Below are 144,179 nucleotides of genomic sequence, written 5' to 3' on the forward strand. Positions count from 1 at the left end.
AGTGTTGAGATCTTTGTGTGTGATACCTTGGATCTTTCTGGAGCATCTGTTATCTGGGTTTCTGGCTGAATTTTACCGTAATCGGTTTTTAAAAGGGGGGGGGGACGACCAGAATTCGAATTCATAGCTCGAGCCGACATACTAACCACTCTGATAATGAGGTACTTATGATTAAGGAAGATTGTATAGTAATGTATTGTCTGTTTCAAACTTTCTTTAAAGTGGCGACCTGCAAAGGGGACTAATTCAGCTTCAGTCAAGTACAATTTCTTTCCCTTGTTTTAGATTCCAGACAAAATGAGTAATTGCAAAGATAAATCATTTAGCTTCAAGATGTCGCTCTAAATATTTCAAGGCTGTAGTGCATTCAAGGGCCGGATTTAAGTACGTGGAGGCTCCGCCTGTCCTTCCCTTAAATTCAACCCCGAGTTCATTTACTAAAAGATGAAAGTAAAGAAGTTTAAATTAAAAAGTTTTGTCTTAAAGCGAGTTTGAACTTACAATAATGTCAAAGTTTGGGTGGCCGAAGTCAATATTTCCTCAAAAAGAGACGTAAAATCTGATTGGTGGTTGTTAGGCGCTAGCGCGCTGTGTCTTGCACAGATAAGTCATATAAACGAAGGTTACTCTCAAATGGCTAAATCAAATAACACAGGCAAAAGGCCAACATTACAGAAAATGCTCGACGCTGATAAACGAATTCGAATATGGCGTTTGACATGTAATGAGGGGAACTGATGAATGTCGCTAAAACATTTACTCCAGAAACTAAAGCCGACCTCTCTCTCTAAAGCTGCCAAGAGTATCCTGTGTTTACTTGAATGTAATTAAAGAATAGACAGGACTGTAAGTAGGCCTAAATGAAATTCTATCAAAGGCAAAAATCATAGAGGAATGGAGAAAGAAGGTCAACAGATCTTGTGTGGTGCCCCAACAGTACAGAAGGCTAAGTGAGAGATAGGCGAGGTGAGGTGGTTAATCGACATCAACACATTGCCACAGAGATTTTGTTGGTTATGAATGAGTTCTAGTCGTACAAGTTCAATCATTTATCTCGACAACTTTTCTAAAGACTCTTAATGCCAGCCCTCCGTGTCATCCAAACATACTTCCAGCGCCATCAGTAGTCACTAATTGTTCAGAAAATATAGAAAGAGGCCGGATGTCTGAGCGGTAAAGCGCTTGGCCTCCGAACCGGGGGGTCCCGGGTTCGAATCCTGGTGAAAACTGGGATTTTTAATTTTGGGATATATTGGTGCCTCTGAGTCCAACCAGTTTTTATGGTTACGTGACACTAGTTGGGGGAAAATAAAGGCGGTTGGTCGTTGTGCTGTCCACATGACGGCACATGATACCCTCGTTAACCGTGGGCCACAAAAAACATTACCATCCTCTGTCCTATAGATCGCAAGGTCTGAAAGGGAAACTAGTAATAAACTTAAACCCAATGTCACTCGACAGAAAATTCACAAAGTTACAGCTTTATTTGTTGGCTTAAAATGTGACCAACTTTTTAGCTTGCCTTTTATCAACTCATTTCATTAAATCGTGTGAAATGGTTTCGTTAATCTTCCAATCACTCCAACTTCATTGAATTCAACTGACTGTCCTCAACTGACTGACTTTCAGTAATCCTCTTTAACTCTCTCTCTCTCTCTCTCTCTCTCTCTCTCTCTCTGTATCTATCTATCTTACCAACTCTCTGATCTTGAACTATCGAACTGTTCACTTTGCAAAATAGAATAATAATAAAAAAAAAAAGCTTACCTAGGGCTAAGGGGAAAAAACAGAAAATCACTGCCATACATTTCAATACTGAGGGATAAGCTCCATTTTCTATATGAAACAACATTGTTAATTCGTTAATTTTTTAAAGAAACTTGTTTCGTGATCCCGTAATGGAAAATGGGGGAAAAAACGTTATACAACATGTATTAAAGAAAATAACTCCACATTTACAGCCAAATCAGAACGGCTATGTTGTTTTGATTAAATTTGCATATTTTATTTTAAAAAATCACCATTGTTTATGAAAAAAAAACTTCAACAGCAAACGAAACATTGCAATTAAATCACTTAATTACAATAAGGCTGTTACGCTAAATAAAAGGAAGCATGAACTATAAAATGTGTTTCTTAATTTTAGAATATTTAAAATTTGAAATAATAAAGTCGATTCGTGGCCTCTAGTGTAACAAGGGGAAACTACATTATGTTGTAATTATCGCTTTAGTTTTATATCCTTAGTAGTTCAGAGGTATTATAAATGAACTCTGACACTGTTATAATTTAAATTCATTAAAAGTGAAACTTAAGTCACCGTGGTTCATTTAAAATGTCCATATAGAAATAGTCTAATGATTAGCAAGGTCTGCAACAATACAGCTCTCTGACAGGTAACTAGTATATATAGTCCTAGGTATTTGTAGGTCCTCGAAGAGCAGTGGGGTAGCAAGGGATTTTGGGACCCAGGGGCTTGGCCTCATAAGGGGCCCCTGCATTTTGACATTCGACATCATGACATGAGATAATGTACTTGATAAAAATATAAGTCTAATGTGTGAAATAGGCTACATGCAACATGGTCACTAATTTACATTACATGAATAGCAATATAACATGGCATTGGCTTAATATTTAATGTAGAAAAAATTTTGGACACTCATTAATGCCATTTAAAGCTTGTCTTGTCCTCTTGATTCCCCCCCCCCCTCCCCAGTAGAGACTGAAATTGTAAATGTCCAAGATCTCCTATAGAAAATTAAATTCCAACGGCCAACGGCGACGATCCAGAACTTTAAAAAAGAAAGAGAATGGGTTCTAAAACCATAGGACTAATTAAAGTCACATCACGAACAGCCCTTCTTCCCTAGTGCTATTACAGCATGGAATGGGTTGCCTGAGCTAGCCAGGAAAACCAGTGACTTTGCTAAAATTTAAGTCATTGGTTAATATGCATGACTAAATGCATGACGCGTAGGACGTAATCATCTTCTTTTTTTTTTTTTTTTGAAGTAACGTCTGTATTATATAAGATAAAAAAAAAAGAAGATAAAGCACAATACGAATAATATGAAACATTCACGCGTATGGTGTAGGCCTATGTGTGTGTGTGTGTAAAAAAGAAAAAGAAAGTGTGAGTAGGCCTATGTGTGTGTGTAAAAAAGAAAAAGAAAGTGTGAGTAGGCCTATGTGTGTGTGTGTGTGTAAAAAGAAAGTGTGAGTAGGCCTATATGTGTGTGTGTGTGGAAAAAGAAAGTGTGAGTAGGCCTATATATATGTGTGTGTGGCCTATCTTAGATTGTACAATGTTTCCATCAGCTCGAATCTTAGGCTAAATCTCGTGGATCTGAAGATAATTGAAGATTGTGACATTATTGCAGTAGCCTATTGTGTTGGGCCTGCGGTCGTGTGTGGTTTGATGTGCGCGACAGACTGACAATAGCAAAAGGCGGTTGTTCATTCTTTACTTCATCTTTCAAATTAAGTATTCTTAGCTTTTTTTAAAAAATACGCCAAGGTGTGTAAGTGTGTATGTTGATGTGTACTGATACAACCAAACATCATTTTGTTTATAATGTCAATATAAATAGCCAATATGAGAAGATCTCACACCAGGTCACATGATCTCAAAATTCTAGTGCCGCTCAAAGTCTAGACTATTGGCTAAGCCGCCACCATAGCCTTATTGTATATGATGTAGATCTATATAGTCTAAGTCTATGGCCGCCACTTTCTATGGACCGACATCGGGGCATTTTTTTTTTACAAGAAAATTGTTTTGTGAAACATTAGAAGTCAAGGTGTAGAAAATGCTAACATATGCTTTAAGAAGTAGATATCGTTATCATTGAGGTAGGCCTACTTTACTTAATACTTAACTTAGGGTTAAGACTTAAGGCTAAGGTGATCCATTCATAACTCAATAACTGATTAATTAATTATAATCTCACTTTTAGGCTAGTCGTTTAAATTAGTACTACTACTAGATCTAGTAGACTCTTCTAGATCTAGTAGACATTTTCATCAAAAGGCTTAGAATTTAACTTGACGCATCTCCTGTTAAATTTAGATTCAGCTAATCGACTTTCATTCTTGATCTGTGTCAAGTGTGTCTATGAAATTAAAGTCGCAAAGTAAATTTGAGAAGTGAAAAAATAATTAACGATGTCGATGTAAAGAAATAAAAGTCCCATAACCCTTGCCTAAATTGTTGAAAAGTATGTGCAAAGCGAATTTTGAAAGTAGTCGAGGCGGAGGTCTAGATATCTAGATCTAGATCTTATTTCATTTTAACTTTTGTACACAATTAGAAAATTTAGTTATAAAGACGCAAACAAAAATTTTCTTTACGTTTATCTCAAGGTCCTCTGAGCTCGCAAAGACCTTCTTTCTTGAAAAATTAAATACTGAGAGTGAGACTCAGACTGAGGATTGAACTACACAAGTACAAGCACTGCCAGTGAGTGCCAATCACTTGACTCACTGCCAGTGTCTATGAGTATGAGTTCAAGCTATCTAGTTAATCTATTCTGGAGAACTAGATCTAGAACAGAAACGATCAATGTGTTCAGCAAGCTGAGGAGTATTGTAAGTAATAGTATACAATTGTAAATTAGTCTATAGTCAGACTCAGAGTCAGTATAGTATAGATCTAGACTAGATCTATATTCTATTCTATGTCTAAGTCTATGTAATTTTTTTTTAAACTTGTATCATTTAAATTAGTATGCTATTTCATAGCTTTTGTAACCTTTAGTTTAGATGCACACTTGGGCATTCCCGCTTGTGAATCATTTTATGTGTGTGTTTAACAGCAATGTGTGAAATTCAACATTTCATTTGAAAACAAAACTATGAAATGATGTAGGATAAACAAAAATTTGATCATCATAGGCTGAGGTAAACAATTCTCTATTGCAATGCATTTTTAGTTTACCTTTGTTTTGTCTGTGTTCTCAAAGCACCCTCTTACTAGTCTTGGATTTTCACGTAGCTCCTAGTTATCACATTATATCCTTTGTAATTAAAACATTTATACCAAAGTATTGATAAATATTGATATTAATTAGAAATGTTCTTACAATTAATAGAAATGCCACTAACATCTCTTACTTTGATCTTATCTCCTCTTTGCTGCATTGTTTATTTTTTAATTGAATACGATTTTAGGCCAATATGCATATCAAATATTGATGCTACTTAGAAATGCTCTTACAATTTATAGAAAAGCCACTATCAACTTCTACTTTGACCTTATCTCCTATATATTGCATTGTTTCTTTTGTAATTTATATTTTTATCATATGAAATATTGATAATAATTAGAAATGTTCTTACAATTAGTAGAAATGCCACTAACATCTCCTTTGATCTTATCTCCTATTTGCTGCATTGTTTATTTTTTAATTTAAGGTTATTTTAGACCAATACGCATATTAAATATTGTTGCTAGTTAGAAATGCTCTTACAATTAATAGGAATGCCACTAACAATTCCTTTGCTCTTATCTCCTATATATTGCATTGTTTCTTTTGTAATTTATATTTTTATCATATGAAATATTGATATTAATTAGAAATGTTCTTACAATTAATAGAAATGCCACTAACATCTCCTACTTTGATTTTATCTCCTATTTGCTGCATTGTTTATTTTTTAATTTAAGGCTATTTTAGACCAATACATATATCAAATATTGATGCTAGTTACAAATGCTCTTACAATTAATAGGAATGCCACTAACAACTACTTTGATCTTATCTCCTATATATTGCATTGTTTAATTGATTGCTACTTTTAGGCCATTAGGCATTTCAGATATTGATGCTAATTAGAAATGCTCTTACAATTTATAGAAATGCCACTAACAACTTCTACTTTGATCTTATCTCCTATATATTGTATTGTTTCTTTTGTAATTTATATTTTTATCATATCCAATATTGATATTAATTAGAAATGTTCTTACATTTATAGAAATGCCACTAACAACTTCTACTTCGATCTTATCTCCTATATATTGTATTGTTTCTTTGTAATTTATATTTTTATCATATCCAATATTATAGTTATAATGTTTTTTGTTTGGTGTAATGCACAAATTGTAAGACAAATTTCCTTTCGGAAAATAAAGATTATTATTATTATTATTATTATTATTGTATTAATTAGAAATGTTCTTACAATTAATAGAAATGCCACTAACATCTCCTACTTAGATCATCCTATTCCCTGCATTGTTTATTTTTTATCTCCTATATATTGCATTGTTTCTTTTGTAATTTATATTTTAATCATATGAAATATTGATATTAATTAGAAATGTCCTTACAATTTATAGAAATGCCACTAACAACTTCTACTTTGATCTTATCTCCTATTATTGTATTGTTTCTTTTGTAATTTATATTTTTATCATATCCAATATTGATATTAATTAGAAATGTTCTTACAATTAATAGAAATGCCACTAACATCTCCTTCTTAGATCATCCTATTTGCTGCATTGTTTATTTTTTAATTTAAGGCTATTTTAGACCAATACGCATATCAAATATTGATGCTAGTTAGAAATACTCTTACAATTAATAGGAATGCCACTAACAATTCCTTAGCTCTTATCTCCTATATATTGCATTGTTTCTTTTGTAATTTATATTTTAATCATATGAAATATTGATATTAATTAGAAATGTCCTTACTATTTATAGAAATGCCACTAACAACTTCTACTTTGATCTTATCTCCTATATATTGCATTGTTTCTTTTGTAATTTATAATTTTATCATATCTAATATTGATATTAATTAGAAATGTTCTTACAATTAATAGAAATGCCACTAACATCTCCTACTTAGATCATCCTATTTGCTGCATTGTTTATTTTTTAATTTAAGGCTATTTTAGACCAATACACATATCAAATATTGATGCTAGTTAGAAATGCTCTTACAATTAATAGAAATGCCACAAACAACTACTTTGATCTTATCTGCTATTTATTGCATTGTTTCTTTTGTAATTTATATTTTAATCATATGAAATATTGATATTAATTAGAAATGTCCTTACAATTTATAGAAATGCCACTAACAACTTCTACTTTGATCTCATCTCATTTATATTGCATTGTTTCTTTTGTAATTTATATTTTAATCACATGAAATATTGATATTAATTAGAAATGTCCTTACAATTTATAGAAATGCCACTAACAACTTCTACTTTGATCTTATCTCCTATATATTGTATTGTTTCTTTTGTAATTTATATTTTTATCATATCCAATATTGATATTAATTAGAAATGTTCTTACAATTAATAGAAATGCCACTAACATCTCCTACTTAGATCATCCTATTTGCTGCATTGTTTATTTTTTAATTTAAGGCAATTTTAGACCAATACACATATAAAATATTGATGCTAGTTAGAAATGCTCTTACAATTAATAGAAATGCCACTAACAACTACTTTGATCTTATCTGCTATTTATTGCATTGTTTCTTTTGTAATTTATATTTTAATCATATGAAATATTGATATTAATTAGAAATGTCCTTACAATTTATAGAAATGCCACTAACAACTTCTACTTTGATCTTATCTCCTATATATTGCATTGTTTCTTTTGTAATTTATATTTTTATCATATCCAATATTGATATTAATTAGAAATGTTCTTACAATTAATAGAAATGCCACTATCATCTCCTACTTAAATCATCCTTTTCGCTGCATTGTTTATTTTTTAATTGAATGCTATTTTAGGCCAATACACATTTCAAATATTGATGCTAGTTAGAAGTGCTCTTACAATTAAAAGAATGCCACTAACAACTACTTTGATCTTATCTCCTATTTATTGCATTGTTTAATTGAATGCTACTTTTAGGCTATTAAGCATTTCAAATATTGATGCTAAATGTTTTTACATTTTTTTCAGCTGATGTATACCTTCTGTGGAATGTTAGAAAATGTACACAAAAAGCTTACAAGATTTTGTCTAGTTTTTCAAATCAACTTAGTTATTTTATAACTTGAATAATTTTTAGCTACTGTTGCTTGGCATAGACAAATTGTCTATAGAATAATAGACATTAAATAGACAGACAGAAATCCTTTGCAAGATATTTTGTGAAGTAGTTTTTAAAATTAAATGTATTAGATATTAAAAATTTTGAACAATTTTTTGCTGCTGGTTCTTGGCATAGTATGTCTTTTTTTTTCCAGCTGATGCATTAGTCTGTGGAATAAACCACATTAAAAACTCACAGAAAGCCCTAGCTAGAAATCCAATGATGTTAATCCATTGCAAGATATTTTGGTAAGTAGTTTGCCAGATGCTAGAAATGTGATGATGGAAATCCCTTGCAAGAAATTTTGGCAAGACAAACAGAAACCTCTACCTTGGAAACCATGCCAGAAATCCCTTGCTTTATATTTTGGCAAGTAGTTTTTCAAGTTAAATTAAGATATTAATATTGTAGAACAACTTTTTTGTTTCTGTTAGTCTGCATACTGTCCCTTTTTTATTTTCAGCTGATGTATTTGTGTGAAAGAAACAAAGATTTACAGAAATCCCTTGCCAGATGCTAGAAATGTGATGATGGAAATCCCTTGCAAAAAATTTTGGCAAGACTAACAGAAACCTCTACCTTGGAAACCAATGCCGGAAATCCCTTGCTATATATTTTGGCAAGTAGTTTTTCAAATTGAATTTATAAGATATTAATAATCTAGAACAACTTTTTTGTTTCTGTTAGTCTGCATACTGTCCCTTTTTTATTTTCAGCTGATGTATTTGTGTGGAAAAAACAAAGATTTACAGAAATCCCTTGCCAGGTGCTAGAAATGTAATGATGGAAATCACTTGCAAGAAATTTAGGCAAGACTTACAGAAAGCTCTACCTTGGAAATCAATGCCGGAAATCCCTTGCTATATATTTTGGCAAGTAGTTTTTCAAATTGAATTTATAAGATATTAATAATCTGGAACAACTTTTTTGTTTCTGTTAGTCTGCATACTGTCTCTTTTTTATTTTCAGCTGATGTATTTGTGTGGAAGAAACAAAGATTTACAGAAATCCCTTGCCAGATGCTAGAAATGTGATGATGGAAATCCCTTGCAAGAAATTTTGGCAAGACTAACAGAAACCTCTACCTTGGAAACCAATGCCGGAAATCCCTTGCTATATATTTTGGCAAGTAGTTTTTCAAATTGAATTTATAAGATATTAATAATCTAGAACAACTTTTTTGTTTCTGTTAGTCTGCATACTGTCCCTTTTTTATTTTCAGCTGATGTATTTGTGTGGAAGAAACAAAGATTTACATAAATCCCTTGCCAGATGCTAGAAATGTGATGATGGAAATCCCTTGCAAGAAATTTAGGCAAGACTTACAGAAAGCTCTACCTTGGTAACCAATGCCGGAAATCCCTTGCTATATATGTTGGCAAGTAGTTTTTTCAAATTGAATTTATAAGATATTAATAATCTAGAACTTTTTTTGTTTCTGTTAGTCTGCATACTGTCCCTTTTTTATTTTCAGCTGATGTATTTGTGTGGAGAAAGAACAAAGTTTTACAGAAATCCCTTGCCAGATTCTAGAAATGCGATGATGGAAATTCCTTAAAGAAATTTAGACAAGACTTACAGAAAGCTCTACCTTGGAAACCAATGCCGGAAATCCCTTGCTATATATTTTGGCAAGTAGTTTTTCAAATTGAATTTATAAGATATTAATAATCTAGAACAACTTTTTTGTTTCTGTTAGTCTGCATACTGTCCCTTTTTTATTTTCAGCTGATGTATTTGTGTGGAAGAAACAAAGATTTACATAAATCCCTTGCCAGATGCTAGAAATGTGATGATGGAAATCCCTTGCAAGAAATTTAGACAAGACTTACAGAAAGCTCTACCTTGGAAACCAATGCCAGAAATCCCTTGCTATATATTTTGGCAAGTAGTTTTTCAAGTTAAATTAAGATATTAATATTGTAGAACTTTTTTGTATCTGTTAGTCTGCATACTGTCCCTTTTTTATTTTCAGCTGATGTATTTGTGTGAAAGAAACAAAGATTTACAGAAATCCCTTGCCAGGTTCTAGAAATGTAATGATGGAAATCACTTGCAAAAAATTTAGGCAAGTCTTACAGAAAGCTCTACCTTGGAAACCAATGCCGGAAATCCCTTGCTATATATTTTGGCAAGTAGTTTTTCAAATTGAATTTATAAGATATTAATAATCTAGAACAACTTTTTTGTTTCTGTTAGTCTGCATACTGTCCCTTTTTTATTTTCAGGTGTGAGAAATCCCTTGCCAGATGCTAGAAATGTGATGGTGGAAATCCCTTGCAAGAAATTTAGGCAAGACTTACAGAAAGCTCTACCTTGGAAACCAATGCCAGAAATCCCTTGCTATATATTTTGGCAAGTAGTTTTTGAAAAGAAATTTATAAGATATTAAAAATATAGAATAACTTTTTCTTTCTGTTAGTCTGCATACTGTCCCTTTTTTTTTCAGCTGATGCATTTTTCTTTGGAATAAAGAACATTAAAAAAACTCACAGAAACGCCTAGCTAGAAATCCAATGTTTGAAATCCATTGCAAGATATTTTGGCAAGTAGTTTTCCAAATTAAATGTATTAGATATTAAAAATCTAACAATTTTTTGCTGCTGGTTCTTGGCATAGTATGTCTTGTTTTTTTTTTTTCAGCTGATGCATATATCTGTGGACTAAGGAAAGATGCTGTTGAAATTTTGGTGCTTGATGGAGGAACCAGTACCCGTGCAAACAAAAATTATGGGTAAGCAGGCCTGCTATACATTTGGTAAGTAACTTTTGTTAAGTACAGGAAATTGTATATGGCATGATTCATTCCCATCTTCTAATTATTAGAATTGTAGACCAAATTTGTGTATACTATCTATTCCCATCTTCTAATTATTAGAATTGTAGACCAAATTTGTGTATACTATCTATTCCCATCTTCTAATTATTAGAATTGTAGACCAAATTTGTGTATACTATCTATTCCCATCTTCTAATTATTAGAATTGTAGACCAAATTTGTGTATACTATCTATTCCCATCTTCTAATTATTAGAATTGTAGACCAAATTTGTGTATACTATCTATTCCCATCTTCTAATTATTAGAATTGTAGACCAAATTTGTGTATACTATCTATTCCCATCTTCTAATTATTAGAATTGTAGACCAAATTTGTGTATACTATCTATTCCCATCTTCTAATTATTAGAATTGTAGACCAAATTTGTGTATTCTATCTATTCCCATCTTCTAATTATTAGAATTGTAGACCAAATTTGTGTATACTATCTATTCCCATCTTCTAATTATTAGAATTGTAGACCAAATTTGTGTATACTATCTATTCCCATCTTCTAATTATTAGAATTGTAGACCAAATTTGTGTATACTATCTATTCCCATCTTCTAATTATTAGAATTGTAGACCAAATTTGTGTATACTATCTATTCCCATCTTCTAATTATTAGAATTGTAGACCAAATTTGTGTATACTATCTATTCCCATCTTCTAATTATTAGAATTGTAGACCAAATTTGTGTATACTATCTATTCCCATCTTCTAATTATTAGAATTGTAGACCAAATTTGTGTATACTATCTATTCCCATCTTCTAATTATTAGAATTGTAGACCAAATTTGTGTATTCTATCTATTCCCATCTTCTAATTATTAGAATTGTAGACCAAATTTGTGTATACTATCTATTCCCATCTTCTAATTATTAGAATTGTAGACCAAATTTGTGTATACTATCTATTCCCATCTTCTAATTATTAGAATTGTAGACCAAATTTGTGTATACTATCTATTTCCATCTACTAATTATTAGAATTGTAGACCTAATTTGTGTATACTATCTATTCCCATCTTCTAATTATTAGAATTGTTGACCTAATTTGTGTATAGTGTGTATCTAGGGACTTGCTAATTATACTTTGAGAACTGTTATTACTCTCACAAGCAAAAGTTATACATTCAACACCTTTTTATCACAGAAAAACATTTATTTGTAATAACTAAATTCCCATCTGTGAATAAAATATAGATCTAGAGATTCAATATTGTGTATACTCCAATGTCATGTATACTTCAGTTACATCCAATAGAATCATTATTGAACAATAAAACTACATTTTAAAAAAACACAACCAATTCTACATGACGATCATGTGATATTATAAATTTCCAATCTATTGCACCAGTTAATTGGTTTTGTTTCTAACACTAAAAGATTGGTGATCTTTGACTTACTTTGCCAAAGTTTCATTATGATCTTCCCAGAATAGAACGACTCCTAGATATTCAAGTGGGCATAAATTTTAGATATCAATATACAAGCATAGACGTGAATGTGTTATTTTAATTTGTCCACTAAATTAAACTGCTTGTGTTGTGTGCTCTGGTTAACTTGTGGGTATCTTGTGTCCTGTTAACTATCTGTGCGATAAAAGTATGCCACATATACATTGGCGAACTTGTATTTGTAAATTATTTCTTGTATGCAGAAGAAAATAGATTTCCTCTTGAATACTTTGAATTCATAATCTTCACTTATCTTGTATATTACAGACCTTACTACAAAAAAATAATAGGAAAATCTACTTTTACTTTATTTTTGGATCTCATTGTTTCCGTAATCTTCCTTGACATATTTTTAAAATCATAATGTTGACTACTAGGACATTTGTGCGCATTCTTATAGTTCATATTTTTAGACTTTTTATAGCTTATCTAATTAGCACTTATCAGTACTTATCTCAAAAGGATTAATGATTCTTGTGTTAAAATGGTTTCATAGTGATGCATTTGGGTAAACTTTCTAAAAGACTTTAATTGTACTTACCACATGGCAATAAACAATGCAAAAACATGAAATTTCTGAGTTTTCTCTTGTTTTCTATCCCATTCTGTTTCTCTCATTCCCACACACTTGTACTTGAGCACATACACAGGCACACACCTGAACTTACTTGGGCACATACACATGCACACACCTGAACCTACTTCACCTCTATTTTAACATTAAAACAGAGAGAAAGTTTGTGCTTCCTGTTTCTATCTACTTTGACTATGCTTCCGTATTATGTAGCCGTTGATTTTATTACGCATAAATGTCTTTGATATACAATTTTTTTATTGGAAAGTGGGATCCCATATTTCACCTCCCTTGGAGCTTTGCATCGGAACAGATACTAAATTATTTGTCACTTCCCTTTGCATTTAATTAGTATCGTGTTTTTGTTACCTCATCTTGCATTGAATTGCTTAGTTTTTGTTACCTTCCCATTATGTTGAAACTCGTTTTTTTGTAGCTACCCTTTGCATTGAAAAAGTGTATACCTCCCTTTGCATAAAAAAAATTTGACAGCAGCATTTGTATTGAAACTTGTATCAGTTTTTTTGTATTGGATGCAGTAGTTCTTGTTGCCTCCCTCTACATTGAAACTCGTACAGTAGTTATGTTACCTCCCTTTTGATTAGAAAATTTTTTTTTTTGTTGGTTTTTTATTTTTGCATTGAAATACTTTGTGAGCGCTGAGTAGAATACCATTGTGTTCGTAACTTCTTAACTGGAGTACATGTTGCATCTTTAATGTACCACAATTTCCATACATAAATATAAGTGATATATAGATGACTATTGACTTTGATTTATAATGTACTATGCAATCATGACATATTACATTCAAACTTGTACACCTTCCCTTGTATAATAAAATGAGATTGGGTTCATCAATCTTTTGACCAGTGATTGACTTTCTTGAACTTGTGCATAAATTATGTAGTGAAGATATGAAACTTTTGTATTAATCCTTTGTATTTAAATGTGGCAGCTTAACTTAATGTGGTGAAATAGTTAATATTTGTTTATGTTTGTGTAACGTCGTGAGAATGTGTTCACAACATTGATTTAGTGTGCTAGTGTCCAAGTCTCTTTCGTCAGTTCATGTGTCGTTCTAGTTTAATAAAGCCTTATTTTAGGTTACTCTTCAGTGTTTCTTTATTTATCATTACCTACCTTAAACACAGTCATGACTACTGTTGTTTTTTAATCTGTATATTATATATATATATATATAATTCTCTACATTGCCCAACCATGCAGAACACCACACACTCACGCAGACTCTCTAACCCTACCCTTTCCCCATGTAAACCATCTATGGTTGGACGGGCTACATCAGGCTCTATGTGGGGGATATTAAATAAACAAACATAAAATAATTAAGCTTCTTAAGCCCTTGAATTCATTCTTAGTATCTAGATCTAAACATATGAAGGCCTACAAGCAAATGTTTTATTTTTTAAAAAAATGGATTTAGGTCGATTGGCTATTCTGATAGCTCCATTCATATTATTTTTACATTCATGCATTTGCTTTCTTGTAACATTTTCATGTTTCCAAAGCACTGTGACTATTTGGAAAGTGATATGCAAATTAAGACTCGTGGGTATTATATGGCTAGTTTTTAATATAAACTGTTTGTCAATTTTGTTATATGCTTCTTTTTATCTAGAACTTGTACATACATATAGCTAAAGGCAGTATTTCACTTGTGTACTTATTGACTAGTGTTGATGCATAGTTTGCTATTCTGTAATATTTTAACGTACATAATTGGGTCTTGTAATAATTAGTTTGCAGTCTTGGAATAGTAATTAGTTTTCATTAGTAATAAAGAACCAGTTGTATTTCAGTTACACAATACAATGAGGTGTATATTTAAAACGGCAACAAAAAAAAAACACTTTAACATAATCATGCATTTGAATGATTTCACCTTCTTTATACTTACTAATTCAATTCTCAATCTAAAGAATTTTTACTGATATACCCTGTTGTACACATGTGGACTGTGATTTATATTTCTGTGCCATATTGTCTTCAGTTGGGATAAAATGTAATATACCAAATAAATTGGATTGTAGCAAAGACTGATTAGCTAATAGATTTCTTAGACTAATACTAAGATTAAGACTGCTTTATTGATCTTTATGGAAATTTGTTGATTACAAGGACTCTTTTCTCATATATAAACAACACAACAGAAACATTCACATAAATAGAACACACACAACCTTGACTTCATGGAACGACTACATTTATTTTATAAACACGTTTTAGAGCTCACTTGACTGTATGTTCCTTTTATTTTGGCAATGACGTTCCCTCTTTGTTACGAGCAGATGGGACTCTACACCAAAACATCAATAGTAGATTATGAACATTTTAATATTGGCTCAATGAACATGTCCATAATCTTCACAAATAAAAATTTAATTACATGACAGATCCAAACTAAGTGATACAACTACACCTTTATAAGCTTTGTATTTTTTTTTTTAAGTATTTATTTTGTTTGTTCTCTATTCGTGGCTAATATCTCCTTTTTTTTTTTCCATGGCTTATCTTTCCTTTTTTTCTGCTAATCTCTCTCCATCCTTCCAGATCCAACAACCTCCCCTCTTCCCTCAACACTGCTACCTCAGACTTGTCCACCATTGTCTATTTCCAAAAGTATTCTGTCTCTAGTATAGACTTTTTTCTAGAATTTCTGATAAGATAATTAGGTATAGATAAATACAAGGGTTGTACCTTTTTTGTTTGGGCACCACTTGATGCAAGCAGATGTTTCTTAATCATACACCAAAACAGACCCATCTTACAATTAATAGGATCAACTCTCCTTTGATATTGATATATTTTTCTTTCTTCCTCTTTCAAACATTCATTCTCATCATTCCACATTCACTGTGCACACAACTCTTTTTGCAATAAAGTACACATTCATTTGGTAATTGAATTTTGAAAAGGTAAACTGGACTGTATTTTTTTTGCTTTTTTGTTTACCATTGTATATCATGTGCTTTGTTGACCACTGGGGCTTGTCAGGGTTCTATTCTTGCTTTGTTTGGCTCGCTAAGGGCACTTAAATAAGAACAATTATTACTTAATAAACTTCAACTCTAACTCGAGATATCCCTGAATACAAATAATACTTTAATATCCAATAATAATTATTTATGAAATATAAATACAAAAACCAGTCCAGAAAGCGACTATCCAACCTTCCTGGACCGGGAAAAACCTCACTAACTTAACGCACTCTCTGGCACATTCAACAAAGACTAAATCATTCAGTTCATAACACGTGCAAGACTATTCACATTCAGAACCTGGGAGTACATATACATGGGGATATAACTATCATACCAAAATATCAAAGTAACGTATTTACTCTCGCCATACCTCCCCCTGACAGGACTGTGTATATCATATGCTTTGTTGACCACTTGGGCTGTGTACATCATGTGCTTTGTTGACCACTGGCGCTGTGTGTATCATGTGCTTTGTTGACCGCTGGGGCATGTGATTAAGCATTCACACAGGTGATAACTCTTATTGCATTAAAGCACACAACATTCATTCGGTAATTGTGAGTTTTGCAATGCTAAACTGGACTGTTTTTTTTTTTATTTTCCGTTGTACATCAATCATATGCTTTGACCACTTGGGCACAATACATGGTTGAATCGAAAGCTTGTTACATCACTTGCTAATGTGTTAAGTTAAACGTTACACTACATCAACAAACAATGATTACATACAATTAACACCAAAGAAAACTTGTTACTTTGATTTTAACATGCTAGACTTCTGGACCTACTCTTGTAAGACAATGCTGGTCACTATTTATAACGAGATCCAGCATTGGGTCATTAAGTCCTTTTTATCATGCACTAATTTTATACAGTTTTATACAATCCTTTTCCTCTTAATGTACTATCTCTTTATTATGTTTTGTGATATAATGCAAATACAGCATCTGGTATCATCTAAATAGTATCTTTACCATCTTTTAGTTTTCCCGTGAGAAGATATTTAGTTTGCTCTTCTTTATTGTTAAATACAATAAAGATGTATAAATATTGTTATATCTTTGATTTCTTCATTCTGTGGGTAAAAAAATGCAGCTTTATGTATAACCAAATGACCTTGACCACTGGCGCTGTGTGTATCATGTGCTTTGTTGACCGCCGGGGCATGTGATTAAGCATTCACACTGGTGATAACTCTTATTGCATTAAAGCACACAACATTCATTTGGTAATTGTGAGTTTTGCAATGCTAAACTGGACTGTTTTGTATTTTTTTAAATTTTTGTTATACATTAATCATATACTTTGACTACTGGGGCACAATAAACATTCATTTGGTATTTGTGAGTTTTGCAATGCTAAACCGGACTGTTTTGCATTTTTTTTTTTATTTTCCATTGTACATCAATCATATGCTTTGACCACTGGGGCACAATACATGGATGAATCAAAAGCTTATTACATCACTTGCTAATGTGTTAAGTTAAATGTTACACTACATCAACAAAACAATGATTACATACAACTAACACCAAGTAAAACTTGTTAACTTTGATTTTAACATGCTAGACTTCTGGACCTACTATTGTATGACAATGCTAGTCACTATTTATAATGAGATCCAGCATTGGGTCATTTAGTCCTTTTTATTATGCACTAATTTTATACAGTTTTATACAATCTCTTTATTATGTTTTGTGATATAATGCAAATACAGCATCTGGTAGCATCTAAGTAGTATCTTTACCATCTTTTAGTTTTCCTGTGAGAAAATATTTAGTTTCCTCTTCTTTATTGTTAAATACAATAAAGATATATTAATATTGTTATATCTTTGATATATTCATTCTGTGGGCTAAAAAATGCAGCTTTATGTATAACCAAATGTAAAATATTAGGCTTACAAAATAATTGGTTATGTGATCATTTAATCACTGAAAGGGGTCATTAATACATTTGTAAATGTTTTCATTCTTAAGAAAAATATGCAAATGTAAAGTTCTACCTACAAGGTTATTGTTAGGGGCAGGCATGGTGAGAGAATATTTTACTTGTTTGTTATTTTGGTGTGAGTTATATCCTATTGGTATATTCCCAGGTAGGATTGTGAACATGTGCATGTTTTTGAATGTGTTCATCTTTGTCTTATATTAACTCAGTGGTTCTGGCTTTTCTTTTGGAAATTAGTAAATAGGTCTTTATGTCATATTGTATTTCAAGAGCGTCTTGGTGATTATGTTCATACATGGATAAAAATAATCAGTGATAACTATTTGTATGGCCAGCGGCGTATGGCTAGATATTATTATTCATGATTCTATTCTTTGAGTTCATTAAATCACCTCTCTTTTGTCAGACTTTTTTTTTGGTGTGTTGTAACGACTCGTTATCCTCATCGTGCACCCGCAAATGAATAACCCATGCTTACATCAACCAGTAAGACACTGCATTATTACAAGCAAAAGGACGTTACATTATGGTAACGACAACTTAAGTGATCCAAGTTAAAGTTTTCCTAAGTACTCCTTAGCCTAGTAAAAAAAAAACTTGACAGTTAACTCCTGCAAGAGTCTCCACAAATTCTTGCTTTATTGCATTTGTTTAGCATAGTATCACTTAGTTATATTTATTTCATTGTGGTTCCTTAATATTGTTTAAAAAATTGTGTATTTGAACTCAGTTTTTTATCTACTTCATTTTTTTATGTGCAGATGTAATGAATATATAATAAATACAATATATAATGTATATAAAATAGTATATATAAAATATAATTTACTGTACTTTCACAGGATTACAATTATGAATCTTTAATCTATTTTTCAGCTTTCTAGATATAACAAAATATTTTTGAAATTTCTTGTACCAGATAAAAAAAAAATAATGTACTTTGTTTCAGAATTTTCTGCAGAAATTTTTGTGCACGTTTTTTTTTTTCGCATGCTATTAACCGTACTAATTCCAATGACAGTGACCACGAGAAATAGTAAATGGATTGCTTAGATTTCGCCTCGTCCGAAAGGCAGGGTTTAGGATTGAATGTTAGTTTTAGTTGTCAGCTTTGTGTGAAATAAGAAGCAAATGTGACTCGCTGAATGTGATTTCTACTGTTGCAATCCATTAAAAGCTTGCGCAATGAGATACCCGCGCGGACTGCCTTGTTTTTACTAACTACTAACCCGGGGTGTAGGGTAGTGAGAAAGGTGAATGACAGCCATATTCTTATAACTTAAGAATAGTCGTTCACCTAAATTTCTCAACTACCTAGCTCATGTATGGCTCCTCGAATGCCACATCCTGGGCAACAGTCTTGGCTGACTGGCTAAATACATGAGTGATTAATTTATGAGCTTAATACATTTTACAGGGCATCCACCTTGATTTGTAATAATAAAACAGGAAATGAACAAGATTACACAAGATGTGTGTAAAAATCTTTCAATTTTTCACTTAAAACTTTGTAGTCGTAGATACAAATATTTTAATTAGTTTATTACAGTTTCTACATTAAAGTATCTGCTTTAAGACGAGTAATTAATTTGAAATTTATTAATTTTATATATTGTTCATCTTTGATAATTTTAATAATTTTTCTAGGATTTTAATTTTAAGTGTGGAATGAAAAGCAAGAGAATCACAGGCAGTGCACCATTCCTTCACAAGGAAGAATCTTTTTCCACTGGCATTTATCTTTGAATATTTTAAAAATAAATTTATTTTTCTTGTATTATAGGCAAAGCTTGAGTGCTGTGTCATGCATGGTCATGCAATCTTTGATGCAATCAGTCACTAAAACATTGTTTGTTAACAGCACTAAATAAATTAAATTATTTCTTGTAATTCACATTTGTGCTCTAGATATTTTGTATGTTCTACTCAAAAGATGGTTATTCCAGTTTGAAGCTATTAAAATAATTAAACATTTCTTTGTTTTATTTATTTTTTTACCCTCAGATTTTTCTTTCATTCAGCAATGATGACTTTGTTTGGAAAGCTCTTTACTTCATTTGTATTGGGCAAGAATTCATTGAACTCTGTACAAGTTCTATCCATTTTTTAAAATTGTTTTTATAATATTTCATGTTAAAAATGTGATGATGTATGCTGTATGATCAAAAGATCCTTTGTTCAGATAAATTGCTTGTCCAGATAGTGTTTTTAAATTGTTCAATTCATAATCCATAAAAGACATTTCTTAAACAGGGCACTATTGGTGATCTATTGTTGACATTAACAATTTTTAGGCTTGAGATGATGCTAAAGTGGGTGTTGGGTTTATTTTGCCAGTTAGTTTCTGAGAACCAAAAATTTCAATTGTACATGTATACACTCATCTCAATTCATAATGAGATGAAAAGCATTTAAACTTTGATTTTGGAGATATTATTGTAGGCCTACTATATGAAAACCAAATGAGATAGGCCTATATTTTTTTGTTATCAGTTGTTAAGTAGGTTACATTCATCATTTTGTCACTATGTAGATAAAAAAAAACTTTAAAAGGTTATAAAAACAGAAAGTGTGTAATGTTTTTGTAATTAAAAAAAAAAAATTGTGTAAAATCTCTTAAAATAAAAATACATTTTAACTACTCTTCTTTCTTTATTGTGATTTTGTTTGAAGATGTAAAGTGAAACTGTCAGGAACATAAAAACAATTGGTTTCTATGAATAGAACAGAACTTGTTATATAATATCAAATAAATTGAAATAAATGAAAAGGTAAATAGTAATGGTAATCAGTTGTAGCAATCAATAATTAAAAAAAAATGAATGAATAGGCTACTTGATTAGATAGCAGATATTCAAAATCAATATTCTATATACTCCTACATCAAGAATCCAACTCATCAACTGCTTCTAGTACATGTTCTTCAAGTGTCTTCGTCTTGCCTAGTCAGCATAGAGGATTTTCGAGCCACACAGACTCACGCCATAAAACAATATTGTAACTATTCAATATACATATACTCTTTTTCTAAACTACCAAAAATTCAATTTACTTACCCACTAAAAGTGGATAGATAAGAGTTATTAACAAAAATTAATATATATCAAACAGTAGGCTACTTCAATTCAAAGACACACTGGTCATTTAAGTCATAATAACGAAATTCATATTGAGTTAGACAAGACTAAAAGTCACATTCAATAGACTTTACAATAGTACGAAGATACTGAAATAGCTACATTTGTATGCTGTCATTCAATAGACTTTCAAACAGTATGAAGATACTGACATAACTACATTTGTAGCTGTCATTCAATAGACTTTCAAACAGTGCGAAAATACTGAAATAGCTACATTTGTAAGCTGTCATTCAATAGACTTTCAAACAGTATGAAGATACTGACATAATTACATTTGTATGCGGTCATTCAATAGACTTTCAAACAGTATGAAGATACTGACATAACTACATTTGTAGCTGTCATTCAATAGACTTTCAAACAGTGCGAAAATACTGAAATAGCTACATTTGTAAGCTGTCATTCAATAGACTTTCAAACAGTATGAAGATACTGACATAATTACATTTGTATGCGGTCATTCAATAGACTTTCAAACAGTATGAAGATACACTGACATAACTACATTTGTATGCAGTCATTGAATAGACTTTCAAACAGTATGAAGATACTGACATAACTACATTTGTATGTTGTCATTCAATAGACTTTCAAACAGTGCGAAAATACTGACATAGCTACATTTGTATGCTAAGCAAAAACAATTGGTAAAAATATATCTAATTGCACAGATTCATTATGTCTAGGTCAATCATACATACATCCAAAAGGCCTACTTTCAACGTTAAGTTGCTTGTAATATGTAAACTTAGTGAACCTAAAAACGAAACATTTACACTTAGACATAAATATGTCTATGCATTTACATTAAATATCACCACTGGCTTTGATATAGATCTAGCAAATACAAAAATAAATTGTCTTGTTGACTAGTCTATAGGCCTTCTGTCTGTCACTCAAACGAGGAAACGGTTAGCGCGAGGCAGGGAACAGCCAAGAGACTGACGAAAGTGGTGACCATGTGGGATGATTTTAGACGGCTGGAGTAGGCCTATTAGCCTAGAATTGAGACTTAGCGATTTGGTGTAGTTGTCTACAATTGAGACTTAGCTCGCGATTTGATGGTTTGTCATGTATTGAGACATGTGTTATTATTTATATTCGACTTGCAATTTGATGTGTAAATTTGTATCTCGCGATCTGATGTACTTGCCTAGAATTGAGATTTGGATCGCGACCTGATACTACACCTATCTCAATATTGTAAATTAATTATCCTATTGTTACCAAACTAATTAGGCCAATCCTTATTTATGCAACGCCTTTATAACTAAAGACATTATACATGTAGGCTATCCCAGCCACGTAGGGGCCTAATAACACAAGCCGAGACTAATATAGTGTATTGTGGCTGTTGTTTGTTCTGTGTCTACAGACTATAGCGTTGTCTTGAGATGCGTTCAACACCACAGATGTTCAATAGGCAAACTACAGGTGTTGAGGACTCTTAAAGTAAATTAACAGAACCACATTGATTGGTATATTTTCTTTATTCACTAACGCTACTGGTCCCTTTCCCCCTAAGCTATAGAAAATCAATGCGTCACATTTATGTGTGGGTCCTTATTTCAATATAGATCTAGTCTATTTAGTAGAACTGTTGGTGAATTGTCTTATAAAGTACATGCGTTACTTATAAAAAAAAAAAAGATGATTAGGATACATCCTGCGCTGGGTTAATCTAGTCATGCTTGTTAATCAATAACTTAAACTTTGCAAAGTCGTTGGTTTTCCTGACTGATTGAAGCAACCCATTCCATGCTCTAATAGCATATTAGGGAAGACGGAGTATGATGAAAATTTAAAATATAATGTCACTGTTGTTTTCATCACACTTTAAGGGGCTGTGATGAGAGGGATGTCTGTCTGTTCCTCTGTCTGTCACGTAGCTAAGCATATAGGCCCACATCATTTTAAAAACATGATGAAAATTTGAAATCCAATGTCACTATTGTTTTCATCTTGCTCTAAGGGGCTGTGATGAGAGGGATGTCTGTCTGTCTGTCTGTCACGTAGCTAAGCATATAGGCCCACTTCATTTTAAAAACATGATGAAAATTTGAAATCCAATGTCACTATTGTTTTCTTCTTGCTCTAAGGGGCTGTGATGGGAGGGCTGTCTGTCTGTCTGTCACGTAGCTAAGCATATAGGCCCACATCATTTTAAAAACATGATGAAAATTTGAAATCCAATGTCACTATTGTATTCATCTTGCTCTAAGGGGCTGTGATGGGAGGGCTTACTTAGCCTAAAGGTTTATCAAAATAACGTTTATAGCAGGCTATACAGATTTACTTACCCGTATGGTAACGAGAGCGAAAATACAAGACCTGGCAAGGTATCAAGAGATTAATTTCATGGCCATTACAAGTTTAAAGGTTTCTGAAATCTGACGTAGCCCCGGGGTGTGAAAAGAAATAGCCCAAAGCCTCAAATGAATGTAACCTACAACTGAGTGATAGATCATATACTTTATCTAAAATGATTGCAAACGTTTTCTCTTGTCTAAGTTGTCTTAACACCACGACCATTTATCTGCATCTATAGGCTTTATAAGAAAAGTAAATAATGCAACTTAGTTTGACCATAGACATAGGCTATATAAGCATATCTATGAGTTTGACACAAAGGGATGCAACTTAAGGGTGAAACTCAAACAATGCGACACAAAGAAATGTGTACGAAAACCATATTCACATTTTTTTTTCCTTTTTAGTGTTAAAATGGAAAGGACATTTTTTTTTTAAAATTGATGTCTATCTCCCTGCCGCATTAAGACATTCGTAATCTCGGAATGGCAGCATATTCTACTAGCTGTTATTAATGGCAATGTCTTCGATTCCGAAGATTAAGTATGAGTGCAGTGTTTCACAAGACTACGCAAACCCAGTTGCGACCTACATATTTTTTTCGTATTTTATGCAGACAAAGCTGTTGTCTGCTGACGGTCTATTTAAGTTTTTTTCCCGTCTCCTGCGCCTGTTATGTCATCTCATTTAATATGCATATTTATGACGCAGATTATATTGGATTAGAATTATTTATTACCTACTGGATTGTTGACCAGTCATATTTCCACAGATGTGATTGACAAAAAACAAGATCTACGGTTTAACGCGTTTATTTATTGCTTAAGAAGGCGTAGCGGCTTTTATAAGTGGTAAAGCGCTATAGGCTTCCGAACCGAAAGATCCTGGTGAAGGCTGGGATTTTTAATTTCAGGATCTATTGGTGCCTCTGAGTCCACCCAGTCTTTATTGTCGTTTTGCTGGCCACAAGATTCCCCATGCTAACCTTGAGCCACAGAAACAGATGACCTCCACATCATCTGTCCCATAGATCGCAAGGTCTGAAAGGGAACTTTACTTTTTTTCGATTCTATTTAAAAGGGAAACAAATTTAAGAAAGTCGTCCACTAAGAAATGTTTTGATATGGCAGGTCTGCAGAGTTACTGCCCTCCTCTAACAGGTAATGATTATCTTACTAGGAAGAAACCAATCGGATGTAAGCAAGATGTGCCACCCTGATCTCCAGATACAGTTTGCGGAATCTTTGGAACGCGAGAATAAAAATGCCTCTGAAAATACAGCAACAGAAAAATGGGAACACCTCAAGTCTACAATACAAAAGACTTCCCTGGAAATCTTTAGAAGAAAAATTACAAAACAAAATTATTGGTTTGACTCTAACTAGACAGCACCAGATGGAGAGAGACAGTGACCAAGAAAGCTATGGACAGTGAAAGAACATGGGTCTCAGCTCTGGAAGAAAAACGAACAATCCGAAAAATGGTCAGCTCCTCTACCTCCGAAGCAAAAGCCTTCTTAACCTGATTTGTGGACGGGAGTGTCTCTCCAAAATAGGGCTCCACAGCCACACGAGGAAGTGTGCTCTGAGATGAACCATAGTCGTTCTACGACTGAAGGAGGCCAATTTATACTAGGAATCTAGGCCAACAAGTGCTCCTTCTTCCATAGTACCATTAAAGAGTTGGAATGGTTTGCCCGAATCAGCCAGGAAAACCAAATTGACTAAGCAGAGTTAAAGTTGACTAAGCAGAGTTAACCCTTAAAGTGCTGAGCTGTTTTACAATGAGTGCATAAACAATGGAGGCTAAACTACCACACGCGCCTTAAGGGTTAAAGTTGACTAAGCAGAGTTAAAATTGACTAAGCAGAGTTAAAGTTGACTAAACAGAGTTAAAATTGACTAAGCAAAGTTAAAGTTGACTAAGCAGAGTTAAAGTTGACTAAGCAGAGTTAAAGTTGACTAAGCAGAGTTTAAGTTGACTAAGCAGAGTTTAAGTTGACTAAGCAGAGTTAAAGTTGACTAAGCAGAGTTAGTTGACTAAGCAGAGTTTAAGTGTGTGATTAACAACCACGACTAGATTAACAGATAAGATACACGTAGAAAACAATTATCTTTTCTCTTGAAGGAACGTCTGTAATTTATAAGATAAGAATTTACATTTGTAGGTTTGTTTCGACGGAATGTCACTGCTTATACTGAATACATTGGTAAGACCCTGCACGACTGACTGGTCGTGTGGTGTGCGCCTTGGACTGTCCTTTGATGGTCCCGGGTTCAAACCCTGTCCGCCGCTATCCCCAGGGCCAGATTTAAGAGAGGGAATGGCGGGGCTACATCCCCTGGCGGGGACTCCACTAGATAGGGGCCTCCACGAGAGAAATATATCGGAATTTCGACGTGTCACAAACGTTTAAGTATTTTTTCGCCTTTTTAACGCTAACACTTTTAAATTTTACGTTGGCTGGCAACACTGTTGTGATAAAGAAGTGTCCGCTTGTAGCATGCTCGGATTATGTAAATGTAGCTCCGGGTGTACGGCTCTACGTCTACCAAGGGCCTTACACTCCACAAACTCAAAAATTAAAAATTTTTTAAAACTAAAATTAGCATATTAAATATTTTAAAAAAATGGAAAGTGCGATTAAATTTCAAATGCTTTTAATATGTAAGCATTTTTTTATATATTGAAAGTGGATCTTCATGAAAGCTTAATTTCGAAAAAGTTTAGGGGCCTCCTCAAAAATATCCTGTCCTGTAGCCTCCGCATACTTAAATCCGGCCCTGGCCATCCCCGTCGTATGCGTAATAATCTTCAACTCCGAAGTAACATCTGAAACACTTAAAGCAAGCATCTTCGTTGTCACGAAGATGTCTGCGAAGTAATTTGTCACTACACCATCTACAAGAAAACACCCAAACTGTGGGAGATGAGTGGGCAGAAAAATATAGAGGTGCAGATCTTAGAGAGGAAGTGAAGATGAATTGGTCACACCTTTAGAAAAGATACCAACAACAGAGCTAGGCAGGCCTTAGAGTGGAACCCACAGCAACTAGCAAGAGACCGTGGAGAGTGGCGTGTTTTTGCTGAGGTCCTACGTTCCACGAGGAACTCAAAGGAATGATATATGATGATGACACCATCAACATATAGCACATAGGCTATTATCTATATGTAGCCTTTAATTTGCACGCGGAGGGCTTGCTACTCACGTCCATGCATGTCAGTAAACGCTCCTTTTTTAATACCCCTCTTCACCCATCTGACAAAAAAAAAGTTGTAATTTAGGTCCATCAATCCAGATGTTTCACGTTCCCCGTATTTCTTTTTTTTTTTCCAAACAAACTGCTTTTAAAAAAAATATTTCATTCGCTATCTTTATTTGTAACTAATGTAAGATAATATATATAGCCTATCATGTTCATGTTTGTCCAAATGGCAAATTGTTATCAACAAAATACAACAGACTATTAACAGTCCTTCAACTCATCAAACCGAAATGAAAATAAACATTTCTAAATTATACGTGTCATAGATATCTAAATGTTAGGACCGAACGTCACCTAGCAAGATAGCTGACCAATGAATGAACAACACGGATTGACAGGTAGAACAAAGCCGTCCAATAAATTGTGGTGTTACATGCCTGAACAGAGCAAAACAACTGTCAGTGGTGATTAGAAAACAAAAAAGGCGACACCGGCAATTTCCGATTATTTTGGCCACGTCGACTTACATACTAGACACCACAGAGACTTGTATTGCAAACATAATTTACTTAGACTTAAGTCTGTTAGATCTAGGCCTAGATCTATATTCAAACCCTGTTTTGTAACTCTGAAGCATGGCATTCATTAATATTTATAATGTTTGCATTCTTTCATTAACGCTGTTAATCACTGTTAGTGTTAGTTTAGCAGATGATAAACCAGCCGATGACATTTCTGTAGAGATTCTCAAACCTGCACCCGAAGATTGCCAGCGAAAAAGTAAACGCTTGGACATGGTCTCAATGCATTACGTTGGAACACTAACAGATACCGGCAAACAGTTCGACTCAAGGTTTGTTATTCAGCAGATTAAGCAGATCTATAGACTCTATTCTATTGGATCTAGATCTAGTTCTGTTTTATTCAAATGTTATTGTTAGTGATTAGTGACAGTGAGTCACAGTGTAAGTTGTAACTCAAGAGTAAGAGAAAGAGTCTACTCACCCAGTCAGTGACATTGTCACATTACTGACATTTATGATTGTTACTCTACTATTACTAACTCAACTTTTAGTCTACTAATACTATCTATAAAATATATCTACTAGACTTTCTAGATCTAGTTAATCTAGTACCAGCAGTGCAAGTGGGTGGGTTGGGTACTGGCTGAACCTATTAACTTTAATTTACTTTAAAGAAATGGACCATGAAGAAAAACAAAACTAGATACTGAGTCAGTTAGTTTCGTCATACTCATAGCTATCAAAGTAAATACTATAATAGCCTCGATTTTATGCAAATTATATTAATATAAAATTCATTTTGTCAAAAAAAATTCTCTTATTAAGACTTGAATGTTTTAAGCAATCTGAATAAGTCATTGAATGATGTCATTGTAATTAGAGTTATTTTGGGGGTGGACATTTTTTTTTATAGTTTTATCTTTTATTTTAAAACAACATTTATTTTAAAAGGTTTTTTATATCAATATGGTCACAATATTCAGTAGAATCTTTTTGTCATTTAGTTTAGACAGAAACCAGCCATTTGAGTTCCAGCTTGGAACTGGGCAAGTAATCAAAGGATGGGATGAAGGACTTCTGGATATGTGTGTTGGAGAGAAGAGAAAGTTAATCATCCCTGCAAGCAAAGGATATGGAGACCAGGGTGCAGGTATGTGGTTTATATTTATTTGTTATTAAACATTCTCCTTGCTTTGAGATTCAAGGCAGGTATGAAATAAATTTGTAGATATTGAAACACTTCTTAAACTTAAAACTATCATTGCATATTCTCAAATTAGTTTGGAAAACACGAGTGTGATAAATTTGAACCTTTTAATAACAAGTGTTTGTGTCAAATATTGAGAATATATTGAGAATCTTTTAGCTAAGCATTATATCAGACAACAAGCAAAGAAAAATGTGGAGATTATAAATATCATTCACCATATTTGTGTAACAGGGGCAGGCTGGCTGAGTGTTTAAGCACTTGGGTTATGAACCTAGGGTCCTGGGTTCGAATTTTGGTGAAGACTGGCAGTTTTGAATTTCAGCATTTTTAGGACGCCCCTGAGTCCACCCAACTCTAATGAGTGCCACACTATAGTTGGACAAAGTAAAGGCGGTTGGTCGTTGGGATTGTTAACTGTTGGCCAACTTTACTTTTTTATATAGCCTAATTTTTTGAACATAAGAAAATGGAGAGATGGCTGGGGTACAATGACATAGCAACCATGGTGCAAATGGCCCATAACAAAAGTATGCCTACAAGGGTCATTAAAATTTATTTATTACTTTTAAGAATACATTCAAGCCTTGAGTTCCATGACACTATAACTTCTAATTTATTACTGACATTGTTATTTGTATAGTTCCCCTTTCAGACCTTGCAATCTATATGGCAGATGATGTAAAGCTCATCTGTTTCTGTGGCCCATGGTTAACAAAGGTATTATGTGGTTAACATAGCGGTCAACCTCCTTTACTTTTCCCCAACTTATGTCAGGTTTTGTGTTAGGATTGGGGGAGAGGGCACCATCATATTCTTGACCCGTGTACCACGGATACCTTGCCATGCTTCTATGGAAGGGGGTGGTAATATCAGAGAAAGGGTGGAGTGTTAGTCCCCATCTCATTTAAAATGAGCACTTTTACACCAGCTTAGCTCATTTCTTTTCTGCCTCGATAGAGAACAACATTGCACAGATAAGTTCACTTAATCCTATTTGTGTTATTTGTTTCTCTCTTTTTTTTACTTGGTCTGGCAGGGTTACATATATGCATGTTTATTGTATTTTCTATACAGTCATTCACCCTGCTGCAGTAAATCTTTGTTTACAACTCTAGTACACTTTCTTTCCTGTTAAAATAATATTTTCTGCCTTAGTATCATTGTTAATGATTTTTTTTTTATTTTAAAGGTGAATTGATCCCTCCAAAAGCCAGTCTTACTTTTGAAGTTGAGCTTATTAGTCTTAAAGATGGACAAGCACCACCAAATGTTTTTAAGGAAATTGACGTAGATGGGGATAAATTCCTTTCCCAAGAAGAGGTACACTTTTTTTTTACATTCATTCAGTTAATTATATTTAAAGAAAACAATTTTAGTTATACTTAAAAACTGATATTAGTACATGTATGCATTAAGACAATGATAAACCATTCACTCTGTTGAAATTTTCTTACTGCTGATTAAATTCAGGTCTTTTTTTTTTTTACTTAAAAAAAAAATTATAATCATTTAAATAGTTCAAAATGTTAAATACTTTACTCTTTTATTTCATCATTGTTAGCTAGATATAATTATAACTAGCAAAAATAGAAATTATAAGAGAGATATAAAGCTATAATACGAAAGGACAATACATTTCGTCTGCTTCTAAAACTTTGCATAAAAATACACATTTAAAATATTTATAAGGTTGTTCAAGAAATATTTTAGTGTAATTTGGAAAAAAATATTTATAGTGCAAGGGTTACTAATACTAATAGCGATATTTTTATTTCATTTTATGTAATTATTTACAAATTTCCAGGTGTCTGATTACTTAAAGAAGCAAGCTTCTAAAGCTGGAGATAAAGTTCAAGAAAACGCAGAACAGCATAAAGAGATAATTACACAGATTTTTAACCACGAGGACAAAGACAAAGATGGACTTATTTCTCATGAGGAATTCAGTGGACCTAAACATGACGAACTTTAATTCTTGTTAAAATCTATGAACATTTCTGTTTTCAATTGTTACCTGGTAATCTCTAGTAAAGTAGTTACACAAATCTGTGAAATTTTTAGAACTGTAAACATTGGTGTTGATTCCCAATAACCTGTCAGCTGATATTATTTGAGTTTATTTTGCTCAAATTAGCAGTCTAGTATTTTCTTTTTTTTTAGTTATCAGATGTGTGCTGTGATGAAATTTCTTTTTATTGTATTAGCTTTGTTTTTTTTTTTTAATTATTTATAATGTTCCATTTATTTTTCATGTTTCAGTTCCCTGTGGTTGCTATATCATAATTGTTATTAAATGAACATTTTCATCAACCATGTTGTTCAATCACATTGTTCACCATGTGAAAGTTGCTGTAACATTTTCTAGTTTGTTGTCATATAAAATAACGAGCTCTGTTTCATTATTAGAAAATCTATGTGGCATAGTTTTTTTTGTATCCCTTGCTGAGGTCTGTGCTAGTTAACCAGTGCACAAAATCTTAATCAAAATAATAATTCGGATGATATTATCAATACCCTTTCTCCCCCCCCCCCCCCCCAAACACACTCACATATAAGCGGTTTATTCAATTGTTTTCTCATTTGCTATGCAAGTGATCCTATAGCATATGGCGTGTAGCTCCATCCATTTGGTCAAGTTGTGTAAATGAGATGAAAACAAAACATGTTGGCTGAAAGATAATTGAAGTACTTAGTTTTCAAACATGATGATGTGTGCCTTCTTGTGTTTCTAGTTTTGCCTTGGCTCAATAAAAGCATAAAAATTTGTGTTATTCACATTGACGTTTACCATATTTATTGCTATTGACTACTAAAGACTTGTGTTATTACCTCATTGTTCTAAAGAAAATCACCAATAGTATTGAAATTAGCTTGTCATATAATTCCAGCATTTTTGTTGAGAAATTTACATAATGGCTTCCAGGGGTGTGTTATTTTGATTCAAGGAATTTTTTTTTCCTTTTAATTGCATTATGGAATTAAGATTGTAAGCAATGCATACCTTTTTTTTATTTTTTAATGTAACAGTATCTGTTGAACTTTTAGCAAGCCTTCCTAATGTAGAAACTATTAGAAATAGGTCAGATACATTTTATAAGTTATGAGTCTATTTAAATAGGTGAAAAATTGATTTACAAAATATGTCTTGAGATGGATTAATTAATTTTTTTGTAATGCTAGTTAATTTTTATTTCAAACATTTGTTTTGTTTTGTAGATTTGTTATGATTGGCCATTAAATTAGCTACATAGTATGTGATCAGTGAAATGGTAAGCATACACAAGACTGCCAGTTCTTCTGTTTTTTTTTATTTGAAGCACAGTATAAATCTACAGAGGGTATACACTTAATGAAATAGAAACCTGGCCAGTATTTAATTATTTGTCATAGTTTGAACAAAGACACAAACTATTAAATCCAAAATTAAAGTCTATCTTTGGAATGTTGTCTTATTAATTAGTCATATTTATTTTTTTATATGCACGCGGGACACAGCTTGAAAAGATAGTACATATTGACAATCACAACCTGGTAGTAGCTAAAGACCTGAACATGTTTATGAAGTATTAGCTGTATGTGTTTGTATTATCTTTGAATGTAAAAGGTTATGGGGTTTATGTGTGGTCATTTCATTGATCTTATAAACCAACTTTGTTGGTACTTTATACAATGCATTCCTCCAGAAAATCTTTTTTTTTTAAAGGATGCTTAAAACTGAGATAAATCTATTGAAACTATACTTGAGTTGTGCTGTTATTCAAATACTAGATGTCTCTTTGTGTTTCATTATTTCATCTCTCTTATTATGTTGCAGGTTTATAACTTTATAAAAACTCAAAACAATTTTTGCAAACAAAAATATATTTATTATGTCCACAACATGCTGAACAAGTAATGCCATAAACTATTCACAGCATCAGACAAATCACACATTAATTTCATTCACTCATTTACATAGCAATAGAGACATATCACTCTAATTTCATTCAATCCCATCAAATGTCTTGTTTCATTTCTTCCTTTTCTTGGACTTGGGTTCTGAACTTTTCCCATCAACTTCCTGGTTAAGGTTTTCTTCTTCATTTTGCTCACTTTTGATCTTATGTTTCAAGTGTTCTGTTATAGTATTAACAGCGTCTTCTTTGAACAGAGGGTGTTGGACTATTTTATGGAACAGTGCTATGTCATCTAACCTGCAAACAATTAGCAACACTTAGGGTTAGATGCTGGAATATCTCTAATTAAAAGAGTTGATAAGTTAGCCCTACATCAAGTTTTAACACAACAGTTCTGAGCAAACATCATGCATAAATTGAATGGCAATCCATGTCTTGTCTTGTCTGAAGATTAAGGATGAGTGCACTGTTTCACATGGCTACATGAATTGATAAATAACATAAACTAGCTGCCTATATGTGCAAAATAAAACATTTGGCTACATGAATTAATAAATAACATAAACTAGCTGCCTATATGTGCAAAATAAAACATTTGGCTACATGAATTAATAAATAACATAAACTAGCTGCCTATATGTGCAAAATAAAACATTTGGCTACATGAATTAATAAATAACATAAACTAGCTGCCTATATGTGCAAAATAAAACATTTGGCTACATGAATTAATAAATAACATAAACTAGCTGCCTATATGTGCAAAATAAAACATTTGGCTACATGAATTAATAAATAACATAAACTAGCTGCCTATATGTGCAAAATAAAACATTTGGCTACATGAATTAATAAATAACATAAACTAGCTGCCTATATGTGCAAAATAAAACATTTGGCTACATGAATTAATAAATAACATAAACTAGCTGCCTATATGTGCAAAATAAAACATTTGGCTACATGAATTAATAAATAACATAAACTAGCTGCCTATATGTGCAAAATAAAACATTTGGCTACATGAATTAATAAATAACATAAACTAGCTGCCTATATGTGCAAAATAAAACATTTGGCTACATGAATTAATAAATAACATAAACTAGCTGCCTATATGTGCAAAATAAAACATTTGGCTACATGAATTAATAAACTAGCTGCCTATATGTGCAAAATAAAACATTTGGCTACATGAATTAATAAACTAGCTGCCTATATGTGCAAAATAAAACATTTGGCTACATGAATTAATAAACTAGCTGCCTATATGTGCAAAATAAAACATTTGGCTACATGAATTAATAAACTAGCTGCCTATATGTGCAAAATAAAACATTTGGCTACATGAATTAATAAACTAGCTGCCTAAATGTGCAAAATAAAACATTCTTTATGGAAACATTCCTTTTTAAATCAGGTACAGTAACCATTCATGGTTTCACAAGTACAGATGAAATAGGGGAAAAAAAAACAAAAAACTTACATCTGTTTCTGTCTCGCTTTTTCTTTTTGGACAGGCTTTGGCTTTTTGAATTCCAGCCTGGCAGGTAAAGATAGTCATTAATTACAAATAAAATAAGGTGAGCTGTCAACTAGAATGTAAAAAAAAACATTTGTTTAAAAAGAAAGCCTTTATTAACGTGGCTGACAAGTTATCCTAATCATTAAATATTTATGTCTTTTAGGTCACTATTTGTGGAATTAAGAACAACAATATTTGAGAAAACTATATTTTCTGATGCAGGGGTCAAAGTTGGGACTGGTACAGCTAGGTTAATGTCAAGAGAAAGACATTCTTGCTGGGAATGTTGACATGGCTTTTGCTTTTATTATTAAGTGTTGATTTGTATTTAATTATACCTAAAGAATAGAACACCCACAGATACCCCAACAATGTTTACACAGTGAATAATTTATCTTATAAATTTGTAAGTTTATAAGATAAATTAAATTACAGACATTCTTTCAAAAAAGAATATATTATGTCCTATACGTATATCCATGTGCTAATGTTGTCAACCCATTCCATGCTCTAATAGCACTAGGGAAGAAGGAGCACTTGTACAAACTAGTCCTAACATCTGGAATAAGAAATGTACCTTTGTATATTAATTCCACATAGGTTGATTGTGGTCTTAAATACCACAAGCTTAATTATATTTTTCTTCTAAAGTTTTCTTCTGTCAATGATGGTTAAATTGTGTGGAACTTTTGTTTTTTTTTTAATAGCATATCACTCATACTAAAGTATGCTCAGTGCACTATGGTCCAATCTTCTTAGTGGACATGTGGTGGGGGTGGGGAAAGCATATCTGGGATTAACCTTCCTGTTGTTTTTATCTTTGTGCCTTTTTGAATATTTTATTAGGTTGTGTTTTTGCATTTGTAAGTTATGGTTTAGTGTTATATATATATTTTTGCTACAGTACTTTATTTTTAAGACAACAGCTGAAATGCAAGATCATACTGAACAAGAGCTTTGTGGTTATAAAAAAAAAACTGGACTTAAAATAACAGTATACTGAATTATTGAAATAGAGTTAGCGGAGTGGTGTTATAAATTATAACACGGATGATGTTAATAGGAAAAATTTACAAAAGCACATTTCTTTTTTCATATTCAGGACTAATTTATATAAATACTCAGCCAGGAAAAGACTTGGCAAACTTTAAATCTCTGATTAACATGAATGACCAAGTTAAAAAGTAGGATGTACTGCAGGAGGTATAGGCTAGAATACAATAATCTTAATTTCAGTATGAAAATACTTCTGTAAAGCAGTAATGGTGGTTGGTTATTGTGATGGCTACATGACACCCCAAGTGGGTTAGTGGTTAAGCGCTTGGCTTCTGAACCTGGGGTCCTGGATTCCAATCTCGTGAAGACTGGGATTTTGAATTTTGGAATTTTTAGTGCGCCCCCTGACTCCAAACAACTTTAATGGGTACCTGACTTAAGTTGGTAGAAGTAACTTAAGTTGGTCATTGTGCTGGCTACAAGACACCCTCCAAAGAAACTGATGACCTTAACATCATCTGCCCTATAGATCGGAATGTCTGAAAGGGGAACTTAACTACTTTTTACATGATACCCTTGGTTTCAAGCTGATTAGATCTGAAAGGAAACCTTTTTTTTTTTGCTTTTTCCCTAAATGGGCTACATTGAAAATCTAACTCCTGATAAATGAAACTAGTAACATCAGCTTATTATTAATAATAATAATTTAATTTATAGAGCACTGTTATCAAACAAAATGTAAGCTCAAGGGGCTGTGATAACATTACAAACATAAACACCAAAGCTAAAATGAAAAACTAATCTAAAAAAAAGTTTAGAACAGAAAGGTCTTAATGTTCTTGAATGTAATGAAGCATATTGTCCGTCTGAGATCAATGTAACAAAATACCTGTCGCTAGCTTCTCCTGTAGTTTTCTTGAGAAGGAGTTCCAGTGTCGGTAGAGCATCTTGCATGGAACTTAAATCCCCAACTATAGGAGTCTGTTGCTTCTTTTTGCGTTCCTTTGCTTTCTTCTTTGCAGTTTGTAACGTATCCATTTCTTTATTTAGAATTATAAAATAAAATGCTTAGAAAAAATCATATTCAAATACAATGTGAGATATTAGAATGAAAAGGAAAATCCTCAGTGAAGAAACTGTATGGTAGAAATCACACCAACAAAAAGCAAATATGACAGGATGGACATGGTCCAAACTGAGGGTATTGCCCAGAATGACGGTGAAGTACTGTTATATGACAGAATGGACATGGTCCAAACTGAGGGTATTGCCCAGAATGATGGTGAAGTACTGTTATATGACAGGATGGACATGGTCCAAACTGAGGGTATTGCCCAGAATGATGGTGAAGTACTGTTATATGACAGGATGGACATGGTCCAAACTGAGGGTATTGCCCAGAATGACGGTGAAGTACTGTTATATGATAGGATGGACATGGTCCAAACTGAGGGTATAGCCCAGAATGACGGTGAAGTACTGTTATATGACAGGATGGACATGGTCCAAACTGAGGGTATTGCCCAGAATGACGGTGAAGTACTGTTATATGACAGGATGGACATGGTCCAAACTGAGGGTATTGCCCAGAATGACGGTGAAGTACTGTTATATGACAGGATGGACATGGTCCAAACTGAGGGTATTGCCCAGAATGACGGTGAAGTACTGTTATATGACAGAATGGACATGGTCCAAACTGAGGGTATTGCCCAGAATGATGGTGAAGTACTGTTATATGACAGGATGGACATGGTCCAAACTGAGGGTATTGCCCAGAATGACGGTGAAGTACTGTTATATGACAGAATGGACATGGTCCAAACTGAGGGTATTGCCCAGAATGATGGTGAAGTACTGTTATATGACAGGATGGACATGGTCCAAACTGAGGGTATTGCCCAGAATGACGGTGAAGTACTGTTATATGACAGAATGGACATGGTCCAAACTGAGGGTATTGCCCAGAATGATGGTGAAGTACTGTTATATGACAGGATGGACATGGTCCAAACTGAGGGTATTGCCCAGAATGACGGTGAAGTCCTGTTGTAAGTCAAAAGGATTAAATCAAGTTTCTACTCTACCCAAAACTATAAACCCCTTTATGTAAAGAAAAAAAAGTGTCACTTGTTCTTTATGCTATCTACTGGGAGTCTATACTATATTAGTTCTATTTTCATTGCCTGGGTCTGTCTTAGGCAAGGGCTTTTCTTTGGGCCTCAAATGTGTGTCAAGCAACCTTTGTGACCGCTCTTTAGTCATCTCTTTTAGAAGACAACTCCTTTCCTCTGTGTCTGTAAGGGATTTTGTAAGAAAATCTATTCAAAGCTGAGATCAGATGGCATCTAGGAGATAAAAAGCCTACAGCCATTGTTTGTCCAAAGAGGTCTCAGATTACTGAGTCTCATGGTTACCAATTGTCTTAAAGAAAGGTTTTGGTCTGTGCAATCCAATATCCACAATAAAACACTTAGTGCAGTGTTGCAAATAACCATTATATATAAAGCACAATACTTACTGGATAACCAGACTTCTTGTCGAATTTTCATTTTATCTTTCTTCTTTAAATTTTGACCTCTGAATGTTTTACTGGTGATAGAGCTGCGAGCATCAAAATCTGGCAACTTCTGTGCCAGCAATGACAATGCAGGAATATTAACATTTTTGAACAAATTGTCCTTGTTAGATATCACAGATGGTGCCTAGTTAGAAAAAAAAATACACAATTAAACCAATTGACAAAATAATAGTCTAAAAGAGAAGTATGTAAGTTAAGTCTATAAATATACAGGGAATTTCTAGAGGAGGGAAGTTCTGTTTTACATATTTCCGATGTTCCTTCAGAACTGAAGTATTACATCCTGCAAGTGGCGGGGGATGACAGCAGGCATGGTTTGAACCTGGGACCATCAAGACCCCAGACCAGAGTGCAAACCACGTGATACAAAACATAATAGAGGGCATATATATTTTCTTTATTTCAAATCATAATCATCAAACTGAGTGAGGACCTGAGACTGAGAGGTTCTAATTCTATTTGCAAATGCCATGATGCAAAAAAACCTGCTGTTGCATGTGAATGCAAATTATGTTCCCAAACAGGTCAAGAACTTGTGGTTTCCCAGACCTCTTGAAATGAAGACTAGCGATTCAACAGCCTTTATTTCCCTAAAATATGTCAGGTACTCACTAGATTGTGCTAAAAAAAACCCTCTTAAGTTCAAAATCACATTCTTCAATAGAATTGTTCTTAAGACCCCTGGTTCGGAAACAAAGTAGAGCTTTAACATTTGACAACCATGCCCAACATGTTAAATTAAGAGCACTAAAATGTAACATTTAACATATAAATAATTTTTAAAAAATTAGAAAAATTTACTGGTTTTGTAGGCGATTCTACTATTATTTCTTGATCTTCAACTGTCTGGCTGTCAGATTTTTTTTTGTCTTTGGCTTTCGAAGAGGCAGCATGAAATTTCTGCCGCAGGCGCTTGACCTTTCCCATTGTTGAAAGGTATTCTGAAAAAAAAAGAAGAAAAAGAAATGTCTTCTATATATATGCTTAATACATAGACCACCTTTTTTTTTATCGCAAGATTTACTTTAAGAAATCTTGTCTTATGTGGACGTATGAAATTAAAGCCTATGCCTCCTGCAGGGCAGATTGGGATAATGGAAAGCAAGATTTGATATCGTATGAATAGTTCAAAGTAAAAATGTAAGTCCCATCACACACCTCCTGCAGGCAGGCAGGGTTTGAATAGTCGGAGGTGCAGCTTTTCCAATGGGTACTTAATAAAAATTCATGTCAACATGGATTAATGCCTGAAAAAAAAAGACAAATGTTTAGAGTTTCCTTGAAAACAAAGAAAAGATTGCTAAGTAACACCTAGAGATTAGAGAATTGACGAGAGTATTTACCAAGAAGGGACAGGAAAATGAGTCTGCAGTAAGGAGCAAAATGTGTTTAATTTGTAACACTATTAAGTCTTTTTTATCCATTTTAAATGTAAGTAGATATTTTTTTTTATGTCCTAGAGCTGGGATGCCCCAAATAAGGACCATGGGCCATATTCATCCCTCAATGTGAGACTATCCTGCCTGCCCAAATATATGTACACAATACAGTATTGCATGTAAAAAAAAAAGAATTTTTTAAAAAGGATCCTTGAGTTTATCTAATATTATATAAATGCATACAATAGTTTTGTATTTTCTATGACAAATATTTTTAGTTTTTGGAAATTTCTGCTACTATCTTAAAATGACAAAATGACTGTGTCCTTCACACATGTACATAGTACATGTTATCATTCTAATCTCAAACTACAGAGACACATTATTTAAAAAAAGAATCCTTTACAATTATTTATGTCCAATTTACCATGTTAATCTAGTCATGAATGACATGGTAATTCGAAACAAACTCTGCTAGATTATTGGTTTTCATGGCTGATTCAGGCAACCCATTCCATGCTCTAACTAGCATGCAATAGTGAAGAAGGTGCAATGATTTTCTCTTTCTCTTTTAAACATAGACCTAGACCTCTATATGCCATGCCATGATATGGAAATTCCTTTAGCCTACTTTAGGGTCTAAATCTGTCTTAGTCTTATGCTCTTATCATGGTCCTAACATGTCTTATGATCTTAATGAGTTTTTAAACTTAATGATTCAATTCTTATTATTTGATTATTATACATTTTTAAATATATACAATATTAGATCTAGATTCTAGATCGATTTATTTATCATAATTATAATGATAATAGATATAGATCTAATATTAATATTGTTATGACTTTGCCATGCGCACCGCATCCAAGATAGTGCAGAAAGAAGGTGCGCACTATCTGTGACTAAGCAAGTCGGATGTTGACATTAGGAGACTAACGATTTCCGCCCAAGTAGAGAGCCAATATGGAGATGCTGTGCCCAAGGCAGATGCCCCTTTGTGTTTGTCATGTCTCCATGTAAATAAACGTCTATGTCCTCGTTGAGTTGCCTCACTTAAGTTATTACAATTGGTCTCAGAAGTGGGATTTATAGGCAACTCAACGAGTGGAGGTAGGATTAGATCTCTATGGCATCGTTGAAGCTATTACATCAGCTCTTAATTAAAGAGCTAAGACAAGAGCTTCGAGACCGAGGTTTAAAACCTGTCGGTAGCAGGGAAACGCTCACGGCTCGTCTGCGGCAAGCTATGATCGATGAAGAGGAAGATCCGGAGACCTATCAATTTGAAATTGAGCCTGGGATTGTTGATGTGATGGGCAAGATCCAAGACTGTGGGGATGCATTTAAGGAACAATTGAACATGATAGGGAATAAGATGAAGAGCATGATGTGGAACAAAGTAGATGAAAGTGTGTTGCCAGTAGAAGGCCAAATAGACCAAAGTGATAACATTGTGTCACAAGCAAAAGGAGGAATAAACTCGTTAGGGAAGGAGCAGTTGCCTGGTCAGGACTGTGGCTGCACAAACAGTGGTGATGGAGGCGCTGGGGATTGGAGCGCTGTCTGTGACTGTGTTGTGGGCAAGTCTGTCGCGGGTGACTTTCAAGGTGAGAAACGTGACGACGATTGCTGCGACGATCTGAACGGTATGTTTCAAATTGAAAGGAAAGAAACAAATGAAGAAACAAGAGAAGTCTGTTATGTGCCTGAAGTATTTGTTCCTGTTGTACCTGTTACCAGTACCTCAATGAGCCGGACAGATCAAGACAACGTTGGGTCTGCGTCCAAGCTTTCTGCTGTGGACCTTAAAGACCTCTGTTTATCTGTCAGTACCTTTGATAAGAACTCAAACCATGAAAGCCTCAAGACAGTTTCTGATTCCTTGCTTTGGATGTCATCGAGTAAAATTGCAAACACGGGCCCCAACAATGGCCGAGGCAGAAACTACGAATTTGACTTTGACAGCGTCATAGGGGAGCATAACAGGGCATCAGGGATTGTGAAGAGTCTGAATGTTTGGGAAACTAAGAGGCCAACTTTTGTGCTGCCTAAAGGTTGTAGTAGGGACCTGGAGCGAAGCGGGGAAGGCTGTCGTTGGTCCACATTCAGGTTAAGTAGCAAAGGACTGGTATACTTAGTAGTGAGACTCTGAGGAAGCTGAAGGAAGAATCATCATGTTATGTGTTTACTCTAGTGAATAAACACAACTATTATTTCCTGTTAAACTGTGTTGAGTTGCATACCTATTCGTTGAGTGCCTAACCTAGAGAGTTACAACAATATACTAGAGGAAGTTGTTATATAAGGAACACCCTATCCAATTCTCCTATAGTGAACATGTCACATTTTTTATATGGGGGAGGTTAAAACAACAGAATCTAAAAAACTGCCCTCTGCTTTGGAAAAGGGGAACAAAAATACAGGAACTTATCTAAAATTGGACATGCACAGTCTCGAAACGTCATTTTTAGCTCCTAACATAAAAACAAATAAATTATTTACAAAAAAAAGCAACATGTTTCTTAAGGGAGAATGTGATGAGGTGTGCCTTATATAAGAATCTACTATAGACTATAGTATATAGATCTAGAATCTAGTATATTTACTAAAAATATAAAGTTAACAGTCACATCAATAAAATAATTTTATTCTTGATTTCGATATAGATCTACTACATCTAGCTAGACTGTAGTATTATAATATAACCTATAATTCCTTATGGCCTTAAATCTTAATCTTATGATTATTTAATATTTATGTTATGATACACTAAGTCACTACAGTAATACACTACAGTAATAGATCTAGAAATCTAGACGTTACTTCAAAAAAGAAGATGATGGATGACTGATTACGTCCTACGCGTCATCATCTGCATGCGTTAATTAAGTAGGTAACCAATGACCAATGTTGAATGACCTAAGCCAAAAAGCCGTCCTAAGGCTAAGCCCTAAGCCTAAGCCGCTAAGCCTAAACTCTAAACTCCGACAGGCGACAAGTCACTCGACTCACTCGTTTTCCTAATTCGATCGATTACCCCTAATTCTAGTCTAGGTCTAGACTCTGTGTGTTGTAAAACGTGCTAGATATACATCTAGATCTACATCTAGACATTTAAAAAAAAATCTATAAAAAATACCGGTTGTCTATAAATTATCTCTTACTCTAGAATACGGTACAGCAACTGCAGCTTTCAGCTCAGTCTCATATATTGAAATTCATGATATTGTTTACATTTTTTTGGACTACTTTGTACGCTAAATACAAAATGTTGAGTCTATTCATTAATTATTTACCAACTTTTTTCAGTCCAAATACTGCAAAGTAATTTATTAAAGAAAATTAGTTATTTCTAGAGATATATAAATCTAGATCTATATCTATGTGCAGCCATGGAACCAACTAAACGAAGCATGTGTATATATTTTATAGATCTAATATATAGTCAAGATCTATAAAATCTTTATAATATAGAATCCCTAGAATCTGTATAAATAATAAATATGTTGAGCTTGACTTTTATTATTATATAGAAAATACTCTAAATGTTAAATGCATTATACAGTTTGTGGTTTTGTAAGAAATGCCAATATTTAATATATCATTTTGCTTTTATTACTGTTTCAAGAGCCTTTTTGTGTGGAAGAGGGGAATACCTATATAAATCTATATAGATTTGTCTCTTTAGTGTTTAGTCTTTAGAATAGATGGCTAAAATCAGCAAACCGTGTCGGGAATCGAGCTCATATAGTCGCGCATAGTTCTTACAATAATCGATTATACTATTTTTTAAAATTGTTGTTGAATACTTCACCTGACTAATGAAGTTCACCACTCCATCATTATTGTACCAAATATTATAATATGTAGCTATACTATTAGGGTGAATTTTGTTTTTAAAATAGCTTGCATACTCTTGTCTCAGTCTTGTGTAATCACAATTTAAGTTATATTTACTACTAAGAATAGTATCGAAATCGACATTTAGAACTTTCGCGCAGTTTTCCACAAGGACGTTTTATGTTTGTGTTTACATGCGAGCTCGACTTCGTGAAAGCAATGGGAATCTCCGGAAATTTCTAGCAAAGTCGACCTGGCCTATATATATAGGGGAACTAAAGCTAATTCTAGCAGACCAAACACGATTTCAAATTGCAAAGTGAACAGCAAAGCAGTCAAAGTTTGACTTAGTTCTAAGTATCGGTCACATATAGCCGAGCCTTGAAATAATCTGTGTGCTATCTTGGACATCTTTAGATCTAGAAATGTTTCGTATTGTTCGACAACCAGACTACTTTGATGAAGTTTTACCACTTGTTCGTTTAGCAGACGAACTGGCTGGTGGCTATGATCCTGGTTATAACTGCAATGTTTCTTCGGGGGACAGCAGAGCAGTCGCTCGTCGATATGGAGATTCTGAAGTAAGCCTAGATCTAAAGACACTATAATCTAATACTAAGTAATAGACTTGATTAACTTACTCATAATAATAGATATTTAACTATTTTTAAGACTCGATATTTTGATCCATTTCATCAATGATTTTGAATCGTCATGTCTTAATTATTATTCATCATTTATTCAAATTTATTGAAATAGTTTTTAAATTAATAGATCTGTCATCTAGAATAACAATCAAAAACAATAGTTAATTTGTGGGATATGAAATATTGTTTAGTGCAGCTTATATGCTTTCTAGCATGCTCAGTGTGCAATGGTTCAGTCACTTAAATTAATGTTGGCTAGATCCTAGATCTAGTTAGGGAGGGGGTACCTGTGAGTGTGAGGTTTCGCATTTCTGCCTTTTTAAAAGCATTTTTTTTAAAGTAGGAAAAATCTGAATTTCCACTTGATGTCCAAATGCCAAATAAGCTCATTAGAACGGCAAAACCTTAAAATTTTAATAGGAGTTAATATCCCCATAAAGGGGCCTTATTTATTATTATAAATCTTTAAAGAGTTACACTAGCTTAGTACATGGTATCAAAGCATGTATACCCATGTAAATCAAGGTAAGTTTAATCCCATGTACACACTAAGCATAAGCCCTAGATCTATATTTTTCGAAGTCATAATCAACTTATTGTTGATTATTATAAGCATACAGTGATGATGCAATTCTACTTATTTGACTTCTTTTAACTCTCAGTGGAGAATAGGGCAGCTAAGTACAATGCCATTGGACAATTTCCCTTATTTGGGTCCATGTCCATCCTGCATATAATTACTTCTAAAAATATCTCCTCCATGTTTGCCTATCTCTTATTCCCATATGCGAGTTCCAGTTTAGAGCCTGTTTTGCAATATTTTCTGCTGTTCTTTGCATTGTCTGTGCCCCATCTAGTTCCATTAGCTTTTTTTGATTTCTTGGTCTGTGCTGGTCCAAAGATAAGATTTATGTCTTTGGGTCTTAACTACAAATTGTCTCTTTACATTATTATTGTTATTATTAGTGCTTGATGAAAGTGGAAAGAAAGAAAAGCAAATCAATAGCAGATACAAAAAGCCATAAGGTTTACTAAAAGATTTACTGAAATGTAAAACTATATTGATAGCAATTTTATTATCCTGATATTTTTTTTTTATCTTCAAGAAAGTGGATTGAATGTTTTGAAACATATACCATAATAGGATTTTAAATTATTTTAATTTTTACGAAATTCCAAGACAAAAAAAAACTTTAGGTAAAAGTTTTTAAAAAAATATTTAAAAAAAAATCACTGAACAGTGAACAGATAAAATAAGATGAAAAGGTTTTTTTTTTTAGCATTTCATAATTTTAGAAATATTGATAACACCTCTACGAGAGCTGCAAATAATAGCTTAATGTATTGCACAGCTACTGAGAAAATTGTGTACAGTTAATGGATGAATGTAGCTGAGCAAATGATGTCACCTTTAGATGATTTTAAGTGTGGGAAACTAAAATGTTAACAGGAGAATGGTTCTTGTGGTATTATGATGATATGGAAGTTTGGAGCAAATTGTGTTTATTTTGTAACACTATAAAATTGCTATTACAGAATTTACAAACAGGAACCATTTATTGATTGTGGAGGGGGAAACATCACTTTAAGCATTAATCTACCCTAGCTTTTTCTGCTAGTTTTTTTCTATCCCAACTAATATACAGAGTTAATGTTTTTATCCGGCCTGCAAATTTTGCATCAAGATTATTTTATCTTGCATGTGGTTGTAATGCTTTTTTTTTAAATTACATTTCATCTGCAACTCTCTTTACCTCTATGCTAATTTTAATTTACATAGGTTCATAACACTGACAAGGAATTCCGTGTTCGAATGGACCTCCATCACTACAAACCAGAGGAAGTGAAGATAACCTCAGACAACACTAAGATAACAATCAATGCCAAGCATGAAGAGAAACAAGACAACCATGGCTATGTCTCAAGGGAGATTACTAGAATATACAAATTACCAGAGGTAATTACATTTGCTCAAACTTGTAAGCTTAATTAAGTATGTTCTTGGGTTTACCTGTTAGTTTGTTTTTTTATTTTTTTTTGTATAGCAAATCTGTCATACTTACAGCATGCTCAGTGTGCTATGGTCTAATCTCTTTTTTGTTTACCAGTAAGGTTAGGTGGTTGAAACTTTCTGTGCTCACTAACACAACTCTGGTCATGGTAGACATTTGGTTTTGGCCTCTTCAGCCACACATCCCACTTTGTACTTCTCTTTTTTTTTTTTTTTAAATTACCGGGTACTTTGAACACATCATTTTATTAGGACAGCATATTGTAAAGTACTTTTTTAAAAATATGTCCTCTTTAATAAATGTTTGTACATAAATTCAATAAATGTATTTTTTTTTCTTAGAATGTTGATCCATCATCTATTTCTTCAACAATGAATGCCCATGGTATCCTCAACATCAAAGTCCAGAAAAAAGCTTTAGAAGAACCAAAGGAAACTCCCATTCCTGTTACTTTTAAGTAGCTTGTTGGCATTTGAAGTTGCTTCATCATAACAGTATTTTATTTATTTCAAGTTGTAAACAAGATGTTTACCAGCTTCATCATTTTGTATATAATTTTCTAAAAAAAAAAAAAATTCTTTATTTACATTTGTTTTTTGTTTTATTCCATTACATGTACAAATTCTTGGTTTTGTTTTAAAAAAAATGTTTTGTTACTTAGTTGCAATAAATGTTTCAAATGTTTTTTTACTATGATAAAATGTTGAATGTTGTACTTTTGTTACAATAAAATGTTCAAAGGCCTATAGTTTTTTTGTTTTTGTTTACTCGAGTTTTTGTGTATTGAGTCAATGAAACTTTTAGTCATGTAAATCTGTAACTTAATGAGTATTTAAAAAATGAAAATGTTATGCAGGCTATTTAAAGGAAGGTATCCTAGGGGGGAAAAGACCCCACCCCCTGCTCTGAGCAAAGGTTGAGAAACATGAAATATATTTTGGAAAACAAAAAAAAAAACAAAAAAAGTGCAAGGTTGTAATTTTTTTCATTATGTGTGTATGACACCTCCACAGAACTCCAATTCTATCAAAGTTCTGACATGGGAATGTAAAGTCAAATTAAGTATTTCACAATTTCAAATTACTTAAGCAATTTTTACAACATAAAATTTGAGATTTTGAAAAGATTGGGAAAAGGCGAGTAGAAAAAAAAAGTATTGGGGTTTGAATCTTGTCTCATTTCTTCCACTTAAAGCTATATGTTACTTATGAAATCTAGATTTTCCATCTTTATTTGAATAGTTGTCAAAATCATTACTAATGATTATTTTGAGTAGGAGCGACAATATAGAATTATAATAGAATCTATTAATATGTAGTGTGTATATAAACTTACAAGCTATTTATAAATGATTTTATACTAAAATACGCCACCCCCTGCTTTTTCCCCAGTAGGGTTTGTCTTTGGGATAATATCTCGATCTAAACCCCTCCCATGGACCCACCACGGCGGGTACTGAACTACCTTTCATTTCATATTTATATTACCAATGATTGAATTTTAGAAAATCAACTAATTTTGTATATAAATTGTGTGATTTCTCGCTCAAGGTTGCCCCTACCAACATCAACCCCCCCACCACCACCATCATGATCTGTCAGTGACCAGAACATAAAGCAAAGAGATGCGTGATTATTGGCATCCTTCGGGCAGGGTCACCAGTTCCTGATTTTCCTCATATTTGACTACCAGTCTTTCTGTGTTTCTGCATATTAAAGTTGCAGGAAAGCAGAAACTAGGTTTCAGTTTTCCTGCTAAGTGGGTAGCCTGCCAAGGCTAATGCTCCTCCTGCCTGGAGATTAATTAGGCCTACTGCTTCGCAGGCGCCTGGCGCTCGCTATTATGCCCCCTCTCCTGTCAGTGATAGCAGTTGCGTCGGACTGAGCCACATGTGAAGATCAGGGGTTGACTTATACTTTTTTTTTAAAACTATTTGAGAAGCATGCTATCGCTATATTAATTTGTTGGTAATGCTTCATATATAGGCCTACAGTAGGCCTATATATATATATGCTATCCAAAGTATCCATTAGGCCTACCACCTCCAGCAATTACAGCCTTACAGAACCGCAATCTATTTACACAAAGCTTATATATATTACTCCATTGTTTTTGCAAAGCGCGTCTTCTACGTCTTCATCTAACGTGCATCCATCCAATCTCTTTGGAAACTTCGGTGCATTTGTATGGAAGCAGGGGATATTTTCCGATATTTATCATATCATCATCATGAGGATTTCTCAGTAACACTCAGTTCTGTGATTCCGTTCGTTAATTAGGCGCTCATTAAAAGTCGTATTTAAAAATTAAATTCTAGACTACAAAGGAATATTCGATTGACGAATTTAGCTAAATCAAATAGATCTAAAAAGGTAGATACATCTTTAGATTCTATATATCTTACACTTAATTACACTATATTTTAGCGTCTAATATGTAGATAGCTCACTAGTCAGATTTAGCTAGTATCTAGAGTTGAGTTATGCCCGTGGTTCGAGTACAGTGTTCTGCATTTCTTATAAGGGGAAAAAACTGTTGATAATAAGTAACTCTCGAATGCCACGTCGAGGCCATCTTGTTTTGTTGCTAAATACTTAGAAACAACTGTAGGATTCGTTAGTTACTTTTCTTTTTATAGATTTTAAGAATGGGAGGAGCCGCTAGCACTGAAATACCTGGTGGAGGTACTGAGGGCTATCATGTTTTGCGGGTTAGTAAACATTAGATGTTTATTTAAGTGTTTTTCTGACAAGTGACAGAGTAAGAGTTCGAGTTGTCTTTGCAACACTCACTAAGAAAAACTAACTTCAACTTGCGACTAAGTCTAAGTTACACTTCAAGTTCAACTGTTCAACTTACTTCAAGAGTCAGGTCAAAAGTAAAGACACACAGGTCACTCCATAGACAGAGTCTCACACTCACTAAGTCAATCTGATAGAGATAGATCTAACTAATCACTTTAGACTTTAGAATCTAATTTCATTCAATTATATTATTTAATTCAAATTCAATCAGTCAGATTTAATCAAATTATCATGATCTTCTTTCCTGTAGACTAGATCTAAATTCTAAATATATGTATTATGTAGATCTAGTGCCTGAGCATCAGATCTAGATCTCTAGGAATATAGCTATAGATGATGTACATGGTAAGCTTTATGGTTGGAACAATGACACCCACATAGCAGTTGTCACTTCTCCACACAGCTGATATGTGTCAAAAGAAATGACAGTGGCTGATTCAATTTGTTGGGATCAGAGGTAAGGTAGGTTCTGCAGAGTGTAGCATTGTCACTGTGCTGCAAGCTGCCTAAGGGTCATCAGCCAGAAGCTTACCAGTTGCTTGCCATTGCCCCTTCTCCTGTCAATCATATAGTTCCACCATACCAATAGATCTGAGCCACATGTGAAAGCCAGTGCTGTGAGCTGGACTGAGACCATAATAATACTACTGACTACTAGAACTAGATCAAGACTAGGACCTGACTAGATTAAGAAATTTTTTTTAAGATCTAGCTAAAGATGATGGGCTTATCACTATTGTTGTCCAATTTATTATTTTTCAATTAAATTTGTGTTCTTAATTTAGTCTAAATTTATTGCTAGATATTTAAATTAAATATATATATATATATATATAATATACTTTCTATAGCATATCATAGTAAACCTAAGGCTTGAGAATGACTTCAAAGGAAATGTACTGACTTCATGTTGCAATCTGAAACATCTACAGACTAATAATATTAAGCATTTTTTTAAATTGATAATTGTTTAACGTATTAAAACCTTGACAGAAACATCTAGATGGTATTACATTTTATACTTGACAAATAAAAAGCTAAAAAAATTAGCAGAGTTTTAAAGTAGAAACAGGCTCACAGAGTTAAATGATGAGTCATATCAGTGAAGTGTTAGGTTTCCTGTAAGTTAAATCATTTTTCATGAATTTCATGTAAAGCCTGTACATGATTAAAATTTAAAAAGTTTTTCTGTCTAAAGTCACTATTCTTGGCTTCAAAGGCTTTTGTTTGCTATGAACAACTTATCTTCCAAAGCAACATGAGCTGTGGAAAGTGCATAATTTAAATCTATCTGATACTGACTGAAAAAGAAATGATCTTAAAAAATTTTAATATTTTCTGTTTAAAATTACTGATTGAGTGCTAAGTTTATTTTTGAAACATGTGAGTATTGAATTCATTACGTGCTGCATATATTGTTCTAATCCCTTGCATTGTCGTGAGGTTTGGACTAAGACATTTATTATCTTCAATTCTGAATGAATATCTGAAACATATATTAAAACTAAAATAAAGTAGGGTACCAGGGTACAAATTAACAGTCTCAAATATAAGTGTTTATGTTTAAAGTCTGTGTAGGATGTATAAATTGGTTCACTAGATCTAATAGGAAATTTTTAATGTACACTTATAAATGTTTAGTATGGATTCTGCTTTAAAAAAATGTCAGAGAAGAGAGTATAGTATATATGCTAGTGTCACAGTGTACAAAGGAGGAGAGCTAGCATAGTTTGCACCTTGAAGGTGCTATTGTTTTATCTTAGATATATATATAGTGAACATTACAGTAAATGTTTTGGAGATATGCTATCATCTCACATGGATCATGGATAGATGCAGACTATATTTTTTTGTATAGATAAACCATGTGCATTAAATTAGATGATGCAATGTCAAATTTTCTATTTTTCCAAGTACCTTTATTGTATTAAAAAAAACTTTTATGGTATCTTGAACCCAAGCTTAATGCATTAATTGAGCTCATAATTTTTCATAAATATTCTAATACAGTAAGCTAATTAGGCATGGATAGGTTAAACTTCACTAGCTTTTGTATCTAAAAACTAACAGTTTTGACATTTTTATAGTCTTTAACATCATTTTTATTTGAAACTTACAGGTACAAGAAGGATCTCCTGGACATAGGGCCGGCCTGGAGGCATTTTTTGATTTTATAGTTGCTATAGGAACTACACGTTTGGTAAATACTTTTTTTGTGGTTATTTTGGTATACAATTGTGACCTGTATTTTTGTGTGTAAAAAGCAAACTTTTTATTCATTTTAAAATGTTTCCTGTATTTTCTATTTATCTATTGATGTTATGGAGCCCATACAAACATACAAACAAATGCAGTTACTGGTAATGCTTCTCCACAGAATCAAGATAATGATACTCTTAAAGAGCTCCTCAGAAACAACGTGGAGCGCCCACTGAAGGTGACGGTCTACAGCAGTAAGACACAGGATGTCCGAGAAGTCACCCTGGTGCCATCCCACAACTGGGGTGGGCAGGGCTTGTTGGGTGTAAGCATTAGGTTCTGCTCTTTTGAAGGCGCTAATGAAAATGTGTGGCACATACTGGTAAGATAAACACTTCCAATTAACTGGCTGTCATTTTTTTTGCAATATTTATTCAAACCTTTTTTGAAACACACATTTTGGACACACATTGAACTTTCTTTACCATTTCTATGTGGATTATATAGTACCACTTATCACATTTTTCTAGCTAATTTTGTATTTTAATTTGATATTTGGCCACTGCAGTTTTCAGGGTAGACCTAGAAGTTAAATTATAGTGGATTTACATGCCCTAGGCTTTTTCTATATATATATCTTTTTTTCACATAGTAATCCATTATATTGATTTGCTTTTTTTTTTTTTTTTTTTTTTACAATGGCCTTTTTTATTGCATACAACATAGTGTGCTGCTTTTATCTCTTATCTCCCTTTGTACCACAACCTGCCCACTCAATGATTTAAAAGTCTATTTTTATTGCATTAGATAGAGTGTAGTGTGCAATCATTCAGAGAGATCTCAAGTTAATATATTTTTATTGTCATTTGACTGTGGTTGGTATGTTGTATTAGACATTGGGAATATTCTTATTTTAACACGAAGAAACTGCTGTTTGAATATGAGATGTATGTTGATAGGTTATTATCTTTGACATTTCATAGTTCCCCTTTCAGACCTTGCTATCTACAGGGTAGATGATGTAAAGGCCATCTGTTTTTGTGACCCACGGTTAACGAGGGTTTTATGTGGCCAGTACAACTACCAACCGCCTTTACTTTCCCCCAACTTATGTCAGGTACCCATTACAGCTGGGTGGACTCAGAGGCGCCCTAAAGATCCCGAAAGTTAAAATACCAGTCTTCACCAGGATTCGAACTCGGAACCCCTGGTTTGGAAACCAAATGTTTTACCACTCAGACGCAGCGCCTCATTTCATAGCATGCTTTAATTTAATATTATCATCAGTGTATTTTCAGCTAATTTATCCTTTGCTTCTCTGCAGGAAGTACAACCTAATTCTCCAGCTGACTTGGCAGGACTACGCTCAGACACTGACTTTGTCATTGGGGCTGACTCTGTTTTGCATGAGGTCAATAGCATATATTAAACAAATTTTATTTTATATTAAGCTTTATTGAATAAAAAATTTTTTAAATCAAAATTTTATTTAAGAATATTTTTTAAACTTACAGATTAATAAAAAAAATTGTGTATAAATTTCATTCTTATTCATTTCTTTCTTTCTTTGGTAAAAATTATTGTCTAGGTAACTTTTAAAAAATTTCCACCAACAATATCCCATCGTCACTTAATCATTGTTTCATTTTATTCTCTCCAATATTCTCTCCAATATGCTTTCAGTCTGAAGATCTATTCACATTGATCGAGAACCATGAGGGGAAAGCCTTGAAGCTCTATGTGTATAACACAGAGACAGATGCATGCAGGGAGGTCACCATCACACCAAATGGAGCTTGGGGAGGCAAAGGAAGGTGGGTTTGACATTTGTGTTATTGCTGTTTGTTAATTCGCAGAATACTTATCAAGCCTATATTGATAGTTCCTGAATAGAAAAACACAACCCCAAAGGTTGCTTCATATTACATGGGCTTTACTTCGGCTAGTAATGCTTCAAGTGTTGCATTGCTAAGATTGCAATGTGATTAAAACACTTTCTTGAAGCTGAAATGTTCAAGCCTGGGGTTTGTCATTTCAACACCTTATTAACACCTAGCAATGTTTACAGAATGTCTTGAGTTTCTTATAGTGTCCAGTCAGTCTTATGCTGTAAACCTCATAATGGAAGAGATGGTTGATCCCCAGGAAGCAGTGCAGCATATTCCCCCCTTGTTTGTGCCATTTGTTTAGAGAAAGTATATTCAAACTTTGAATTACTGTTCAAACACTCACTGTTATTTAATTTTTTACTTTAATAACTTAAAAACAAACTAGGTGAAGGATATGATCTTATAAGGGCTAGTAAAGCTTTATAAAGCACTTAAATGGTTTAAAACCAAGCCTGTTAAATCTTTCTGTCAATCATGAAAGAAGCCCAATATCAACATGAGCTGGGTATCTGGTATTATTATACTAGGAGTTAGGTTCCTGAGTCTTTTGACAGATTAATTTTTCAACCAAGGCCTAATACAGCGTTGATGCTAGCTCAAGCATAACTGTCTTTAGAACATAAGCAAAGGACATACATCCTTGTATCCATTCATTAAACTACTCCAAAATGATTTCATACAGGACCTATAAAATTAATAAAAAATCTAATAAAAACTAACCCTAGATGTGGTTGAGTGGTAAGTGCTTGGCTTCCGAACAGTCTTGGGTTCAAATCCCTGTTAAGGCTGGGGTTTTGAATTTCGGGATTTTTAGGGTGTCTCTAAGTCTCCCCAACTCTAATGGGTACCTGGCATTAGTTGAGGAAAGTAAAGCATTGTGCTGGTCACATGACATTCTTGTTAACAGAAACAGATGAACATCATCTGCCCTATAGATAGATTGAAAGGTCAGAATGAGTTACTTTATTTATTTTTTTTTTACCCTAAACAAGAAAATTGCTGGACACCCTAGACCACAACATGACCAGAGATGCAAGATCAAGTTTAAATTAGTTTACAAAGAGTTACAATTACATTAAAAATTGTGATGTGCAAAAAGACATATTGGCAATTCTCAGTCATCCCAATTAAAACACCTACCTGACAGTAGATGAGCATGTATTGCAAATGCTGTGGTGTAAAGCCTAAGCATACATTTATATAATACACAATTTATTTGACACTAAATTCCCTCTTTATGTTTTGTATTTCAGTTTGGGTTGTAACATTGGTTATGGCTACCTACACAGAATCCCAAAATGCCAGTTTCCTTCCAACAAAACTAAGACTGTTACAAATGTGGTCACTCCAACAGCTCCATCCCTCTCACCATCGAAGGATGGCTTCTCTGAGGCTAGTGTTGTGGCTGTTTAAAATTAGATTTGTAATGCATATTAAATAGATATTTTTTTATCGCTGTGCTCGGTGTAGATCGCTGTGATTGATAATGTTAAAAAATTATGTTGAAAACAAATAAATCTTAAATTTCCACTTAAAAAAACAAAAGCATTTGTTTAAAGCTTTTCAATTTGGTTTAGGGTTTAATAATTGTTTTGTTTGGAAGCATTGGTCAGTTTTCGTAACATAATTTTTTTTTTTTGGGTGACGGCCAAATAATTTTACATAGAAAAGAAACACTTTCACTTTAGTCTTCAACTTGTTTCAAAGTTGGACTCAACATGGTATTTTTTTTCAAGCATTCTATACCAAGTTAAAATCTAGGTATTAAAGTCAACTGTATTGTTTACTTCTGTCATTTTTTTTTTTACTTTTCTTCTTTTGGATAATTTTTCTATGTATTTAAGTGTTTCATTCTCATGCGAACTAATGGCATTTTGTAGTTGTCATAATAAGGGAGGGGGGGAAAACTCATGATTGGAATGGTTTTGATATTTTAAACAAGGTCTATTTTATTCTAGGTACCACTAACTGGTTCTCCCAATCAAACAAATATCAACAGTGGATTTGCCCAGTTATCCCTCAATGCAGGTACACTATGTGTGTTTTTAACCTTCTTTGGTCATACTGATCGTTCCCACATTTTTTTTTTGTCAAGCTAGACTTGTTTTATAGAAAAAGAGAGAAGAAAACTATGACAAACTCAGAAGATGAAGTAGATCGTATCTTATACAATGTGACCATTTAAGAATAGAAGGTGTTCCTAAGTTTAAACTATTAGTAAAACAATTCCTTTTGTCCTATTCCTGTTTGTCTGTAGTATATATATTGTAAGCATTATTTCTCCCACTTCCTAGTCTCGGAAACTTTGCGCAATTATTCATTCAAGACAAACAAGAATCAGTTTAAAAAATTTACCAATTATTTAATTAATTAGTGGTAATTAACTAATTTTGTTTTATATTTAAAAATAAATCTTGCAGTATTGAGAGATAGTGCCTTAGTTATATAAAAATATTTATCTTTTTGATTAGTTTTTTTTTCACTAATCCTGTCTATTAATGTAGCTTATAAGCCATTAGTTTAAAGAAAAAAGTTATATGTACATGTTTAACATCTTTATCGAATGTCTATGTCAGTTAAGAAAAGTGATACTGGTTTAAGTTCACATAAGGACTGTGCTTAATTTGTTTCTTCAAACATATCAATGCAATTTTAAAGCAACTATAAAATTTGAGGCTATTATAAGTTGTTATTAAAACAATTCAACTATTTTGTTTAAACTTGATCAAAACGTAATAAAATCTAGTGTATTGTATTCTCTACAGGAGCTCCTACTATTCCCATCATTCCTCCACATTACAATCTACCATCGACACTACCGAATATGCCACCAGGTAAGGGAAAAGACTTGTCTTACAACAGTTAAATTATGAAGCCATAGTTTAGCTACCTTAGATATTTCTTTTAAATATCTGTATTTTTTATTGCTACTAGCTACCATAAATAAATATTCAAATTTCATACGCTTAACTCTTTCTCTTTGCAATCATTTTCTCTCTTTGTAATTATTTTCCAAATTCCTACAGAATTATTTATTGGTTCATTCATCATGGACTATGATATTATGTGGACAGGTCATCTAGATCTAGAGATTATGATCTAGATTAAAAAAAAATTTTTTTTTACAATACTTATAAATACTACACATAACGTTATCAATAACACTTTTAAAAACACTTAGAATGGAAAATTTGAGCTTATAAAATGTTACCACCATCTGAAAAGGATTTTTAAAAATTTAAAACATATCGTACTTGTTAATTACTTTTAATTTACTTTAAAAAAATAAAGGTAGTAAACGGAAACTATTCAAGATTAAGTTGTAAGGAATTAAAAACATTTTATGGGGGAAAATAATTAAAGCAGCGTGTACAAAAGATAGATATGCAGATTTGGATGTTCTGAGTTGATTACCTTTGGGACTAAAAAAAAATAAATTTGTAGCATGAAGATCCAGCTACTAAACTGCACCTTTGCCATATACCTTTTGCAATATAATTCTTGTTGCCAGTGAAACACAATGAAACATAGAAGAAATAAAAAATTATTAGCAATTTAATAAGTTCCACCAAAAGTACCTAATAAAAATTTGAGAAGTCATTTACTCTGGCTATTTTAGGATTCATTTAGTGTGGCCATTTTAAAGGGTCATTTTCTCTACATTTTAAGAGTCATTTAACCTGGGAATTTAGAAGATCATCTTTTAATGATGTGACCTTTAACCTTGGAATTTAGATAATCCTTTAATGATGTGACCTTTACCCTGGGAATTTAGAAGATCATTATTTAATGATGTGACCTTAACCCTGGGAATTCAAATCATACTGTAATGATGTGACCTCTGTTTTAACAAAATTGGGTTATAACGAAATGCCATGTCTTCAAAATGCAACTTAACAAAGGTCTCAAAATAATGCCTCTCAAAAACAGGCGTCTTCTGACACCACGAGGGCAAGGTGTGAAGAAACAGACATGCTAAGGATTTGTTTTATTTTTAAAGATAGTTAGGGAATTTATTAGATGAGGGAACTTTTGAGAAGGATAAATAGACTAAAACATATGCTATTGTAAGCTGGAAAAGATCTTTGTAAATCCAATGTAGCTCAAGTAAAAAAACATGATCTAAAATCAATTTCTAGACAATTATAGCACACACACACATACAATCAGTTGGATAAGACAAAGAAAACATGACATTACATTCTAGTTACATTTTTGAAAGGAAAACTTACAATGAGTTGGACAAGACAAAGAAAACATGACATAACATTTTAGTTACATTTTTCAAATGAAAAATAATTGCTTAAACTTTTTAATTTCAAGGCACATTGCAATGTACATGCCATGCCCTGCATTACCATTTGAAATAAATGTTGCATAAGAATGAGTGTAATTGATTTTCTCTTTCAGGTCTAGCACACCCAGTCGGTATACCTAATTTGTCCAATCTGCCAGGGTTGACTAATCCTATCTCTTTGACGGGAGTGTCGCCAACTGCGTTACCTTCATTTACAACTGGTTCCGTTGGCCCTCTTCCTGGGCAACCATCTGGTAAGTTTTTTTGGAAATTGAAAGAGTTCAATTAAAGTTGTCACCTTCTGAAACAATCTCTTAATATGCTAAGAACCAATAAACTATGTAACTATGAGTTAGCTAATAAAAAATCTCTTAATATGCTAAGAACCAATAAAGTACATAACATTGAGTTAGCTAGTGATAGTCTTGTGTGGGTGAAACCATTTTTAGCTTGAACTAAACAAAAATCTGGATCTACATTTCTGTTTTTGTCATGTACAAAAATGTATCCTAATGGAATTCAGTTTTTAAGATTCTTAGCTTTTCTGTTAGTAAAGAGTTGATTCTTTTCAGCCCCTGTATAAACACACTGGAAAAGAAATTTAGAAAGTCGAATAATGACTGTTACAAAAACAATGACAAGGCTTTGATTCCAAAGATTAAGGATAGTAAAAAAAAAAAAAGAGTAAAGTTTGTATTTCAGACCTTGCGAGTTACAGGGCAGATGATGTTACGGTCATCTGTTTCTTTGGCCAACGGTTAAAGAGCAGGGTGTCATGTAGCCAGCACAACGACCAACCACCTTTACTTTCCCCAACTTAAGTCAGGCACATATTAGAGTGAGTGGACTGAGGAGCGCCTTTAAAAATCCCAAAATTCAAAATCTCAGTCTTCGTCGAGATTTGAAACCCAGGACCCTGGGTTTGGACGCCAAGGCTTCACCACTCAGCCACAGCACTTCAAAGATAAAGGATTATTAAGTATTTCACGGGACCATGCAAACCCAGTTGCTATCTGCATATTTTGCCACATCTGATGCCATTAGCCTGCCATGGATCTATTTAAGTTTTTTTGTTGTTGTTGATATCTGTGGCTGTCTTTGGCCTTTTCTTTGGGTCTCATGTATGTGTCCCATGATATAAAGGAACTTTAAAAGCAGCTGTATCTGCAGATCAATCAAATGACATAAATATACAGATTGAATCTTTTTTTAAAAATAAGAAGCTCTTATGTTTTGTTGTTAATGATTTGAAACCTTAGTTTCTGCTTCTAGTCCAAAAAAATAATTTCAATAAGTAAATTTCAATCTTTGCATTGTATTTCATGCAATTTCTAATTGCTAATTAAATATATATATATATTTTTTTTTTAAAGGTTTACCCCAGTTTCCAGGTTCCATGCCTGCACCAGTACCCCTACCCAACTTTACCATGGCTACCAGCTTGCCGGGCATCATTCCAGCTCAAGTCGGGGTCAACTCATCCACAGCAGCTGCGTTCTCACCTATCAAAAACATTTCCTCAGTTGTAGGGGACAGCAGCCATGGTGACCACCATGGTCATACCCACGATGGGCACGGCCACTCTAATGATGATCACGGCCACTCTCATGACCACGGGCACGGCCACTCGCACGACCATGGGCACGGCCACTCTCACGACCATGGGCACGGCCACTCTCATGACCATGAGGGACACGGGCACTCTCATTCTGTTGACCAGCATCACTCTGTTGTACCTAATGGTGTATCTGAGTCACAAGCCTCCTCTTAGTTATGAATACAAAAGTTACTAATAGTGTTATTTTTTTTTTCTTAACAATTGATATACCAAACGTTAATATGTAAGGCTAAGACATTATCTCCCTTGAGTTTGTCTTTGTTCCTTGCTATTATTCTTCATTATTTGAAAAGGTTTGAAAGTTGTTGTGTCTTGACTTCTAAGATCATAATGCATTATCTATTTCATTGGCATTGGACTAAAAGGGCATACACGAAAAAGAAAATACTACAAGACTTAGAAATTGAGATGTATTGTTGAATAGATAAACATCTTTCAGAACAAAATTGTATGTTATCCAATATAATGAAGTTATTTTAATAACAATGTTACTCTAGAAAATATTGTTAGCTTGGTATACTTGTGCATTGTGCTGAGAATGTCTGAAGCATTCTAGTGGGAGGGTAAGACTCGGACAGCAGACGTGAGTCAAGCATATCAATGTTTTTGAAAGCAGCTGGCCTCTTGAATGACAGTGACTTTGTCCTTAGAGGGGAATTAAGTAGAAACTGGGGGGCATCCATTAAAAAAAAAATTGTTGATTGAAAAGTTTCTGTGAAGTCAAAGCCTAGTTTTACCAAATTCCCAGGCATTACAAGTTTGATAAGTTCGATAAAAATGGTTTGGGGTTTGCGGCTCAACATTGCACTCTACTGGTCATGAATTTTGATAAAGCTCTTAGCTCTAGATTTGCATGTTACCAAGAACTGCTCCCCCCCCCCCTTCAATGTTATTTTAATAGGAAATCAGGCTACTTTTAATCTAATTGATTTGTATTAATCTCAGTCACTGGTTGATTAAAGGTTCTTTCAGTTGTAGTAATTTTCTTCAGAGATAATGTTTTTATGTTTAAGTCCAGTATTTGTTTATATATTTGTATTTCATAAAAGGAATGCTATGATATTGACACTATAGTTGTATGTACTGTATCATTACAATAGAACTTTATTTATATTAGCTAATTAAATGACTTGTTTATTCTATAATGAGTTAGATCAATTCTGTATTGGGTGAGACATTTTAAACAAAATTTCTTTGATTTTGTTAACTTATTTAAATGCCTAATCTTATATTCGCTGCAGTTAAACTAATCATGCTTGATAGTAATAGTCATGTCTTGGGGTGATGTTGGTGGAAGTCTTACAGCTGAAACAGATACTTCTAAACTTGTCAGTCCTACAGAGCTTAGTGGAGAAATAGCTATAAGCTACTCTGATAGTGCCAAATGAACAAACTTAGACTTAGCTTAGTGCTTGTTTACCATTTCAACTTATTGAGCTTGTAGCTAGAAGGCTTTTTCTTTCATTATGATGATGATGGCTTGACAGAGTGACACATTGAGTAGAATGCTATATTCACAGGGTTGATTGACATTTCATATATAGAGGCACATGTCTGAGTCCTTTCTGAAGTGGGATCAGACAGAGGTGTTTGTTGTTAGGGAATTACAGTGATGTGTTAGGCTTAGGGTTGAAGAACAACTGACTCTTAGGGTAAGAGGTGACTTGATAATTCCTGTACAAAAATATTTGATAATAATTCTTTGTGGGTATCAGCAGAAAAGTGTAGACACTCATACATTGACTATCAACCATTGCTTTTAATTGAAGAATCAAGTAGGACTAGAATGCGCTGGCTCTTTCGGTTTTTCTACTGTGATTTTTGTTGCATTTTTTTTTTTTTGTTGTACTGGAAGATAAGCCTGTACTGCTTCCTGTTTGATTATTCCCCTTTAGTAATATATATAAAAGTAAGTATGCTACCAAGGGGCTGCTGGGAATGAACCTTCTAGCATGATATGCAGGGAGACTGTTCCCATGGATTGGCTTAAATTATAATTTATTCCTTTCAGCATTGATTCATTTCAATTTGTATTCTATGATGATCTGTTGTGTTCTTTCAAGTTCTCATTATTTTTGCCTAGACGTTGGATTTGAGGATTGAAATGAGTGTGTTTTATAAGGAACTAGTGCACATTGTATTCAGGGTCTAAACTCTCTATTAATTGTCCACCCCAGGAGTTAGAAATGCACTTGTCAAAGACTACTTACTCATATTTTTTTAAGGTGAAGATTGACTATACTATAAGCCTTCATCAAGTTCCTAGGAAATGAAATAGTGCTCATAGCTTACGTTCTATTGTAGAACCTGTTTCAGAGTGCTGTATTAAAGTGGGAAACAAGCCTGGTCACTGTTAACTACAAGAACAAAACGTGACTAGTGTTGTTGTTTTTTTAATTGAAGAGATACTTTCACTTAGAACGAAAATTTAAGAGATGCATTGGTCTGTTTCAAGGATAATTCTTTCTATACAAACATGGTACTTGGGTGACAACTAGTGTGAAGGGGAAACATTTTTCTACATTTTTTAAAAAATAGTTTTTATGTATATTTTGCTTTTCCAATTTTTTTTAAACATTAAAAATGATGACTAAAAAATCTTTATTGAATACTGATTAACTTATTTTCTAAATGTACATCATGACCATATAAAAAGTAGTTTCAGGACAATATTGTCTTGAATGTCTCATGTAATATTATCTAATTAGGATCTTATGCATATGTTGTGTTTTGCATTGATTACATTTCTTTGTTCTTGTTGAGATGTTAGATCCAACGAGCATGTACCATACATGGAAATGAAAGTATAATAATCTCTCTATTTAGTAACATTTTTGTGGTAATGGAACAGGTGAAAGCTTCCTATTTTTTGAGCTGGTATTAATAAAGCTAGAGCTAGAACTGCTGTGTAAGGCCTTAAATGTGACTGTTTCATCAGGCTCATTCTTTAATTCTACGTTTGTTTTAATTTTATTTAAAAACAACAACAACTGAACCATGTGAATGTGACTTGTGTGTGGTGCAGACATGAAGTGAGGCATGTCACTCTTAAATGTGGCACATCTTTTTGGACATGTGTGGCTCAGATGTGGATGTAACAAGGGCAAGATGAGAGAGTGTGTGACAAGGTATTTGAACTGTAGATAAATGGGAGAAATAAACTATTCATTGAAACACTTGATTCACTCTCTGGTTTATGATTGCAGTATTTTTTTGTAATATGTAAGTCTAAATGGAGCAGAGTGGTTAGGGAGTTAAGTTCCAGATTCACATATTGTTCTATAACTTGATCTTTTCTCAATGGAAAGATAACATCTTCAGTATTTAGGTAATTATAAGGGGGTACATGAAGGTAACCACTGGCGTAACTAGGGATTTGGAGGCCAGAGGGGCTTGACCTTTTTAGGGGCCCCTGCATTTTGACATTCGACATCCCGACATAAGGTAATGTACTTAAATTGATTATATAAATAAAATTTACAAAAAATAATCATTTAGACTGTTTTAATGAATAATAGCCTTGTTTATTGGCGAGATAAAGGACAAGTGTAAATCTACATTCATTTTCCCTCACATTGTGCTTACTGTGCAGCAATGGTATCTATAACATCATCTAGATCAATGCTTTCTTGTGAATAGCAAGATTACATGACAGTGGGGTAATATTAAATGTGACCAAAAAAATGAGGACATTCATTTGGTAGCCCCCATCAAGTTAGGCCTGGGGGACTTATAAATTTGGACATCTCTTCCCCTCCGTTGAAGGTAACCAGCCTTGTCTGTGGTTACAGATTAACTTGTGTACTTAAGCTCGCTTAATTTAAACATTCTTAGGAAATTTTTATAAATTGAGTCGGGTGTATCCAGAGTTCAAAATAGGGATGTATATGTAAGCTTAGTATTGCTAAGCTTTGACTCTTGTACTTAACCTTCAATATAGAGTCCTTGAGATTGTTTATATTGTCTATTATCTTATCTTTTAAATTCCTGCCTGTTATTAAAAGGAGATGATAGTTTCAACCTATGCCTATCCATGTGACAATCTATTTGTGCATGTTAATTAGAGACTTAAATCCTACCAAGTCATTGGTTTTCCTGCCAGATTTATGCTCTTAAGCTCTAAGAAGTAGCTGTTATATGCATTTGTCCTACCATATGGAATAAGAAATGTGCCTTTAACTTTGTGTCTTTCTGGGTATTTTATTAGGTTGTGTTTTGGTATTGCTACTCAGCTTTACACACTGGTTGACAGACTAGCTGCATGTCACAAGTTTGACTTAAATATTAGTCAAAGCAAGCCCAAAATAAAAGCTCAAAATGATAGTTCAAGCACTGAGAATGGAACTGAAAATTGTTTCTGCTATCTTGGCTCCATCATCTCCAATGATGTGCTACTGGATAAAGACATCAACAAGAGGCAATGGGCACCATGTCAAGGTTGCAGAATTAGGTGTGGGACAATACCTTGCTGACTACCAGACCAAAGTCCAAGTGATGCGCACTCTTCTATGCAGGATCAACCTACTCATGGCAGGGGAAAAGAAAGCTAAATATTTTCCACCTTCGATGCTTAAGAATGATTTGACAAATAAATGAAATAATTTAAAATAACCAATGAAGTGATGAGGAAGAGCAGGGTTTTGGGACATCTGCACTGTAATCAACAGCAGACGCTTTAGCTGGCATGGTCATGTTCACAGAATGCCACAAGGTCAACTCCCACAAGACATTCTGTATGGTGAGGCAGGAGAGTCACAGGTCGCCCACTTTTAAGGTACACAAATGTATGCAAGCGCAGCATTAAGCTCTTAAAAATTGACAGTTGGGAAAATAAGGCACTAGATAGATCAAGATGGAGAGCAAGCATTTATTAAAGGAATGGTTCTGGATTGCAGATGGCACTCACACCAGAAGTAGAACAAAGAGTTAAGATGCTACAGTGGTCTGGTGATTGCAGATGTCTAACCTGTGACCGCAGTTGCTTATCAAGGATTAACCGAAAAGTGGCAAAGGGAAAAGATTCTCTTGAGATTTAAAATGCTACAGAGTTTTTGTATTAGAAAGTTATATGGTTGAGTGTTTTACTAATTATTGCTACTTAAATTTTTAGTCTTTTATCCTGAAGTGTATATAAGTTTAGTTGGAGATACTTCAGTTAAATGTGATTATTCATTTGTTATAAATCTCATGGCTCCATTAAGCTTCTGTTCTAATTTCTTTCTTTTCTTGAGTTGAAGGGTCCCAAACAGAGGACGCTTAGTCTAATATTGGTCTGAGGATGGTTAAGTTGATTATCAGTTATATATTTTTGTTTGATTTCAAAAAAACTTTCTCTTAATAAAACCTAATGCCTTGTTTGATTTCTTAATAATTGCATCAATATGAGAGTTCTGTGATTATTTTATTTGTTATATTCTTTACAAAACCTTATATTTTAAAGATTTTTCTTTGGTTTCATTATCCACTCCATTTTCCATAGCTCTTTTTCTTCTTTTTCACTCTAACAAAAATTAAAAAAAACTCAAACAAAAAGCAATTTACTTTATTAAAAAATGTTTAAATCTTTAATACCTGAAGTAAACATTAATGAGGGCTCAAGTTGTTTCCCTTTCAGTATTGGTAAAATTATTTAAAATACAAAAGAAAACCAAAAGAATAAGGGACTGTATAATTACTGTATTACATCTTTGTTGGATATTATTTTGTACACAATATCAACCTGCCATACAAACCAATAACTTCATATATATAAACACTGTCATTGTAGATGAGATATGAAACAAATTTCAAATATAAAAAATAAACTCTGACCTTTCACACTTCATTGTGAACTTATACAGGACTGCATTACAATAAAATAATTTACAATTTATAGTACATTAAGGTGGTCAACTTATAACATTCTATCTTTCCTTTTCCTACATCACTCAATAAAAGTTTCCCTTTCAGATCATGCAGTCTATAAGGCAGATGATGTTAAGGTCATCTGTTTCTTTGGTCAACAGTTAATCAGCAGGGTGTCATGTAGCCAGCACAACGACCGCCTTTACTTTCCCCAACTAAAGTCAGGTACCCATAAGAGTTGGGTGGACTCAAGGGCGCTCTAAAAATCCTGAAATTCAAAATCAGTCTTCACCAAGATTCATACCCAGGGTCCCAGATTTGGAAGCCATGGACTTAACCACTCAGCCACTGCAACCCCACTTCACTCAATGGGGTAGATAAAACATTTTAAAAATTTCATACAAAAATCTGTTTACATGCATACTTTCCACAAAAAGCTTAAAAGTTCAATCTTCCAACAAAAAAAAAAAGACAGCATTGGCACTTGGAAAGAAATGGACAATAAAATATTTAAGTTTTTGTATATTTATTAAACAATAAGAAGATGCAGAATTTGTGTTAATGAACTAAGGAACTAAAACATTCTCTAGGCCATTCAAAAGTTAAACATGACTAATACAAAAATCCTAAAATATTCTGCTTTGATCATTCTTATAAAATCTTTTCCTGTACCTTTATCAGATATTTTGAAAGAAATCAATTTTATGTTTTGAATTTTGAATCCTATTGTTTCTAATCAGCTATCTTCTGTCAAGCATTTTCAACCACCTTCACAGTTTGCATAAATTATGACAGGCAAATTTCTGATGGTATACAATGAAAATGAAATACCTGGTACCATCTTTTTTTTTTGAAGTAACGTCTGTATTTTATAAGATAAGAAGAAGATACAGGGAAATAACTTGTACAGGAAAAAAAAGTTTCAACTTCTTATTACCATTTCATTAATTTATTTACTTTTCAGCACATTGTACATACAAATTCTGCATCTTTATTTATTTTTTTTCTTAATTATAGAATTCCTACTCATAGAGAGTTTTACAAAGTTTGTCATGAGAAAACAATATGCAGAGTCATTTTCCTAGTTGAATGGTTTCTATCAATTCTGTTTCTCATCTATAACATAATAAAGCTCTCAAACAAAAACAAAACCTATCTGAAGAGTTGATATTGTCATAGAAAATATTTTAAATAAAAACCATATCTTCCATTTAAATTGTGCTTAGAGGTAACTCCATTATTGCAAAGTCTTAACAACGCAAAGCAATTAGCTCATTAAAAAATAATTTACTATTCTTCCCATGAAGTAACTTCAACCATATGTAAGCTACACCATTGTAACATATTACTTATGTTGCTGCTTGGTCAAGAGGTATGCGCTTTGGACACATGATGGTCCTGAGTTCAAACCATGCCAGCTGTCATCCTGCAGGAGGTTTGGGCTAGGATGTAATAATCTTCATTTCTGAAGCAACATGCAAAGCTTATCAAACAGACAAATAAATTGACTAAAAAACAGTTGTGAATAATTTTGTTTGTTAACAAGTTTTGGTAATCAATACTTACAGAAGTAAACTATGTTACTTTTAGTTGTAGGTTGAAGCAAAATAAATTTTGACATTGGATTTTTGTTCACACTTAACTTTTACACTTCCAAAGCAGGCATTTTTACATTTTAACTTTGAAATTTTTGAAGCAACTTTGTAAATCCAAAAGATTGTTCTAGTATCTGAGCATTCTTGTTCTCAGAGTTTTGAACTTCTGTTGTTTTGTCTGTTTCGTTATCGTCTGCTATATCTATCACCACATCCTCCACATCAAGATCTAGTTTCCCATTGGTTATAGCAAGTATGGTAAAAGGTCTGGTCGGAGAAGAAGGGATAATGTTTTGAAGGATTTCATCCGACTGTATAGGCAAAGGTGACACAATGGGAAAGTTTGGAAAATTGGAAATTTGACGAGGTTTTCCTTCTTGGCTTTTTATAAATCTAAGATAGTCCTGATAACTTTGGGACAACTCGTCGTCACTAGAGACAGGAACTAGGCTGGGGCGGTCTCTTCGCAAATATCCAAGTTCACTATGAAAATTACTAGAAGCATTTAGACTTTTGGAATATGCATCACTCTCACTTCCTGAAATATCTTCTTGGCTGTCAGTGTGTTCTATATCAATGACTGTGTGTAGATTATTATTGAGAGACATGGAATCTTCTGTATCTGTCTCTTTTTTCTGTACATCTTCAGTACCAGATACATCAACCTGAGGATGATTCACCTTTTTCTTAACCCTGGACTGTACGTTTGCTTTGGAAGAATCTTTTTTGGCATTCTGTGCTGTTTTAAGTTCTTGGTCTTTCAACATAACATCCTCATTATCAGAAGTTTGACTATCATCCTTATCTGAGGCACCAACTCTTTGTGATGCACAAGAATCATTTTCTGAGCCAGATGCCTCATTTTCTAATACATCTGCATCATTTTCAAAACCAGTTTCTGATGTAATATCATTTTCTGAGGCATTACTATCATTTTCTGAGGCATTAACATCATTTTCTGAGGCATTGTCATCATTTTCTGAGGCAATATAATCATTTTCTGAGGAATTATCATCATTTTCTGAGGCATTAACATCATTTTCTGAGATAATATCATCATTTTCTGAGGCATCATCATTTTCTGAGGCATTAACATCATTTTCTGAGATAATATCATCATTTTCTGAGGCATCATCATTTTCTGAGGCATTATCATTTTCTGAAGCAACATCTTTTTCTGAGGCATTATTGTCATTTTCAGGGTCATATTTGCCAATTTCTGATTTTGTTTCACCATTTTCTGAAGTATTATCACTATTTTCTGAATCAATATCAATGTTAGGGGTAGCATCTTTATTTACCAAGCCATAGTCCTCATTCTCTGAATCATCTTCAGCTTCTTGAGATGAATTGTCCTTCTGTGAGAGATCGTTGTCTGAAATATCCTCATCTAAGTCTACTGTATCTTCTTGGGTTTCCATTTCTGTATCATTCTCAATGCCCGTTGAGTTTCTTGAAACTTTCTTTAAGACTGTCTTATCACTTGTGAAATTCAACTGTCTTGTGACTTTAGTTGGCGGCTTTGATTTGGCGGATGGGTTAACATGTTGGTTGGTGTCACTTCCTTTCACTTTGTGCTTCACATCAGGACGGACAGATGATTTGGTGTCTTGGGTTTTGATATTTTCTTGGAGGTCCTCTGATTCTTCAAGCTCTGGTTCCTTATCTGTTTCATCATTGATTTCTAAGTCACTTGATTCTTGAGACACAGACTCTATGTTATTATCATCATAGTCTGAATCTTCTTCATTTTGTGTTTCTTTTCTCTCATCATCTTGTGAGGAATTAGAATCAGAGTTGTCCTTATCTTCTTCCGAGTCAGACGTCTGATGCTCACTTTTGCTGCTTTGCAATGAGCTCACTCCTGTAGCCTTTTGTTCCAGGCTCTTTCTTTTCAAAGTTTTACTTGACCTCCGGGGATTATTGACCAGAGTTTGGTTTGCTTCTAACACAGATTGCTTTAGTTTTCTGTCATATTTCACAGATGAGGGTTTTGTAATGGGTTTCTTGTGTGGGATTTTATCTCGATCAATCTTTTTTAATCTTGGAAGAATGTTAACATTCTGAAAATGATTTCCAAATAATTTATCTTCTTTTTCTGGTGTTGAATTTTCAGTTTGAAATTCATTCTTATTCTGGCTGGTGTTATCAGATATCTCTTCAGGTTTACTGGCAATGAGTGTTTTTGGACCTGGTTCAGACTGAATGATTTTCTTCTTTAGTTGAGAAGACTTATCAAGTATGTTACTACCACCAATTTTTTTCATTCTGGTCAAAATTTTAGAATTTTTGGTTTCATTTGAATGTTGCAAGGCTGTCTCTAGTACAGTAGCTTGAACTAGTGTTGATTTCCTAATGGAACGAGAATCTGATGTAGTGTCTTGACTGGGCAAATCTTTAGGCGATGGCTGATTTTGAAAAGGTATTTTCATTTTTGGTTTAGAAATGATTGTTCTGCCCATTTTCTTCGTCCTGGTTACAATATTTGATTTACTTGATTGCTGGGATTGCTGAGAACTTTTTTTAGTTTCATTTGGTTTTGATGACGAAAGTTTGGATATTTGTGGTTTGTTAGGGATTTGATTGTCTACATTATTTTGTGTTATGTCAGCTTGATTGGAGTCATCCTCCTTCAAGGACTCGCTATTATTTGTTGGTTTCTTTTTGTGTGTATCTTTGATCTTGTGTTGTGCCACAATAAGGGCTTCATTCCCTGATGCTTCTCTTTGATCTGGATCAACACTTCCTCGCTCCTCGGCATCTTCTTCCACAATCAAAGTGTTTTCATCGTTGAGTTCATTCTCTTGATCATCTACTTGCACTATACTATTTTCATTATCAGACTTTGAGCTAATATTTTTATGCATAGAGTCTAAACCAACATTGTGTACCTTTTCTTTTGCTTTATTTAAAAGAGCTTTTGCAGTTTGTTTTTTGATATTGCCACTTACAGAGGTTTCATTATCTTTTGTTCCTTCAACTGCAGAAAAATTACTTTTTTTACTGTCAAAGTTTTTTCTAATACTTTTTTCAACAATAGTTTCATTTTCATTGGACACTGAAACTTCTTGCATGTCATTCTGGTTATCTGGAGTTTCCTCCACATCTACATCCATAGACTGTTTGGATGTCTCACTGAAGTCCTGAACTGTAATCTCTGGAACTGGCCCAGTAATGGAACCACTGGATAAAACCCTGGACAAAGGAGCTTTAACTGAGGCCTTCTGTTTTTTATCCTTGTCTGTCATACCTTCTGAAGCATTCTCTCCCTTTTTTAACTTACTTAGAGATTTGGGTGGTGAACTTGTATGTGTTGGGGCATTGTGGGACTGAGGTTTTTGGTGCTTTGACCTAAATTTGCTAAATGGAAGACGAATGCCCTTGCGTTTTTTTACTTCTACATTTTGATGTGTTGCTAATTCAGCAAGTGAAGGGCTGCTGCCTGTGCTATGAGTGTTTAGGTCACTGTGATCTACAGTGCTATCCTCATAATGGTCGTCATTAGATTCTTCCAGAAGCTCGATCTCAGTGACGTTTTCTTCATTTTGTTCATCATCTTCATCCTCATCCTCACTCTCCTCACTAAAGGGAGATAAGTAACCACTTTCATCAACATACGATGACACACTGAGTCGTCTTCTCCTTTCGGGCATCTTATTTCCACTGAGATTTCTTGAAACTGTGGAGTTACTACTTTTATTAGCTATAGAAGATTTGGCTAAACTTTTGTCTAAGGACTGTGGTAATTTAGAGCTTGTGGAAGCTTGCCTTCTTTGTGCAGATATGGATGCTTGAATCTTTTGAAATGGATTGATATTACCAGAACTTTCTTTACCTTGTAACTGTTTTATTTTCACTTTCCCCCACAAACTTGATCTAGCTAGTCTGGGTTCTTCCTCTACTGGTTGGGAATCTTCATCTTGAACAGACTCCACCATTATTTCTTCTTTGTGTCTGCTAGTTAGTGCCCTTGGATTGCTTCGATGGCCATTTGGTAACAGCTTTCGGAGTTTCTGCATCTGTCTGTTTGTCATATTGTCATTCTGACTTGCATCTTCGCTAGCCTCTTCTATACTGTCTTCATCTTGTTGAGTTGTGTTTTGTTGACCTTGACCTCTGGTATACTCTAAAAGTGCACTCCTATAAGCTGATTGAGCGGCAATTTTGTTTCTGAAGATACAGAAAAATGACTTGCAGAATATATATACATATATATTATATATTTATTTATTTAGCTCAAATAGTCAAATAGTATATATTGAGAGCTTATAAAATATGTTTCAAAATAATTTATTTTGGATCAACAAACCAGTTACAAAATAATGAAGACAAAAGAAAATTTAAAAAAAATTTATTTGTAGTCTACCTTTCCCTTGACGCAGATGTATTGGCTTTTATTGATTGTTTCCCCCTGATTACTGCTACAGGAACATTTTGTAATTTTTGAGCTGCACGGAGTTTATCCATTAAAGTTTGGCCAGGTTTTTTTTGAGCCTGTGATGAGGTTCTACTTCCATCGGCAGTGGGATGCACTCGACTCTTGGCTTGCCCTCCTTTAGATGTGTGCATTGCTTGTAGAACTGCCATTGCGAATAAGAATATTGACATTGCTAAACAGTATATTGACAAGGTTTGTTCAACTTTTAGATTAGAAAAGCTAGTAGCATTTCCAGATAAACTTTTTTTTCTCCACATAATTTAATTATTTATCAAAATATCACTTGCCTGTATTTGCCATGTCTTTTGGTTTAGTGACAAAGCTTGATCTGGCAGCTCCCCAGCCATGGCCTTTTGTTCGACCTTTTGGCTCATGACGGGCTAGAAAAAAAAAGGAAACATAAGCTGATTGCGAAAAGGCATACTTTAACTCATAATTATTTATTTATATATCCAAATTTTTTTAGGGATTTAATGGATGTTAAAATAATAAGGTTTGACTAATGGGATGTTGCAATAATGTAAAATGGTAAGAGAATAAAGCTTGACTAATTTGGATGTGACAATAATGTAAAATGGTAAGAGAATAAAGCTTGACTAATTTGGATGTGACAATAATGTAAAATGGTAAGAGAATAAGGCTTGACTAATTTGGATGTGACAATAATGTAAAATGGTAAGAGAATAAAGCTTGACTAATTTGGATGTGACAATAATGTAAAATGGTAAGAGAATAAAGCTTGACTAATTTGGATGTGACAATAATGTAAAATGGTAAGAGAATAAAGCTTGACTAATTTGGATGTGACAATAATGTAAAATGGTAAGAGAATAAAGCTTGACTAATTTGGATGTGACAATAATGTAAAATGGTAAGAGAATAAAGCTTGACTAATTTGGATGTGACAATAATGTAAAATGGTTTGGATGTGACAATAATGTAAAATGGTAAGAGAATAAAGCTTGACTAATTTGGATGTGACAATAATGTAAAATGAAATTACTTTTAAATGGTACTTCTAAAAAACTTAAAAAATAAACATATTATAGGCTTATGGTTCTAAAATATTGTAAAATTACAAAACTATTAATGTTAACAGATTTAAACATCCTAATATGTTAATACCCCAAGCTCCAGGTATTCTATCCACCAACAGATGCATGTGACTTATAATTGGTGCTAGATGGTCAAACAAAACCCAGAAAACACAGATCTGATAATCCAAGAAATCCAAAGACGCAAACGTGGCTGGAGTGGACATACAATGTGGAGATAACAGAATATTTTTTTTGAAACAGGCTCTGGACTGGAATCCACAGAAAGAAGAAAAAGGCGGGAAGACCAAAGCAGAAATGGAAGAGATCAGTAGAACTAGAAGCAAAGGCTGCACAATGGACATGGACTTAACTATGTTGTGGTCCTTTGCAAGACTGGAATTCAAAGATAAAGTCAAGTCAATATATTATTACTTTCATAATACTATCAATTTGAAGAAATATTAATAGATTATTCCTGTGATAGAAAGGAAAATCCTTTATCATTATGAATGCAATTTAAGAAAGATAACCTTAAAATATAATATGCAGCTTGTTTTTTTTTTTACAAGATAAGAATTTTATTTTTCCAAACATTCAATACCTTTTAGATGATTTTTAAAGGTAGGTCAATAGTCAACATAACAGTTTTCATTCAAATATCACATTTCCAATTATATACATTTAATTTTTAATATTTCCTGTTGTTAAAAAAATAAAAAAAGATGTAGCTCAATTTAAAAGATTATTACCATCTGCCATTGCATAAACCTTTTTCCTTCCTTCAGTTCGTTCCTATGAAAAGAAAAAAAAAACAACACAAGAAAGGATGAAAAAAAAAATTAATATAAGATAAAAGTGCATTTCTTATTTCATATGCTGGGACTAATTCATACAAGTGCTCCTCTTCCCTAAAGCATGAATTGGTTGCCTGAATTAGAAAAGAAAATCAGTCACTGAGCAGAGTTGAAGTCTTTACTTAAGATGCACATAGATTAAAACATGAATGAACTTAGGATGTAATTATCTTCTCTTTTGAAGGAATGTCTGTACATTATTCAATAAGATTACATTTTAATAATAATAATTAACAAATGAAAGCAGTGGCATAGCTGGCGGAGGGGTGGGGGGGGGAGGGAAGAATATTTAAAAATCCCACTGGGCCCCCACTTGAGGGGAGTTCCCAAATAAGTGTTCCAAATTTTGTCTTTTTACATTGATTATTAAATATGCAGGCCCCAGGCCTCCAAATGAAGGTGAATTCCTAGCTATGCTAATGAATGAAATAAAAATGTACAATGTTGACTAAGGACAATACCGGTACTTTAACAAAGTAATTCATGAAATATCAATATGTTTTCTGTAGCCAAACTGATGCTATTATTCAAAACATGTAAAAAAACAAAACAAATTTGAGTCATGAGAATAAAGACTATCATCTGCTAGTTTTTTAATGGCTTCCCAGCTCTTTCCTGTCCTCTCGGCTTCATCTAGTATACTTTATCGCCAAGTTCTTTTTGGTATTCATCTACGTCTTGTGCCCTGGGGGTTCTACTTTAAGGCCTGTCTAGCTTTGTTGTTGGTATCTTTTCTAAGGGTGTGACCAATACATCTCCACTTCCTAAGATCATCTATATTTTTCTGTTCACTCATTTCCCACAGTTTATTGTTTTCTACTTTGTCGTTCCAGTGTATTTTTTTAAGGATATTTCTCAGACATCTGTTGATGAAGGTCTGTACTTTTTTTTTGTTGTTGCTTCAGTTGTTCTCCATGTTTCAGAACCATACAATAAGGCCGCCTTGACATTAGAGTTGAAGATTCTTAGATTATAATGCCTAGAACTTACTATAAGTGTATAAATGAATATAATATTTGCAATGATTCCTGTTATCTATCAGTCCACTGAAAACATGTAGATTTTACAGGTTTTTTTTCCTAATGGTATTTAGCTCTTAAATTACCATTTACTAAATTGCATCCTCTCACTTCTTTGCATAAAGTATCACCATGTTTTGGTTGACATGATGTAATATTTTTCAGTTAGTGTACTAAAAAAAAAAGCTATGTCTGACATGAAAGACGTATGTAGATGATACTTATCCATAACCTGTAAAAATCCATGAAAGATCAGACTCATACATAAATGGAAAGGCTTAATAAAAATTCTCACATATTCCAGCTGCATGCGCAGTTCATTGTTAGCATCCCTCAAGGAGTGACCAACTGACACTAAATAGTAGATAGTCATTCTGTAGAAAGAGAACATAAAAAGTTTATGAACATTTGTTTGACCTATGACTGCTTTTATAGATTTTGTATTCATCGGCATAGCCCAGGGAGGGTGTTCAAACCCCTCCCCCCCCCCATACTTTATACATTCAACTTACAGCCATTGAATTCCAGGGCTTAGCTAGGAGGCCTTGAGGTCCTTTTTACCCACCAAATAAAACGTTTCACTCACAGGGCTCTATTATAAATAGCAGCAAATAGCAATTTTTTTCTTTTTCTTTTCTTAGAATAATGGCAGGGTATTACACTGTGGACACCTTAGAAAATGCATTTCTAAAGCTCAGAGTACAGGAAAAAAAGCTTGTGGCTGGGGTTTAACCCAGGACTCTGCTGGGGAGAAGGTTTGGTTAACATACCACCTAGGTGGCTACAGAGTAGTATCTAATGTCTTTCCACTAATTCCAGAAAGAACCTATTCTATGGTACATAATACTTACCAAAACAAACAAAAACCTATTCTATGGTACATAATACTTACCAAAACAAACAAAAACAACACTTAATGGACTAACCATAATGAGTGTTATGGACACTCATCACATAGAGTGTGCATATAAGCAGCCTGATTGCCACAAAAATATTTTCAAAAATAATGTCTTTATTCAATTTTTCAAATACTAAATTTGATTCAAATGGAATTTGAATATCAGTCACTATTTGATTCACATTCAAATGTCACAACCACTTCCAATCACATTGAAGTGAATCTAAAACTTTATTCATTTTAAATTGTAACTATTTAAAATTTACCTTTTTACTTAAAAAAAAAAGAAGAAAAAAAAAGCCCAATAAAGAGACCAATAAACCCCTCCGAAAAAGAGGCATAGCCTAATTAAGAGGCAAAAGCCCAAGGATTCCTAAGTAAATAACTTGATATCTGATGTCAAAAGCTTAGGTAAGCTAAAAAAAAAAGAATGAAAAATAATAGAAAAGAATCTAAATTTGTTTCTTAATTACAGATTTACAACTAGAGCATTAGATCTATGAGATAATAATTTCTTTTTTATTTCTTAATATCAAATTAAGGCTAGATACACAAAATCATAGTATTTTAATGTTTTACTAACCCCAGCAACATAAAAAGGGGTAAGATAACTCCTGGTGAAGCAGCATATTGAATGACAGAGTTAACTGAGGCTGGCAGTTCTGTTTCCATAGTTTCAGTCAACACCTGAAACATTCTCTGCTGACCACTAAAAAAAAACAGAATCAAATAAATATTAATTTACAATCTAAGCTAAAAAAAATATATATATATTAAAATTCAAAAATTAGATGTAAATTTAAACAAAAAATAAACTCCTATTGCAAAAGAATGAGGTGTTTATGGTAGACACCAATGTGGTTTAATACATATGGAAGTTACCAGCAGTTTCTTAACTTTTGTATAACAGCTCTTAATGTCTCATTAAGAATGAGAAGATAAAGTTAGCTAATTTTTTGAAGAGAACACCCGATATGCATAGTTATTTTTTTTTACATTTTGAAAAGAAAGTGCCAATGCCCTGGTGTTAATGTTTTGTATTATGATTATTAAAAAAAAAATTTTAATGAATTTTTTATGAGTAAAATGACTTATTATAACCTTTCATGAAGGCCATTAGGGAATTGGTGCACAAGGTGCTTTTATCCTGATGACTGTTAGAAAGGATTTTATGCAATGACCAGACTTTGATCAGAAGCTCTTCAATCCAAGTGATGTCTAAAGGTACAACAATGGCAGCATCAATAACTAGGTTTGGGTCCTGCCCTATACCTAGCACACAGGCGTGACACAGGCTCTGGATCTTGCCAGCTTGCTAATAGCAGCTAAAGGCTGCACTATGGGGAAATTCTTCATATTCCTTTTCTTTAACCACCACAAACTGTGAAAGGACTGCCAATTCAGATGCCCAGTGTTTATGACAACCCCTTTTGTGGAAAGTTGTGGCAGGCTTGTTGGCAACCCAGGTCTCTCTTCCATCCTCATCACAAGTGAGATAAAAAACAAAAGTTCACCTAGTGGTTTTCTACCAATCATTGGCCTATCTTGTTCCTATACCAGATGTTTCCAATGAGTGCTACATTGAGGTTATGGAAGCTGGAATCCTTGGACATGGATTATTTTATAACTAAATATAAGAACTATAGGGTTAAATAGGTTTTCCTAAATGATGGAATCTAATTAAAAGTTAAAATGTCTCTAGATTTCTTTTTATACCCAAATTAAATTGAGAAGAAAATGAAATCGTTAATGAAATGAATAAAGGCACAATTTTTTGTTCCAAATGCTAGGACCAATTCATACAAGTGTTTCTTTTTGCCTACTTCCATTAGAGCATGGAATGTATTGCCTGAATCAGCCAAGAAAACCAACAATACAGTTGGAGTCTAATTAACATGCTTGATTGACATATAGGCCTAGTATAAAAGTATCTTCTTTTTGTGGGAACTTTATAATTTATAAGATATGAAGATAAGAATAAATAATTTATTTTTCTTATCAATCAGTTTTCCATACTAAATAATAGGTCTACAATTACCTAAATGGACCACACTGTGGGGATGGCTCAATGCCAACAATAGCAAACAAGGGAGGTAGCATACAGAGAAACAGCATCACCAAAAGCAGAGCGTAGTAGAAGTTATTGGACCTGAAAAAAAAAATTGGAAAATGTTTTTAACTGTTCATAAAAATATCACTAATTAATAAATTAAACAGTTAAAGCTTTCTTACAAGATCTAAAGGCTTATGGGAAAGTGCTCCATAGGCTCCTAATGTATTGATGAATACTTTTAAAATTAAAAAAATAATTTTTATTTTGTACATTTCTATAGCACAGACTGGAGGAAAAAATTCTTGTCACCGGGGATTAACCTTCAATTTACTGTACCCCCTGCAGCGAGGAGGAAGAGGAAACCTTGTCTTATATTCTTTTTGACTGTCCCCGACATAGTGATTTCTATTTCAACAGGTCTGTGAAGTCACATGTACTTGACCTGTATGGTAACATACGTGCATTACACACAACAGCTAAATTTCTGTCCAGAGCTTTTGCAAATGAGGATTTGAACCTCTCAAGCCCTCAATCAGTTTGATGATGATGATTATGATAATGAATAAATACATTTTATTGGAAATTTTTAAAATAAAAGTGTTAATTAAACAAATGTAGTCTAAGTTGAGTAAATGTGACATCATTGGTTCACTTTTCTTTCTTTGTAACTAGTAATGGTGTTAAATTAAAGTGAACTAGTATATGAATATGAAGTTTACTGTAAATAATAAACACACACAAAAATTACATGTTATAATTAGAAGGTCTATATGAAAAACTTATGAATTAACTCTATTTTATTTCAAGTTTAAATCACCATCTAATGAATACTAGTCCCAAAAAGCCATTAGAGATTGGGAGCACATGAGACGCACTGACCACGATTTCTGTGGTGGAGGCTGCCTGAGCAAGCTTAGCACAGTGCAGTACAGGCCGCTGTCTTATTGGCTCATATTTTGCAAGGCTCATGCCGAACTTTAACACATGATGCCCCCACTCTGGCGCAAAAGAGGAAACCTTATCTCATATTCTTTTTGCTGATGTCAGTCTCGATAGGTTGGGGAAACCACAAATTTTGTACCCATATGGTGACATACATGCACTATGCAAAAATGCAGGGTTTTAGTCCAGGGCTTTTGCAAGAGAGGATTTCAACCACTCAAGCTCTCACTCTAATGGAGTTTGGAGATGATTGAATACAATGACATTCAATAAGTATGGAATGTTGAAAAATAAATTATATTTTACAAACGCTGGGGAGGAATCTTCTAGAAATATAAGGTCACTGGCAAATAAATAAAAAGTAGGTCAGTCATCAGTTAAGCTGAGAATACTGGAATGACATGGGAGTAGATGAAGAAAGCTGCTTAGAACTGAGTTCGGTGGAGAGGTGTGGTTGTTGCCCTATCCTCTCCAGGGAGTACACAGGATTAAGTTAAGTAAGTTAAAGTGTTAGTAGAGATGAATGAGTAAAACTTATAAGATGCTGTGACATTTAGCTCAATATATGAATGTTTTCAAACAGATACATAGTTGCATTTAATTACCTTGAGGCCCTAAAGATTCTTTCCTCTGGTACATTGTAGCACAATACTGTCCAACATCGGAAGTAAACCAAGATATACAGTTTGATGAAGTTTAGCAAAGCCAGACCAGGACAAAACAAGACACCAAGCCTAGAAATACAACAGATATGAACAATTTAGTGACCAGGATATACAACAACAGATATGAATAATTTAGTGATGGCAGGCCATGACAAAACAAGACACCAAGCCTAGAAATGCAACAGATATGAACAGTTTAGTGAAGCCAGACAAGGACAAAACAAGACACCAAGCCTAGATATACAACAGATATGAACAGCTTAGTGAAGCCAGAGTAGGACAAAACAAGACACCAATCCTAAATATACAACAGATATGAACAGTTTAGTGAAGCCAGAGTAGGACAAATCAAAACACCAAGCTTAGATATACAACAGGATTAAATATAATGAATATTTATTTCAAAATAAAAAAAAAATCACATACAATACATTATTAGCTTTATACAGAACAGAGCTTACAATTAATTAAAAACATAAGTAAAATGTTTTTTTTTTGGAAATTCTTTAAATATTCAAAGCTTCATTACAATGGCACTTTTACAAATCTTTATACCTCCAACTTTTAAACTAATAATGGCATTTTTAGATTACAAACCAGACAGTGCCTTGGTTGCTGATCAAATGAAGAATGTTTTCTGCTGTTTTAAACTCTGGGTATTCTGGCTACAACAAACAATTTTGAATGAAATATGAATTTGAAAGGGAAATATAAATTTGAATGTGATGTATGAATCTGAATGTGAAATATGAATTTGTAAGTGAAATATGAATTTGAATGTGAAATATGAATTTGTATGTGAAATATGAATTTCAATGTGAAATATGAATTTGTAAGTGAAATATGAATTTCAATGTGAAATATGAATAATAATATGAAGAAGAAATGTAAACATGTAATGCTATATCTCTAAGATCTGCAAATCAAATGAGCCTTTACATACTTTAATTTTTAAACATTTTTATTAAATATAGTACAAAGAAAGTTAAGCCCTTGCATTAGCAGTTAGGTTCACATTTATATGGTGTGCCATAATTAATTAAAGAAGAATTCCTTAAGTAAAATATGACCTTAAGAGAAAAATGTTTTACATACGATTATTTTATTTCATCTACTCACAGTGTTTTTCTCAATGTCCCAGCAGCACAGATTATTACAGTATCGTACAAAGTAGGTCCTGAGGACATCCACCACTAAGTGCTGAGCTATCAGAGCTACCATATCAAGGACTGTTAATTTAAACACTTCCTGAAAACAAAAATTCTATCTGATATAGTAGAGTAAGTTCTCCTTTCAGATGTAGGGTAGATGATGTAAAGGTCATCTGGTTTTGTGGCCCACGTTTAACTAGGGTGTCATGTGGCCAGCATAACAACCATCCACTTTTACTTTTCTTCAACTAATGTCCAGTATCCAGCTGGGTGGACTTAGAGGCACCCTAAAGATCCAGGAATTGAAAATCCCAGTCTTCACCAAGATTTGAACTTGGGACAATCTTTTTTGAAAGCCAAGTGTTTTACCTCTCAGCCCTTTGCACCTCCCCCTCCTGTGGGAAGCATGGTCGAGAGGCCAAGTGCGCTTGAACTTGGCTTGGCTACCTAGAAGGGGGCTTGAGGTTCGACACCCAACTCGGGCAAGGTTGTGTTTACTGAGCGCCTAAAGGCAGCATGGAAAACCAACTCCTAGATGCCCCCTCCCCCCCACTGGTCCACAAAAGAGATTGGACCAAAAGCGCTCTGAGCATGCTATACGCATGAATGTAGCGCTATATAAAAGCTATAATATAATATTGAAATACAATACAAGAGATAAAGTATTATATTTTAGGCTTATTAATAGTTTCTTCTTATATTAAATCATGAAGTTGATTCCCTGGGAATCTAACTATTAATTACAATCTAACTATCTGATATAAACATTTCACATGTAATGTTAGTGAAACTGGTAAAATAGTATATTTTGTTTTCTATGACTATTTTGTTATAGTCATTTACATGCACAAACTGTGGGAAACTTTGCTTCTCCAAAATTGGCTTGATTTGTAACACCAGATTCTGCCCAGTCTAAGAGGAAACTAAAAGTAATTCATCTGGTCACATTCATTGTCTTCATACCAGAAGGATCCATACAATACAATATACAATACAATGTTTCATTATGACTAATACATAAATTGTACAACAATTTTTTTCATGGATAATAAAGATATTACTATTATTATTATTATTTTTATAACCATTATGTAGAAAAAATCAACACACATAATAGAAGCTCCTTAAAAAAGGACAGAGAGATAAAAAAATATATTTAAAAAAAATAACTAGAGATGTATCTGATGAATTTCAACTCTTTAACGCTAAAGGTAAGTATGGTCTTTAACTTAACGTATTTTTAAGATAAACGTTATTGACGAAACTGTTACCTTACTTCTCATATCTCATGTCATGAGACCAAGATAACATTTCCCAATCCGGCCAATCATGATTAACATTTCCTTACGTTGATGAAACGTTATGCCCCCTACGTTAACTTTCCTAATATTGTGTTATTCCCCTTTTAGGTATATTGTATGAAGAGTTATGCCCATATATATGGGACACAGTCTAAGAGCCAGGATGGCTAATTAAAGAATCTTGTTACATGTTTACATTACGAAAGTGTTGTTGTTTTAATTCAAGTATCTATTTATACAATTCTCTTCATCGCCCGACCATGGGGACACGCATCATGGAAAGATAACTCTTTTATTTCTGCAAGTTGGACTAGAGTTACCCCAGGTAACTTTCATGGCGAAAAAAAAAAGAGAGGGGGAGGGAGAAAAAGTAATTTCCTCTGTTTTCACCTGTCACTAAATAGCACGGCCGGACTTAACCATTGCGGGCCCTATGCGAAACAGATTGCCCAGGGCCAAGTTTGGGTAAGGATATGGATAATAAGTGAAAATAAAGAGTTTGTATCAGAAAATAAATTTTTCTTTGCATTTTATTCATTCTTTACTACCTACAGAATTACTTTAAGAGCCTTCTGTGTAGCAAAGTCATATAGTAATAGTATATCATAAAAATTCTGTTTCCTACATTGATCACGCTCAATTACAAGAATTACAAAATGTTTCAATCTATCTTCGAGTAATTCTTCATTAGTTTGAGGCACGAAAAGCTTCTTTCACCAGATTCCTCAATTATGGGTATTGTATAATGCCGTTTTTTTTATCACGCATAGGACTGGCGTTTTAGATATTGTATGACACCCCAAAATGACAATTTTGTCTATATTTCAGGAGATTTTTATAAGTTTTCAAAAGATTTTAATAATTTCTGGAGATTTCCAGCACTTTTACATATATTTTGCAATTTCAGAATATTTCCAGGAGCTCATGGTAAATCAGGAGACCACAAGAAATCTGTTATAAATTATAAAATAGTTTAATTTAATAATTAACACCTAGAATTAGCACGGGTCCTATGAAAGTACAGGGCCCACTGCAGTCGCATAGGTTGCAGTGGCCTAAGGCCGGCCCTACTAAATAGCGGCATATGCTACGCCGTGGGTCGACTCCAGTCTATTTTAATACCTTACCTGACCAATCATAGTTTCCCAGCAGAACTCTTTTACTTTTAGAGGTATATCTGTGACATTGACACATGCTCTGTTGGTTGTATTGTAGATGGTTGCTACTGTAGTGTCATCACTGTGTAGATCAGACAGAGACATAGTAGTGGCAATAGGTGCCACAGTTGTAATTTGGAAAGTTGAAGAGCAGTTGTTTTGAACTGTGACGTTGGACTGCAGCCCTGAAATGGAAGCTAGCTGCAAAATTGAAAGAAATGTTAGCAAATTTCTGTGTGTATGTATAAATTAGTACGCTAAAGAAACTAAAAAATAAATTAGTCGTTTTGTTAAATATTTTGGGCTAAGGAATAAACCCACTGCTAAATGCGGGCTAAATTCAAGCTTCTATGTTTTAACTTTAAGTCTTCTCTAAGTATCACCTTTTTTTTTCTATAATGTGTGGATTAATTAGGTATTTTAAAAGATAATTAATTAGTAAAATAAACTTACCAAATCCTGTTGCTTATTATATAATGCTATGAACAAGGTGTACAGGTTTAAAAGGTTCAACACAAAAATTCTGCAAAGAAAATTATTTACAAAATGTTAAAGTTGCAACAGATGTGGAAATCTATCTCACTAAATATTAAATTTAGTTTAAACGTTACCAGCAATGTCATACATTAAGAAGAATGTACATGTAGACTCTGTATTATATGTTAACAATGTTTAACAGATTTAGGTAAGGCCCAAACTTTCAAGTGTAATCATATTTGTAGGCCTACTCTTATGCTTAGATCAGTTATATAATATACTACTATACTAGATTCACATCTAGAAGGAAATAATGAATGATTTAAAGTTTCTGAATCAATTGCATAGGTAATTACTATGACATATTTCCAGTTGTAAGGACTTCCAAAATAATATGCCCTACTTACAAATAAAATATATATCTAGATCTAGATACCTATTTAAACTGTAAATTCTTTTTTTTCCTTTGAAAATTTGAGTTTAAAGTTTAAATTGAAATTATGATTTGGCTAAGAATATTTGTGTATAAGCGTTTAAACTTTAAAGGATAACTCATTAAAAGATGTTTTGAATTACCTTCCCAGCATCAACTGTAAACTCGTCCTGGGATGATATTTTTCAATCAATGCGATGATGTCCAGAAATGCTGGAAATATCATGGAGATCAAAGTCATAACTACAGTCAGCTGTAATAAGTCATTAAAAATATTTGATTGTAGTAGTATCTTAAAAGTTAAATTTTTAAGCAACACTTCTTTATTTCTTATTGTAAACCCCTCAACTCAAGAAAACATCAAGAAACTGGAACAGAAACAAAATAGATCAGTATGAGATTCATAACAAACAAATATTCACACATGACTAGAATAACACCTTTAGTAAAATCACTAAATTTAGAAAGCCTTCAGGACAGAAGACTCAAAAGTAAAGTAGCAATTATATATAAAACACTGAACCATACCCTAATCTTCAATTAAAATAAACAACAACTAATAAAATACTCAGAAAGACAAAAAGAGAAAGGCACAATCCTTGTTCCATATGCTAGGACAAATTTGTATAAATGCTCTTTCTTCCCTTGGCAGAATTTTAGTCATTGGTTAACATGCATGACGCGTAGGACGTAATCATCTTCTTTTTTGAAGTAACGTCTGTATTAGGCTATATAAGATAAGATAAGGACATCATTAAATAAGCAGGTCTACTAATTATTCTGTTCTTACTACCGTACTCGTTTTATTTGTGTATGCATGATGTTACTTCATTTATGAGTAATATATAGTCTATGGTGAGATTGAGTATTTAAACCAGAAGATGTAAAAGATTTCATTGGATTGTTGGATAATATGCCATTGTATAAAACAACAGAGTAAAAGCTGAAAATTTTCATGTTTTAGAACAATTCATGCCGGTCGGAAGACGAGACCTCAAAAATGAGGATTTTTTACCGGAAGTCTGGTAACCACTATCTTCTTAATGTAAATACTGCACTAGCAAACGATTGACTGCCTGGTCAAATGGTATGCGAGCTAGACTGTCGTTCGGTCCTCTCGATGATCTCTGGCTCATACACTATCCGCTGCCATCCCCCGTCGTCCTGCGGGAGGTTAAGACTAGGAAGTAAATTATCTTCAGCTCGGAAGGAACATCCGAAACATGTCAAACTTTTAACAAATATTAACGTTTTTCGAACATTCTATTGAATAGAAGATTTCTTCTTATCTTATTTTATATAATACAGACGTTACTTCAAAAAAGAAGATGATTACGTCCTACGCATCATGCATGACTTAAATTCTGCCAAGTCACTGGTTTTCCTGGCTAGCTCAGGCAACCCATTCCATGCTCTAATAGCACTAGGGAAGAAGGAGTATTTGAACAAATTTGTCCTAGCATATGGGACGAGGAATGTGCCTTTATCTTTGTGTCTTTCAGAGTATTTCGAACTTGACCAGTTACTTGGTTTGAATCCATTTTGGCCTATCACAATAAAAATGAATTCGTATCAAACCTCATTTTCCTCCCAGACTCCAGGTTCGTAGGATGGATCATTACGTTGGCGAATTTCCATTTGTCGAGACCTTTCAACACTCAGTTGAATTACATAGGTACTGAGAGCTGAAGTTCAAATAAGAGGTGTGAATACACTTATGAATTTTCATGCTATATATCTTTTGTTCTAGCTTTCAAGAGTTATGATAATACTACTAATAATTAGTCAATTTATTAAAGCAGTGATGCCCAAAATACTGCGTGGTTTATCTGGCCCGCCGAAACGTTGGCATAAAGTGTAGAAAATCCATAAATATGGCGGTATTTTTTTTATTTGAGCCGCGAATAAAAGAGTGTTAAATTAAGCCTAGAGTTTGAAGGATTTATGAGAATATTTACCAAAATGTGTCGATGGTAAAGCTAGCTACAATGTTGCTCTCATTTTAATTACAGAAATGAAGCCGTTTTCAATACGAAACAAAAAAGAAAAAACTTCAAAGATCCCATTAAGTAATTAAGTCTTAGGCCCCCACGGGTTTCTAGTACAATAATTTTTCAAGTCCTTTTCATTTTGTTTGTGTACCTATTCCATGTTGTGGCCCACGCACGAGTGTCAGAAATTAAAATGACCAGTTGGTCGAATTAGGTTGGGCATCACTGTTTTGCAGTCTTTATAGTGTCTTCTTTAAAACGAACTCTCTATTATAAAAGTCTTCATAGTTGCTTCTATAAAACCTACTGTCATAAATGCCTTTATAGTGCCTTCATTTTTAAACTAACCGGCTATTATATAAGACTTTATAAAGGCTTCTGTAAAACCAACTATTTTAAATGTCTTTATAGTGCCTTCTTTGAAAAGAACTGTAACATGTTGGTATATTATATGTACATTTGCACACTAGCGCGTCAGCGCAACACCGCTTGTGTTTACGTAATCAATGGAGTTCCTAATATGTCTTCCCTCTTAAACACTAGTTTGTTATTTGTGTAATACAAATATTCTACAAGAACATAACAAAAAAAAAAAAACCTTTATTGTGGGTTCTTAAAAACAAACTGGTTAATTACCAAGTAATAAAACAATGGCAATGTTGCAGGTGATCCTAATAGATAAAATCTTCCATTTGTTTTCTTTTCTAGATTTTACTTTTATTTCCAGAATTGTTTCCTGCAGAAGGGAACAAAACATCATACAGTATGAGAGTAAAGTACTAAAAATAGAATATAATCATGAGATAATATAAGGCCAATCCACTGACACTATAACACACTAACAACACAAGACCAAACAACATACGACAATACAGTACTCAGACAACCAGGGCCGGATTTAAGTATTGGAAGGCCCTGGAACAAGATTTTTGTGTAGGCTCCCACACTCTTTCGAAAGCTTAAATAAAAAGAAAAGAGATGAAAAGAGAAAAGAGATAAAGAGAGAAAAGATATAAAGAGAGAAAAGAGATAAAGAGAGAAATAAAAGGAATAGAGAAAAGAGATGAAGAGAAAAAAAGAGATGAAGAGAAAAAAGAAAGGAATAGAGAAAAGAGATGAAGAGATCAAATAGATGAAGAGCGAAAAGAAAGGAATAGAGAGATGAGAAAAGGAGAGAAAATTAATGGGAGAAAATTGGAAGAAAGAAAAGTGATGAAGAAACAAAAGAGAGAATCTGGAAGAGAGAAAGAAAAGGAAAAAGGGAAAATAGAGAAAAGTAGAGAAGGGAGAATAAATAAAATTAGAGAAAAGTCTATATGATAATAAAATGTTACTAAATAGATCTAGTATGATTAGTTGATATCGATATTTTTAAAATTATGCTAGGTTCAAAAGTTCTTCTATCAAATGCATGCTGGGATTAATCGCGTCACGTGTCACCTTGAAGACAGTCGTAATGGACGCGTGCTTTGTGATGGCCGTGTCGTGATTGGTGATCATATAGTCCCACTCTGTGAAGAGTTTCCAGGAGAATGTGTACTCGTCGTCCGTGTTGGACATTCGACTGTTTCTGGAGTTGGTAGCCATTCTGTCGGGGCAAAATAACAAAAAAATTCCACTTACATTTCAGCATAAACAAAACAAAAATCTATACCAGCCAATATGTGTCACATTAGAAGAACTGGGAAAAGACCTTGATGTCGAGGTCTGGACCATGTCGATTATTGGTTTCAGTGGCGGAGGTTTTGTTGTTATCACAGGGGGGGGGGGAGGTTAATTTTAAAGGGAGGAGGGCAATGTCACAAAATCTTTTGGTCAACCTCATTTAACAGTGTTTCTCAAACTGAGATGGGGTGGGAGGGTGTTTTTTTTTTAAATCAAGGACGAAAGATGAAAATTGTCTACACTTAAACAACTTCTTCGCTGAAAACCAGTTTATCCGATTAGATAACTTGAATGATAATGAACTCACCACAAACTACATGTCTATTGAGAACTATCGTATGATGATCTTAACAATTCTTCACATGGATATTCCCGACTGAGTATTGAACCCTTTAGCGCATGGACAAACTCAGATCCCATACATAGATGAATCCATAATAACACAGGAGCAGCTTATTGAAATATCCACAAAGAGGAACTTAAACCAATGTTTCAACAAGGATACCACAAAGTCTGGGTTAAAAAAAACAACAGATTCCAGTTCTATGGTCTAAATTATGGATCATTGTACAGAAATTGTTGACTGCTTTCTCATTTTCCTATTAGCTAGAACGTGAATACGTTGTCGTAATGACTTATTTAGACTTAGGTCCTCCCGCGTCGTTGGGCGCATTGGGCGGCAAGCTGTCTCCACAAAGATCTGTCATTGGCAATGTCTGAAGCCTCTTCCCACCTGGTGTCCAATGTTCTGAGGTCCTCCATGAAAGTGTGACGCCAAGTTATACGAGGGCGTCCCTGTTTGCGTTTTCCTCGTATTGGCCTCCATGTCATCGCAACTCTTGGTATGCGTATTTCATTTTGTCGCAGAACATGTCCCGCAAACCTCATGCGGCGTTCTGTCACAACCTCACAAAGTGTTCGACTCCCAGTTCGGCATAGGATTTCCTTGTTTGAGACCCGATCTGTGTAACTGACTCCCAAAATCCGTCTCAGCCATTTTTGTTGAGCCACATTTAGTCTTTTCTCAATTTTGACAGATGACTTCCATGTTTCACATGCATATGTTGCAGCTGGGGTGACGATTGTGTTGATTGTGCCGTAATGAGTCTCATCAGCAATAAAAGAAGCCGACTAGAAATGGAGCTCGTGGAGATTTGCGGTTGCTACTTACAAACATTGAGCGGGACATAAATAGGCCTACACTCATAACATCTCACCAATCACATTCAAGTCATTCATTTTTACACTTTTATTTTAAACAAAAAAAATTCAAATGCTTTGGCTTTTGTAATTTATATAGTATGGATTTATGTAGCTTTCTCACTTAGGTGTCCGTGGGCAAGTTTTGATTATTCAAATGGGTTCTCGAAGAAAACAAAATTTGAGAACCACTTTACTAAGGGATGGCGGAAGAAGAATTCCCCTTTCAGACCTTGTCGTCTATAGGGCAGATGATGTAAAGGTCATCTGTTTATGTGGCCTACGGTTAACGAGGGTGTCATGCGGCCAGCACAATGACCTACCGCCTTTACTTTTCCCCCAACTAACGTCAGGTACCCATTAGAGCTGGGTGGACTCAGAGGCGCCCGAAGATTCCGAAATTAAAAATCCACCAGGTTTTGAACCCCGGACCCCGGTTCGGAAGCTAAGCGCTTTACCGGTCAGCCACCGCGCCTCCACGGTATGGGGGAAGGGGATGATCTACTCCACAATTCAGTATCAGCCTGTTCAAAACCTATTTGATTTAGATCTATCTGACCTGCGCTCTTCTTACTAGGAGTAACTGAATTGTATGCGCCAGGAGAATGTATTTCTGAAGCTTACATGATGGAAAACATTTGACATGGGTGTCAGCCCCTGACACAGATTTAGGAGAAAAAGCCTATCAGTACACTATAATGCATAACTTATTTTTCGTTCCAAATTGCACCCAACTGCATCCTATCAGTACACCATAATGCATACATTAAGTTTTGTTCCAAATTGCACCCGATTACGAATACATAAAAACACACACAAACACACTCTCTCTAACGCTAATGCCACTTTACGTACATCTGTCAACTCACTGACACATAGTTCTTTCTCTCTCTCTCACACACACACACTTCACACCCACGTCCAATTTAAGCCAAGTGTAAATGTGAATCGTTTGCTATTATTAGCTGTCAACAGTATGGATTAAGAGTTAGCGTTCACCTCTGGACGGTATCGATTATCAATTATAGGAAGATAACTCGATGCCTCTTGGGATCCAGACGCTGATTGACTTTAATGTTGGCTATTTAAGATCGAATACTTCACGGAACAACCCGCAAGGGAAATGGGATAATGCTTAAAGCCGCCCTGGGGAGCTATCATGAACATCATCTACCAAGCGCAACTCCCTCACAGAAGAGTGACCCTTAAATACACATTGAGCAGTGGAGTTGGTGTTATGGACGAAGAATTAATGATGTTTCGTGGTTTGAAGTGCACATGTATATAATTAACACCAGCTAAAAAAAAAAGAAAAACTGATTAGTAGATGATACAGTTTCAATGGAATGAGGGAGATAACTTATGACAGTAACATTGTCTTATTTTGATAGTTCCTGTAACATGTCAAATTGTGAATAGCTAATGCATTAAATGAGTGAATCGCTGCGAAGAATGGCCCGGACCGGATGTTGAGTATGAGAGAAAGTTTTAGTTTTTGTTGCTTTTGAAAAGTCTCCATATCCCACCACAGGCAACAGTACCAGGAAAAAGAAGAGACAGGGAAAGCGATGGGAAGAGAATATAAGAGAATGGACGGCCTGCTATTGAAAGTAGAGATGGGAATCGAACCCTATTTTTAAAGTTCGGGTTCGGTTCGGTCAGATTTAAGTTCAGTTTGGTTCGATGACGAGTATAGTTCGGGTTCGGTTCGGTCAGGTCTAAAGTTCGGTTCGGTTTGATGTTATGAAATTAGGCAATAGCAAAATTAGGTACATGTAATAATGTTTAATTCACCTTATTCCGCTTGTGGGTTCATAGCAGATATCTTTTCTGTGATTTAAAAATTGCTTTTCGTACTGCTAACAAGTAGCAAGAGTTGAACGCCGTCAGATATGTCTGTGCTAATGGTAAACACTTCAAGCTCTTCTGCTCTATCTCTCAGTTTTTAATTGAGATTTCTAATTGTCATGTCATTGTCATTTTTATTTCCATGTTACATTTCTTCCATCACTGATAGTAATCCCTTCTAAAGCATTCCACGCATGTTTGAAAAAAGGCTTCATTTCACTACTTAAAATGTGAGCAGATCTGTAGCAAGATCTTACCGCCCACTCATTTTATTTGTCACTTCTCAGTAAATATTCCCGTCAATCCTCTAATCTCTAGGCGTTTCTTAACAATTTTATTTCTTAGTGGTTCAAACAAAGAATGCCGCAATATTTGTTTATGTTTTTGATTTCATAATGCTGTTTAAAGTTACGTTCTTTAAAAACAGCCACAAACATCTCCATACCAATAAAAAAAATTTGGCTTATTTTCGTGCTCCATAAAAATGCAAAAATCTGTCCACTTTTCCTGGTAGTTTCTACATTCAGAGTCTACTTTTCGTTTCTTCGGCTCTCCCATTTCATTAACGCATAAATATTAAATGTTACCATCGCGGTGAATCAAAAGTAGACGACCTCAAAATGATCCAGTTGAGTTTTACAAAATTAAAAAAAAACTGTCTAATCATCTCACTAAGACCAAGTTTTTATTTTTCTTACTAAAAAATATTGAAAAATCGTTGATTCAGTTCGGTCAAGGTAAGGACAGTTCCTTCGGTTCGGTTCGTTCCGATCAGTTTTAAAGTTTGGGTTCGGTTCGGTTATAAGTGAGGTTCGGTTCGGGTTTGGTTCGTTTCCCATCTCTAATTGAAAGAGATTCTGTCCAAGGTAGAAGACAAAGAGGAATGGAGAAAGACGGTCAACAGATCTTGTGTGGTGCCCCAACAGACTAAAGTAATTCTTTAAAAAGCAGCTTTAATAACTAACTGGCCGTATGCTTCTAAAAATGATATCTAATTTATTTGTCAACGAGAATGTTAGACTTACGTTTTGAGGACGACAATAAAACTGTAGGCAAAAGCTGCCAGATTGGCCAGCAGATAAGCCAAAGGTAAACGGTAACCACTGCCTATTGTTCTGGCGTTACCGTAGTATCCGTAAAATACGAGCGAATACTTGACAACACCCTGCGGAAGAATACACATGGATAAACAAAAGAAGGCACAATTAGGACATGTAATCTAGAAATGAAATGTAGGCCAATATATTATTTTGAACCGTGAACCGTCACACCCAATTATCTTCCATTATCTTATTAATTCAAACATTCCTTCAAAAAAAAAAAAAAAAGGATTATAATGTCTCTCTTGCAACAAAGAAGTTAATTAGTTTTATAATCATTAAGATTCTTAAATCTATTAGAAACAGCTATTAAGATAATTTTATTGGTTTAAATAAATGGAAATTCAGTTTGACTACAATGGACCTCATTCACCAATCGTAAACAAACAACATTTAGCCACGTGATTCTCTATCTCTTCTTTACAAATTATGATCTAACATTTAATACACAATGGCTATCACGTGAAAGTTTTTTCCCTCGTTGTTTTATCAATATTATCACGTGACTAAATGTTATTTGTTTAGGCCTACGATTGGTGAATGAAGTCCATTGTCCACCTCAGCCTTATTACTATTAGAACAATAACAATGTAGGTACAGACACGAACGTCCTTCACATACGAAACACACACACACAGAGACAGACAGACAGACAGACAGAGAGAGAGACAGCCTGTGGTTGATGAATTAGGCTTCTCAGTGACAACAAATGACCACGAAACACCCTGACTGAAAGTGTAATAAAGCGTAATAAAGAACTATTTAACTCTCTCTGTCCTAGACTTGATGGACAGGAGCTGACCACTTCATTTGTCGTTGTAATGCGAGATTGTTTTTAAGTATTTTATATGTTTTAGGGTTTATATGTGTCGGAAATAGATCTTTCATTAAAACGTTCTTCAAGTGATGGGAGCTGTGTTTCAATGATATCATGTGCTTTTGTTTTTTTTAATGGTTTATTTAGCCGAGGTCTTTCTACCTGTGAAGTTATGGTAATATGTTTATATTGTGTAACTAATTGTTGTGAATGTTTTTGTGAGAAAGTACTTCAAAAGGATGTGACGAAATAAAATGACTGTTTTCAATGTCTACTTATCTTATATAGGCTAATACCAGTGGCGTAGCATGATACCCGTGGGCCCGGGTTCAAGAATATATTGGTGGGCCCCCTCCCCCAATAAGACGAATACAATGTATGACTAAACAATAGAGTAATCTGAATGTATCGGTACATTGACCAAAAGACATTCCAATGCAAGTAGAGTAGCTTTTTAATCGTCTTATTACGTTTGACTCTGTTAGAACTCATGGGCGTAGCCAGGGGGGGGGGTTGGGGTTCAAACCCCCCCCCCGAAATGAAATCCCCCCCCGGGGGGGGGAATCAGAATTTAGTGATTGATTTTTTGCTTTGATTTTGTTTATTTTAGGTGAGATTTTAATACTAAACCATCACTTGCCCCAGCACAACCAAAGGGGTTTTGAGTTTAAAACCCACTACCAGGGGGTTTTGAGTTTAAAACCCCCTACCAGGGGGGTTCGAGTTTTAAAAACCCCTTCCAGGGGGGGGGCCTTCAAGTTTAAAACCCCTACCAGAGGGGTTCGAGTTTAAAAACCCCTACCAAGGGTTTTGAGTTTTAAACCCCCTACCTGGGGGTTTTTGCAGTTATCTCCACCTCTTCTATAAAACAAAACAAAAAAAAAAATGCAAACAAAAATACCCTAATTCCAAGAGCACAGTTAAGAAAGATTTTGATTTTAAAACCCCTCTAAAATTTACGATAAACTCCCTCTTCAACATAAAAAAAAAAACTAATTACGCACTCAAAATGTTATGAGCGTAGCTAAATGGGTTTTGACTCAGTTTTGAGTTTAAATCCCACTTCAGCGGGGTTTGAAGGTAAAACATACCTCTTTAATATTAAAAACAAAGCAAATTATACACTCAAAATGTTATGAGTGTAGTCAAAGGGGTTTTGAGTTTAAACTCCCCTCCAGTGGAGTTTGAAGCTAAAACGTACCTCTTCAATATAAATAAAAGCAAATTACTCACTCTTAAATCTATGAGCGTAGCCAAAAGGGTTTTGGGTTTAAACCCCCCGCTAGGGGGGTTTGAGACTAAAAAATACATCTTCAGTGTAAGAAAAAAAGCAAATTACGCACTCAAAATGCTATGAGCGTTGCCAAAAAAGGGTTTTGAGTTTAAACCCCCATTCAGAGGGGTTTGATGTTAAAAATACCTCTTCAATATAAAAAAAAAGCAAATTACACACTAAAATTATTTGAGCGTACCCAATCCAATCTGGGGTTTTGAGTTTAAACTCCTCTTCTACAGATGGCTTTTTTTTTTTAAGTTTAAAACCCCTCCAGATGGTATTGAGTTTAAGATCCCCCTACAGAGCATTTTGAGGTGGAAAACCCCCAACAGATTATTTTGACGATAAAACTTCTCTTTTCGATATAAAATCTAAAGCAAACTACAGTCACTTAATTTCAAGAGCGTATTCAAGAGAGGTTACACATTTTTACCAGTGACAGGGCTCCATTAATAAACTGCAGTGAATAGTCATCTGCCGAAATTGAAAAACACTAAATGTGGCTCAACAAAGATGGCTAAGACAGATTTTAGGAGTCAGAGTCAGTTATAGAGATCGGACTAAATCAAGGAAATCCTATGCCGAACTGGTAGTCGACCCCTTAGTTAGATTGTAAGAGAGCGACGCATGAGGTTTGCGGGACATGTTCTCTGACAAAATGAATTACGCATAAGAAGAGTTGCAATGATATCCTAGTACAACTTGACGCCACTCATTCACGGAGGTCCTTATGGCAGGTGGGACGAGGCTTCCCAAATCTTTATGGAAACAGCTTGACGGCAAATGCGCCGAACGGCGCGGGAGGGTCTAAGTCAGTAATAATAGCACATTAGGTTTTTAAAATAAAACTTTTTAATAGCAGGAAAATGCAGTGTAGATACCTCAGAATATGCATTTTGTTGGCTTTCAATACCAGAAATAGTGCTTGGCGGCGGGGCTTCGCCCCGCGCTGGGGAGCTGCTAGCGCTCCCCCAGACCCCCTTGCTAGTAATCTCGGGGAGTCTACAATTTTATGGAAACAGCTTGACGGCAAATGCGCAGAACGGCGCGGGAGGATCTAAGTCAGTTAGAATAGAACATTAGGATTTTAAAATAGAAATTTTTAATAGCAGGAAAATGCACTGTAAAATACCTCAGAATATGCATTTTGTTGGCTTTCAATATCAGAAATAGTGCTTGGCGGCGGGGCTTCGCCCCGCGCTGGGGGAGCTCCTAGCGCTCCCCCAGACCCCATTGCTAGTACTGGCGGGGAATCTACAATTTTTCCACTAACTCATGGAAGAACCTATTATAGGGCACATTAATCGTCTTCCGAAAGAATGAAGGGTCAGAATGTAATAAAGATTATGTAGGTACACACACATAAATACATATAAAAAATAATTTTCGCGGGGGGGGGGGGGGGGAGAAAAAAATCCACCCCCCCCCAAACCCCCCCCGAAAAAAAATCCTGGCTACGCCCATGTTAGAACTCCAACACGAATTAAAAGTCAATGTTTGTACAATTTTTGAACAGAATGAAACGAGTTAACGGAGCTTCAAATATATAACTTTATCCTAGTAGTTTATTTAAGGATAAATGTTTTTTTTAATTACTTGGAGCATTTGTTCAGCAAATTCTGCTGACGTTTGATACTCACAAATATGAAAACCAAGAAATGACTATCTAATTTCTATTTCTTTGGATGTTCCGTCAAGGGAGATCACTAAACAGTATCAAAAAAATAATACGAGTTTGATATCAACTTTTTATTTGTCTTGAGCGCTGCCACCAATGATAGAGACAGATTGTACGGAATTGATATCCTATAGTACCGGTATTTTTCCAGAACTACATTGTCCAACAGATCTAATATCTCGTTTTGACGTTTTGAATCTGATGGGCTTTGATTTCATGTCAAATTTGAATATGCATAGCAATTTTCTGATGTTTTTGTATAAATATACGGCGTTAAATTTCTTTACGAGCAATGAACCAAGTTTCAACCAAATACTAAGCATTGGTCAGAGAATGACACTATTCCATGATCCATTTACTTATCCATCTTTTAGATCTTTTTATAAACCTGCTCCCCAAGTCGGTTTCCTCATTCATTGTTATAGCACCAACCTAGTCAAATTGAACGATTCCTATGTTAACACTCTCATGTTTCTTTGGCTTGCTAAATATTTACTGTTATTTTTATTTGGTTTAGATTTCATCTCCTTTCTATTCTGATAAAATGATTACATTAACAATTTGTATACAATACAGAGGACAGCAAAAGAATGCGATGAAGACTTTCGAGGACGCATCGTCTTGATTGAATGTCTTACACTATTTCACAATGTAAACTTCTTCGGATTCAATAGTTGTTTTTTTTTATGTCAGACTAATTTGTTTTTATGTCAGACTAATTTTCTTTATATCAGACTAATTCTTTTATGTCAGACTAATTTTTTTTTGGTCAGACTACCAGATTATACTTTCACTTACAATAACACACAAGACAAACAGGTTAACTCATTCACGTCGAGCAGTCAAAGTTACTGAGAAGTTGTATAGAGTTCCTGATCATTTAAACTGTTCAAACTAATATACCCACTGCAGTTCATCAATTATAAATTCATCGTCGCAGATATACGAGCATATAATACTATTGAGCAGTCAAGGTTATTGAGAAGTTGTATATAGCTCATGATCACATACACAGTTCATTATAATATACCCGCTGGAGTTCTCAATTATAAATTCATAGTCGCAGATATACGAGCATATAATACTATTGAGCAGTCAAGGTTATTGAGAAGTTGTATATAGCTCATGATCACATACACAGTTCATTATAATATACCCGCTGGAGTTCTCAATTATAAAGTCATAGTCGCAGATATACGAGCATATAATACTATTGAGCAGTCAAGGTTATTGAGAAGTTGTATATAGCTCATGATCACATACACAGTTCATTATAATATACCCGCTGGAGTTCTCAATTATAAAGTCATAGTCGCAGATATAGGAGCTTTAGCGAGTGGTCAAAACAATATCAGATTATCATGTTCATTACAAAGAGCGAAGATCCAGAGTTGTTCATAATTAATGATTTTGTTGGCGCGTTTACAGGCTGGCGTATTGGATTTTTACTTGCCATGGGAAAAATGGTTATAACATATTTTAAATACAAAACAAAATAAAACCACATTGAGCTTTGAGAAAATTGAATAATTTGCAGCTGTATCGAAATTTTAATTTGTGACAATCAGGACTAGTCCAGTTTCTTAACCAAACTCTCCCCATCCCCATCTATTCCTGTACTACTACCAATGGTTTTATGAACAGACAAGGAAAAAAAAAAGAATGGGACGATATGGAAACGATTGTCACCCTAAACGCACGGTTAGGGCTAGCCACCATTACAATTTACAAAAACTGATGCAAAACTGATGTTAAAGCTTCAAACAATGGTTTTGGAGTGAATATTAATTTTGATACAACTTTCAGGAAATGTTGAGGGAGCTTTTTACATTCTATTTTTTATCGGTTTTTACAAAAGTGAATAAATTTTTTTCACTTTGGCGTCACCCCCAAGTTCTCAACAAGTCAAGAGTCATGGGCCCAAGCGCAGTGGGCCCCTAATGGTCGTGGGCCCGGGTTCATTGAGCCCCTTCGCGCCATGGATGCTACGCCACTGGCTGATACAGATGTCTCGAGACATCAACACGAAGTCTCAGTTAATTAATTGTTTTTTTTAAATTGTCTACAGTAATTTATTTATTTCTCTGTGACAACAGAACATGGTGACAAATTTGGTGTCAAATCTGGTGTCAGATCGGTTTAAAGCGCTGGTAATAGGCAGTGGTTTCTAAATTGCTAAACGTACATTTTATTTGTATCAGGCGGTGTCGTTAGTTCTTTTTGTTTATATAGGTTTCACTACTCGGTGTTTGGGAGTAACATCCCTTGTAACTGTTTTTGTCAACCAAGATGGCGTTAGATTAAACAGCTGATTTCATGTCTTATAGTTATATCCAGAGTCTTGTTATTATTCGTTCATAATAATCAACATAATCTAAACGATTAATGGAATTCTTCGATCCTCCTAAACCGTTGTCACAAGACAGTAATCTTTTTGAGAGATGGAAAAAAATGGAGACCAAGTTTTTAAACTGTTTATGGTCGCCACAATAAAGAATACGAAACCCGAGCCAGTGAAGAAAGCTTTATTGTTACATTGTTACACCTGATTGGTGAACCCTCTCGAGACATCTACAATAAGCCTACTTTTCAAGTATGTGAAGATGAGACTGTTGACAAAGTAATTAAAAGGTTTGAAAATCATTTTTTCCCTAAGTCCAACATTGTGTATGACAGATTTAAACTCCTCAAGAAATCAGAAAGACGGTGAAACGTTTGAACAGTATTATACTGAGTTTAAGAATTTAGCGAAAGAATGCAAGTTCGACAACCTTGAGCTTACCAGAGATCGATTGGTTTGTGGCACACAGTCGTATCGAGTGAGAGAGAGACTTCTGAGAGATGTAGACTTAACTTTAGAGAAAGCAGCAAGCAAAATTCATGCTGACGAGCAAACCCAGAACCAAATGCAAGATAGGGAAGGACTATATGAAGATTCTGCTAATAAATCAAAGAAGACAGAAGATAGAAAGCCAGACAAAAGCTCACTGGATGAAATGTCAAAGAATCCTTTAACAAGTATCATAAGAGATTGCAGATCTTGTGGTAGATCTCACGGAAAATACAACAGCCCAGCATTTAGATTTCAAGGCTGTTGATTTACTGGAAGAGGAAAGTCAAGCAAGCCAAGTAAATGAGTTGTGGTTTGAGGCTATTGGTACTGACAACAATGTCAAAGTTTGAATGGTTGATGTCGATATTATGGGAAGAATAGTCAAAATGAAGATTGACACGGGAGCACAAGCTAATGTGATATCAGAGTCAACGTGGAACACTTTAGAAACTGATAGTCAGTTAAAGAATTCAAATACTACCCTACGAGCATTGGGGGATGAAGCATTAGAACTGAAGGGAGTTGCATCGGTTACATTTAAAGTCGGCGATATAGAAGTTAAAGATGATGTGTACGGTGACCAAGGAACAAAAGAAATAAAAGTCCAATTCTTGGTCTGAAGACATCCATTGCTCATTGAGTTTTAATTTAAAACTCATCCACAAGAGTTGATGAAGAAATATAAACAAGTATTCGAAGGACTCGGTACATACACAATGAGGTATCCATAGGAAGTATCACATTAATCTGACGTCAGATGCAAAACCTGTTATTCAATGTGCGTGCAGAGTTGCACCATCACTCTATGAAGAATTGAAAAGAAAACTCTCGATTGCAACAAGATGGAGTGATCACAGAAGTTGATGAACCAATAAAATCGGTTCATACTTTGGTTATAGCAAAGAAGAAAGATAATCCATTGAGGTTGTGTTTAGATCCCTGAGAACTAAACACAGAAGTATTACCAGACCAACATGTGATGGCAAAGGTAATTAGACTAGGCCTACTGACGGTTGCTGTATAAAAAGTTTAATTATTGTTCGAGTCTTGCTTGGTGCCAACAGACTAAGGGATAGATGCAGATGCAGAAGATAGACATCTTTGGTGTATCTTGGTGTGATCTTTTTTTTTTTGGCAGTGTTCACTCTATTCTAGATTGTAGTTTCTTGTTGTACCTATGTATTGTTATTCTTGCACTTGTTCTACGATTTGGTTGAATCTGAATCTTTGCAAGATGGACCTTACGATTTCTTAAAGATTATTATATTATTGAATATAAGAACTTTTTTTTAGGGCAGATGATGTAAAGGTCACTAGGGTGTCATGTGGCCAGCACCACGACCAACCGCCTTTACTTTTTCCCAACTAATGTCAAGTAGGCCTACCCATTAGAGTTAGAAATATATAAATGGCACATATTATTGTTAAAACATTTCGTACAATCAGTTTTAGTGCAATCTGTGCAAGTTCGCTACTTGTTTATTGTTCCATAAAACGGACAAACAGATAACACATAAACAGATTATTGCATGTGATTCTTACTTCTGCGTTCCAAATCGTCTGCAGATCATAAGCTTTACTGAGTTCATCGTCCGGTATCGTTTTTCTTAAGCTGGAGCCATAACTTTCTCCTGCTATCAACTAATGGAAAAGTGAAGAAAAGAATATTGCGAATTTCTTTATTTCAAACAATAAATGTAACTATGAGCAAAGTTTTGCATGGTGGAGAAATACTTTTTAGGAAACCAATACTTTTTGTTAAAAAAAATAAAGATATTTTTAAAATATAAAATTATATAAAGTAAGCTAAGTCTCTTAATCCAATTATTTCTTTTTCATTTAAAAGTTGTTTTTTTTCTTAGCGCTTGTTGGGAATGCTCTGGAACTATTTATTTAACGCGTAAGAAGAAGTCTAGTAAAGTGTGTAAGTTGTTCTAATAACAGAGACATATAAATGTGATTTGTGTAGTGTCAATGTTTTAGTGATACGATTCTCACCTCTGGGATAATAATAAAACACGTTGGTAGTATAGTCAGCCAGAGACTGATCCACAGCAACCAGCGGAGGAAGACAAAATAGGAAGCCACGACAGATCCAAAATGACCTGAAAACATAGGTTGAAACAAGAAAAACATTTTAAAAAGTATTTTAAAAAACTCAACAACCTTATGTTAAGTGTAGCTTGGACCATTCATGTACTTAAATGGACCTCATTCACCAATCGTCAACAAACAACATTTAGCCACGTGATAATATTGATAAAACAATGGAGAAAAAAAAGTATCACGTGACAGCTTTTATGGATTACTTAATTTGTATAGAAGAGACAGAGAATCACGTGGCCACATGTTGTTTGTTTACGATTGGTGAATGAAGTCCATTTGTAATAGATCTAGACCAGGGGTGGGCAAATTACGGCCCACGGGCCACATGCGGCCCGCCGGAGTGTTTTATGCGGCCCGCCGACACCTACAGAAATCAGGTGTGCCCACAGTACATACATATTAAAATGCAAATATATTAAAAATAATATCTATATAAATTATTGAAACTGTTTCATTATAAAAAGTGTTAAGTAAACTAAGATTAAGCTAATTGGCTATACATCAATACACTCAGTCAAAGACACAATCTCATGCTAGTATTTATTAAATGCTATATGAATAAATGTGTTAAATATTGAATATGCTTGAAACAAGATGGCAAGTGTAACAACTGATGGAGTTCGTGCTTTGAATATAAAAATAGTTGTTGTTTTATTATTATTTTGTATATATCCCAACCATAAACTTTAAACAGCAAAGTTTGCACAAAGCTGCATATAATTGCAAATTTCTAATTGGGAAAATTTACATAGTAATAGTACTGGTTTCCAGATCTGGCAGTTCTCCAAATAGGTTTTGTTATATGGAAGGGTTTCGGGGTCTGAGTGTTATTCGGGTCCCTTGTTTTAGTATGCACAATTGAAGGACATGGTCATCATAATCTGGTGATGTTTAACAATGACAGGCTTAGCTCGTCCCGACATTTAACTTTCGGAACATACATTGTCTCATTCAGTGAATAAACATTTTTCAAAAACCTAAACAGGTATAATCACTGCTCGAAGTTGACTGACTGTTATTTGACAGCAGTCACAAGGGCAACAACTAGTAAGCTAGTTCCACAGTTCCGGAACATCATGCACGAGTGTAAAAAGTAAAATACTGCACAATATGTACAACTGCATATTTGCGGGGATATTGTTTTTATAAAAAGACAACTTCAATTTTTTTAAAATCGTATATGCGGCCCGCCATTCCCAATTTCTTAAAAATGCGGCCCTCGATGCAAAAAGGTTGCCCACCCCTGATCTAGACTAACAATAATAAATCCGTGCGATTGGAAACGTTTTTGTTCAGATCAATTTCATGCTGTTAGCTTTCTCAATGCGCAATGATCCTATCACTTGTCTGGACCAGTGGCTAAATGGATAAGGGGGTGGGGAGAGGAGGTGTCAATGTTGCCGTTATCGCTTTTTAAAAGCATTAAAAAAAAGTTGTACGACCCAGGGCTAAAGCCTCTTCAAGTGGAGACTAACAACTTATACAACCAAATCTGTTAATTGCAATTTCTTTCCCTTGTTTGAAGCCAAACAAAATAGTTAGTTATCCATAGTTAATTAAGTAATTGGTGTTTTTTTGTTTTTAAATTGATTCTTGTTTTTTCTGGTACAAGAAATAATTGTGCAAAATTTCAACTTGGGTGTGAGAGAAATAACGTCTACAAACGTTTTACCAGACAGACAAACAAACAGACAAAGTGAGTTATTGATATAAGCTTTGTAAAAAAAAAAAGTGCATGTATTCAAACACCGTTACGGGTAAGTTACAATAGACGCAAAAGTATTCTTGGTATGTACACTGTATATATATATATATGTGTGTACGTGTTGGCGACACAGAGAGAGAGAGAGAGACAGACAGACAGACAGAGGAAATATATATGGAATGAAGGAGGATTAGTTATAAAATTAAGAATGTATGAGTCCTACCTTCAATTTGTTTGATTTTCATCTCCCAAGGAACAAGACTAGCCATGCCATTTTTCCAGGAACGGGAGAGCTGTTTAAGTAGCTGAAATACGAGAATGAGTAAATTGCCCGTGAATTCTAGTGTCCAACATTTGACACAATTTAATGCGGAATTCTCAAGATGTGTTAAAGTATTTGTGGAGGCACTGTGGCTGAGCGGTAAAGCGCTTGACTTCTGAAATGGGGGTTCGAATCCTGGTGAAGACTGGGCCTTCAAATTTCGGGATCTTTGGGCATTTCTGAGTCCGCCGATCGCCCCATAGATAGGTAAGCAAAGAGAACTTTGCTTTACTTTTTAAAATATTTGTAGCCTATTTCAAATATTTTTGTTACGGAAATAAGATAAACAGAAACAAACCACTTCAGGATAAGAGCGTGTATTATATTTATTATTATTATTGCTATTATTGTTAATTTGGAAATCATATTTAGTTTCTGGAACTGCCAGGATCAAGTTTCGTTAAAGGAAAATGTAATGTATTGCTGTCTTCTGACAGGGAACCAAAATATCTATGTTACACATTATTATGATATTTTAGGATTATTGCATAATGTTACGTCACTTCCGCTTTTCTCTTGCGTTCATTCATATTATTTAGAGAGTGTAGAATAAATGAGAATCGGACCAGCTCACATCCCAATCACAAGAAAAAGGACGCCTATTATAAGCTATCCCGACTTGACCAGCACATACTTTTTTTGATTCAGTACCGGACACAACAGACATATGTTCCGGAAGTTAAAGTCGGGACCAGCGAAACTTGCCCTTGTGAAGCATCACCAGAGAATGCTGATCATGTCCTTCAAAGCAGCATACTATATCAAGAGGCCCGAACAAGACTCTGGCCCCAAAACCCTCCTATAAAAGAAAAACTATACAGAGAACTGCCTGATCTGGAAACCACTGCGCGGTTCATCTCAAATATAGGATTACGACATGTACAATGAGAAGGAAGAAGAACATTCATCTCATTGTCAAGGCTATACCACTTTTTAAGGACTAACTCGTACTGTACAGCCATATTTATAAATAGGTATGCATAAGGTATGCATAAAGGTATAAGGTATAAAAAGGTATGCATAAAGACCAAATCTACACATAAACTAAGAAGCTGTGAGGGAAAAAAAATTATGTTGCTTACCTGTTTTCCTCTTTGTTGATAGCCTTGACCCCTGGACAGTTTGCCTTCAAATTTCTCCACGTAGGCCTTCGCTTTTCTCAAGACGTCCAGCTTTTTGGACATCTTCCAGGTCTAGGACCAAAAGCAACAATGTTTGTGACAGGGACCATTGTATTGTCTTACATGAAATAGATTCACTTTTAGACGCTTAGAGCACAGGTATCCCAGGCACCCCTTAACTACTTCCGGTTTGTTTGACCTTTTTGGCTACTGAAATGAACGTTAATAATTGGAACCGAAACCCATCGCTCCCCTTGAGTTAAGAAAAAAACGTTCTTTCTTTTCCAATTTCTCTTCCTCCCTCCCTCTACTGCTTCCTCTTTCTTTCACTCTCTCTTTTTCTCTTCCCCTCACTATCGCAGCTTCTTTCACTCCCTCTTTTCTTTCTCTCTCTTTTGCCTTGAGAACAAAGTTTTTTATTCTTCATCTAAGTACTTCAATTTGGGGGGGGGGAGTTGGCGCGGTGGATGAGTTGTTAAGAGCTTGGCTTCCGAACCTGAGGTCATGGGTTCGAATCTTGGTTAAGACTGGTATTTTCAATTTCGGGATTTTTAGGGCTACCTTACTTAAGTTGGGGGAAAGTAAAGCCGGTTTTATCATTGTGCTGGCCACATGACACCCTGCTCGCTAACCGTTGGCCAAAGAAACAGATGACCTTAACATCATCTGCCTCATAGGTTGCAAGGTCTGAAAGTGGAACGTTACGTTTACTTCAATTTACAAAAATGTGCCGAAGATTGGAACCCATTCCTTCTTGTTTGGTGTGTGTGCGCTATCTCCTCTCTATATACTTACATGTTTTTTCACTCCCTCTATAAGCTCTTTGCACTGATTGATTTTCTCCATCAAGATCTCCTCGTTGATCCTCCGCTCAGCCCTCCTCCTCCGTTCTCTCCTCTCCTCTTCCTCCGAGTCGATGTCCTCATCTCTGTCCTTGGAGCTGTCAGAGTCGGCGTTCATGTTGATCTCAAACTCGTCGTCGTTGTCATGCTCTATGACCCGGAGGATTGCCTCTTCCTCTCTGTGGATAACACGTAGATCATGACGTCAATAACACGTAGAACATGACGTCAATAACACGTAGAACATGACGTCAATAACACGTAGAACATGACGTCAATAACACGTAGAACATGACGTCAATAACACGTAGAACATGACGTCAATAACACGTAGAACATGACGTCAATAACGCGTAGAACATGACGTCAATAACGCGTAGAACATGACGTCAATAACACGTAGAACATGACGTCAGTAACAGGTAGAACATGACGTCAATAACACGTAGAACATGACGTCAATAACACGTAGAACATGACGTCAATAAGACGTAGAACATGACGTCAATAACACGTAGAACATGACGTCAATAACGCGTAGAACATGACGTCAATAGTACGTAGAACATGATGTCAATAACACATAGAACATGATGTTAGTAACACATAGAACTTGATATTGATAACACATAGAACTTAATATTCATAACACATAGAACATGATGTTGATAACACATAGAACATGATGTTGATAACACATAGAACTTGATATTGATAACACAGAGAACATGATACTGGTTGTACATAGAACATAATGTTGATAACACATAGAACATGATATTGATAACACATAGAACATGATGTTGATAACACATAGAACATGATGTTGATAACACATAGAACAAGATGAGGACAACATTAAGATAACAGAGACTTGGTGTGGATAATACATGGAACATGCTGTGGATAAAGCACATGGAACATGATATGGATAACAAATTAAACATGATGTGGATAAAGCTAATGAATTACGGTGTGAATAATGTAACAGCCTTGATGATAGACACTCATGTGTGTGTATACTGTCTAGTCTTAGTGACCTGCAGTGTGGACCATTCAGCTCAGACTCACTGAATGCCTGTCATCTATATTTTAACATATAAGGCATAAAACATTTATGGGATATGTGGCTGTAAGGTCAAAACCGCTTGTCATGGCTACTTAACAAGGGGGCTGGAGGTCGATTCCAGACGTCTGTTTACAGAGCGCCTAAAATAAAACATCAGCACAGAAACCACCACTGGTCCACCACTGGCTCACCACTGGTCCACTACTGATCCACCACTGATCCACCACTGGCCCACTACTGATCCACCACTGGTCCACCACTGGCCCACCACTGGCCCACTATTGGTCCACTACTGGCCCACTACTGATCCACCACTGGCCCACTACTGATCCACCACTGGCCCACCACTGGTCCACCACTGATCCACCACTGGTCCACTACTGGTCCACCACTGGCCCACTACTTGTCCACTACTGGTCAACCACTGGCCCACTACTGGTCCACCACAGGCCCACTACTGGCCCACCACTGGTCCACTACTAGTCCACCACTGGCCCACCACTGGTCCACCACAGGCCCACTACTGGCCCACCACTGGTCCACTACTGGTCCACCACTGGCCCACCACTGGTCCACAAAAGAGATTGGACCATAGCGCACTGAGCATGATGCCAAGCTTGAAAGATGCAGCACTACATAAAAAAACTAGTCGGCCCACGACTAGAAAACATCACCCACTTCTCTGTTACACGTGAATGAAGCCGTTTTATTTTTTAAAAAAATGGGGCTGTTTTGTTTGCTTTTTTTTTTTACGTATCAACGTATGTGTGTAAGTGTGTGAGTATGTGTGTGTGTGTGGGGGGGGGGCTGCGTCTACTTTCCAATGATGTTACTGGATAGAAAAAATAATAATAACATTGTGATCAGGGCCGGCTTAACAAATTGCGGAGCTCAATAAAATGGATACTTGCAAGCCCCACTTCTAATTTTTTTTACAATAACAACTATTAATATTAATAAGGTTATTATATTAACATTTGTTATACTACATGCACGGGAAACAATAAATTCAATAGGCGCCAATGGGTTAACTAAAGTTACGTCATTTGCATGATGCATTAAATATGTTAACCCTTTAAGTCCTACATCTTTAAAAGCCTGTGACAAGAGTCATAACCGATAGCGATAAGCTAAATGTAATTTGCGGGGCCTCTGCCAGGCGCGGGGCCCAATTCGGAGCAGTCGGTAAAATCAGCCCGAGGCCTGCCCTGTTTGAGAGACTTATATTTGACAATGGGAGAGACACCAATTAGTGGTCTTGATCCGCCCCTGATTTAACTCTTTCTCTCCGTTATTATTTTCCCACGTTTCGAAGGACTTTTTTTATTTGGTTCATTACTATTTCAATCCCCTGTTACGATTAAGCTTCAACAACAGTCGATTGTTATCAGAAAATGTTTTATCTCGTATAGAAGTTAAGGGGAATGCATGCTCTTTTTATATAACACAAAGTCAAGTTTATAAAATTAAACATTAGTTTTATTTAATGAGGTCAAAATCAACGATGGTAGCGTCGATTAGGAGAGAAAGAGTTAAAGACTGAAACAAAGGTAGTGTGGGGGGGGGGATGAACCAGTGACATCATTTTATGTGTGTGTAGAAAAGTTTTATAGATAGAAAAAGACAGAAAGAAATAGAAAGAAAATAAAACAAAGAAAGAAAAAAAAAGAGAGAGAGAGAGAGAAAGTAAATAAATAAGGAAGGAAAAGAAGAGTGCGACAGAGAACGAGAAAAGAATTAAGAGAGACAGACAGACAGAAAGAAAAAAACATTTAAAATATCTTACTCATCCACGCCACCATTGGATGAAACACTGATTGAGGATCTCCGCCTTCGTCTTTTCTTGGAGGAGCGGCGGTTTGATCCCTTGCGCCTTAATCTTTGCTCCGACATTGTGTTGTAGATCTGAGTTTAAACACAGGCCAAGATGTTCTCCTGTTTATGACAGGTCAAGATGCCCCCCACTTTATGACAGGTCAAGATGTTCTCTTTAGCTTACTCATATTGAGTCCCTAAACAGTAAAGAAATAAAAACATTTACACTAAAGTAATACGCCAACGCTAAATAGTATTTTATTTGTTCAGTTATTATTTCATATCTATCTATCTATCTATCTATCTATCTATCTATCTATCTATCTATCTATCTATCTATCTATCTATCTATCTATCTATCTATCTATCTATCTATCCGTCTGTCGGTCTATCTATCTATCTATCTATCTATCTATCTATCTATCTATCTATCTATCTATCTATCTATCTATCTATCTATCTATCTATCTATCCGTCTGTCGGTCTATCTATCTATCTATCTATCTATCTATCTATCTATCTATCTATCTATCTATCTATCTATCTATCTATCTATCTAACTATCTATCTATATATCCGTCTGTCGGTCTATCTATCTATCTATCTATCTATCTTTCTATCTATCTATCTATCTATCTATCTATCTATCTATCTATCTATCTATCTATCTATCCGTCTGTCGGTCAATCTATCTATGTATTTCATACGGAGATCTATTTTAAAGGTCTAATAGTTTCCCCAAATTGAGTGATGAAAAAAAAAAAGAATTAAACTTTTTGCCCCCCTAAATATAGTTCAACGAAAGGTTTTGTTAATAACAAATATACAAAAAGTTGTACATAGGTCTATGAAGTCTTAGGTGCGAAGGTTACTTATTGCCTTCCAAGTGGGCACTTTTGTTGGAAAGTATGCACATTGTACACACAAGAAACAGATGACCTTTACATCCTCTGCCCTATAGACCACAAGGTCTGAAAAGGGGAAACGTAACTTATTTTATAGCCAAGCTCAGGTCTGTATTTAATTTAAAAACCCAACAATAACTTATGAATAGTTAATGATGAACCTTTAAAAAAAAGGTTGCCGAAGAGAAAGGGAGATTATGTGGAAATCTCTGTTGTAATCAATGGCTCGTATTGTGAATACATTGTTATCGTGTTTGGTATTGAGTTTTTTTATGGGTGTTGGTTTGTGGTTTTTGCATATTTCTTTCTAAACTTGTTAAAATCTATAAAGTTTGTTTTTTTTAATTCATAGAACTAAGTAGCAGGACAACTGGATACAAGCTTATTATTACAATTGTTACATTAGTAATTCTGAAACATATATTTCTGCTATTGATCGGTAAAGGGTTAAATCTGGCTTAGTGTGAGTTGGTGTTCACATATTGACTTATTTGAAGCTGCTGGTTCGCGAATACTTCTATTGATTGCATTACACGAGTCATTTTATTGATTGCTTTGTGCTGGTCATCAATAGGCAGGAATCAAAGAATAGGCCCTACTCACTACCAAGGGTCGTCCCTCTTATAGAAAAATAATAAAAAAAAATAAAAAACTTAATTACGACTTAGGCTTGACTGAAAGTGCGCTTTAAGTCCATCTCTGTTTTGTTTTTTTAACTTTTGGGGATTTTTACTTTTTATGTCAATCACAGTAATTTACTCTTTGTTTGCAATGTTTATTCTTTGAGTTCCGGTCAACATTTGTAAAGCAACAAAATACATTGGCTTAGTAAGTAAGGATAAAGCGATACGGAGAAATATGCAGGCGAGATAAGGGACAACATACACGTTAAAAAAATGGAGAAAAAAAATTAATATATTTTTTAAATAAAGGCAATGTCTTCGATTTTGAAGTCTAAAGATGAGTGCAGTGTCTTACATGGCAACGCAAACCCAGTTGCGACCTGCATATTTTGCACATCTGGTGCAGACAAGGCCGTTGTCCACCAGAAGTCTATTTTTTGAAATACCTAGATAAAACAAGCTTTGAAAGATAACTGTTGCCAACTAAACATCTTAAGAGTTGTTCTTTTTCCTAACCATGCTTTATTACTGTAATAGACACACTAAAACCGCTAGATTGGCTACCCGTTCGTTTTTTAAAATACGTTTTTAGCTGCACTACTGTCGTAGATTAAACTTCTAATCCTTCTTCAGTATTGATTCTATTTTTTGCTACTCACGAAAGAGTTTGCAGCTATAACCAAACATGGGAAAGGCTTCGGGAGAGGACCCAGAGAAAAAATCAGGGGCTGTCGATTACTAGGCTGTTTGCAGCACACAGTACTAAACCCTGGCAGAAGCTGCGTAGAGAGGGGGGTGGAACTGCTGCGTTCCGACCATGGCTAATGCCCAGGCATTCATCTCATTTCTATGAGATGATCCATATTTGATTTGCGCCTGAGGCCAATTATTAGACGAATATTCATCCAAATATTCACCCAAATATTCACAACGAAATTATGCTCTAAAAACTTTACAACCAGAACCGTCCGCACCTACAATTGCATCGTAGTGGGATATAAAGGAGTGCAGGCGGAGCTAAAGCCGGTGACTCCATTAGAAAGGGACCTCCACAAAAGAAAAAAATCGGAATTTCGACGTGCCGACACCGGAAACTTTTCAGTATTTTGTTTTTTCGCATTTTTAACGCTGACACTTTCAATCTTGTGTCAGGTGACAACAAATGTCGTATTTAAGAAGTGACCGTTTGTAGTTGTAGCTTGCTCGGAATATGTCAATACCGTTACAGCTCCAAATGTACGGCAGTAAACAAACCCTCTACAAACTCAAAATATAAACTAAACTATTTAAAATCTAAAATATGCAAGGAAAGTGAGATTAAATTTAGCATGCTTTTAGATATAGGTATTTGTATGTGGATCTTTAGTACGGCTTTCGAAAAAAAAAAAAGGAAGTGGCCTCCAAAAAAAATTCTGCCCCGGTTCTCCACTTACTTAAATCCGGCCCTGGCCTTAGCCCCAAGTTGCCGCCAACTCACAACCTCTGTCAACTATCCAGCACTCAATCGTGCGCCTCGCTTCCATGTCGGTCTCGGTCTCAAGATCTCTAATTCACTCCCTGGAGATGAAGGGGAGATTAGCGAACTCTAGCTGTAAAAACAAAAGACCCTATTTGCTCGTGAAATACAAATAATTGGCCCAAAGTGCTTTTATTCCATTGTTCTGGAAACTTAAAAGTATATTCAAACTTCTTTATTTTATATTGATTGCATTCTGCTGATGCACTGTACCCAGGGGCGTAGCTAGGAATTTTCCATCGTTTGGGGGCCTGGGGTGGGGCTTGACTATTTAGGGGCCCCTGCATTTTGCTTAATATTTAATATTTAATGCATAAAACGTTCACATGGGGGCCCTCCTCAAGTGGTTGGGCAAGGGGGGATTTTCAAATTCTCTCCCCTCCTCCCCCACCCTAGCTACGCCACTGGCTGTGCCACTGAGAGATTCTCAAGTTACCTGAAGCTTTTGAGTTCTTGAGTTTTAAAGACATTGATTTATATTTGAATAGTTTCATTCTTAGAATATAATTTACAATTATTATTTGATGTATGATCTTTACCTGTTAACTAATCTGATGACTTCCGACCTGAAGGTTCTCTTACAACGTACGTATCTAATAGTGTGGGAAATAATGTGAAAAATAGTGTGGTCATTTTAGTCTTATCCAATTTTGGGTGCCTCTCTGACTAAAATTATGTGAGTGGGATATAAGGCAAAGGGTGTCCCCGTCAGACTTGGCGAGTCAAAGCTTGAAGAGCTGGACAAGTTCACGTACCTTGGCAGCATCATAACAAATGATGGAGATGCTTACCATGATGTAGCGTGGAGAATAGGAAAGGCAGGGAGCATTTTCCAAAGGCTACAGCCTATTTGGACTAGCCAAGCCATTGGACTCGAGACAAAAATATACCTTCTCAACACAATCGTCATTCCAACTGCTACATATGCATGTGAGACGTGGAAGTCATCTGTCAAAATTGAGAAAAGACTAAATGTGGCTCAACAGAGATGGCTGATACGGATTTTGGGAGTCAGTTACACAGATCGGGTCTCAAACAAGGAAATCCTATGCCGAACTGGGAGTCGAACACTTAGTGAGGTTGTGACTGAGCGTCGCATGAGGTTTGCGGGACATGTTCTACGTCAAATGAATTACGCACACCAAGAGTTGCGATAACATGGAAGTCAAAACGAGGAAAGCGCAAACAGGGACGTCCTCATATTACCTGGCGACACACCTTCATGGAGGACCTCAGAACAGTGGACACCAGGTGGGAGGAGGCTTCAGGCTTCTTTATGGTGACAGCTTGCCGCTCAATGCGCCGAACGGCGCGGGAGGACCTAAGTCTAAGTCTAAGTAAGTGTGGTCATTTTTTTTTCAAATATATTGCTGTAAACCTGGTGGTGACACAGATGGGGGTAGTGCTGTGTGTTTTAGCCTACCCAAATCGCAACAGTCCAGTGCAGGACGAGCGGTCAACCGTGACCAATGACAGTACACGCCAGTTCGGCAAGGACCAATGTCGTAAATATTACGGACGCAAGTCACGGCGAAAGTGATCAACTGGAGTGGTCAAGAAGGTTCGAGTAGGCCAGTAGAGACACTATATATGAGCGAGTGTGTCAGAATCACTTTACTTCACGTTACCTCGCAATGTGACCAGTACGAGGCGAGAACCAGCACGGTGTGTGAAGTCCGGCGGAGCAAGACTAGGTTTTTGTAAAGACAGTGTTAATGTTGTTGCCAATTGCGATGTATTTGAAATTAAACTGACTGATACTTTGGAGTCCTGAGTTGTGAGGTTCTTTAAGTTCGTTGTGTCGTGTGGTGCAGTTTGAAGAGAGCCTGGATAGTAGGAGAGACGCTACAAAATTATTGTACACATTATTTTAAAAAATCGTTTATAAAAAAAACAAAGCGTATTGAAGGGAAAGAACTCCGCACTTGCAACTATCTTTCTCAATAATGTAGATGTTATTTCCCTTATTCGTCATCAAACAAAATAATTAATTACCAGTAATCAATAATGTATTGACTATTTTGTTAATTTCTAAATTGGTTCATGCTTTAGATTTGGTAGGTATAACAAATAAAAGGTTTAAATTTTCACCTTGATCCGAGAATGGGTGTAAAAGAAAAAAAGTACAGTCAATTATCTAAAGGGAATGAAAAGCTACATATTGCCATGGTTGTGAATACTGGAGGATTAATTTCCCCTATTGGTATCAAACAAAATAATTAATTACCAGCATTTAATTGACTTATTTGTTAATTATTTGATTGGTCCATGTCTTGCCTATGCCAATAAATAATGTTAAAAAGTTTTAACTTGATCTGAGAATAGGTGTGGGAAAAAGAACGAGTACACCCTTTTTTACCAGACAGACCGACAGACAGAGTGACTTGATATAAGCTTTGTACAAACTCTATCCATGTCCATGAAAGGCTGTAGAGCATCCACTGATTTCAACTTATTTATTTTGTTTGTATATTAACAGTGCTAAAATGAAACAATAGCCAAGAAACAACAAATAGATTACCTTCAAACTAGACATTCCGCTATTGGTTGTTGAAGCCATTTAAAACCATTTCCTGATCTCAAGTTTGAAAGCATAAACTAAAAACTAATATGGCACTTGATAATGAAAGTAGATGAATCTCATCCCTTTCAGCTAAACGTTTCTGTTATGTAATTTATCATCAAGAAACATTTTATGGTGGTATTTGCTTTGAAATAATCTCCCCTTTCATCTGAACAATTTACAATCTAGATTATTCCATATTTTCCAAATCAGTCATGCAAGATCGCTTAGTCCAAGTAGTTGGTACAGAAACACATTACTGCTATATGCCAGGACTATGTCACGCATTTCTTTATGGTATCTGCCAATTAAGCTCTCACATAAAAGAAGTTACAATTGTTCACCTCCTCTTCATTGATTACATGGCAACATCCCATTTCACTGTCCTATAGGAATAGCAATCTCTATTTTATGCCAGTTTTTTTTTCGTTTGTCTTTGTTTTTATTTCAAGGAACTAATTTACGATGCGTAGGTATTGCCTTTCAGTCACAGACCTACTTCCACCTTTCAGCTTCCATTCTGGGTCCATAAATAAAACGCAAGAGCAAGAAAGACAAAACACGGCATTTTGAATCTTATCTTATTTTATCTTATAAAATACAGACGTTACTTCAAAAAAAGAAGTGTGTTCCTAGGTCAACCTAGTGATGTATTGTTACGAATCTCACTATCCAGGCTCTCTGCAAACTGCACCATACACCACCAACTTAAAGAACTTGACAACTCAGGGCTCCAAAGTAACGTAGCACTTTAATAGTTGAATAAATAACAGCCAATACTGTACAATTGGCTACACGTACACTGTACAAATATCTCTACGATAACATCGTTCCGCCGTATCAACTCTTGCACTGGCCTCTCCGTCTCGTTCCGGGCTTGCACTGGGTTCAACAGTTCAGGACTGACTTCACACACTGGGCTCGTTGTGTCGGACTCGATCACAGACCAAGATCAAGACGCCAGTCGTCTCAACTGTACTTGACAGTACTCCGCACTGAACCGTCGTAATGCTCCGTACAGAACCACACCGTTGAACTGTGCTGTAGTCGACCGTGTTCTGAACCCCTGCCGTGAACCTTCTCTCGTGAACCGTCTTGACTGCGACACCTCCATTTTTATATAGGGTCCCTGCTGGCCTTCTAGAACCGGGCAGAACGTTGCTGGACCATTCTGGGTGGTCAGATGACTACAACCCTCGTGACGCTCCTGAGCTCAGTTCACGTCGTCGAACTTCCCGAAAAATCATGTTGACACTCGTCTCGGCCGACCGTCGTAACTCGCCACGGTTGACCGCTCGTCTAGCGCTGGCCTGGAGGCGATTTGCGTCGGCTGACTACACTCACAACACTACCCCCATCTGTGCCACCACCAGGTTTATAACAGTATGTTAATCAATAACTTAAATTCTGCCAAGTCATTGGTTTTACTTAGCTGATTCAGGCAACCCATTCTATGCTGTAATGGCATTAGGTAAGAATTTGTCCTAGCATATGGAACGAGGAATTCACTTTTAAAATGGCATTGCGTGAAGCTTCTCTTACGTAATAATAATAATCAAATATAAGCATATTAACAGAGTTCAATCTTTCAATGGTAAAAGCCTTTCAGGAATAACAAAGTGTATAAACTTCCAATTATAAAGCCTAACTTCAAAATTACCGTTTGGTTTTTAAGCTTTTGCAATTAAAGTGCTATTGTTAATTAAATAAAATAAAAAAAATGCCCTCGTTTTTTAATTATTTTTTTTCACTATTAGAAATTGTTACAACTTTATTTATTACGTGTAGATTCCACTGTTTACCGTATGTTTGAAATATAACGCACATTTATTTATATGTTTTAAAAGAGTTCTATATTTCTGGTCTTAGCCCGTAGATAGTACAACATAGAACATACTGATAAATATATAATAAATGAAAAACTGTCATGGAATCCCCATATTGATGAAGCTATCAAAAAATCAAACAAAGCATTAGGGTTTCTTAAATGAAATTTCTATGAATCAAATAAGAACATAAAACTAAAATGTTATTTAACCTTGGTTAGGCCAATAATAGAATATGCATCCTCTGTTTGGGACCCCTCAACTCAAGAAAACATTAAGAAACTGGAACAGACACAAAATAGAGCAGTGCGATTCATAACAAACGAATATTCACATTTGACAGCCTTAGTTAAATCACTAAATTTAGAAAGCCGACAGGATAGAAGACTTAAAAGTAAAGTAGCAATTATACATAAAACACTGAACATAATCTTCAAATACAAAACAAAATTTAATAAAATACTCAGAAAGACACAAAGATAAAGGCACATTCCTCGTTCCATATGCTAGGACAAATTTGTACAAATACTCCTTCTTCCCTAGTGCTATTAGAGCATGGAATGGGTTGCCTGAGCTAGCCAGGAAAACCAGTGACCTGGCAGAATTTAAGTCATTGGTTAATATGCATACCGCGTAGGACGTAATCATCTTCTTTTTTGAAGTAACGTCTGTATTATATAAGATAAGAAAAGAACAGTACAAACCTTGAATAAACAAAGCAATCTATAATCTACACGATATGGTGAACACTTACGACATTATTCACAAGAGTACCAGGTGACCGAGCCTCGCTTGTTTGAATAGTCTGTTGAGTAAATATAGTTACTTATTTTGGATCGGGTAAAGACTCCCAATTCGAAAAGTTGCTTTCGTGCTCTTTTATAGTTTATAGAAAATACGATAAACAATTGCTTTATCATCAGATGAAGGCCTCGTGGCCCAAACGTCCTTTGTTTTACTTGGTTTCATATATGCATGTTTATCGTATTTTCTATACAATCATTCACCCATGCAGCAGTAAATCTTTGCTTTGGTGCTCTTTTAGTTCTAAATGTCAATGTACCTGGCGATGAGAAAAGAAAGGCTCTTAAGTCCCCATACAGAACACTCGTAGGACGTAATCATCTTCTTTTCTGAAGTAACGTCTGTATTGTATAAGATAAGAGACAGTCTAGAAAATCACAGCTCACGTCGAGTCGTTTACATTGCCTAAACGTATTGAGCTATTATTGGCTTGGAGGAGAGTATTTGCACTGTAACGTCTGAAATAGTTACGTTCAGACATTAATATTGCTATTAGTATATTCATAAAGTCATTCGTAAGTAAAATGTCACATTTTTTTCCAAAGAGACTTAAAAACATTGCGTTAGTATTCTTAAGAACCGTTTCAGTGAGGCTTCTCTGTTACGCCGACCACCTTTCAGCTCACTAAAGAAGATTGCCTTTGACAATACGGGATACGTGACCTGCCCAGCGTGACTGTCAGGCTCTAAGCAGCTCATACCTGGGTTTTACCGAGATTTAATAGTTAAAGAGGCGGCAGCGTCCGCAAATTCGTTGACCGCGAGCTAGATATCATGTTCAGTGTGAGCAAGTGAAGCGTACAGTCTTTTCTACTGCTCAGCTAGCGTAGAGTCTATGAACATGGAAGATGGTATTGTTCTCTGTTGTTCCATTTCAAGTTTGTATTCACTAAGCCTAATACGGCAGCCGGCAGCCTAATATAAAAGGGGACTAATTCAGCTTATACCACCTCTTCAGTCAAGTACTACTTCATTCCCTTGTTTGAGATACCAAAGTGAATTTATTACAAATAGTTAATTAACTAATTGGTTAATTGTCTTTTTTAGCGATTCTTGTTTTGTCTGGTAAACGAAATAATTGTCCGAAATTTCAGCTTGATCCGAGATTGGGTGTCGGAGAAATAACGTGTACAAACTTTTGACCAGAGAGACAGACAAAAGATGGGGGAGGCCAAAGTGAAAGAAGACATTTCTGTTTTTGAGTCCCATCGCTCTTTACCCAGAAACCATCATTTGTACATGTTCCCAATTTTGTTTCACTGTGGAGAGTTACTGTAACACCTTTCTACTATATCTATAGTTCTCTAGAACCTACCTTAGTTTCTCTCAAGTCTATGTGTCCCTGGGGTCAGCAGTAATTACAAAACACTTAACAACTCGATCAAAACACAGAAACTTTATTATACTTCATGGCGCATATCACACGCTGGACTCTCTCCTTGTCTCAAACACACTTCTGGTCATTCGCGCATACGTTACAAATAAGATATATAAAAGTAAATTATAGATTATACACATATACAAACATTTATCCGTGACAGCTACGATGGGTTCAAATTACCGACCCGGCCAGAAGAACTAGAGTTAGTAAATTCAAACAAGTTTCTCATAGAGTTTAAACGTAAACTTTATTTCACCATTTTCTACTTGGTCAGCGGCGCGTAGCAGTTACAGAAAAATCTCCGTCATCGAATGTAAACAAAATTTCGATTACTGCAAGAACCCCAGATTAAAATGGCGTCGGGAGTAGAGGTGGATGGGGGGTAAAGGGGGGGGGCAGGGCGGAGCCTCTGTAAATATGATCGATGTAATCAATGGGTAATGGAAACGTGGAATGGAAGAAACACGACAATTGAATTAGTTGGCTGATTTCAGCAATCCCGCTTGTGACAATCTCTATCCAATCATCTAGTTTTCTTTTCACCCACTTGAAGCGCTGGTCACGTCTACTCTCTAATCTGCTTTTGTTGAAGCGTAGTCTCCCCTTGAATTGATTTTAAATAAGAGACTTTCTCTTCTTTCTTTATTATTATGCGTTCGCGCATGTCGTGTATTTAAACATGATATAAAACAATAAGGTTTTTATTTTAGCGACATTTCCATAGGTCAGTGTTTCCAAACTTTTTCCGCAACGTAACACTTCGCACAACTGGAGTTTTTAGGGGAACACCTTGCTTGGTTTTTTAGATTAGATTTGTTTTCTATTGTTTCAATAATAATAATAATATTTAAACCATGGAACATTATTCTAAATTATGCCTTTTTTTTCAAGAATAAAACTTTAAAATAAATATAGATATAATGTTTATAAGGTTTAATGACTTCGATAGTTTTGTGTCCTCGAAGATAATGTCTTCTTAATATCTGGCATGATATTTGTAAGCCAGTGGCGTAGCTAGGGTGGGGGTGGGGGGACAGGGGGAGAATTTGAAAATCCCACCGGGCCCCCACTTGAGGGGGGGGGTCCCCAAATGTTGTTGTTTTTTTACATTAAATATCAAATATTAATCAAAATGCAGCGGCCCCCAAAGAGGTCAAGCCTCCCCCCCCCCGGGCCACTAAATGATGGCGAATTTCTAGCTACGCCACTGTTGTAAGCTGAATTCTAATATCTTGTTTCTAAGACTAAGACTAAGACTGCTAGACTTTGACTTTGCTTCGAAAGTAAATCGTTTGTAGGAAACTGAAGTAAAAAACAAACAAACAAACAAACAAAACGAAAGTTTGTTTTGAAATTTTATGGTCCTCTTCAAAAAAAAAAAAATTCTCCCAGAAATCATGTAGCGGTTGATTTATTGTCGCGTAGGCCTCTACTAGTTAATTATTTCAGTAGTTCGTGGTACACCTAGTCAGGCCTCACGGAATACTAGGGGTTCCGAAGAACACAGTTTGAGAAACACTGGCATAGAATGACGTTGCTGTTCAGGAAACAATTTTGTTGTTGTTGTAATTTAAGATGCTTGGACGTAGTACTGCTGAGACCGAGACCAATCATTATAGAAGGCTTGAACACTGACCTGTAACGTCACAACCTGTGGGCAGTCTAGACCAATAGCTCTTGGCCACGTCTGTCTGTCACAAGTTTCTCGCTTGTTCTCTCCCCTGTTTCCACACAATCACACCGCCATTTTACGGCAGACCAGCTCATGGTTTCATTAGAATAGCGGTTCTCAACCTTTTAAGCTCGGCGACCCCTTTTACAATCCCAAAGTCTGCCGCGACCCCCCCCCCCCCGCTCACATACACAGCATTAGAAGAATAGACAAAATAATCCATTTTATCGATGGCTTTAACGACCCCTGGCAAATCGTCAATCGACCCCCAAGGGGTCGCGACCCACAGGTTGAGAACCCCTGCATTAGAACCTATTAAACCTACACAGCCAAGCCACCTGAGAACGTTCTTTCCCGATTACATCAGAAACACGCAACATACTTACCGTAAGTACCAAGTTTGAGTCTGACAATTTCGACATTTTCAAACCTTTAATAGATTAGTAAGCCACAGTGGCGTCACTAGGGTCGGTGTCACCCGGTGCCATAATCTGAGGAACATTTACACCAAGTTTTATCAAGATTGATCAAACGGTTTTGATTTCTATGCGGAACATACATACATACATACATACATACATACATACATACATACATACATACATACATACATACATACATACATACATACATACATACATACATACATACATACATACATACATACATACATACATACATACTCCTTATATTCTACTTTTCTATCTTTTGCTGACGTCTTGCAGTCTGACGTAATTTTGTTTTTCATTCCCATCATCCTTCCTCCTGGAACTTCCTGTCTTTAAATCACGTCATCTTGAGTTTCAGACTGTTGGAGATTTTCATATAGGGCGGAAAAACTATACATAGCTCGTTTTATGGTGTCCGGTGTACAGAATATTGGAAGTGTTGATAACCTATATATATATTTTTTTCAAAGTTTTGTAATGATTTTTGTGCACCTTTTAGCACTCGTATAAATAAGATGAATGCCTGGGCATTAGATATGGTTGGAACGATGTCACCCATACTGTAACCCCTCTCTCCACGCAGCGGATGTGTCAAAGGAAAGGGAAGTGCCAATACAGTTTGGTATCAGCGTTATTGGAAGCCGCGTATGAATCGCCGGCTCGTGATTTTTCTACACGGTTGTCTCTCGAAGCCTTTTCTATGTTTGGGTTTTTGGGTTTAGCAGCAAGGCAGCAGAGGTTTGAATTCATAAATTTCCTTCTCCTTCTGTTGGAGGTGAGAAGCTGACGAGTGTTAGCAGCTTCAAATACCTCGGAGTTATTGTCTCAGATGAGGGAAACATGTACTGTCCGAATTGCACAGTCAACAGCAGCACTTTCAAAACATAAAATAATATGGAAAGACTAAGGCTTAGCCCTCAGCACCAAAATCAGACTGATGCGCTTCCTGGTCATGGCCATATTCTAATATGCTTGCGAGTCTTGGATGCTGATTGCAGAGCTAGAGAGGAGGATCATAGCAATGGAATTGAGATGCTACAGAAGGATCCTAAGTATCACATTTAAAGACCACATCACAAACCAGGAGATTAGAGACAGGGCTACTGCAGCGATTGGACCCCACGATGACATGCCAACTATCATAAAAAAAAAGCAAGCTAAAAATCTATGGCCATATTACAAGGTCTTCGGGGCTCGCAAGGACCTTCCTTTAGGGAACAGTACCAGGAAAAAGAAGAAGAGTCAGTCAGACAAAGCGATGGGAAGACAACATTAAAGAGTGGACGGGCCTGCCATTGAAAGAGGTTCTAACTAAGCCAAAAGACAGACAGGAATGGAGAAAGACGGTCGATAAATTTTGCGTGGTGCCCCAACGGTCCAACAAGCTAAAGGATAGGTAAAGATAAAAAGTCAACCAAGGCTAACGATCCCACCTGCCCAGAGCTTATGGGTTTAAGCTCGAGCTTCTCCTCTTTGCCCATGCTCTATATCAGTGATAACAGTTCAGCTAGACTGGAGCTAAGTGGAGCTAAACGTTAAAGCCAGGAGTTGGACAGGTTGTCAGAGGCTATTTGATACGCATGAGTAGAGTGCTTATACCCGAGCACACGGAGGGATTTCCCCCATAGTTTTTCTCTGTACCGCATGAGCGTTGCGTGTGTCAGACATGAAACGAACCATTAAGGAACGGTGCGTGGATAGTGTCATAGTTGTTTGGGTACTCTTTCATCCTGACTAATGGACTCGGTCCTTAGACACTCAAATGCAGTTCTGTTTTGCTTCCCTGTTGGTCAAATAGTCTCCTTCAACGTTCTTTTCACCCTTACTCGTAGAGGTAGAGAAGCATTGCCAGGGCACAGCCTCAAAGAGGCGGAGAAAGGGAGATTTTTAAAAATATTAATAGTATAATTTTTATCTTAATTTTCAAAAAAAAAGTAACCTGCAATTGTTTTTCGTGGGCATTCAGGCTTTCATTAATGTCATTGAATTATTAGAAAAACAAACAAACAAATGCCTAACTTTTTTTTTGTTTTTGAATAGTACAAATGCCGCAATGCGTTTTAAAAATAGCTGAAAATCACAATTCAAGGGAGGGTAATGTGAATTCTTTTAAATAGTGGTTAGGTTACGTTATCTCCCTTATGGTTTAAAAAATATATATTATATATCCATTGTATTCTAACATTATTTTAAAGAAACATTGAAATTAATGTTTGTATTTACAATTTTACTCTTAACATTTTTATGTTCATATGTATACATTGTTTTATTATTGTTAATTATCACATTAAAACTAAATAACAATAGCTTAAAACAACAACAATAACAACGACAAATGTTCCATCATTACAGAGTGATTCCATACTTACAGAAACAGGTTATTTCACATTCATCAGGAAACCCAATTACTTAGAAGAGTCTAAGTCTCTAATTAACAAGCACGACTAGATTAAAACATGGATATGTAATTATCTTTTGATTTGAGGGAAAGTCTGTAATGCATAAGATAAGACACGATAAGATAAGATAGGAAAGGTGGAGTGTGGACCCCCCCCCCCAAAAAAAAAAAAATCGGTAGTGATTGGAACTAAACTTAAAAAAGTTAAACTAATACTGAGTTTCAACTAAAATAAAGAAGTGAAACTAAAATTTTATCTCTAATTTCAAAAGAGAGTTAAAATAAAGTAAAAAATTAATTAAACTTCAACAGCCTTTCATAATTTTTTTTTTTTTTTTTTTGGTTAGGGGTGGGGTGTGGCTATGTTTGATCTAGAGCCGACATAGTAGAACTCTTTCTCCTTAATAAAGACAGTCTAGGAAGAGGAATTCTTCATAAACACACAACAAAATTCTAAAAAGAAAGAGGTCTACATAAAATAAATATGTTTCTTGTGTTTGTATTTTTTTCCATTGAATTAAAACCTTTAGAACAGAAGGGTATTTTAGAAAAGAAGGGTACTTTAGAAAAGAAGGTTACTTTAGAAAAGAAGGGTACTTTAGAAAAGAAAGGTAGTTTTATTTATTTTTTTTAATTATATTAACTTATTATATAACGGAAAATCTTTCAGTTCCGGTAAAGTTTAAAATCTCATAGAAATGTAAACCTAGAATTTTGCATTTAGATCTCAACCAAAGAAATAAAATCGAAATTTCTTGAGTTTTAAGAAACATTTGACCACCGTAACCATTTTAGTGTAGAGGTAGATCTACGTACACATGCTCGACAACCATACCATGAGTTATTTTCTTGTCTGACCACTCAACATACACTATTGCATAACGACCAAGGAAAAAAAAAACAGGGTGGTCTTGTCATCTTATCTTATCTTATATAATACAGACGTTACTTCAAAAAAGAAGATGATTACGTACTACGCATCATGCATTTAGTCATGCATATTAACAAATGACTTAGAATCTGCCAAGTCACTGGTTTTCCTGGCTAGCTCAGGCAACCCATTCTATGCTCTAATAGCGCTAGGGAAGAAGGAGCTTTAGTACAAATATGTCCTAGCATATGGGATGAGGAATGTGCCTTTATTTTTGTGTCTTTCTGAGTATTTTATTCAATTTTGTTTTTGTATTTAAAGATTATGGTTCAGTGTTTTATGTATAATCGCTACTTTACTTTTGAGTCTTCTGTCCTGAAGGCTTTCTAAACTTAGTGATTTTACTAAAGGTGTTACTCTAGTCAAATGTGAATATTCGTTTGTTATGAATCTCACTGCTCTATTTTGTGCCTGTCCATCGTGGAATATTCATTACACTAGGCCTACATGTGTATGTCTATCTGACCAGGTTGTTAAAATCAGTCTTTTTTCCTTTCGGGCAGGGAGGGGGGGGTGTGGATTAAATTTTATTTTTCTAGAGTTGGTTATCCTAATCCTCTTATCTACATAGGTCTAACTGATCTCAATAATAGGTCTAATAAAGACAATTACCTATTTTACGCTTCGGCTTCGTCTAAGCTTTAAGCTATAAAATGGGTAGGCCTATACTTGATGTTCTAGCAGTTAATAAATGATCATTTACCGCAAATGAATTGATTAAAATCACTAAATATTGACCTAATACGCTTATCAGAGTCCTATTATAAATTAACAGAAATTAAACACCATCACTTGACTAATAAAAAAAAATCTGAACAACCCGATTCATAATTTTCCATAGAAGCTTTTTGGCAAAAAAAAAAATAAATTGTTTAAAGACACTTATAATGCCGCTACTTTCAAGTGTAGATATTGGCTCCATAACTTCTACCACCATCAGTCACGTGACAGGCTCTGTACGAATCAATACATTAGAGGAAAAAACATTCCAATGTATCTACCATCCATGGGCGTGGCTAGGAATTTTCCATCGTTTGGGAGCCCGGGGGGGGGGGCTTGACCTCTTTGGGGGCCCCTGCATTTTGCATAACATTTTGTAAACTTTTGTTTTCGTCAGGCCATCGTACGAGTATTCGTGATGTATATACATCACTCGCCCTTAGCCCCGCGCACTGCTAAGGCCGCCTCGATTTCGTCCAAGTAAAGGTGTCATGACATTCAATGCTTGTGCCTCTTTTTGAATGTAATAAAAGACTATCCGTATTAGTCATGTGCCCGGGCGAAATGTAGTACTTCGCCTTAACTATATAGCCACAGGTGATTGGATGCGGTAATTAGACCTACCTACGCCAGGTCAATGTTAAAAAACCAGGGGGGAAGGGGAATTGCCGACCCTTTCTCTTCAATTTGCATAATTACCTCCCCAGATCTAGGCCTAGAACAAATATTTTATTGAAGCAAACTATGTCTTTACGCTTGTGTAGGGGCAGGGGACGTAAGGCTGTCTCGCTAGTATATAAAGGGAGACAATGTTAAGTGTTAAATAAAAACAAAACCTTTAGCGGGTTTTAAGGGGTGTGTGGCAGTTGGAGTTGAATCGTATTGCTAAGTATTATAAGCATATGAGAAGAGATAAAAGACACCTATCACACAAACAACAACAACAAACAAAATAAAAACAAAAAACAACAAACAAACAAGAACTCTTTTGTTCCCTTGGTAATAAAAAAAATTGTTAGTTTCTTAACTCCAAAGCTTTTATTCAAATGAATAGCAGTATGAGGGGCCCTGGACGAGTGTCATTGTGTTATAATAATAATAATAATATCTGGAAATTATCTAAAACAACAATATACCCCATTGTCCTATCAACCGAGGGGATAATAACAACTGACCTCACAGATCCCTTCAAGGCCCTTGGCATTCTCGTTGTCTGTCAGAGGGTGGTACTTCTGCAGACCTGTCACAACACCAGAAAATTCCTCGGTGGAAACTGATAAAGGGACTACGATGAATTTTGTTTCCCTTTAACGAAATTCGACACTGGCTTCGCCAGAGAATGAATACTCGTTCTTTTCTAACATAATACTACCAATAATAATAATAATCTTTTTATTGTCGGTAAGGAAATTTACAAATAGTGCATTCCATCAAACAAAACATTATATAACTATTAAAAAAAATGTACATTCACACCAGATTCATAATTTACATGTGACAAAGTTTATATCAGATTGTTTCTATTTAATGATTTGATTGCCAAGGGGAACAAAAGGGGTGTTTGTGTCTGTTCGTCTTTGCGAACGGTGATAGGGGATTCTCCTGTCGCATGGGGACCACCTCACTGTGTGCGTGTGTTTCTATGGCGACGGCTGGAAGAGGTTAGCGATTGGCTGTGAATGATGCAAGATAGACGGCATTGTCGTCAGAGGACAGACGACTCCAGATTGCCAGAGTGAAAAGACGTGTTTTTGTAGTGAGTTAGATTTTGTTCAAAATACTATTTCATATTATTACTAAAGTCTACTTAGACTTAGACTTAGGTCCTCCCGCGCCGTTCGGCGCATTGGGCGGCAAGCTGTCTCCATAATGATCTGTCACTGGCAATGTCTGAAGCCTCCTCCCACGTGTTTCATTTATCGCTAAATAGAATTTGTCTTTATTGTAATAAAAGTTACACAAGGAAGTTATTCAAGTTATTTCAAGTTTTACAAATTAAGATACAATACGCCTACAGTGGTTTAGTTGTCTACCAGCAGTTTGATGCTACAAGTCAACGGCCGTACACAACACACAGGCGGTCCCGGCAGCCGTAAGCGTGGACTAGATACGCCGTACCACATCACGCTAACGGGCTCGTCCGCCTCTAATGCTGTAGATCAGGGTTTCTCAACTTCTGGATCGCGACCCCCTTGGGGGGTCGATTGAGGATTTGCCAGGGGTCGCCTAAGACCATCGAAACTATGGATTGTTATAGACTACTCTTCTGTATTTGTGTTTGTGTGTGTGTGTGGGGGGGGTCGGGGTAGAGTAGGGGATTGTAAAACGGGGTCGCCGAGCTTAAAAGGGTGAGAACCGCTGCTGTAGATCTTACCTTACGTAGGTACTGGCAATACGGTATTGGTATCCTATAGATGCCGGGGTAGGCTTCCAAAATATTGATTAACAAGTCCTCGTTTATAAAAACTGGTATATTTTCCAAAACTGACAGGGGATTCTCCTGTCGCGTGGCCCCACCTCTGGCGCGAGAACTTGCACGGCTGCCCCACTCGCCAGCCCCTAGGCCGCGTCTGGGCAAAATATGCAGTTCGCTACTGGGTTTGCAAGGTCACGATTGGAATCATTAAAGAAAATGTCTATGTAAAAGACCCCATTCCGATAACAGTCCATCCTTGCGAACGTCGGTATGGACAGTATAGAGGGACTTCTTATGGTCCGACAGCTACGCTGGGCAGGGCATGTATCCCATATGGGAGACGAAAATATGTCAAAGGCAAGTCTTTTTTGGTGAGCTAAAAGGTGGTCGACGTAACAGAGGCGCCCTACGGAAACGCTTTAAAGACCAGCTTAGGCGTTAACTTGCCTTGGCTGACATAGAAGAAAACACCTGGTTGCAAGCGGCCTCAAAAAGAGACAGCTGGAGGTCACTCACAAGGGATGCGGGATACATATTTGAGACCAAAAGAAAATCCGCTGCCAAGGACAGACGGAGACGGCGAAAAAAAATCTTAATCGACCGCCGGCGGACAATGGTTATGCTTGCCCTGGATATAGCAAAATATGCAGGTCACAGCTGGGGCTGAGTAGCCACGGGAAATACTGCATTCCTCATTAATCTTTGGGCTCGAAGACAAGCCTTATTATTCTGTTAACAAAAATCCCAAAATTCTTAACTGTAGCTGAGTTACTTTCAAAACAATCTCCGCCCACTTGACCTACATGGGAGTGGCCCTTTACTCACTGTGTCAATCGATGTAGTCAATATTCTTGGTTCCATATGCCAGAATTAGATTCACTGACGTCACAGGCTATAAAGTCGACCTTTCTTGATGTGTTCGATAGTTGGTCGCTTCGAAACCAAACAAGATTAACCACATAAATGTACGACTCATATACGTACGAGGTCTGTGTACTAGTTCTCAATTCAACATAGAAATTATTTTTGGTTGCGAAATGACAAATGAATCAAATTTCTAGAGGGCCAAGCATGTAAAAACAAAAGAGACAGTAGAAAAATCTAGGCCCGTGAACGTGTATTTGTGTACATTAGCCTTGCGAACGTACGTCAGTCTAAACCAGTTATAGAAAAATAAAGAGGTTGTTTCTTTTTTATGGCCTCTTGAATGTAGATCTACATCTTTTATATGAGAGATATAAAGGTTGCCTTGAAGCCCGAATCTTTATTTAGATCTAGGCCATTAATTGTGTCTGTGTGATTTATGGTATGTCTCTAAGCTCCTGTGATAGGCCCTATTTTTAACATCTTGATCTACAAGATCCACTTGAAACATCAGCCCTCATGAGTCAGAGAAATAGTCTTTATTTATACAAATGTTCTTACAAACCTATACAAAAAAAATGTGACTCTTAATTAGTAAATACATTAATTATAAACATTCTGGATAGGGGCATGCAACCAGATTTTACCGGAAATTAGAAATGAAATATTCATTTAAATATTTTATACAAAACATTTAGCATATACTAAATAATGGCAGATTGTTATTTATTATGCACAATTAATAAATAATATTTAAGAGTTAGGCCTACATGTATATTGTTATGAATAATGTAGGCACTACTTAAAGAAGTCTTAGTTTGTTCTATTCTGTGGCTACCTAAGTTTGTCCCTGATCTATTCTGTGGCTACTTAAGTTTGTTCTTGCTTTATTCTGTGGCTACCCAAGTTTGTCCCTGCTCTATTCTGTGGCTACTTAAGTTTGTTCTTGTTTTATTCTGTGGCTACCTAAGTTTGTCCCTGCTATATTCTGTGGCTACTTAAGTTTGTTCTTGTTTTATTCTGTGGCTACCCAAGTTTGTCCCTGCTCTATTCTGTGGCTACTTAAGTTTGTTCTTGTTTTATTCTGTGGCTACCTAAGTTTGTCACTGCTCTATTCTGTGGCTACCTAAGTTTGTCCCTGCTATATTCTGTGGCTATCTAAGTTTGTCCCTGCTCTATTCTGTGGCTACTTAAGTTTGTTCTTGTTTTATTCTGTGGCTACCTAAGTTTGTCCCTGCTATATTCTGTGGCTACCTAAGTTTGTCCCTGCTCTATTCTGTGGCTACTTAAGTTTGTTCTTGTTTTATTCTGTGGCTACCTAAGTTTGTCCCTGCTCTATTCTGTGGCTACCTAAGTTTGTCCCTGCTTTATTCTGTGGCTACTTAAGTTTGTCCCTGCTCTAATCTGTGGCTACTTGAGTTTGTCCCTGCTCTATTCTGTGGCTACCTAAGTTTGTCCTTGCTCTATTCTCTGGACCGTTGCGCAACACACAAGATCTGTTAACCGTCTTTCTCCATTCCTCTTTGACATTTGGCTTGGAAAGAATATCTTTCAATGATACAGGTCCGTCCATTCTTTAATGTTATCCCATCGCTTTCTCAGTCTGCCTCTTCATCCATTTTCCTGTTACTGTTCCCTGAAGGAAGGTCTTAGAGAGTGCCCGCAATCATGAACAGTACAACTGTAAGGAAAATGTCACTGTCGCTACGATTGTTCGTTTAATAAACTTCGTTTACTTAAAATTTAAGTTTTGTATTGCTTGCAAGTTCTTATGCTAAGATTGATTACGTACAGTAGGGTAGGGCGTACAGTAGGGTTGGTCGGGCTAGCTGTTCCTTACGCCCTGCACCCTCTGTACGCCACTGCTTATAACTGTAAGACATTTCATTCGATGGTTCCACCCGGTTGTTTGACTCCGGTACGTGAATATAAGCAGGACTATCTCCGGCCCACATAAGGTCCCATTCCAACTTGCAACGCCTATGTCAGTGTCCTTGCCACAGCGAAGGCCTAACTCTCCATCCTACGCCTCTGGGGCAGCGCTGCCTGAATTAGAAATTTGATTTACAGCCAAGTCTTGGAGAAAGTTTAAATACAAAAAAAGCGCAGAGATCTCCGCGACCTTTGTTATTTATAGCAACGTGACGTCACGTCGAGCGGATTCCCTCCTCCTCCTCTTATTTCCAAACTCGCCGTGTTGAAGAGCAGCACTGGTTAGAGTGAAGTCTTAGCCTTGTGATGTTGTGCTAGCTGTGTTAACAATGTAGATAATTGCGTCGGACATCACCGTCTGTTTCTATTCCATAATTATTTCGTCCTCTACAGGCGGCTCATTTCATTTCGACCCTGATTCTAACATCAAGATAACTCTCGACGCGGTGGCGAGCAGACGATATCTCACGAGGCTGTAACTAGCAGACGAAGGTGAGTGCCGAGGGCGTCGGGATTTACTCCATTTATTTATTGATTTTTTTTTTTTTTGAACTGATGGCACTTCACAAAGTCTAGGAAACCGACCAGACGACAATCAATAGCACTACTTTCTAGATCTACTTAGCCTAGCGTAGTGTTATATTCTGTGTTGTTTTAAGTACGCACTCGTGTTGCGTAGTTATCTCGGGACTCTATCTTTTTATATATATGTATATAAAATGTTTTAGATCTTAGCCTATTTGTTTATTCCAGTTGATCGGAAATGGTTTTACTATAAATCTTTAGGGTACAGTATTATTTTGAATATTTTAGTCATGGGATTATTGAAAGTGTTAACGGAATGGTATTGTTATGGTATTGTTTTGGTATTGTTATGGTATTGTTATAGGCCTACACGTTCACTAAAAAGTATCATCTTTAATGCTCAGGGAACGTAGTCATATAAATGTTAGGGCAGCAATGTTATACATGTTTAGGGAATGATGTGATGATATTTTAATAGAGGTAGGACCGGACTTAGGCATATGCAAATTAGGCAGCCGCCTAGGGCCTCCGATTGGTAGGGGCCTATCTCAAAACTGAAAACAATTTGTTTTAGAGAAGAAATAGTGATACCTGTGTCCAACGTTATTTTTTAAAAATACCTTTTACCTTACCATTATATATATACATATCCCTTAGTCTGTTGGACCGTTGGGGCACCTACCATTATATATATACATATCCCTTAGTCTGTTGGACCGTTGGGGCACCTACCATTATATATATACATATCCCTTAGTCTGTTGGACCGTTGGGGCACCTACCATTATATATATATACATATCCCTCAGTCTGTTGGACCGTTGGGGCACCTACCATTATATATATACATATCCCTCAGTCTGTTGGACCGTTGGGGCACCTACCATTATATATATACATATCCCTTAGTCTGTTGGACCGTTGGGGCACCTACCATTATATATATATACATATCCCTTAGTCTGTTGGACCGTTGGGGCACCTACCATTATATATATATACATATCCCTTAGTCTGTTGGACCGTTGGGGCACCTACCATTATATATATATACATATCCCTTAGTCTGTTGGACCGTTGGGGCACCTACCATTATATATATATACATATCCCTTAGTCTGTTGGACCGTTGGGGCACCTACCATTATATATATATACATATCCCTTAGTCTGTTGGACCGTTGGGGCACCTACCATTATATATATATACATATCCCTTAGTCTGTTGGACCGTTGGGGCACCTACCATTATATATATACATATCCCTTAGTCTGTTGGACCGTTGGGACACCAAGCAAGACCGTCTTTCTCCATTCCTCCCTGTTTTTTTTAGTACTCATGTTTTAAATAAATTACCATATTTTGTTTTTTAGCTGTTTTTTTTTTTTTTTTCAATTTCATTTGAGGCCACCAAATTCACTTCGCCTAAGGGCCTCCAATTATCTAAGGCCGGCCCTGATAGAGGAATTATAAATGTTTAAATTGTATAGGCCTGTTTAGGGAATGATGGGATTGATGTTAACGTTAAATGTTTAGAGCTTATCTTATCAATTACAGACGTTACTTCAAAAGAGATGCTAGTTACGTCCAATACGCAGGCATTTCGTGTGTCTGTCTAGTCACTAGTCATACATGCTAATCAGTGACATACACTCTGCTAAGTCGTTGGTTTCTTGGCTGATTATAAATGACTAGGGAATGATATAACTGTAAATGGACTGATGCTGTTTATATTGAGCGAATGATGTTATTATAAGAGTTTAGTGAATACTGTTTTAAGTTTTAGTGTATAATGTTATAAGTGTTTAGAGAATAATGTTATAGGTGTTTAGAGAATAATGTTATAAGTGTTTAGTGTATAATGTTATAAGTGTTTAGTGTATAATGTTATAAGTGTTTAGAGAATAATGTTATAAGTGTTTTGTGAATAATGTTATAAGTGTTTAGTGTATAATGTTATAAGTGTTTAGTGTATAATGTTATAAGTGTTTAGAGAATAATGTTATAGGTGTTTAGAGAATAATGTTATAAGTGTTTTGTGAATAATGTTATAAGTGTTTAGTGTATAATGTTATAAGTGTTTAGAGGATAAAGTTATAGGTGTTTAGAGAATAATGTTATAAGTGTTTAGTGTATAATGTAATAAGTGTTTAGTGTATAATGTTATAAGTGTTTAGAGAATAATGTTATAAGTGTTTAGTGTATAATGTTATAAGTGTTTAGTGTATAATGTTATAAGTATTTAGAGAATAATGTTATAAGTGTTTTGTGAATAATGTTATAAGTGTTTAGTGTATAATGTTATAAGTGTTTAGTGTATAATGTTATAAGTGTTTAGAGAATAATGTTATAGGTGTTTAGAGAATAATGTTATAAGTGTTTTGTGAATAATGTTATAAGTGTTTAGTGTATAATGTTATAAGTGTTTAGAGGATAAAGTTATAGGTGTTTAGAGAATAATGTTATAAGTGTTTAGTGTATAATGTAATAAGTGTTTAGTGTATAATGTTATAAGTGTTTAGAGAATAATGTTATAAGTGTTTAGTGTATAATGTTATAAGTGTTTAGTGTATAATGTTATAAGTATTTAGAGAATAATGTTATAAGTGTTTTGTGAATAATGTTATAAGTGTTTAGTGTATAATGTTATAAGTGTTTAGTGTATAATGTTATAAGTGTTTAGAGAATAATGTTATAGGTGTTTAGAGAATAATGTTATAAGTGTTTTGTGAATAATGTTATAAGTGTTTAGTGTATAATGTTATAAGTGTTTAGAGAATAAAGTTATAGGTGTTTAGAGAATAATGTTATAAGTGTTTAGTGTATAATGTAATAAGTGTTTAGTGTATAATGTTATAAGTGTTTAGAGAATAATGTTATAAGTGTTTAGTGTATAATGTTATAAGTGTTTAGTGTATAATGTTATAAGTTTTTAGTGAATAATGTTATAAGTGTTTAGTGTATAATGTTATAAGTGTTTAGTGTGTAATGTTATAAGTGTTTAGTGTATAATGTTATAAGTGTTTAAAGAATGAATGATATATAAACCTATCTATGTCACCAGTCTTCTCAATCAGTCCAATGATAAACCCACCAAGTCAAACAGCCGGCCTGATGTGTTCGATCACAAGATCGATAACTGCATGTCTAGCTCGACTAGGCTCACAGTCAGGACTAAACTAGATCTAGAGCTACGTACACTTGAAACAAGAAAAACATATAAAAATACTTTTGGTAAAAAAGCTTAGGCCTATATTAAGTTTTATTGTATCAATTAGTCTGGATCAGTCACGCGATTATGTATATAGATGGCCTAGACATAATAACTCTGTGCGATTAGAACTATTTTTAACAATTGTTTTTGTTTAGGTTTTAGCTTTCTCAATGCGCTATAAACCTATCACTTTTCTGAACCAGTTGAGGAAGGGGAAGGGAAAAAAACAGTATCTTGGTGAATGTTTACATGGTCGCTTTTTTTTTTTCAAAAGAACTAATTGAACTTATACCACCACATTTGTCAAGTACAATTTCTTTCCGTTGTTAAAGATACCAAAGCAAAAAATTACCAATAGTTAATTAATACCTTAGACTATATATTAGACTATTATTAATACATTGTTGTTTTTTTAATCTTGTGTTGTCAGGTAAAAAAAATAATTGTGCAAAATTTCAGCTTGATCTGAGATTAACGTGTCCAAACTTTTTTACCATACAGACAGTCGTAGAACAATTACAATTATATTACAATGATCACACTTTCTCTTGCGGTTTTGAAATCGTGTAAACACTTTTTTTTTTGCTTATCTAGCTCTAAGGATAGGGGTCTGAATAAGACAACAGTTACAACTCCACTGGGCATTAAAGTAAAGTAAATTATACCTTTCAGACTTTGGAATCGAAAGATTATCTGTTTCTACCTCCAACGGTTATAGGGTGTCATGTGGCCAGCACAAAGACCAACCGCCTTTACTTTCCCCAACTAATATCAGGTACCTGTCCAAAAAATTCTGAAACTAAAAATCCTAGTCCACCGAGATTCGAACCTGCGAGCTGTCGATTCAGAAGCCCACACATACACACACCTTGGGCATTAGCTAAAAATATTTTGCTTTTCGTTTTGGATGGCTGCGTTTTTTTTGTGGTATGCGCTCTGTACTGTCGTTCAATGGTCCCGGGTTCGGACTCTTCCCACCGACGTCTTGCCTGACTCAAACATAATATTACGGCATTGACTCTTCAATTCCAAAGATTAAGTATAAGTGCAGTACTTCACGTCACTACGCAAATCCATATTCTGCAACATTTAATGCAGACAAAGCCGTTGTCAGCCGGGGTGTTTGTCGACAGTTATTTACTTGAGGCTCAAAACTGCTGGTAGACAACTAAACCGGTGTAGGCGTATCATATCTTAACATATAAAGCTTGAACTTTTTTTGTGAACAAAACTAAATATAACTGTTATTACAATATATACATTTCAACTTGAGATGGAATGAAATAATTGCAGTAGCCTTTAGTTCAGGGGCGTAGTGAGCAAAACGTGAGCAGGGTACAAGGTGAATTATTAGTGCCTCATCCCCGATTTTCCATGAACATCACATACAAATATAGGCGCCTGGGATATCGTGCCCCCCTTGCCCCCCCCCCATCATCACGCCTCTGCTTTAGTGATACCGGTAATATAAAATGGTATTTGGAACAAAATCTCACTACAAAAACAGGTCTTTTCTCGAAATAAAAAAAAATTTTTTTAGGTCAGTGCAGGTGTCTTAAAAAAACTATTGGCTTTTACTCGGAACAAAGACCGTATTTACCAAGCTGGCTTGTTTAATCATGTTGACCAGTGGTTCCCAAACTTTTTCCCTTCGCACATTCTGAGTATTTAGCGGAAAACTTTTGTTTCTTTTTTTTTTTTATTAGAGATTAATTCACGTGGTGGCCTAATAGTTAATTATTCCAGTATCTCTTGGAACACATATTCAGGCCTCGAGGAACACTAAGGTTCCGCGGAACACAGTTTAGTAAACACTGATGTAGACTGTAGGTAGCCTATTGTAGACCTATACTTAGCTAAGGGTATATGGATATATTCTAAACTGTCTCGGAGTGTTTTATGGTTTTATTATATTAGGTTTATGTACTTTAGAGAGCTAGCTCTAGTTGACCTTTTCCTGAACTTTAACCTGTACCTACGTCACTTGTCTATCTCTTGGTGTGTAGGTCATTTAAAATGTCGGTCCGTGTTTCGATCCTGATACAAGGCTCGGTAGAAAATATGATGCCCAATAACAGAAAAAAAACAACAACACAAAAAACAACATAGCAATTATTGCTAAAATTACAATATTAACAATGTATTTTAAATTAGCGTAGAATATCAGAGCCGGATTTAGGGGCAGTACAGACTTTATCTTATCTTATATAATACAGACGTTACTTCAAAAAAGAAGATGATTACGTCCTACGCGTCATGCATTTAGTCATGCATATTAACCAATGACTTAAATTCTGCCAAGTCACTGGTTTTCCTGGCTAGCTCAGGCAACCCATTCCATGCTCTAATAGCACTAGGGAAGAAGGAGCATTTGTACAAATTTGTCCTAGCATATGGGACGAGGAATGTGCCTTTATCTTTGTGTCTTTCTGAGTATTTTATTAAATTTTGTTTTTGTATTTGAAGATTATGGTTCAGTGTTTTATGTATTATTGCTACTTTACTTTTGAGCCTTCTGTCCTGAAGGCTTTCTAAATTTAGTGAGGCTGTACTGGGGGCTCACCCTCCACAAACTAAAAACAAATAGGCCTATAGCCTGCTACACGGACACGGCAATAAGATATTGATGTCTAGGTATTGATCTGATGCATTTGAATGTGAAAGACATTAGTATACATTACTTTTGGAAGCTTTTGACTTTAAAACATTATTTTGAAATAAAAATGGAGACACTCTATTTCTTATGGAACAATGGGTAAATAAAGGACATGCTCGTAGCTCTAAGCAGTTATCAGTAATATTAATTCAGTGTTTTTTATTGAAGCATTTCAAAAGAGGGGTAGGGGGCGATAACTGAGGGGTCAGGCACTTGGCTTCTGGTCCCGGGTTCAAATCCTGGTATAAAATTGGTGTATTTAATTTCGGGATCTTTAGGGCGTCTCTGAGTCCACCTAGCTTACATAGGTAGCCTAGCGGACATTGTGGGAAAAGTAAAGGCGGTTGATCGTTGTGCTGGCCGCACGACACCCTTGTTAACCCTTGGTTACTGAAACAAAGGGCCTTTGCATCATCTGCCTCATAGATAGGAATGTTTGAAAGAGAAATTTCACTTTTTTTTTTTTGGCTTTTGATTTATTTCTTGGTTGGGGCCTACTGTAAAGAACTTGGGGCAGTTCTTACTGTAGATAAATGGCTCGATGTAGGCCTACTAAGGGTATGGCTCTGATACTGGATAGTGTCAGGGTGGGATTTCAGATTAGCTAGGGTCTGATATTATGGTCCCGTATCCCCCAGCCTGAACAGAGTAACACAAGAACCTAAAGGTAATGGCATGTAAAATACGAACATTGAAGAACAGTTATTCAACTGAACATTTAGTGAATAACACCAGCTGTCAACAGGAACAGTATTTAATTATACTTAATTGTAAGTTTCCAACATATTTACATATACATCAATATCATTGAAGTTAGCATTAGGTTAATAATGGACCTCATTCACCAATCGTAAACAAACAACATTTAGTCACGTGATCTTATTGATAAAACAACGGAAAAAAAACTGTCACGTGACAATCATCATGAATTAAACATGAGATCGTGAATTATATAGAAGAGATAGAGCACCACGTGGCTAAATGTTGTTTGTTTACGATTGATGAATGAGGTCCATTAGTCTAATATCACACCAATAAGTTTCCATAACATACCTTCACGCTCACACTCCATCTCGGCGCCCAACAGATCCTCAACTCCCTACACCTCAACACCGATAGTTACTACACAACTTCAAGGGCGGAAAGACGACACCCTTTCCCGTAACGTCATCCTTAGTTCTCGAAAGAGAGAGAGAGCTTCTTTTGTGAGCTGGGTAGCTGGTTTTGTTGGTTCCCCTTGTATGGGTACGTAAGTACATAGTTTTATTCAGTAGGCTGATCTTTCGGTACGGGTGTCGCTATTGAAAAGTTCTTTCTTGTATCGACAAAGCTTTTGTCAACTCACTCTGTCTTTCTGGAAGAAGTCTTGTTGACGTTATTTCTCCAACTTCCCACGCTCGGATCAAGTTGAAACTTTGCACAAAATATTCACTGTCGATGACAACGTATAAATCAATCCAAAAATTAAACCAATTAATTAATTAATTAGTGGCAATTAATTAATTTTACTTTGGATAGAAAAGGGAGATAAATCTTGGTCGAGAGACCAAGTGCGCTTGAACTTGGCTTGGCTTGGCTACCTAGAAGGGGGCTCGAGGCTCGACACCCGACTCGGGCAGAGTTGTGTTTACTGAGCGCCTAAAGGCAGCACGGAAAACCAACTCCTAGATACCCCTTCCCCCCACTGGTCCACAGATGAGATTGGACCAAAAGCGCTCTGAGCATGCTATAAGCATGAAAGTAGCGCTATATAAAAGCTATAATAATAAGATATTATATATATATTTAAATATGAAAATCATTGTGCGTTTCTTTTACTTATATAGGCCCCTAAGCTTTGTTTTTGGTTTTTTTTTAGTATTGTTCTATATTTTGATTTTTTTTTTCCTTAACAGGTCGCCGAAACAACGGATGCTAATGAGTCTTCAGATCAAGTCTCCAGTCTGTATATTTCCGGGAATCACATAGATCTAGTTTGCCAATAATTTGGATTCAGCAACTTCTTATCAAAAAGTCATCACTAGCCATCTTGATGTGATAACATCCACACATCGCATCTAACATCAACATAATCAGCGCCACATCAATTCTAACATCAACATAACGAAACATAGACGAAGAACGCCATAGGCAATCTTCAAATTTTAAATTCTACAAATAAATTTGAAAGTTCTTAGTTGGCACGAGTTCAATTAAAAGAAACAAAAAACAACACAGTTTTAAGAACTTTTAAAAACCTAGTTAAAACTTTAAAAAAAAATGGAAACACTCTGTTTTAAAAGTATTGTTTTATTTCTTTTGTTAACTGCATTGGACGGAGCTGTCTTGAGGCAGAGCATCGTTTGTGGCGGCGGGGACTGTCTTTTGGGAGAATTCTATGACGCGGATGTTCAAATATGTCGGCCGTGTCTAAACAGAACATTCATGGACATGAATGACCAAAGCTGCAACGCTTGTAAGCCTTGTACGGACATCCGAAGCCCAGGTGTCCTAGTTCAATTCCCTTGCAACCAATCCAGAGACACCGTTTTTGTTTGCGCGGAAGGATACTTTAAGACAAAGTCCGACCTTGACATCTACTCTTGCGCGCCGTGCACCGTGTGCAAACAAGGACACCATATTCTTTCAGGTTGCACTCCATTAAGAGACACCGTCTGTGGTAGCGATGCAGATTCAGGGGAAGATTCCGGCTCCGGGAACATATCGGGATGGCTCATCCCCCTCTTGTCGGTGTCCATTCCAGCCCTGATTCTAATTATCGCGTTCGCTATTGTAAGCCTCAATAAAGTGTCCTCTATTCAGCGTAAATTTCTCTGTCACCGCAGTAAGGAAGATGACGAGGTCTCCATAGTGGAAACGTACAAACATCTGCAGGAAGAGCGAAAAGAAAAAAGGAAGAAGAAAAAGTCGAAAGATAAAGAGAAAGCCAAAGGAAGGGAGGCAACACCAACAGAGTCCTAATTAAGTTAGAAACACTGAAAGATCTGCTTGCCTTAATCTAATGTATTTTGCATCATCGCTTTAATTTGTATTTGTTTTTTTTTTTCTTTTCAATTTTTTCATTTTAAACCTAATTTTTTTTTATTGTTGAAATTGATTAAATTTTAATAGCTCGTAAATTTTCTTATTCCCCTATGCAAGAAATAATATTTCCTTACCATATATTATCATCCTTCCAAGAAGACAACAAAGAACTAAACTGTATGAATAAATAAAATTAAGCGAATACAAGACAGCCTAAAATTTGAATTATAAATTACAAAAAAAAAAATATTCTATTCTTATTCACGCGAAAAGAGGAGAGCACTCAAAAACTATGCCAAAATATTACAATTCTTACAGTTTTATTTCCCTTTTTTCCCATAATTCTAAAGAACCAGAGATAACATAACGGCTGAAAATGATTAGAGCATAGACTTCTATATAGGCCTACTACTCTAGACTGGGCATGGAGACTTTTTAAAACTACAAAAAATGTCGTGAAAATTTTTGTAGAAAGTTGGATCAAGGCGTTGTTTTGTAAAGTACGGTAGTTAAAAGAAGTAAAGTCTCTTTTTTTCAACCCTAACCTAGATATGTAACATATAATCATGGACGTAAATAAATATAGACTGGAAAAAGGAAGTAACTTCATGTAACTTGAAAACATGTATATCTATTGTATTCGGATTTCCGAAATATGAAAAGTTGCATGATCTTCATTCTTAGAGATTAAACAAAGCTACACTGCCTCCTTATTTACAATATATATAGGTGTGTATCAAAGTTAAAAAAGCACTTTTATACTGCTCATAAATGCTGTATAATAAAGTACACAAAATTGCAAGTCACACATTTTCGTTTCATAAAACTCTTTAATTGGCCAGTCTATATTTATTTATGTCTATGCATATAATTTAATTTCTAGATCTAGTAATTGAACATATAAAATAAGAGTAGGCCTACTCTCGTCTCATAATTATTATTTTGCAATTTTTAGATACATAATCTAGAAAGATCTATTTACATAAAATGATTAAAATCAACATGAATTATTTCGATCTAGGATTTTTGAGACATTATCTCACTGGAAACAAACAGAAAATGGTTTTGTTTCATATATTTGCGTGAATATCCGAGAAATGATTTTGCATTATTTCTAAACTTTGAAAACTAAAGATCATTACTTTTCTAAGACAGAAAAGATTGATTGGGGCGACTCCCCTTAGCGCTTAAAAAAGAGTTTACACGCATGAAAATATATATATATATATATATATATATATTGGTTTGTGACTCGATCAGTCGCGGATAAGAATTTATTTCCGGTTTTCAGTCTAGTATACTATATAAGTCTATGGGTTAGAGCTTATTACATTAAAAAGAACTTCAAATTTTGAATATCGCGACAAATGTGTGCATTATACTTGGCAAGAAATATTTTATTTATTAACGAACCACTTGTAATTTGTGAAACATATTTCAGTGTTAGATATTTTTAATTATTTCATTTTATCGCATTATCACTCTTTTTTTTTAAATATTATTTTGTAAAAATATGTTTGGAAATATTTGTTATTTCATGTGGCTCCAATAGATTGAACATTAGATACTTCTACATGCAATGTAAGAAAAAAAAGGAGGCCCTACATAACGTAGCCTGCATAAAAAGCCTGTTGTTTTGTCATTACTTTGAATTAATTGGCTTATCGTTTATTGTCTTTAACTGTCCTAGTGAGTACCTGGCCATCATTCAGTATCTTTTATTTATTACTATTGCTTTAGTAGGAAATAATAGTAGTAATCCATATTAAAGCGTTATAAACAGATAATACAGTGTTTATTGACGACCTGTGACGTGGCAAAGAACTATTGGTCTAAACTGCCAAAAGGTTGCGACGTCGAGGATCAGTGTTTGGTTTCGTCTAGATCCAGTTTGTCATGATAGGCTACTTTTGAATTTGAACTATGTGTTAACATTAGTTAGTTCATAATATAGATCTTTGAAATATACTTAACCGGTTTAGTTTATTCATTTCGCCTAGTACCAATTTTAATGTCGTGTCTCCATTGTATATAAATATATTTATGTATATATTTAAAAGTAGGATAACAGCAATCCAAAAGGCTAAAAGCTGATTTTGATAATTTAGACAGGGTATAGAAATTACAGATGAACATTAATTGCTTTTAGAAGACACAGTGAATAGTAGAGTGTTAATTGTTGTTTTAGAACTTAACCTTTGACCTGTTTCACTGCATTGTTTGATTGTTAACTGGTGTTCTTTTTAAATGTTAGTGAACTGAAATGCCATTCCCGTCTGTTTATATATGTCAGTGTGTGTTCCCTCTCTGTATGTGTGTCTCTCTTTCTGTCTGTGTGTGTGTATGTGTCTCTGTCTGTGTGTTTCCCTCTTAATTCTTGTAATTAGTGCTATTTGCGCCATACTATAATGCTTGACTTTATGATTTCCTCTCTTCGCATATATTCTATAAATAGATCATTAGTTACTCTTTAGTATTATCGATGTATATAATAGTCAATAAACCAAGTATATTTATTACATTAAAAGTGTTGTTGACGCCTTAACCATTGAGATGATGATTATTGGAAAATTACAGAATTAAATCTATACTAGTCCTTAGAGAGCTGTAAAAAACAGAAAAGTTTCCCTTTCAGACCTTGCGATCTGTAGGGCAGGTGATGTTAAGGTCATCTTTCTCTTGGCCAACAGGGTGTCATGTAGCCAGCACAACGACCAACCGCCTTTTCTTTCCCCAACTTAAGTTAGGTGCCCATTAGAGTTGGGTGGACTCAGGGGCGCCCTAAAAAGCTCAAAATTTAAAATCCCAGTCACTGAGATTCGAACCCAGGACCCCAAGCGCTTAATCACTCAGCCACCGCTCATCCCATAGAGAGTTGACCCAACAGTAAACTTTTTTGTTTCTAAAATAGATATATTGACCTATTGATGTCCAAATTAAGGCCCGCGACACGGGTCTATCCAGCCGGTCTAAACTTCTGCTCACAGCAGACTTCACCTGGTACCAATCTTGGCTTGAAAAAATGAAGCATATGTTCTCTCATGGCTAGATGGTACTGGATAAAAGAGACTCTAATTTCACCAACTGTTATTCGAATTCTTTTCCACTCTTTCGTCATGCCAACATAGTGCCAGATTTTTTTTTTATTAGGAGGTCTACGAATCGCTTAAGGTTGATAGTATGCAATAAATTGAGCAGGTCTTTTTACACGCAGATCGATACACCGGCATTTCGAGTTTCAATAATAATAATTAAAAAAAAACACATTTTTCTACATATTGGTGGAAAGTTTGATGCCCATCACCACATGATGCCCCATATGGCCCGCACCACCCGCTTAGGCAATGGCGGACATCGTCCCAACAGATTCCTCTCCAACATAGCTACAGTAGGAATAAATATTTAACCTAACATATATTTCTTGTTTACTTAGTCCATTAAAACTGTGTATGTATTTGTGTGTGATCGTGCGCGAGCACCCTACTCTGCCTCATCGTGGCGCTCGTGTGGAAACGACCATTAGAGGAAGTGGTTAGGCTAAATGGGTAGCAACACAAGACTCCCGTGGGGATGCCCACGGGTTGGACGAGAGTCCACCCATTGCATGGGCGGGGTTGCAAAAGAGTCCCCACAAACCTGTCACACATCCATGCGCTGTTCCCCAAGGGACCGTTACACAAAATGGCGAGCCCCCCACGGTTAGCTTGGTATAACGAAGGAAAATGGCGGAGGCTCCCGGTGTCCTCGGCCTTCGGCCATGTGCAGCCAAGCATGCGTCGGGGGCCAAAGGCATCGGAAATAGCAATGCCTTACATAGGCATTGACTCGGGTCTCTCTCAAACAGAACTGTGTTCCCACGGGTTTTTTTTTTTACTGTATGGCGTCCAAACAGGTTTTTTTTTCAAACTTAGAGCTCAAATAGCCTTCGGCTCAGCTCTTTAGACGATCAAACGGCGTGATCGTAAAAAAAAAGGGGGAATCGAGATTATCTAGCTACATTGTTATAATGGCACCTCCGTATCCAAATTTATAAATAAATGTATTTCGGTAGATCGACAAATCTTCCCCTCCCCCTCCCTTACAACCGTATCCAACACCAAGCCTGACTGGAATGGGTCTAATTAACTAAAAGGTCTGGAAAACTAATTAGATTAGAGTATAGATCTAGATCTTGCTAAAGCTATATTGGGTTCAGTTTGTTTTTTTATTGTTAGCCTGACCAATTCTTTTATTTTTTTCCCCTCTACAAGTTGTGGCAGATTAGCTTTCCACCTAGATCTTATAGCCGAAAAAAAATTCCTTTGAAAAATATTGAGCACTTCACATTTGGTCGACTACATAGACATATAATTCCTGTGGCATTTTACGTCTCGAGAGACGATCTTTTCCCTTTGTAACTTCTTGAGTGACCAAAGAGGCAAATCCTTGATACAAAATCTAAAACAGGGCCGGCCTTAGACATAGGCAAACTAGATAGCCGCCTATAGAAAAAAAAAAAAAGCAAAGTTCCGCTTTCAGACCTTTCAATCTATGGGGCAGATAATGTTAAGGTCATCTATTTCTTCGGCCAACGGTTAACGGATAAGGTGTCATGTGGCCAGCACAACGACCAACCGACTTTACTTTCCCCAACTAAAGCCAGGTACCCATTAGAGCTGGTTGGCGCCCTAAAAATCCCGAATTTCATAATCTCATTCTTCTCCTAGATTCGAACCCAGGACTCCAGGTTAGGAAGCCAAGCGCTAAACTACTCAGCCACCGCCCCCTTCAATAAGGTGGGGGGGGGGGGGGGGAATTCTCAACAATTTTTTTAAGAGAAGAAATAGCGAAAACGTTGCCAAATTTTATTGTTGGAGAACACTTTTTTTTAAATTATAAATTGCACAATTTTAGTATTTCGCTGTCAATTCACAGCTAATTTACTTCGTCCAGGGCTTCCAACTGCCTAAGGCCGGCCCTGTCTAAAGGCCCTTGTGTCTGAAACTCCCCCCCCCCCTTTTTTTTCATGAAACTGTTGAAAATAAGTAGATGTTGACGTCACCGGATGTCTAACATCATAGATGTCAACAGATGTACAAAATATAGAAAATCCTGAAATAAAATGAATAAGCAAATCTATGACTACCAGTTGCCCCAGGAATAATTAATATTACGCTGCTATCATTTTTATTGTAATGAAAGCCGAATCTGTTTTACTACTGAAGATTTTCACAATGACAAGGACGTTAAATTGAACGTTCACTGTTGCCAAATAAATACAAATGAAGTAAACTATAATTTTAAAAGAATTAAATGATATCTTGGGGTCCAGGGTTCGAATCCTGTTGAAGACAGTAGTTCTCCCAGGGAAAACAATTCTTATACCATTTAACACTAGATATTGTTTAGAGCAGGCTTCTGTTATACGGAATATATTCTATCTAAAATGTGTTGGTGTCGATATCCTCTCTTACCTTATAAACTACAAAGATTCCTCCAAAAAAGAAGAGGAGTTTCACTTATAGGCCTACGTATCCATATGTGGTAGTGTAGTAAGCGCTCTGGGCTGCCGATCGATGGTCTTGATGGTCCCGGGTTACAACCCTGCCAGCTGCCATCCCCGTGTTTGGCTAGAATGTAGGCCTAATTATCATCAAATCTGAAGGAACATACGAAACATGTACATTTTACAAACGTAACCTAGTCGTTCGTGTTTAAAAGCCATTTAAATTTATTAGTTTTTTTTTTTTTTTTTGCTTATTCAGAACACTAGTGGGCCTATCAGCGTAGACCAGCTCTCAGATAGCTAGACCAGTTTAGATTCATTTTTTTTAAACTGCTAATAAGTGTGATAAAATCTCATAATTAATTGTATCAAATATGAAACCTATCGTTTAGGCAGGCCTACATACATGTATCCATCTTCTCAAGAACAATGTTAAACATTAGTAGGCCTATATATATAACTAATTGAAACATTGAAAGTGCCTCAATATTTTTAGACTTAGTTTCAAATGAGATTTCAGTTCCAATACAGAAGTTACATTGCTAAAACTACATGGAAGTGATGAGCCAAAAATGAGAAAAGTCTAAATGAACCAAACTGGGACTTGATTACTTAATGTGGTTGTGACCGAGGGTCGCATGAGGTTTGCGGGACATGTCCACCGACACAATGAATTACGCATACAATGACATGGAGGCCAATACGAGGAGAGCGCAAACAGGGACGCCCTCGTATAACTGGGTGCCACAGCTTCATGATTACCTCAGAGCTGTACGTCTTTACGATGGGAACAAGATTGAACCCTGCCCGCACAAAAGTTCCCCCTTTCAGACCTTGTGGTCTATGGGGCAGATGATGTAAAAGTCATCTGATTCTGTGGCCTACGGATAACGAGGGTGTCATGTGGCCAGCACAACGACCAACCGCCTTTACTTTTCCCCAACTAACGTCAGGTACCCATTAGAGCTGGGTGGACTCAGAGGCGCCCGAGGATCCCGAAATTAAAAACCCAGTCTTCACCAGGATTCGAACCCCGGACCGCTCAACCACCACGCCTCCCTGCCCGCACAATAATCGTAGCTTTTCAGTAAGAAAATATGAAGAAAAACATTTTAAAAACTACTTTAAAAAAAACTTATACGAAGTGTCATTGTATCAATTAGTTTGGATTAGTCATATGGTTTTTGTACTAGATCTAGACCAACAACAATAAATCTGTGCGATTAGAAATATTTGTACCTTTTTTTTTTTTTTGCTTTTTCATTCTTTTAACTTTCTCAGTACGCTATGATCCTATTACTTATCTGGACTCGTTGTGAAGGGGTGGGGAAGAAAGAAAGGGAGATCTGGGTGAATTGATTTTTAATAGCATTTTTTTTTAAAAAGGGGAACGACCTAAATTCGAACGCCTTCCCAAGCCGACATTCTAACAACTCTGCTAGCTAGGTATTTATTAGAAGATTTTATAGTTATGTATTGTTTGTTTCAAACTTACTTTAAAGCGGCTACCTATAAAGGGGACTAATTCATCTTATACCACCACTTCAGTAAAGTACAATTTCTTTCCCTTGTCCGAGATATCGAAAATTAAAGTAATTAATTACCAATAGTTAATTAACTTTTTTTTAAAATTGATTATTGTTTTGTCAGGTAAAAGAATTAATTGTGCAAAGTTTCAGCTTGATCTAAGATTGGGTGTCGGGGAAATAATGTGTACAAACTTTTGACCAGACAGTTATAGTGAGTTGAAATAAGGTTTTGTAAAAATTAGTTTCGAGGACTGAGATGAACAGAGAACGTTTGAGAATGATGCCTTGTTGGGCTACGATGTAGATTTACAGGACGTAATGGAACAACAAACTGTCATCGTTGCTTTGTAACCTTATCTTCTTCTTATCTTATATAATACAGAGGTTATTTCAAAAAGATGATTACGTCCTACGCGTCATGCATATTAACCAATGACCTTAATTTGTCATGTTGTCTACTTGGTTCAAATCAAGCAATATGTCATTGTCTCCTGGGGCTAAGAATGCTGATGCAAAGTATTTATTTAGGGTGTTAGCTTTAGTTTCATTATCATTATGTGTTAAGTTATCTTCTTTTAATGGTGATATGCCTGTTGTTTCCATTTTCGTAGACTTAATGTATGACCATAGGATTTTGTTGTTATCCTTAGATATTAGCCTACATTGTTTATGTATTCACTCTGCATCTGTCTGCTAGGCTACGTCATAAATTAAATAATAATAATAATTTATAGATCTAATATAAAAGTTAAATTTATTTACTTCGACAGAAAAATATTGTTTGATAAAAATAGACATAGGTCAGTGTTTAGTAGAAATGTTTAGGCTATAAAGTTACTAGATCTATAAACTAACGTAAATATTAGGTCAGATAGGTCTAGTAACTTCCGGTTAAGATGTTTTCATCTTTTCTGTCATCGTTTTTCTCTTGACTTATCGTTTATTATTCTAGACTCTAGACAAGATTCTACTAGACCTAGATTAGAAATAGATCTAAATGCAGGTCTAGGTAATTAGTAATTCAGGTCTTTGAAAAAGTCATCCACCAACAAAAATATTTTAATATAAAGTTTAGATCTTCTGATCTTGGACTTGGATCGATCATCGTCAATGATCAATCATTCAAATCAATCGTCTTCATTTTCATTCAATTTTGAATTTAATGAGTCTGAGAGTTGAGAGAGAGTTACTCAGTGAGTCTGTCAGTGTCATGTATCATTTAATTTTAAGTTTAAAAATAATTCTATCTAATAATTAAATAATGATAAAGATCTACTCTAGGTCGACTATGTCCAAATCTAAATTTTATTCTAAACCTAGACTAGACTCTAGTAGATCTAATATTTAATTAATTGGTATTAGTATTAGAACTAATTTAATATACTATAGAGATCTATTAATTAACATAATCAATCGTCAATTATGACCATCTTTTTACTTTTACTTACTCTTTAGTTTATTTATAATTATAGATCTAATCTTAATGAAAGTTAATCTTCAAATCTTGGATTTCTTATT

The 144,179-nt window shown here is 35.2% G+C and overlaps 6 protein-coding genes and 1 long non-coding RNA gene across 7 annotated transcripts; 4 read left to right on the forward strand and 3 right to left on the reverse strand.

Moving 5' to 3' along the window:
- The first annotated feature begins 27,020 nt into the window (after positions 1–27,020).
- Positions 27,021–32,028, forward strand: LOC106070685 (uncharacterized). The gene is made up of 4 exons (XM_056013928.1): positions 27,021–27,410; positions 28,086–28,231; positions 29,481–29,611; positions 30,096–32,028. The coding sequence occupies exons 1-4, from the start codon at positions 27,193–27,195 to the stop codon at positions 30,261–30,263; spliced, it is 663 nt and encodes a 220-aa protein (XP_055869903.1). The 5' UTR covers positions 27,021–27,192; the 3' UTR covers positions 30,264–32,028.
- On the reverse strand, positions 30,496–42,052 carry LOC129923369 (ribosome biogenesis protein SLX9 homolog). Its single transcript, XM_056013927.1, has 6 exons — positions 41,970–42,052; positions 38,091–38,230; positions 37,230–37,413; positions 35,598–35,748; positions 33,674–33,730; positions 30,496–32,484 (listed from the first exon to the last, which is right to left on the reverse strand). The coding sequence occupies exons 2-6, from the start codon at positions 38,214–38,216 to the stop codon at positions 32,301–32,303; spliced, it is 702 nt and encodes a 233-aa protein (XP_055869902.1). The 5' UTR covers positions 38,217–38,230; positions 41,970–42,052; the 3' UTR covers positions 30,496–32,300.
- A 675-nt stretch (positions 42,053–42,727) lies between these two features.
- LOC106070686 (heat shock protein Hsp-12.2-like) lies at positions 42,728–45,725 on the forward strand. The gene is made up of 3 exons (XM_013230643.2): positions 42,728–43,090; positions 44,937–45,113; positions 45,510–45,725. The coding sequence occupies exons 1-3, from the start codon at positions 42,935–42,937 to the stop codon at positions 45,627–45,629; spliced, it is 453 nt and encodes a 150-aa protein (XP_013086097.2). The 5' UTR covers positions 42,728–42,934; the 3' UTR covers positions 45,630–45,725.
- Positions 45,726–47,701: 1,976 nt separating this feature from the next.
- Positions 47,702–61,156, forward strand: LOC106070687 (Golgi reassembly-stacking protein 2-like). Its single transcript, XM_056013893.1, has 10 exons — positions 47,702–47,878; positions 50,092–50,172; positions 50,350–50,553; positions 51,496–51,582; positions 51,855–51,985; positions 53,314–53,452; positions 54,019–54,088; positions 54,826–54,894; positions 56,471–56,611; positions 57,731–61,156. Exons 1-10 carry the CDS (start codon positions 47,816–47,818, stop codon positions 58,126–58,128), a joined length of 1,383 nt encoding a protein of 460 aa, XP_055869868.1. The 5' UTR covers positions 47,702–47,815; the 3' UTR covers positions 58,129–61,156.
- Positions 61,157–64,444: 3,288 nt separating this feature from the next.
- On the reverse strand, positions 64,445–69,991 carry LOC106070186 (dentin sialophosphoprotein-like). The gene is made up of 2 exons (XM_056014854.1): positions 69,781–69,991; positions 64,445–69,584 (listed from the first exon to the last, which is right to left on the reverse strand). Exons 1-2 carry the CDS (start codon positions 69,981–69,983, stop codon positions 65,495–65,497), a joined length of 4,293 nt encoding a protein of 1,430 aa, XP_055870829.1. The 5' UTR covers positions 69,984–69,991; the 3' UTR covers positions 64,445–65,494.
- Positions 69,992–70,106: 115 nt separating this feature from the next.
- LOC106070185 (transmembrane channel-like protein 3) lies at positions 70,107–111,040 on the reverse strand. The gene is made up of 22 exons (XM_056014871.1): positions 110,793–111,040; positions 105,199–105,424; positions 102,297–102,522; positions 101,463–101,573; positions 100,282–100,363; positions 98,246–98,352; positions 97,790–97,888; positions 89,569–89,708; positions 85,271–85,418; positions 84,467–84,566; positions 83,418–83,524; positions 81,983–82,092; positions 81,383–81,452; positions 80,900–81,130; positions 78,440–78,568; positions 77,918–77,985; positions 77,261–77,389; positions 75,699–75,809; positions 74,244–74,369; positions 73,058–73,136; positions 71,639–71,681; positions 70,107–70,232 (listed from the first exon to the last, which is right to left on the reverse strand). Exons 2-22 carry the CDS (start codon positions 105,303–105,305, stop codon positions 70,132–70,134), a joined length of 2,424 nt encoding a protein of 807 aa, XP_055870846.1. The 5' UTR covers positions 105,306–105,424; positions 110,793–111,040; the 3' UTR covers positions 70,107–70,131.
- A 15,407-nt stretch (positions 111,041–126,447) lies between these two features.
- On the forward strand, positions 126,448–138,174 carry LOC129923462 (uncharacterized). The gene is made up of 2 exons (XR_008775389.1): positions 126,448–126,719; positions 134,519–138,174. It is a non-coding gene; the product is annotated as an uncharacterized LOC129923462 (long non-coding RNA).
- Positions 138,175–144,179: the final 6,005 nt, after the last annotated feature.

This window comes from Biomphalaria glabrata, chromosome 16 (genome assembly GCF_947242115.1).
Source record: "Biomphalaria glabrata chromosome 16, xgBioGlab47.1, whole genome shotgun sequence".
Classification (NCBI taxonomy): Eukaryota; Metazoa; Mollusca; class Gastropoda; family Planorbidae; genus Biomphalaria; species Biomphalaria glabrata.

What these genes read in the sequence shown, in the direction of transcription:
- LOC106070685 (XM_056013928.1), top strand. Translation starts at nt 27,193, where the DNA reads ATGGCATTCATTAATATTTATAATGTTTGCATTCTTTCATTAACGCTG. An exon ending in GGCAAACAGTTCGACTCAAG is followed by an intron (nt 27,411 to 28,085) that starts GTTTGTTATTCA and finishes TTTGTCATTTAG; the next exon opens with TTTAGACAGAAACCAGCCAT. An exon ending in AATTCCTTTCCCAAGAAGAG is followed by an intron (nt 29,612 to 30,095) that starts GTACACTTTTTT and finishes ACAAATTTCCAG; the next exon opens with GTGTCTGATTACTTAAAGAA.
- LOC106070686 (XM_013230643.2), top strand. Translation starts at nt 42,935, where the DNA reads ATGTTTCGTATTGTTCGACAACCAGACTACTTTGATGAAGTTTTACCA. An exon ending in GTCGATATGGAGATTCTGAA is followed by an intron (nt 43,091 to 44,936) that starts GTAAGCCTAGAT and finishes TAATTTACATAG; the next exon opens with GTTCATAACACTGACAAGGA. An exon ending in GAATATACAAATTACCAGAG is followed by an intron (nt 45,114 to 45,509) that starts GTAATTACATTT and finishes TTTTTTTCTTAG; the next exon opens with AATGTTGATCCATCATCTAT.
- LOC106070185 (XM_056014871.1), bottom strand. Translation starts at nt 105,305, where the DNA reads ATGTCGGAGCAAAGATTAAGGCGCAAGGGATCAAACCGCCGCTCCTCC. An exon ending in AGAATCTTTAGGGCCTCAAG is followed by an intron (nt 75,810 to 77,260) that starts GTAATTAAATGC and finishes TTTTTTTTTCAG; the next exon opens with GTCCAATAACTTCTACTACG. An exon ending in GGTTTATGCAATGGCAGATG is followed by an intron (nt 70,233 to 71,638) that starts GTAATAATCTTT and finishes TTTTTTTTCTAG; the next exon opens with CCCGTCATGAGCCAAAAGGT.
- LOC106070687 (XM_056013893.1), top strand. Translation starts at nt 47,816, where the DNA reads ATGGGAGGAGCCGCTAGCACTGAAATACCTGGTGGAGGTACTGAGGGC. An exon ending in CTATAGGAACTACACGTTTG is followed by an intron (nt 50,173 to 50,349) that starts GTAAATACTTTT and finishes GCTTCTCCACAG; the next exon opens with AATCAAGATAATGATACTCT. An exon ending in CCAGTTATCCCTCAATGCAG is followed by an intron (nt 54,089 to 54,825) that starts GTACACTATGTG and finishes TATTCTCTACAG; the next exon opens with GAGCTCCTACTATTCCCATC.
- LOC106070186 (XM_056014854.1), bottom strand. Translation starts at nt 69,983, where the DNA reads ATGCACACATCTAAAGGAGGGCAAGCCAAGAGTCGAGTGCATCCCACT. An exon ending in ACATCTGCGTCAAGGGAAAG is followed by an intron (nt 69,585 to 69,780) that starts GTAGACTACAAA and finishes CTGTATCTTCAG; the next exon opens with AAACAAAATTGCCGCTCAAT.
- LOC129923369 (XM_056013927.1), bottom strand. Translation starts at nt 38,216, where the DNA reads ATGGGAAAGGTCAAGCGCCTGCGGCAGAAATTTCATGCTGCCTCTTCG. An exon ending in ACAAGAAGTCTGGTTATCCA is followed by an intron (nt 35,749 to 37,229) that starts GTAAGTATTGTG and finishes TTCTAAATAAAG; the next exon opens with AAATGGATACGTTACAAACT. An exon ending in AAAGCGAGACAGAAACAGAT is followed by an intron (nt 32,485 to 33,673) that starts GTAAGTTTTTTG and finishes AATTGTTTGCAG; the next exon opens with GTTAGATGACATAGCACTGT.